Genomic DNA, 114,128 nt, shown 5'->3' on the forward strand with positions numbered 1-114,128 from the left:
CTACTGTATAAATCCTTAATACGTTCAAAAATAGATTATGGAGCACAAATCTATTCTAGTGCATGCCCCAGTTTTCTTAAAAAACTAGACTGTATCCAAAATGCTGCCCTCAGGTTGGCCCTGGGGGCCCTTAGATCCACCCCAGCCCAAGACCTGGAGCTTGAGGCCGGTATTCCACCACTACACTTAAGAAGACAGGAACAGACCCTAAAATACTATGCACGGATTAGAAGTAATAAGACTAATAATCCTGTGCATAGTGTTTTAGGGGATGGTTATTTCCATAAATCCAAGTTTAAGGACCCTGCCCCTCCCTTTGGGGTCAGTACTGACCTCCTGGTGGAGGGGTGCAGCCTTAAAGGTAATGACATTGCCGAACGGCGGCCTGCTGCAGTTCCGCCCTGGACCCTTTTGCCACCCATAGTTAATACACACTTAACATCTATAGTGAACAAAACTGATCTTCCGCACCTCGCAAGATTAGAAGTAAAGATACACTATGAAAAATACTCAGGTCAAACACATATATATACAGATGGATCTAAAGACCAGGACTCTGGCAAAGTAGCTTCAGCCGTAGTAATCCCTTCCCAACAATATGAAACAAGAGGGCCATGATGGCCCTGAAGTCGCTCACCTGTATATAGGCCCCTGGAGCGGGGCCAGTTTAAACCCCAGGGCTTTTATTTGAACAAACTTGGTAGACACCCATTAGAAGATGTTTCATGCTAAACATCTAAGGCCTAGCTCGTTGGGTTTTTTAAAAGAAGATTTTTTTTCAAGTTTTTTCTTTACACATATAGATAATCAAAGGACTGCAAGCTCTGTGGTATTTTCTGATCTTTGCAATCTGAATCATACTGACTATCTGTATGTATTTTCCTATATAGGTTTATTTTTATATACTATAATTCATCTTACGCAGCGACTGCGTTAAGATTTTTTTCTTTAACAGTTTGAGATTGATACATATGGAATTTTGCATGACTAGAGTTGCATCAAAAATCATTTTTTATCGTGGCTACTTCCTTAAAAAAGACACTTCAAAAAAAAGTTGCCTCGACTAGGATTTGAACCTTAGGCCTCTCACACCCTAAACGAGCGCGATGCCCCTGCACCACGGTGAAATAATATGTAATATGTAGCCTGAATAAAAACAAATACATTGTAATTCTAAATTGAGAATTTCCATTTCGTGTTTGTAATCCTTATCAATTTCGAGGTATTTTGTTCACGATAAACCTGTTTAACACTGATAAAAATAATTTAGCGAAAATCTTCTCGCCAAAACAGTCCGACATGTATATATATATATTCCACTACTCGGCAGTCAGATTTATTTGTATACTACGCCCTGGAGTATTCAGTAATCGACATAGCTAAAAATAGCATTTTCATTGATTAAAATGATATTCATCCGCGGAATTTGTGATTGTAACCTCATATTTCTATTGACTAATCTGAACTTTCAATGCACTGTAATTCGTTAAATGCCTACATTAAAAATTATTCTGTCTTTTAAATTGCTGGTTTTTAAGCAGTTTTGAGTGAGAACTACTTTGCGTTGTTAGGTCTGTTAGGAAATTTTGTGTTAGACCGTGGATGTTAGCTATGTATTTACTGATCTTGCGATCAGAAAATACAAAAACAATGACACACCTGGGGCAGGGCCAGTTTTGACCCCAGGGCTTTTATTTGAACAATCTTTGTAGACACTTACTAGAAAATGTTTCATGCATAATATCTAATCTCTAGCTATTCGGGTTTTTTCAAAGAAGATTTTTAAGTTTTTGCTATACACATATAAGGAAAATCAATGTCCCCCGGGATGGGGCCAATTTTGACCTCATGGCTTTTATTTGAACAAACTTTGTAGACACTAACTAGAAGATGCTTTGTGCTTAATATCTTAACTCTAGCTATTTGAGTTTTTTCAAAGCAGATTTTTTAAGTTTTTGTTATACACATATAAGGAAAATGAATGACCCCCGGGGCGGGGCCAATTTTGACACCAGGACTTTTATTTGAACAAACTTGGAAGACACTCACGAAAAGATGTTTCATGCTTAGTATCTAAACTCTAGCTATTTGTTTTTTTTTTCAAAAAAGATTTTTTAAGTTTTTGCTATACACATATAAGGAAAATCAATGACCCCGGGGCGGGGCAAATTTTGACCCCAGGGCTCATATTTGAACAAACTTGGTAGACATCCATTAGAACATGTTTCATGCTAAATATCTTAGCTCTAGCTCTTTCGGTTCTTTAAAAGAAGATTTTTTTAGTTTTTACTATATGCATATAGGGAAAATCAATGGCCCCCTGGGGCCGGGCCAATTTTGACCCCAGTGCTTTTATTTGAACAAACTTGGTAGACACCCATTAGAATATGTTTCATGCTAAATATTTAAGCTCTAGCTCTTTGGGTTCTTTAAAAGAAGATTTTTTCAGTTTTTACTATATGCATATAGGGAAAATCAATGACCCCCTGGGGCGGGGCCAATTTTGACCCCAGGGCTTTTATTTGAACAAACTTGGTAGGCACTCACTAGAAGATGTTTCATGCCAAATATCTAAGCTCTAGCTCTTTTGGTTTCTTAGAAGAAGATATTTAAAGTTTTTTCTTTTGGTTGCCATGGCAACCAGAGTTCTGCATGGAATTAAATTCTTTGAAAAATTTTCAAAGGTGACCACCAAAGGAACATTCCTGTGAAGTTTGGATGAAATTGGCTTAGTGGTTTATGAGGAGATGTAATTTAAAGAAAAAGTTTACGGACGCCGGACGAAAAGCGATCACAAAAGCTCACCCTGTCACTTTGTGACAGGTGAGCTAAAAATTGACAGGTTAACAAATCAAACATCCATCTATACGGCTGAGCTACTTGCAATTAGGAACGTTTTGTGCTGGATAAATGACAACAATCACAATATAGTTGTCATTTTCTCTGATTCTCTATCTTCACTGGTCTCACTGAAATCAAATAACAGTCAGTCAAGACCAGAACTATTACAGGAAATCTATATAATATATAATAAATGCCTAAATGTAGGCAAATCGGTAACCATTGTTTGGTGTCCAGCACATATAGGTATCTATGGTAACAAACAGGCGGACATGGCGGCCAAGGCAGGCCTAAACCTCAGCAGTGTAACAGAACCTATACCACTCTCCCCCACTGAAGTGTATTCCATAATATGCCAACATATTCTATCTAAGTGGCAAAAACAAATAAATGACAATCTGCCCAAAATCAAACATGTAAATACCACAGTCAGCCTTAAACGACCCACAAAATATTCAAATACATGTAATACCAAAATTGATAAAATTATTAGCCAGCTAAGATTGGGCACAAACTTGTTACCAGGGAGTGTGGGTCAATACATTAAGAAAATTGACCCAACCTGCCCACAATGTGGAGTGAGATATGGTTCTGACCACCTACTGATCGAATGTTCTCAATTTGCAGCCCAGCGGCAGGAATTGGTGGGTCGCATTGGATCAGTGGGGCTTGGATTTACTATTAACAATATTTTAAATCCCCCAAAACAACATTATAATCATGTATATGGGGCTCTAGAGATATTTATCCTAGAGTGTAAACTAACCGACAAAATCTGAGAAACCAACTTGAATTGTGCCTGTGTCCCCCTCAGGTAACACAATTATATAACCAAAATATATATAACCATAATAAGGCAACATAAATATATTACCAAATTATATATAACCATAATCATATAGTAATATAAATTTACAATATCAGGTTAATAGGGACCCAGTTTGCATACTCAAGTCCCTTGACGCCTGTTTTATATTAGATTTAAATATATCTAATATTTAAACCACCCATAAAATGTAATATAGAGTAGATAACCCAACCCAAATCATTCTTAATAATTAATAGCCATATCTACATGACTCACAGAAAAAGCCCTAAATAAATTGAATAATAAATGAAAATATAACAGCAATCTACCTATAATATGTTACTAGTACAAAATTAACACCAAAGTATTAAAAAAAAAAAAAGAGAGAATTTTACATAAATCTTAACCTCCAAGGATCTGAAACATAATTTATTGTACAAAATCAAACCACTATACTAATTAAGAGACACATCTGATTGAACCCAAAAGAAATCACTAAATACTAAAAAAGATACAGTAATTTTCCTATGATGGGTAACTTTTTCAAAATCACACCAAAAAATTCAAGTAAGAAGGAATTTTACTTAAATCTCAACCTCCTATGTCATGAAATATAGTTTGTTCTACAAAGTTAAAAGTTTATATTAAGTAAAAGACATATCTAATTGACTAATTTAGGAAAACTCCAAAAGAATTCACTAAAAACTAAAAATGTTTAAGCAAATCTCCTATGATGTCCAAAAATCTTAAATAACACATTAATCCACCAAAAATGTGATAATTTTACACAAATATAACTCCCCAAGAATCAAAACAGATTAAGATAAATAGCATAAATCCTATATTTTAAATAACAGATATAAAGGACTAAAAGAAGAAAACCCCAATAAAATCCATTGAAAAATAAAAAATCTATAGCCATTTTCCTATGATATATAATTTCTTAATGATTTACAATAATTCCCCTATAGTGGCTATTAACAGTCCAAGGGAGAGAACTGTACTAAATTTTTACTATATTGATATTCCAACAGATAAAATTAACCTAAACACATTAAAATATACCAAATCCAAATAACAAATTGTTTTTAAAGGTGTTTCGGAATAAAAACATCAAACAATTAGTTAAAACACGCTTTTTGGAAAATTATACAGCCAAATATATACAAAATAACTAAATAACAGGAGTTATCTACTCTCCCCATGGAATTAAACAACAAACAGACTTTATCCTTTACTTATCCTAAATTAATAATGGAAATGACTGCTTATGGTAAGGCGGGGGTTCAGAGACATCATATGCTGTCCTTCAGGCCCATTCCATCAGGGGGAGGACGGCATAAGACTGTCTCTGGCACCCCGGCGGCGCCCTGTTTTATCAGGGAGGGGGGATACTAGTATCCTACGTTCCCGGGGAGGAGCTCTGGTTGACTCCAGGTTCCCTTGTCAATCCAATATAAAATATATCTATTCATTAAACAATAAGTCTCGTCATTTTTATAACAAATTTTGATAAATAACAGGTTTAGTGCGGGTTGACCTGAGCGTGTGGACTGGCCGTACCTCGGGGAAAATACCCGTTCCCAAGCTGTTTACATGGTAAATACCAACAGCAGTTAATTGTTAAGTCCAAATCTAATATATACCCCTAAAATTTCTCAACCCAAATCAAATCAAACAAATTAATAAACTAAAATGACATAATTTGTATTACTAATATATCTATAAGGATTAGTGGCAATCATTTTAAATGTATTTAAACTTTTATATCTTAAAAAAATCAAATTTTAAATATTAATAAAGTCTAAATGCTCTACATAGTGTACAGCACAAAATAATATACATGACTTTGTTTATGCCACATTCCTGAGGGGTCATAGGTCAAAGTCTTGAGCTTGAAGTCAAAATCGGATAGTAAATGGACCAATGGCTACATAGGAGACAAGTGCTCTCGACCAATGAGAGATCATGTATTAAACCCCATGTTCGGCATGAAATATAGAAAAAAGCTGTTTTTCGACTTAATTATTAATGTTTATTTTAAAAACAGACATTATTTCAGTTTATAGTGATACAAAGTCTATAACTACAGACAATTTCGCCATTTATAATGTATATTTTACAACAAATACAGCATTTTACATTACATTTTTCAAATTTAGATTTTTTATCTTTTCGATACTAAAAGAAGAAAATGGTATATCATATCCGATTATGTAGATTAGGTATAATATCTAGGAATATTTTGTTGTTTAATAAATATAACGTACATTGTAGAAAATAAGTTTCTCGTAATTTCAATATCAGAATCAAAAGTTATTGAATATATAAATTGATGTTCCTTATAGGTTAACTCGCCCCATTTTCTATCCATCACGAAAAGAAGAAAATGGGGTATCAGATCTTATAATATGGATAAGATTTGACAATTTTGAATACTTTTTCATTAAAAAGTAATACTAGACATTGCAGAATAACTATCTTTTTTATAAATAGGACTCTATCATTAAAATTATTGGCTCATACACCAAGGTGTTCGCAAGGGAAATTTTTCTTATTTTCTTCTATGGCCGTGCGCACCTGTTGATTAACAACCAATGAAAATAAAGTGGTCACTAAATATCAGAAATAGAACAATATGATTGGTCACAATTTTCGTGTACAGTAAAAGTTTTTTTTTTCCTTCTAGTTTCGTAAATGTAAAATACTTTTTGTCTCGTTTAACATCATTATATGTGGTGGTTGGTCCATCTATCCGATTCTGATAACGGTTCGAACAATTTGTCAGTGCGTGGTCCGCGAGCTCACATTTTCTCCAGCAAACAGGCGAACGTATTAAAATTTAATCAATGCCGTGTAAAATGAAACTTTATAGGATATATACAAGGTAGTCTAACTAGACAAAACTCATTTTAATTATCAGGTTAAGACGCGAACATTTTAACATTACGCGAGAGGTAGTTGCCCAAGTTATATACTACAGTTTAAATACTGTATGTAAGACAATATAGTTTTATTTTTTAAATTTTTGAGTCAGTGCACAGCCATTGTATAAAGTGTACAAAACTTATTTAAGTGTTTATTTTTAAAAGTGGCCCTAACAAGTGGCCGTGAAACGGTGCTATAAAGAAGTTTATTTATTATCTATTTTTATTGTTATATTATTTTTACTTAAATAATTTCTTAAATAGGCTGTGCACTAGACTATTTTTACCATACAGTCTCATGGTTATTTTCAAAACTGAGAGGTGCTGGCTACAGATTACCCATAATGTCAAAAAGACTCCATATTGTATATATCCCTTTGCCCCCCGCCCCGTGTTATTTATTATCTTTTTCTTTTTAGTCCTGTATATATAAACTAGTATCCTTAATACTAGTAAATGTGAACACGTGCCCCATATGGAGCAATACGTTTATCACGGGTCCACTCAAGCATGAGATTTTCTTAAATATGTTACAAAAAGACTATCTCATCACATTATGGGTAACCAAGTTATTATTATTAGCCATATTTGGGACTTAGATTTTTTCTTATTCTTCTATGAATTGTTTAAGTAATAGAAGATTTATTATTATGTGTGATATCTAGATGCATAATAATTTATATACCATGAGACAGTGATTAATAGATAAGGCCGTTTCCACCACGTTTTAACTATGATATTTGTTTTATTTTAGAATCAAAGTTGGTAAAAACACGTATACATTGGAATGCAACGGGCACCCGCTAAATTTTCTATCCAGTCCGCGCGACAAACTTGTCGAAATAGGTCAACTCAAAACTTGCAGAAATTTTAATAAAATCGGATTGACCTCCTTATTTTGAAAGAACGAATTTTAGACCAATGAGGACAAAGGAGGCAATCATCTCTAAACGAATCAAAATTACTTTTATAAAGCGGGTGTTCGGTAGAACTTACAAAATCTACAAAACTTATAACAAATTCTGCTAATTACAAACATGTAATTAATCATATGCATCCCAATGTATTCGGTTTATAACATTTAAATAGAAACCAACATAAATCACAGTGAGCCCACATTGAATTGGTCAGAAAACGTTCCTGACATGCCTTCTTGCATGTAAGTATGCGAACTCTATAATTTTATATGTAATATATCAAAATTTTTTTAGTCATATTAAATTGACCTGTTATAAAAGACGGTAACTTCTGGCACTATTGGAGATGTCTATCAATGTAATAAGAACGTTATAAAAGAAATTAATAAATAGCTTCTCATGTCGTTGTTGGTACGTTGGTCCGATTCTGATGCCGGCTTTTTATACATTTAAAACTAAAGATCCAGGTCGTTTATCCGGGGGTGACAGGAGGGATGTAACTTAATTAATTAATTAACTAATAATTAGTAAAGGATGTATTGGATGCCCGTATTTGTTTCCAAATATAACTAAATATACAGATAAATTGTATTTCGAATTCTCATTTCGTGGATGTACGCGGGCGGTGTTGCAAATCTATACTTAACTTTTTAAGCTTTAAATGTTGTCTAGGCATGTAGACTTATACTTTTAACTGTAAATATAGAGCATAAGCATACACATACACTCAAGTATGAAATGGCCTTATATTTGTTAAAAAAGGTCACTTCATCACATTATGGGTAACAAAGATATTTCTTATAGCCATATTTTGGGAAATTTTCATTTTACATTGGACCATTGATTTAAACAATTAATTGTTATTTTACAATTTATCTTATTTTAACTTTTAATCGTGGTACAGATACTATACAATGGAGTGTAACGGGCACCTGCTAAATCTCTATCCCGTTCGTGCGACAAACTTGTCGATATAGGTCAATCCAAAAATTAAGAAAATCTGCAAAATTTTACAAAATCGGATTGACCTCCTTATTTTTAAATAGAGAATTTTTGGCCAATCACAACAAAGGAGGCAATCATTTTTAGACCAATAAGAACAGTCGTAACTAAGCAGGTGTTTGGGTTAAATATACCAATAAACTAATAAATTCTATCATTTCCATGCTAAAACAAACTTGTTTTAATAAATTTGGCACTTTATTGTGTATGTATCTGATCAAATTAGGACCTATAATAATTTGCCACATTGAATTAGGGTATTACGTTCCTGACACTGCTTTAAAAAGACCTTCTTTCTCTTTTTGAATATAGCATATTATAATAGTTGACCTGTTATAAGAGACGGTGCTTTTTATAAACGTCTCGGCCCTTTTAACCTTAAGTAATTTAAATATGCTGTTCATTTTTTAAATACACGTAATTTTAACTTAGTATGGGAGCAATCCCATCTTATTCCTATCATGGGTTACATACTTCTATACGAACTTGTGATAGGAACTATGGCACACACGTAAACACATGTTACCGATAAAACTATAGCTTAATTAAATTAGTTCCCATATAAATACAGTAAGTTTTAAATGAAGTATGTGCTCGCCCATATGGTTCATTCCGGTGGCGAGGGTAAATAAACCAAACACACACACAATTTAACATGCTATATTTATCATTGTAAAATGAAAATATCAGATTAATGATGGAAAAACATGAAATAGGTTTCGTTATAGATCTTATAATTAGGACTAGTCACGGGTCGAAATTTTGTCATGGAATTGAGAGCGATTCATGGGTCGAAGTCTTGATGTGTCGAAGTTTTTACACAAGTCCCTTCAGCTTCGACTTACCGATACTGAAGTTCTACTGTACTTGTGTTTTTACTGACAACTCGCAAAATAAATGGTGTCATTCCCCAGTAAATCATGATTGTGTCTTACTCAAAATCATATAATGGATTGCACAGTTATATAACTTAGCAATATCATCTACTTTGTATTGACAATTAAGTGTGGAAATATGAAACCATTAGTATAAATAGAACACAAGATATATCCAACTTGCCAGTTTAGGTTAATCATATCCATTTTCAAAGAGTTGAAAAGGGCAATAACTTGGAAAAAATGGAAGCCATAGTTATGTAACTTGCTGAGATCATGTACTTTGTGTTGATTAGTGTGTAAATTATAAAACCAGTGGTACAGGTAGAATTTAAGAAAAATTAGACTTGCTGTTTCAGGTTAATGTCCTACAGGAAGAAAAATCAGACTTGCTGTTTTAGGTTAATCTAGAACGGACTGATGGAGAGATGGACAGTTTAATTACTATAAACTATACACTATGAAAACACTGCGAATAACTGGACCTCCAAGGTCAAGGTTTTTATGATTCCAGGACAAGATGAGTTTCATCTCCTTTATGATACTGTCCTTAAGGTAGATGTGCTCGAGTATGAAGATATCAAAGTTAAAGCAAATTATTGCAAACATTTAGCAAAATTCAAACATTTGACCTTGAAACTCAAGGACATTTTTGAGTAAAAGTCAAGTTCAGTCTGGTCAACTTGGAGATCTTATGTAAAGGGGTGGGCTTCCAAATGTGAAGGCAATCCATTGAAACAGCACAGCTTTAGGGCTGCAAAGATACACCAAAAGTTGATTCAATTTGATTTCAATTTCAAGCATCCCAATTCGATTTTTTATTTGATTCATGTGTGATTTCTATTTTGTCTTTCGTTGACAATTCTGATCATTTGTTGTAAAAGTGAGTGGCCCTCAACATTTATATTTTTGCATTTTTTTAGTTGTCTAACTTATTTTATCCCAAACTTATCATTACTAGTAGTGTCCATGAAAATAAAAGGTGGTTTATTTCAAATTATTTGGAGAACAATTTTAATCAAACAAACAATAATGTGACTAGTAATCTTACAAGTCTGACTTTTTCTTAAACTAAAACTAGAACTATCACTAAATGTGATTAATACCCCCGCAAGACTGCTTCATAAATCAGGGAGTTACTAGTAACAGAATACCTTGCAAAAGAACTGAAATAGAGTTATGGTTGTGGGTAATTAAAGATAGTTGTGGTTCTTGTATGTTGCATTTCCTTTCAATGTGGCTGACCAATTTGATGAAGTTTTATTGAATTACTCTAATAAGTCCAAAAAAAGTTACGCTTGCCTTCTTCCTCTCATTTCGCTTGACCATTGAATGAAGTTTCATTCAATTCTAACCATTAGCTTTTTAGGTTATGCACCTGACAAGGAAAAGGAACAAAGGGCAATAACTACAAATACTGAAGATGGAATTATGTTTATTGAACACTGCAGTTCCTCTTATTGCGCTTGACCATTGTCTGAAGTTGTATTGAATTCCAAATACTAGTTTTCAAGTTATGCAATGGACAAAAAAAGTAACAAAGGGAAATTGCTGTAATTAATCCAAATAGAGTTATGGTTCTTCTGCACTGCACTTTATCTCACTGCCCTTGACCATTGTATGAAGTTTCTTTGAATTCCAACCATTAATTTTCAAGTTATGCACTGGACAATAAAAAGTAACAAAGGGCAAAAAACTATTAAATGAGTCAAAAAGAGTTATGGTTTCTGTGCACTGCGCTTTCTCTCAATATACTTGACCATTGTATGAAATTGTATTGACTTCCAACTGGTAGTTTTCAAGTTATGCTCTGGACAATAAAAAAGCAAAAGGGCAATAACTCTATAATTAATCTGAATAGAGTTATGGTTCTTGTGCACTGCACTTCCTCTTATTGTGCTTGACCATTGTATGAAGTTGTTTTGAATTCAAACCAGTACTTTACAAGTTATGCTCCAGACAAGGAAAAGTATTAAAGGGCAATAACTCTGTAATTTGTCAAAATGGTGTAATTGTTCTTGTGCACTTCAATTCCTCTTAATGTGCTTGACGATTGTATGAAGTTGTATTGAATTCCAACTAGAAGTTTTCAAGTAATGCTCGGGACAAGGAAAGGTAACAAAGGGCAATAACTCTGTAATTAGTCAAGATGGAGTTATTGTTCTTGTGCACTGCACTTCCTCTTATTGTGCTTGACCATTGTATGAAGTTGTTTTGAATTCAAACCAGTACTTTTGAAGTTAAGCTCCGGACTAGGAAAAGAATCAAAGGGCAATAACTCTGTAATTTGTCAAAATAGTGTCAGTGTTCTTGTGCACTGCAATTCCTCTTAATGTGCTTGACGATTGTATAAAGTTGAATTGAATTCCAACTAGTAGTTTTCAAGTTATGCTCCGGACAAGGAAAAGTAACAAAGGGCAATAACTCTGTAATTAGTCAAGATGAAGTTATTGTTTTTGTGCACTGCACTTCCTCTCAATGTCTGTGATCATTGTATGAAGTTGTATTGAATTCCAAACATTAGTCTTCAAGTTATTCTCCGGACAAAAAAAAACAATGGAAAAATAACAAAGGGCAATTACTCTGTAATTACTTTAGATAGAGTTATGGTTCTTGTGCACTGCACTTCCTCTAATTGTGCTTGAACATTGTATGAAGTTGTTTTGAATTCCAACCAGTCGTTTTTAAGTTATTCTCCGGACAAGGAAAAGTTACAAAGGGCAATAACTCTGAAATAAGTCAAAATGGAGTTATGGTTCTTGTGCACTGCACTTCCTCTCAATGTGCTTGACCATTGTATGAAGTTATATTGAATTCCAACCATTAGTCTTCAAGTTATGGTTCGGACAAATATAAAACAAGAGGGCCATGATGGCCCTGGATCGCTCCCCTGACCCATCAACCGCATCCAAGCAATGTCTTAGAAAAGCATCCTGGCCAAGTTTGATGACAATTGAGTCAAAAATGTGACCTCTAGTGTGTTAAAAAGGTTTTCCATATTTGGGCATTGTGACCTAATTTTTGATTGGAGACGACCCATATTTAACCTTGACATAGAAATCATCAAAACAACCTTTGTGACAAATTTCCAGAATATTTGGATCAAAACTGCAGCCACTAGAGTGTTAACAAGCTTTTTCTATTTTTAGCTCCTGTGACCTAGTTTTTGACCGGATATGACCCATCTTCGAACTTGACCTAGAAATCTTTAAAACAACATTCCTGATAAATTTCAAGAATATTTTAATCAAAACTGCAGCCACTAGAGTGTTAACAAGCTTTATCTATTTTTAGCTCCTGTGACCTAGTTTTTGACCTGAGATAACCCATCTTCAAACTTGACCTAGAAATTATCAAAACAACCTTCCTGACAAATTTCCAGAATATTTGGATCAAAACTGCAGCCACTAGAGTGTTAACAAGCTTTTTCTATTTTTAGGTCCTGTGACCTAGTTTTTGACCGGAGATAAACCATCTTCGAACTTGACCTAGAAATTATCAACTACAGTGTAAACAAGCTTTTTCTATTTTTAGCTCCTGTGACACACGACGACAGACATAGCCCCATCACTATACCTCACCTTGACCACTTCATGGTCAGGTGAGCTAAAACTGGAAAAGAAACAAAGGGCAATAACTCTGTAATTAATTTAGATAGAGTTATTTCCCTTGTGCACTGCACTTCCCCTAATTGTGTTTGACAAATGTATGAAGTTGTTTTGAATTCGAAGCAGTAGTTTTCAAGTTATGCTCCGGACAAGGAATGGTAACTAAGGGCAATAACTCTATAATTAGTCAAGATGGAGTTATGGTTCTTGTGCACTGCACTTCCTCTCAATGTGCAAAAAATGACCATTGTATAAAGTTGTATTGAATTCCAACCATTAGTCTTCAAGTTATGCTCCGGACAAGGAAAATGTAAAGGACGTCTGGACCGACTGACCAACTGACTACCGAGTGACTCCTATATACCCCCCTAAACTTCGTTTGGGGGGGGGGGTATAACTAGGCTTTTTAAACACATCAACATCAATATTCTTCTTTCTTTTCATGTGTTACACCACGGCTTGAAACTGAAGCGTTAGTTGTACTAACCAACATTGGACATGACACGCCAGCAAAGCATATCTCACATGTTTAATTCTTTACCCTTGCGAACCCCACATTTTATTAAAGGTTTAGAGAGGGACTAACAATCACATTTTATACGTGTTTATTTTTGGTTGTGAGTCAAGTCGAAATTCTTATATTTAATATCGAAATCAAATCGCTGCCCACTAAACCGGTTTTTGATGCATCGGAACGTATCGTTTACCTCTAAACAGCAACATCAATGACAACATGACTGTAGTAATAGCTCTTTTTTTCTAAAAAAAGTCAAGCTGAAAATTATAAATAATAAATAAATAAAAACTAGACCTATCACTGAAGGTGATTAATACCCCCACCAGCAACTTTTTGAAAAAAAAGTAGTCTGAAGAAAAATTTCAACACAAACTATCAACTGTGTACAAAGAAATATTTCAATTAATTGTAATCCCAACTGGGGTCTCCAAATAAGCTTGCTTTTCACAAAGTTTGATTACAATATCTCATTCCTAACTCTAGTTATTGTCCGGAAATCATTTTTCTATTTTTTAGTAACGGTGACCTTGACCTTGACCCCAGGGGGTCCAAATGCAATACCAACCCAGGTCTTCATATAAGCTTGCTATACACCAAGTTTGATTACAATATCTCATTCCTAACTCAAGTTATTGTCCGGAAACCATTTTTCTATTTTTAGTAACGGTGACCTTGACCTTGACCCCAGGGGGTCCAAATGCAATACCAACCCAGGTCTTCATATAAGCTTGCTATACACCAAGTTTGATAACAATATCTCATTTCTAACTCTAGTTATTGTCCGGAAACCATTTTTCTATTTTTAGTAACCATGACCTTGACCTTGACCCCAGGGGGCCTAAATGCAATACCAACCCAGGTCTTCATATAAGCTTGCTATACGCAAAGTTTGATAACAATATCTCATTCCTAACTCTAGTTATTGTCCGGAAACCATTTTTCTATTTTTAGTAACGGTGACCTTGACTTTGACCCCAGGGGGTCCAAATGCAATACCAACCGGAGTTTCCACATAAGGTTGCTATATACCAAGTTTGATTACAATACCTCATTCCAAACTCTAGTTATCGTCCGGAAACCATGATGTGGACCGACCGACGGACGGACCGACCGACCAACCGACAAGCTGACTCCTATGGAAACCATTTTTCTATTTTTAGTAACGGTGACCTTGACCTTGACCCCAGGGGGTCCAAAAACAATACCAACCCAGGTCTTCATATAAGCTTGCTATACACCAAGTTTGATTACAATATCTCATTCCTAACTCAAGTTATTGTCCGGAAACCATTTTTCTATTTTTAGTAACGGTGACCTTGACCTTGACCCCAGGGGGTCCAAATGCAATACCAACCTAGGTCTTCATATAAGCTTGCTATACACCAAGTTTGATAACAATATCTCATTCCTAACTCTAGTTATTGTCCGGAAACCATTTTTCTATTTTTAGTAACGGTGACCTTGACCTTGACCCCAGGGGGCCTAAATGCAATACCAACCAAGGTCTTCATATAAGCTTGCTATACGCAAAGTTTGATAACAATATCTCATTCCTAACTCTAGTTATTGTCTGGAAACCATTTTTCTATTTTTAGTAACGGTGACCTTGACCTTGACCCCAGGGGGTCCAAATGCAATACCAACCGGAGTTTTCACATAAGGTTGCTATATACCAAGTTTGATTACAATACCTCATTCCAAACTCTAGTTATCGTCCGGAAACCATGATGTGGACCGACCGACGGACCGACCGACGGACCGACCAACCTGACTCCTATATACCCCCCCCTAAACTTCGTTTGTGGGGGTATAATAAAAAAAAAAAATTATCTTTCATTTTTTATTAAAAGTAAAAAAAGATTCAAACAACGTCACTTGTTTTAAGGTAATGGTATAACCATTACATACCTTTTTTTAATAAAACCTTTACAAGCTTTTTAAGCCTTTAAATAATTATTTCTATTCAACAAAAACTTAAAAGTAGAAAAGAAAATATTGTCAACATCCAAGTAAGCATGCCTTCATAAAGAAGTTTAGGAGAGAATACAGTCCACACAAACAGATGGTATCTCTGTGAACTCACTACAATACAGTAAAACACCAATGTTAATAGTCGCTCCAGAACCAAGGCCTGAACACACTCAAATAGGTCCACCTTTATACTGGATCTAGCACAAGTTAGGTCACTCCCATTAACATCGTTTGATTGATCTTTCCTGAAAAAAATATCACATCTCAAATTAAACTTATGTTAGCAGATATCATAATTCTTCATTTCTCTGTTTGTACTTATTCTTGTTTCCTTACTTTCAAACAAACTCAATAAATCTAATTTTTGAACTGAAGAAAAATTTGAACTCTACCTATAATTTATGAAGTTTCTGCTGTGGACAAAGAATAATTTCATTAAATTGCAATCCTAACCAGCGTCTTCATATAAGCTTTCTTTATACTAAATTTGATTACAATATCTCATTCCTAACTCTAGTTATTGTCCAAAAAAACAACATTTTTCTATATTTAGTAACAGTGACCCTTGACCAAATGGGATCCAAATGCAATCCCAACTGGAGTTTCCACATAAGGCTGCTAAATACCAAGCTGGATTTCAATCACTCCTTTACTAATGTTATCGTCCAATTTTTTCTCTCTCCATTTTAAGAAACAATGACCTTGACCCAAGGGGATCCAAAAGCAATCGGAACTGGGGTCTTCACATCAGCTTGCTATATACCAAGTTTGATATCAATATCTCATTCCTAACTCTAGTTTTTGTCAGGAAACCATTGATTCTATTTTCAGTCATGGTGACCTTGACTTTGGGGGGGGGAATGCAATCCAAACTAGGTCTTCATATAAGCTTGCTATATATCTAGTTTGATTACAATATCTCCTTCCTAATCATTTTTCTATCTTTAGTAACAGTGATCTAGACCTTGACCCAAGGGGTTCCAAAAGCAATCCCGGGGTCTTCATATAAGCTTCCTAATTACCAAGTTTGATCACAATATCTCATTCCTAACTCTAGTTATTGTCCAGAAACTATTTTTCTATTTCTAGTGACCTTGACCGAAGGGGGTCCAAAAGAAAACCCATCTATTAATTACAAAGTTACAGTGAAAATTCAATAATTTAACCTTCAAGGTCAAGGTCATTCCATTAAAGAGCCAAGGTCGATTTGAATTTGATATACATGAAGGCCCTATTCTAAAGAATGTTCTTTCATAATATGGAGTCAATCCATTTAATAATTAACAAGATATGTTTGTAAAACATGTATGCCCCCTATCAGCAGCCAATTAGTCATGTGATAAGGTTATTATGCATGACTTCTGACCCAGTGATCAAACAATTAATAAGGGTTGTAAAGTATCTACTGGTCATGACCTTGACCTTTGACCCCTTGACCCAAAACTCAATAGGGGTCATCTGCTGGTCACGACCAATCATCATACAAAGTTTGAAGTTCCTAGGCCTAGGCGTTTTTAGTAAATTGATCAGAAACCGTTTTTACCTACAAGGTCAATGTGACCTTGACCTTTGACCCCTTGACCCCAAAATCAATAGGGGTCATCTGCTGGTCATGACCAATCACCATGCCAAGTTTGAAGTTCTTAGGCCTAAGGGTTCTCTTATTATTGATCGGAAACCGTTTTAACATACAAGGTCAATGTGACCTTGACCTTTGACCCCAAAATCAATAGGGGTCATCTGCTGGTCATGACCAATCACCATGCCAAGTTTGAAGTTTCTAGGCCGAAGCGTTCTTTAGTTATTGATCAGAAACCGTTTTTACTTACAAGGTCATTGTGACCTTGACCTTTGACCCCTTGACCCCAAAATCAATAGGGGTCATCTACTGATCATGACCAATCACCATACCAAGTTTGAAGTTCCTAGGCCTTAAGGTTCTTTAGTTATTGATCGGAAACCGTTTTTGCTTTCAAGGTCAATGTGACCTTGACCTTTGACCCCTTGACCCCAAAATCAATAGGGGTCATCTACTGGTCATGACCAATCACCATACCAAGTTTGAAGTTCCTAGGCCTTAAGGTTCTTTAGTTATTGATCGGAAACCGTTTTTGCTTTCAAGGTCAATGTGACCTTGACCTTTGACCCCTTGACCCCAAAATCAATAGGGGTCATCTACTGGTCATGACCAATCACCATACCAAGTTTGAAGTTCCTAGGCCTTAAGGTTCTTTAGTTATTGATCGGAAACCGTTTTTGCTTTCAAGGTCAATGTGACCTTGACCTTTGACCCCTTGACCCCAAAATCAATAGGGGTCATCTACTGGTCATGACCAATCACCATACCAAGTTTGAAGTTCCTAGGCCTTAAGGTTCTTTAGTTATTGATCGGAAACCGTTTTTGCTTTCAAGGTCAATGTGACCTTGACCTTTGACCCCTTGACCCCAAAATCAATAGGGGTCATCTACTGGTCATGACCAATCACCATACCAAGTTTGAAGTTCCTAGGCCTTAAGGTTCTTTAGTTATTGATCGGAAACCGTTTTTTGCTTTCAAGGTCAATGTGACCTTGACCTTTGACCCCTTGACCCCAAAATCAATAGGGGTCATCTACTGGTCATGACCAATCACCATACCAAGTTTGAAGTTCCTAGGCCTTAAGGTTCTTTAGTTATTGATCGGAAACCGTTTTTGCTTTCAAGGTCAATGTGACCTTGACCTTTGACCCCTTGACCCCAAAATCAATAGGGGTCATCTACTGGTCATGACCAATCACCATACCAAGTTTGAAGTTCCTAGGCATAAGGGTTCTTTAGTTATCACTCGGAAACCATTTGGTCTACGGACCGACGGACCGACAAGTGCAAAGCAATATACCCCCTTTTTTTCAAAATGGGGGCATAATAAGGTATAGACAGTTAAAATGAAACAAGAGGGCCCAGAGGGCATGAATCGCTCACCTAAGAAATATGTTAAAAGGTTTTAAGTGGAGCCCCTTTCACCCCAGAAGAAATAGCGAAAATCAAAACATCACGAAAAATACAGGATTTACAGCACATATTTATAAGGAAAATCAATGACCCCTGGGGCCCGGTCAATTTTGACCCTAGGGCTTTCATTTGACATCCACTAGAAGATGTTTTATGCAAAATATCTAAGCTCTAGCTCTTTTGGATATTCACAAGAAGAGTCTTTAAGTTTTAACTATATACATGTATATATTTTAAGTTAAGTTAAAAGACATGTAAGGAAAATCAGACCTCCAGGGCGGGGCCAATTTAACCTTGGGGCTTTTTTTGAACAAATCTGGAAGACACTCACTAGAAAATGTTTAATGCTTAATATCTAAGCTCTAGCTCTATGGGTTATTTAAAAGAAGATTTTTTAAGTTTTCACTAAAGACATAAAAGGAAAATCTGTACCCGCGGGGCGGGGCCCTTTGTAGACATTCACCAGAGGATGTTTCATATTATATATCTAAGCTCTTTGGGTTTTTTAAAAGAAGTTTTTAAATTTTTTTACTATATACATATAGGGCAATAATGCCCCCCCCCCCCATTGGGCGGGGCCAATTTTGACCCCAGAGCTTTCATTTGAACAAACTTGGTAGCACGTAGACACACATTAGAATATTTTTCATGCTAAATATCTAAGCTCTACCTCTTTGGATTTTTTAAAAGAAGATTTTTTAAGTTTTTACTATATACATATAGGGAAAACAATGACACCCCGGGACTGTGTAAATTTTAACCCCAGGGCTTTTATTTGAAAAAACTTGGTAGACACCCATTAGAAGATGTTTCATGTTAAATATCTAAAAATATCTAAGCTCTACCTCTTTGGATTTTCTAAAAGAAGATTTATTTAGTTTTTACTATATACATATAGGGAAAAACAAGGGCCAATTTTAACCCCAGGGCTTTTATTTGAAAAAACTTGGTAGACACCCATTAGAAGATGTTTCATGCTAAATATCTAAGCTCTACCTCTTTGGGGTTTTAAAAAGAAGATTTTTAATTTTTTACTTATACAGTCCAACCCCGTTTATTTGAAGTGTTTGGGACTGAATAGTTACTTCGATAATCGATGGGTTTCGAATAATCGAAATCGAAATATTGTGATAGACGAAAACTACTCCACTTTGACCAATCATAGCAAAACTACCGTTTACAACAGACTTACTCCCTGTAAGCGAGAAAAATAAATATTAAAGAAAAGATGCGTAAAAATTATTGTATTGACATTGAAGACATAAATACTTAAATTTTATTCTAAATTATGTATCGTTTCGTTTCGCGCAAAGCCTTGATAATGGCCGTGTTGTCACTACTTTTACAGCTAAACTCTGGTATTTTCAATTAAGGATAAAGGCTCTCATGTAGGGGTTATGTTCTCGGTGTCAATAATCGTAGTTCCCGAGTGTTCAGCTATCCTTTATATTATAACTGTATTACATTAAAGTTCAGTCTCAGATTATGATCTAACGATAGGTCGTGAGTAGTGACACAAACTAGTTCTGTTCTGTTCAACAATACATTATAAACATAAGGTAATCTCCTATAGTCGTGAGTTTCTAAACCAGCAACTCGTCGTTAGTACAGACTCATGACTGTTATATATACGGAGTTTAGACTAACAACTGTTCCAAGGTCACGGTGCGTAATCGTTCCGGACTGATTTGGAATATTTTCCCGTTCCTGAACTGATTTGGATTTTTTTCACCGGATTGATTCAGATAAGATGGATTTTTAGCTTGACAAGGTAAGAAAATATATAAAATAAGCACATTTACATCTGTAAGTCTTTGAATATTCTACTTGCACGGAACATTGCAATGGTTAAGGAATTCATATACAACTTTATAAGGTTTTTTAATGGTCTTTTATGAGTTGGAATCGGAAAACAAATTTCACATGTCAGTGAAGTAGTAGCAAACATAAGCATAAAATTGCCAAAAAAGTCATTATTATATATGATTTTTCAAGAATTCCATGATCAACTAAAGAAAAAAATCATTCCGCGATAATTTAATGGTTTTAGTAAAATGTTTTGTCCAGTAACGAATTTGTCATGCGTATTTTTTGACAACCCTGTAATTTTTTTAGGGCACCGGATTGATTCATATTAAAGGAAAACGAGGCAACGGGCTGATTTTATGCTTAGAGCTCACTACAACTCTTAATCAATCGTCGAATTCTCATGTTTAACAAAGACATTTTTCTATAATCTATGAATTTGTATTAACATAAATACAAATTGTAATTAAGTATTGAAACATTAAAACTATAATTATATTAAACTATATATTAAATATATACATTGTAACGTCAAAAATTTAGTTTAAAGTTTGCAAATGCCAGTTTGCAAAGTCAAAGCAACATACGTAAATATATGAAACTATCGACAGATTTATAGTTTTGTCAAAGTGTTGTTAAATACAGAGCGATTGGGATATAACTATATAGTAGTGATGGTAGATTTGTTTCATCTTAAAGTATTGATATATCCAGGTAAAAGGATTTTCCTGTTTATAATTTATAGGATATTCCGTTATTAGATTGAGGCATATTTCCACATATTGGTAGCTAAATATTTATGCTGCAATTTCCTTTCAGAAATAGTCAATCAAAACGTGTATATATAGTATATATAATATCACAGTTACGGTTCTAGATTGTTTGGTGTTTTGGGCCTGCTTTTGGCACTCACTTAAGCCATTAAAACAAATATTTGCAAATGTCATAATCAGATAATTAAATGCCATGACATTAAAATTAACTATCAATGAAATATGGAAGAGCCGAATAAACTTTTTTTCCTATTTTCCAATTCATTTGTAGGTAAACATAACTCGAAATCGAAAACCTTTAGGTTCATTTTCTCGACAATTCGCTCCATACATTGATTGTAAATTCGTATGTACATATATAAAAGGAAGCCTTAATACTTTCTATAGAAGCACATTACGGTCATCCATAAACGTTTGTTCCACATGTACCTTCGCTACACTTACTATATAGTTATATTCCAATTCCTCCGTATAATACAACACTTTGACAAGACTATGAATCAGCCAATAGTTTTATATATAAACGTATGTTGCTTTGACTTTGACTACTGGTATTTGCAACTACGTGTATAAGTTATACCTTTAATATGTATATACATCTTGATTTTAAAATTTTAGTGAAGTGCCTTTGTTTAACATTAGAATTCTGTGATTGATTGAGAGTTCCAGTGAGCTTCAAGTCTAAAATCAGCCCGTTGCCTTGTTTTCCCTTAATATGAATCAATCCGGTGCCCTAATAAGTCTACAGGGTTGTCATAAAAATACGTACTACAAATTTATTACTGGATAAAACATTAAACAAAAACCATTAAATTATCGCGGAATGATTTTTTCTTTAGTTGATCATGAAATACCCGGAAAATCATAGATAATAATGACTTTTTTGGCAATTTATGCTTATGTTTGCTTCAACTTCACTGACATGTGAAATTTGTTTTCCGATTCCAACTCATAAAAGACCATTAAAAAACCTTATAAAGTTGTATATGAATTCCTTAACCATTGCAATGTTCCGTGCAAGTAAAATATTCGAAGACTTACAGATGTAAATGTGCTTATTTTATATATTTTCTTACCTTGTCAAGCTAAAAATCCATTTTATTTGAATCAATCCGGTGAAAAAAATCCAAATCAGTTCAGGAACGGGAAAATATTCCAAATCAGCCCGGAACGATTACGCACCGTGAAGGTCATAGATGGCTACCAAACTTGCGGGAGAGAACTTAGGACTTGAAACTTATGTACTTACTGGGTGTTTCCTCAGTTTTTATTCAAAACATGTCCGTGTTTACAAAGTGATTGCCGACAACTGAATTGTCTCTGCCCTTTTCATAGATTTTCCAAGAAAAAGTGTGTCAGAATTAGCCAAGAATTTATACCTATTTGTCACTAGTTTTCACGACAACAAGCAGACGCCCGAAAGTTTTGATCCGCGAGTTTTCAAAATCAAACCGCTCATGTTAATAAATATAAACATGTTTAACCCTTTCATGCATTCCCTGTTATTTTCGGCGTATTTGCCATATGGACGGCTTTAGCCGTTTCTATAATAATAATAATAATAAATTAATTATAATAATAATAAAAATAATAATAAATATAAAGAAAATTGTACCATTGACAATAATTATTATTATCATACATGCCATAACGTCCCGGGTGCCCGGGATTGTCCCGGAAATCGGATGTCTGTCCCGGAGATGTCCCGGGCATTGATTTGATCCGGAAAAAAAATCAGGATATTTTTGCAAAATTTTCATATTTTCTTAAATCAAATCTCGCACATTTCACCTCTCGATCGTAAAACATATTCTGACCTGGTACACATAATACACAGGAACGTTGACACTTACAAGTTTACAATATACAGCCCCCCAATTATCGACTGTCGATTCCCCTCGGCAATAGCGTTTCTTCATGCATCTGCAATTAACGTCTCTCTGTTGAATTCGGCAGCGTTTAATGGTCGGGTTAATTATTGGTTTACGGCCCTTAACAATTATCGTTAATCCCCTATAATCATTAATTTTTAAGTCAATCGCTAACTTGCCGAAAGTCTAATTATTACAAACAATGTAAATATATCTATCAAATAAAAAATTAAAGGTGTTTTTATGACTGGAAGAATTGCATTACGTGACATGTAGTAATTATCACGACTTTAAGATATAACGGGTGAACAACATGGCTGCGCCCATTCACCGGGTTTATAGCCTTTTAGGGAATAAAAATGAAATAAAGAAATACTATAAAATGATAAATATGTCGACCTAAAAGACTACTTCTATAACTAGTAAGTTAACTGTTTATTATTAAAATTCAGGAGAAAGTCGTCCTAATTTAATAACGTTATACGATTGACACCCCCCCCCCCCTTTTCCACAACTGCCTACACATGTATCCATTATTGCCGCGGTGAAAAGTGTCCCGGAAAGCTGTCCAAAAATTATGGCATGTATGATTATTATACTAACAGATTTAGAAACATATATAATTATTATAATACTAATAACAAATAAAAATAATTATATTAATTAATAATATAGTACTTTCTTAGAAAACCCTCTGGCAAAAAGGTGATCAATAAAACAATAACCCTCTGGCAGCGAAAGGGTTAATTTATCGTATCTTAAGCGAGTTTATAATAAAACAATGTCAGTGTACATTTCCTAACAATACACATATAAGGAAAATCAATGACCCCCGGGCGGGGCCAATTTTGACCCAAGGCTTTTATTTGAACAAACTTGGTAAACACTCACTAGAAGATGTTTCATGCTAAATGTCTAAGCTCTAGCTCTTTGGGTTTTTAAAAAGAAGATTTTTGAAGTTTTTACTATATATGAGTTTTTTCTTTTGATTGCCATGGCAACCAGTTCTGCATGGAATTAAATACTTTGAGCAATTTTCAAAGGTGACCACCAAAGGAACATTCCTTTTATTTAGAATGAAAATGGCTTAGCGTTTATGAGGAGATGTTGTTTAAAGTAAAAGTTAACGGATACCGGATGGATGTCGGACCAAAAGCGATCACAAAAACTCACCTTGTCACTTCTTGACAGGTGAGATATAAAGACTCTTACCTTTTAAAATGTTCTTGTACTTGCTTGGCCTTTAGAACTACTATGTATTTAACAAGAGTTAATAACCAAAATATAGGCCCAGCATATGTTGAACAAAACAAAAGGAACACAACTAAAACAGGCTGGTACTCTTCAAGACCCAAATAGCCTGCAGATACATCCACTGTAGACATACTGTTTGAATTACTCTGAAAAAACAAGAACGTGTTTGTTAAACACAAATGCCCCCGACTCAGATTCTTGTCAGTAGCAATATTCCAAAAAATGTTTACCCATTCACTCAGTTATGGACAGTAAAATTGCCAAAAAATTGTAAACACAAGTTATATAGCTTGACAAAGTCATGGCATTTTGTAATTGTGAAAAATATAAGTTGCCAAGTCATTGCTCTGACTTGTGAAGTTGAAAAATATTCAACTTCATGTAAGTTATCTTCCTACCAAATATGAAATACATCTGTCAATAAATAAAGGCTGTATGGGCAAAAGTGTAAAAATTTATTTTTAGCACTGGTGACCTTGACCCAACTGACCACTTACTCCATCCAAAGGAAGAATACTATACAAGTTATCTTCCTACCAAATATGAAATACATCTGTCAATAAATAAAAGCTGTATGGATAAAAGTGTAAAAATCTATTTTTAGCACAAGTGACCTTGACCCACTGATCCCTACCCCAATCAAAAGGATGAATACCATGCAAGTAATCTTCCTACCAAATATAAAATATATCTGTCACTTAATAAAGGCTGTATGAGCAAATGTGTAAAAAATCTATTTTTAGCACTGGTGACCTTGCCCCAACTGACCACTAACTCCATCAAAGTTTATGCTTCTATCAATTATAAATAACATCTGTCTATAGAATAAGGTCAATACACCTGTAAAAATCTATTTTTAACATTGGTGACCTTGACATTGGTAACATTGACCTTGACCCAAATGACCCCTTCCCTACCCAAAGAAGGAGGACCTCCCTTGGCATGTTTGTATTAAACTAAGACATCAACTAAAAAATAAAGGCTGTATGAACAAAAATGTTTATATTTATTTTTTAAACCAGTGACCTTGACCTTGACCCTAGAGACCGCTTACTTCACAAAAAATTAGAGGACCATCAAAGGTATTCACCTACTAAATATGAAAGATATCATTAAAGAAATTTAGCAATTAGGAGAAATTTAAGATAAATCCAACTTGCCGAGATAGGTTAACCAGACAAGGCCCTATTTTCAAAGTGAAAAAAGGGAAATAACTGGGAAATACGGATGACACAGTTATATAACTTTGCAATATCATGTACATTGTATTGATAAGTAAGTGTGGAAATTATAAAGCCATTAGTATAGATAGAACTTAAGATATTTCCAACTTGCCGTTTTAGGTTAACCATTATTCTTCATTTTCTAAGTGCTGAAAAGGGCAATAACTTGGTAAATATGAAAGCCAGAGTTATGTAACTTGCCCAGATCATGTACTTTGCATTGATTAGTAAGTGTGTAAACTTAGAAGCCATTGGTACAGGTAGAACTTAAGAAAAATCCAACTTGCCTTTCTATATTAACCTCGTACAGACAGACGGACAGATGGACGGACAGACGGTTCAATTACTATATGCCCGGGGGCATAAAAATAAAAAAAAAATAACAAGATGGCCATGATGGCCCTCATATCACTCACCTGATTATTGAGCCTCTAAATTAATATTGTTAACAATGAATGAAAGGCAAATATAATGCCATAAACAGATGACCCTTATTCAAACCTGAACTGAAAAATCATTCAAACAACCTTTCTGACTAAAAATGTAACCTCTAGACTGATAAAAACTTTTTCTATTTTGTCTGTGTGAACAAGATTTTGACCATGGAATGATCCATGTTTAAAGATGAGCTAGAAATCATCAAAACAAACTTTCTGACAAATTTTCAGGATATTTGGGATGAAAATATTACCTCTAGAATGTAAACAATATTTTTCCATAATTTGCACTGGGTGACCTAGTTGTTGACCGCAGATGACTTATGTTCAAACATGACTTAGAAACCATCTGAAAAAAACCTTTCTGACTAATTTCCAGAATATTTGGACCTAAACAGTTTCCTCTACAGTGTTGGCAAGGTTCTTCCATATTGGGACTGTGTACCCTAGTTTTTGACTATGTAGATGAACTATATATGAACTTGAGCTAGAAATCATCTAAACAACATTTCTAACCAATTTCCAGGATATTTGGACCAAAACAATAGCCTCTAAAGTGTCAATGAGGCTTTTCCGTATTTGGGCTGTGTGACCTAGTTTTTGACCCCAGATGATCTATATTTGAAAATGACCTAGAAATCATCAGCACAACCTTCCTCACCAATTTACAGGATAATAGGACTGAAACAGCAGTCTCTACAGTGTTCATACATATTTGGAAACCTATGCCCCCGGGTAGGGACAATTTTGACAATAGAGAAAAACATTGAAAAACATTGTAAGAGGACATATTAAATAATGGATGATATCATTTACCAAAGATCAAAGCTCTCAGCCTTATGTCTTCAGAAAAGAAAAGTTTTTAAGTTTTTGTACATAATGAAAATTAATGACCCCCGGGATATGGCCAATTTTAACGAAAGGGCTATAATTTGAACAATCTTGGTAGAGGTCTACTACAAAATGTTTTAGGCCAATTATTTAACCTCTAGCCTTTCTTGAAACACAGGAGATGATTTTTTAAGTTTTTACTATATAATATACATATAAGGAAAATCAATGACCCCCTGAGGCAAGGTCAATTTTGACCCCAGGGCTATAATTTGAATATTTTTTGTAGCCTTTCATTAGATGATGCTACACACAAAATATCTCAGCTCTAGGCCTTGCACTTTCAGAGCAGAAGATTTTTTATGTTTTTACTATATGTACATAATGAAAATCAATGACCCCCGGGCGGGGCCAATATTGACCTTAGGACTATAATTTGAACAGCGTCGGTAGAGATCTACTACAAAATGTTTATGACAAATATCTAACCTCAAGCTTTTGTCAATTCAGAGAAGACTAATTTTTAAGTTTTTACTATATACAGTTGACTCTCGTCTCGGTAACTCGAAATCCAAGGGACTAGGCATTTTACTTCGAGAGAAACGGAATTCGAGTAACGTGGATCTGCCGCCATTACGTTGACATTCGTACTTTTTATACATGTGCCTGATTGAATGTGCAAAGAAGTAGGTTTGTTATTGTTGATAGCGGCAATGCTGCAATATTTAATCGTTGAAATGACGGTTAATCACTTACAACTACAAATTATAAATGAACATAAATATATTATTCAAAATTTAATACATGTATATTAATAGTGAAATATGAACACAAACATTCGTAGCAATGACATAAATGCAAGTTTGTCAGAATTCATCAGTAAAGCCTATGTTATTTATAAGCACTCATGACAATTCATTATAATAAAACACAATAACACATTTATTTCAACAATAATTTATCTAATATCTGAAGTGAATTGATCATCGGACGAAAACGAAAGTAGCAACTATCGTGAACAGGAAGTACATATTAATGTATGCAATTTGACAGAATATTAATTATACAAATGTCATTTACATTAATAACATGGCACGAGTCAACTTTCTTAAAGAAATGTAATTAAATTTTAATTTAATTATCTAACTGTTAAAACCAATTAAGTCCTGAAACCGATTAAAGCCACTTTTACGACTTGTTAATAATACATGATGACCGGCAATTATAATTACCATGAAACGTTTGAATAACGAGTGACAACATCTCACCTTGATGTCCCCGACCTTTGATCAGTCGGCTGTTTTCACACTTCGACTAATTTAGATGAAACTAGAAATGTGTCCATAGGACACGGGTGCCCCCACCGCGCCACTGTTCTGTCAATCTTATGACTCTAGGTCAAATATTTTTTGAAAACTAAAAATCTTTTACTAAGTAAAGGGCAAGAACTTTACAAATACTGAATAAATCCACAAGCAAACCCCAAGGTGCATAAGTTCACATGCTGACCAACATTCTTATAAACTTTCAGGCCTACAAGTGAAATACTTTTTGAGCTATGCATGAACAAGTTGAAAATTGCAAATTTATACTACTGTAAGTCAAGGGCAATAACTCTAACAAAACTGAAAAAAAATCCACAAACAAAGTCCCAGGTGCATAGCTTCACAGTGATGTGAATCATTATTCCTGTATTTTAGTGATATTGATCATTATTCCCTTTGGTTGGTTGATTCTAACTCAAGCACTCAAGGAACAAATAACAACATAATGAAACAGTTTTTACTAAGTCAAGGGAAATAACTCTACAAATACTGGATAAATCTACAAGCGAAACCCCAGGTGCAAAACTTAATATGCTGAGCAACCTTCCCGTAAAGTTTAATGACTCTATGTCAAATCCTTTTTGAGTTACATGCGACACAAGTTGAAAATTGCAAAAATTTTCTAAGTCAAGGGCAATAACTCTAAAAATACTAAAAATATCCAGACAAAAATAGCCAGGTGCACAACTACACATGCTAATCAACATTCTTGTTAAGTTTCATGACTCTATGTCAAATCCTTTTTGAGTTACATGCGACACAAGTTGAAAATTACAAAATTTTACTAAGTCAAGGACAATAACTCTAAAAATATCCAGACGAAAATACCCAGGTGCACAACTACACATGCTGATCAACATTCCTGTAAATTTTCATGACTCTAGGTCAAATCCTTTTTGAGTTACATGCGACACAAGTTGAAAATTGCAAAATTTTACTAAGTCAAGGGCAATAACTCTAAAAATACTAAAAATATGCAGATGAAAATACCCATGTGCACAACTACACATGCTGATCAACATTCCTGTAAAGTTTCATGACGCTAGGTCAAATACTTTTTGGGGTACATGCGACACAAGTTGAAAATTGCAAAATTTTACTAAGTCAAGGGCAATAACTCTAAAAATACTAAAAATATGCAGAGGAAATTACCCAGGTGCACAACTACACATACTGATCAACATTCCTGTAAAGTTTCATGACTCTAGGTCAAATACTTTTTGAGTTACGTGCGACACAAAAGTGAACGGAAGGACAAGGGTAAATCTAAATGCTCGCCACTAAAGTGGGGGCACAAAAATGTTCGACTTTAATTGACGGGACCAAATTTTCCTTTTCGACTAAACAGGAGTCTCGGTAAGTCAAAATTTGACCTAAGCGGAGTTGAAATACAAAGATAAAGAAGGAAATTTGAAGGGACTTTAGAAATTCTTCGACTAAAGCGGAATTTTGAGTCAAGCGATTTTGACTTATTGAGAGTCAACTGTATATACATATAAGGAAAATCAATGACCCCTTGGGGCGAGGCCAATTTTTCATCCCAGGGCTATAACTTGAACAATTTTTGTAGATTTTCATTAGATGATGCTACCCACAAAATATCTAAGCTCTAGGCCTTGCACTTTCAGAGGAGAATATTTTAAAGATTTCATTTTAAAAATCTATTTTTAGCCCTCCTGACGCAGAGGATCAATTGAGCATAACCATTTGAACAATTTTAGTACAGCTTCATGCTAGGAACATACAAAGGAAATTTCATCGAATTGGTGCAGTGGTTTATGAGGAGAAGTCGTTTGTATAAAAAGTTGATGACGGACGCACTGACGGACGATGGACAAATTGTTATCAGAGCTCAGGTGAGCTTAAAACAAGATTGCATTTGTGAAAACAAGATTGCATTTGTGAAAAATGCTATGCCACAGGATTAATACAACACTAAATAGAAGTGTGGGAACAGAAGATTTTTTTGTTTGTAACCTATACAAATAAAAATTCCATAATGCAGTTAAGTCTAGTGAATCTGGTGGTCCAGGTCATATTTCATCCTGTCAAATGTTAGATATTGTGCAGATGTGACTAATGTTCAGATACAAAGAATATTGTGCAAAAATTGATTCAAAATAAAATTGTTCATACTTTATAACTAGAACTCCGCAAGTCAGATGTGTCGCCTTGTGAACAATATAGTTTAGGAGAAATGGCCAGGACAAAAATGAAATATAAAAATTAACAAAGGGCAATGACTCAAAAAAAAAAAAAGAAGTGCAGAGCAGCAGTTTCTGTGCACTGCACTTCTTATCAATAAGATCTATCATCCTATGAAGTTTCAAGTCTATAGCTTTTATAATTTATGAGAAATGTCCCGATCAAAAATAAAGTATGAAAATTAACAAAGGGCAATACCTCAAAAAGTAAGAAATGCAGAGTACCGGTTCTTGTGCATTGTACTTTTTCTTAATGACATCGATCATCCTATGAAGTTTCAAATCCATAGCTTTTATACTTTAGGAGAAATGGACCGGACAAAAATAAAGTAGGAAAATTAACAAAGGGCAATAACTCAAAAAATAAGAAATGCAAAGTACCAGTTCTTGTGCACTGCACTTCTTCTTAATGAGATCTATCATCCTCTGAAGTTTCGTGTCCATAGCTTTTATACTTTAGGAGAAATGGCACAGACAAAAATAAAGTATGAAAAAAATTAACAAAGGGCAATAACTCAAAAAAATAAGAAATGCAGAGTACCAGTTCTTATGCACTGCACTTCTTCTTAATGATCAATCATCCTATGAAAGTTTCAAGTCCATAGCTTTTATACATTAAGAGAAATGGCCAGGACAAAAATAAAGTATGAAAATTAACAAAGGGCAATAACTAAAAAATTAAGAAGTGCAGAGTACCGATTCTTGTGCACTGTACTTCGGGTTATTATAAGAAGCATGCATACCAAGTTTGAAGTCAATCCCACTTACAATGACTGACTTATGCTCCGGACAAGCTGATGGGAACGTCGACAAAAGTAACCCCTATGTGTTGCCTTTTTCAAGGCGACACAAAAATAGATATTTACTGTATTGCATAGCTGTATAAAACTTTTTTACGGCGAAAAAAAAATTAAAACCAAAAAGTTTCTTAAAAAGACAAACACAAGTTTTCCTTTGATTTTGATTAATTATACTCAGTCTGGCAGATTTAGTTTCGGTCTGACAGATTTTCATGGTTTGTCAGACCGAATGTCTGACACTTTTTTTTTAACTTTCTGATATATTGGAAGAAGAAAAAAACAAACTCGAAATGAGTCGTCACGCCATGGATGCCCCCCCCCCCCCCCTGCATGCAGCCAAAATTTCAGATGTTATAATATTTAGTTCCAAATTTGTTTGCACAATTTTCTTTTTTTTTCATTTTAAGTTCAAAGCCCTTAAACTATTCAATGTTAACACAAACCATTTTTATACAACGTTAAAGGCACTGAAACTATTCAGTGATAACGTTTTGTAAATTGCATATTGCATATTTGTAGCCAAAATAATGGTTACATACATTTCCACAAAAGTATGAGTGCTGAAACTGAAAATTCAAAATTTTTCCAACATTCAAGAAAGATAACTTTGTCCAAAATCATTGAACCACGACCAAATTCAAACTTGAACTGCTTATTCCTAAGATGTATCTATATGTCAAATTTGAGTTGAATGTGTACGACCATTGGGGAGATAATGAACGGAAACTTAAAATTTCTGATTTTTTTCAAGTTCAAGAGGGATAACAGCTATTATCAAACCATGACCAAATTTGAAATTGACCAATGCATTCTTATGACATATCGATATCTTTAATTTGAGTTGAATAAGTAACTGTTGGGGAGATAATGAATGGGAACTGAAAATTTCCTTTTTTTTTTTTCAAAGTTAAAGGGGCATAACTCTGCCAAAAATCATCGTACAATGACAAAATTCAAAGTTGACCTGCAAATTTCTTTGACGTATCCATATATCAAATTTGACTTGAATGTGTAATACTGTTGGGGAGATAATGGACGGAAAATGAAAATTTAATATTATTTTCAAAATGAAGGGGCATAACTCTGTCAAAAATCATCGAACCATAACCAAATTCTAACTTGGCCTGCACATTCCTTTGACGTATCCATATGTTAAATTTGAGTTGAATGTGTAATACTGTTGGGGAGATAATGATCTGAAACTGAATATTTCATATTATTTTCAAACTGAAAGGGGCATAACTCTGCCAAAAATCATTGAACCATGACCAAATTCGAACTTGACCTGCGCATTCCTTTGACATATCCATATGTCAAGTTTGAGTTGAATGTGTAATACCGTTGGGGAGATAATGAACGGAGACTGAAAATTTCATATTATTTTCAAAGTAAAAGGGGCATAACTCTGCCAAAAATCACCGACCCATGACCAAATTCGAACTTGACCTTTATTTTCTCATGTCATATCCATATGTCAAGTTTAAGTTGAATGTGTAATACCGTTGGGGAGATAATGAACAGAAACTGAAAAATTCATATTATTTTCAAAGTAAAAGGGGCATAACTCTGCCAAAAATCATCGAACATGACCTGTATTTTCTTATGACACATCCATATGTCAAATTTGAGTTGAATGTGTGCAACCATTACTAAGATAATGAACGGAAACTGATGATGACGGAATGACGGAACATGGTAACACTATATGCCCCAGCCATTATATGGCGTGGGCATAAAAACAAGAGGGCCAACATGGCCCCTAGATCGCTCCCCTGACCCATGGATCTCGTCCGAGCAATGTCTTAGACAAGCATCCTGACCAAGCTTGATGACAAGAGTCAAAAATGTGACCTCTAGAGTGATAACAAGGTTTATCCATATTTGGGCAGTGTGACCTAGTTTTTGACCCCAGGTGACCCATATTCGAATTTCACCTAGAAATCATCAAAAAAACCTTACAGACCAATTTCCAGGATATTTGCATAACTACTAGCCACTAGAGAGTTCACAATATTTTTCTATTTTTAGCTCCTGTGACCTAGTTTTACAATAAAGATATTTACCCATGTTCAAACTCCTCCAACAGACTTCCCGAAAGTTGAAAAAAACTGTCAGACATTCGGTCTGACAAACCATGAAAATCTGTCGGACCGAAACGAAATCTGTCGGACCAAATAAAATTGATCAAAATCAAAGAATAACGTGTGTTTGTATTTTTAAGACACTTTTTGTTTTCTGATTTTTTCGCCGTAATAATCGGCACATTTCTTACAGCGCATTTTCATCTCCTCCCTATCATACACCAACGATTCACTGTCTTGCTTCTAATTTTCATTAAATTTTGTCTCAGGTCTATTCTTTTTATCCTTTTTCTACTGTTTGGCACCTTTAGCGCCGCCATTTTGTATACATGCGGCTTGGATAAAAGCCGGACAGTCGGACCGATCCGGAATAAAAACTCGCCGGACCTGATCAAAATTTATCGGACATGTCCGTCGGACCGACGTATTTCGGGAAGTCTGCTCCAAGCAATTACATAAGCATCCTGACCAAGTTTGATGACAATTGAACAAGAGCCATGTTAACATGGCCATCCCCCTACATATGTGTTTGCTCATTGGAAGAATGTATATGTAGTAGAGCAGAATAATTCAATTTTAAGAGGTCTTTTGGTAATGAAAACTGATGTCTGAAGTGATTACAGATTTGAAACCTATGTGAATACTGATGGATGAAAATAACAAAGGGCAATTACTGATAAATAATGCAGGATAGGTTAACATTCTTGTGTGCTGCACTCCTCCTCAATGAGATCTATCCACCTATGAAGTTTCAAGTTGATACCTCAAATACTTTTTGAGATATGCTCTGGACAAAAATGTCGGACGAAAGGACGGATGTACTTACCAAATGGTACTTTTGTGACTTTTCCTTTGATCTTTTTAGCCATTTTAGTCACACAAGGCTTAAAACAAGATTGCATTTGAGAACAAGAGCTGTCACAGGAGACAGCCAAGCTCGACTAATAAAATACTGAACGCAGTAAGGAGGACAAAATTATGAAAGAAAAACCAATTATGTATAATTATGTATTAAGTTATAATAAAAAAATATCATTTGTTAACATAAATTCCAAGATCAAGGGGAATAATTCTAGAAAAAGTCATGCTAGAGTTATGAACCTTTCACACAACATGTGTGTAATGATAAGAAATATATATTTGAAGTTTGAAGTAGATACCTTAAAAAGTAAAAGTTATAATATTACTTAAAGAAAATCCTAAGTTCAAAGAAAGATAAATCTGTAAATATTGCGTCAAGAGTTATGAACATTGTCACATAAAATGTAATTGATGATAAGGAATAAGTATTTGAAGTTTGAGGTAGATGCCTTTAAAAATAAACAAGAGCCCGGTTTGAGCCGGGTGATGCTCCCCGAATAGGTTTTGGACACAGGAAAGTACACCTCTTGTAGTTTCAGAGTTATGTCCGTGGAAAAAGTTCAAAGTGCAATAATTCTAAAATTAGGCAAGGCAGAGTTACAGTTCTTTGCACTGCACTTCTAATCAATGTGATCTATCAACCTACAAAGTTTCTTGATGATATCTCTTCTGATTTCCGAGTTATGTCCTGGACAATTCAAAAAGTAAAAATAAACAAAGGGCAATAACTCCAGAATTAGGCAAGGTAGAGTTATGATTCTTGTGCACTGCACATCTACCCATTGAGATTTATCTACCTACAAAGTTTCATGTTGATATCTCTTATAGTTTTACAACTATGTCCTGGATAAGATTTTTCTAAAAGGGGAGATTATTCAAAAATAAGGCTTAACAGAGTTATGGTTCTTTTGCACTGCACCTCTACTCAATGAGATCTATCTACCTACAATGTTTCATGTTGATATCTCTTATAGTTTTAGAGTTATGCCCCGGACAAGATTTTTCTATAAGGGAGATAATTCAAAAACCAGGCAAAATAGAGTTATGGTTCTTTGACACTGCACTCCCCCTTGATGCCCTCTACCACTGTATGAAGTTTCAACAAATTATCTCCAAGGGTTTTCAAGTTATGTTCCGGACAAAGTTCAAGTTCAAAGTATTAAAATAAACAAAGGGCAATAACTCCAAAATTAGGACAAAAAGAGTTATTGTTCTTATGCACTGCACATCTACGCATTGAGATCTATTCACCTACAAAGTTTCATGTTGATATCTCTTATAGTTTTAGAGTTATGCCCCGGACAAGATTTTTCTATAAGGGGAGATAATTCAAAAACCAGGCAAAATAGAGTTATGGTTCTTTGACACTGCACCCCCCCTCAATGCCCTCTACCACTGTATGAAGTTTTCAACAAATTATCTCCAAGGGTTTTCAAGTTATGTTCCGGACAAAGTTCAAAGTATTAAAATTAACAAAGGGCAATAACTCCAAAATTAGGATGAAAAGAGTTATTGTTCTTATGCACTGCACATCTACCCATTGAGATCTATTCACCTACAAAGTTTCATGTTGATATCTCTTATAGTTTTGGAGTTATGCCCCGGACAAGATTTTTCTATAAGGGGAGATAATTCAAAAACCGGGCAAAATAGAGTTATGGTTCTTTGACACTGCACTCCCCCTCGATGCCCTCTACCACTGTATGAAGTTTCAACAAATTATCTCCAAGGGTTTTCAAGTTATGCTCCGGACAAGACAACGGACGGACAGACGGACGGACGGACAGACGGACGGACGGACAGACGGACAAGGCGCCGACTATATGCTCCCCCGAAATTTTTCGGGGAGCATAAAAAGTTATAGTAAAAAATAACATTTTGCTAGTAAAAAAATCTATGTTTATGGGGATATAATTCTTGCAATATTAGTGCTAGAGTTATGAACCTTGCCACATAAGATGTGGATGATGATAAGTTACATATATTTGAAGTATGAAGTTGATCCCTTTAGAAATAAATAAGTAACAGTAAAAAATAGTATTTTTTAAGGAAAATTCTAAGTTCAAGGGGAGATAAATCTGAAAATATTGGTGCTAGAGTTATGAACCTTGTCACATATGATGGGGATGATGATAAGGTACATATATTTGAAGTATGAGGTTGATCCCTTAAGAAATAAAGAAGTAACAGTAAAAAAAAATATTTTTTGAGGAAAATTCTAAGTTCAAGGGGAGATAAATCTGAAAATATTGGTGCTAGAGTTATGACCCTTGTCTCATAAGATGTGGTTGATGATAAGGAACATATATTTGAAGTTTGAAGTTGATACTTTAAGAAATGACAAAGTTATAGTGAAAAATATTTTACTGCACCAAAACTTTAATCTGAAATCTGGACGCGGACGTGGACGCCGACGCCGGGGCGAGTAGGACAGCTCTCCATATACTTTGTATAGTCGAGCTAAAAATGCTATGCCACCGCATTAATACAACACTAAATAGTAGTGTAGGAACAGATTTTTTTGTTTCTATACAATTGAAGATTGTCATAATGCATAGATCCCTGACCTATCTAATTCTTATTATCAGATTAGTGGTTAAATCTATTGTTAATCCAATAAAAGATCAGAGTAGGTATATATCAATGCACTTGAGTCTAGTGAATTTGGTGGTAAAGGTCATATTTCACACAGCCTAAATTTCATGACTACATCAAAGGACAAAACAGTAAGACACTTTGTCAAAATCTAGGTCAGCTGATATCAAAGTTCACTTACATCTTAATCTGTGCACATGGTTCAAATTTCATAGCTGTACATCAAAGGACAAGAAAGTAGGTCACATCATCAAGATCTAGGTCACCTGATATCAAAGTTCAATTTTACAACTAAAACTGTGCACATGGTCAAAATTTCATTGCTGTACATCAAGGGACATGAAAGTAGGTCACTGTCCCCTTGGGCAAGGAAAAATTGTGACCCAAGGGTTTAATTCAAAACAATCTTGATACAGGTCCACCAAACAACATTTCATGTCAAATATCTAAGCTGAAGCTTTCTCCTTTTTAGAAAACATTTGTTTTATTTTTTTTTTTACTATGTGTACATAATGAGAATCACTGCCCCCAGGCAGGGCCAATTTTGAAACCAGGGGAAAAATTTGAACAACTTTGGTAGAGGACCCATAGATGATATTATATAATATAGCAAACATCACAGCTCTATGCCTTGTACCTTCAGACAAAAATATTTTTTTTATTTTTTTACTATATGTACATAATGAAAATCAATGACCCCAGGGGCGGTACCAATTTTGACCCCAGTGCAATAATTTGAATTTCACTTCGCAAAGTCTCATGCCATATATTTAACCTCTAGCCAAATATCAAAGCTCTAAGCCATGTACCTTCAGACAAGAAGATTTTTTTTTTTTATAATATGTACATAGTGAAAATCAATGACCACTCGGGATGGGGCCAATTTTGACCCCAGGGCTATTATTTGTACAATCTTGTTAGAGGTTCACTACACAATGTTTCATGCAAAATATCTTAACTCTAGCCTTTGTAAATTTAGAGAAGATGATTTTATTAAGTTTTTACTATGTACATATAAGGAAAACCTATGGCCCCCGGGGCGGGGCTAATTTGACACTAGAGGCAAAATTTTAACAAATTTGGTAGAAAACCTATAGATGATATCATTTTACAAATATTAAAGCTCTAAGCCTTGTACCTTCAGACAATAAGATTTTTTACTATATGTATATATTGAAAATCAATGACCCCCGGGGACGGGGGCAATTTTGACCCTAGGGCTATAATTTGAACAATCTTGCTAGAGGTTCACTTCACAATATTTGATGCAAAATATCTAACCTCTAGCATTTGTCAATTGCTAGAAGAAATTTTTTTTAAAGTTTTTACTATAAGTTTTTACTATATACATATAAGGAAAACCAATGACCCCCGGGGCGGGGCCGATTTTGACCCCAGGGCTATAATTTGAACAATCTGGGTAGAGGTCTACCAGACAATGCCTTATGCAAAATATCTAAGCTCTAGGCCTTTTGGGTCTTTACAAGAAGGTATTTTAAGTTTTTACTATATGTACATATAGTGAAAATCAATGACCCCCGGGGCGAGGTCGATTTTGACCCCAGGGCTATAATTTGAACAATCGTGGTAAGGGTCTACCAGACAATGCCTTATGCAAAATATCTAAGCTCTAGGACTTTTGGGTCTTTACAAGAAGGTATTTTAAGTTTTTACTATATGTACATATAGTGAAAATCAATGACCCCTGGGGCGGGGCCGATTTTTACCCCAGGGATGTAATTTGAACAATCTTGGTAGAGGTCTACCAGACAATGCCTTATGCAAAATATCCAAGCTCTAGGCCTTTTTGGTCTTTACAAGAAGATTTTTTAAATTTATTCTTATAATTCACTTTGGTTGCCATGGCAACCAGATTTATGCATGGAATGAAATTCTTTGAACAACTTTGGAAGCCCTTCACCCAAGGATCAATCCTGCCAAGTTTGGTTGAAATTGGACTGGTGGTTTTTCACAAGAAGATTTTTTAAGTTCACTATATAATCTTTATAACACACAAACACACAGGTGAATCGCTATATGCCACCGCATCGCAGATGCTGCGGTGGCATAAAAACTCAATCACATTACTTGCTAGAGTTTCATCTACAGCAGAGTCACAAATTTCTTGAGGTTTAAACTTTTTAGACATTTGTGCAAATCTAGAATTCTTGTTGTCATTGCACTTTAGCTTACTGCTTGAAGTATCACATGTTACATCATAATATTCTTCTGGTTCACCAGAGTATGAATCAAAACGCTCATCTTCATACTGAAAGCCTTTATTCATAACCCTATCAACATCATCCATTCTATCAACTAGTTTATTCAGTTTTTCATCTTGTTTTTTTATCATTAAAAATGTTTTTTTAATAAATGACAGTGTCATTAAAATTTGCACTAGTTTTCGCGACGGGTTCGACTGATCGCTTTTCCTTCGTTTTTTCTGCTGGAGATTTTCCTTTTATGCTAGATCTTTCCAGCTTCATTATTAATCATATTCAATTTGTCGCTATCTGCTTTCTCTGCCATGACTAGCGTCATTTCCTGTATACATAACATAGTGTAAGATATTACTACGTACGCAACACAATTTTATGTCAAAATCAATCCTTTACGCGTAAAGGTAAAACTCAAAATCCTGTTCAGATTGGCAAACAATGTTTGGTGAACACAAAAAACACAAAGAATAATTATGTTTCTAATCTACGATTAGACCAGATTTTAAATGCTAATAAAAATTTCAATGCCTGTCCTTCGACAGGGCAGAAGCACACTGATGCGCATAAGCATACTGAAAATAGAATTTGAACAATCTTGATAGAGTTCTACTACACATTGCTTCATGCCAAATATCTAAGCCATTGTCAACTCAGAGAAGATTTTTCAAGTTAAGTTTTTGTTTGACACTAGGGGCAAAATTTAAACAACTTTTGTTGAGCTACAGATGATATGGTATACCAAATATTAAAGCTCTGGACCTTGTACTTTCAGGCAAGAAGATTTAAATTTGCATTCATGAAACTCCATTTCTGACCCCATGACCTACTTATGCGACAGAGCGGAACCATTTGAACAACTTTGAAAGAGGACCATCAAACGATCTTTCCGATCAAGTTTGGTTACTGTGCAGTCATTAGATTCAGAGGAGATGTTGTTTAAAGTAATTGTTGACGACACACGACGGTAGTTGGGGGATCACAACAGCTCACCATGAGCACATTGTGCTTAGGTGAGCTAAAAATCTAAATATAAAAAATAACCTGTTGAAAGAAAACAGTTTGTCCCATCCACCAACACAAAATTGCGAGGTATTTTGCTGGCAGTTTAATTTTCTTCACAACAAATCTCCATAAAAGTGCTTCTTGAACAATGACCATGGCAACAAGCAATGTATTATGGGTCCTCAGCACCAAAGTTATTAATAACGTCCATGACATTTGAAAAGTCTGCACTGATTTCACTGACATCTCTTTACATTTTTCTGGGAGTATATGAACTTTTTCTTTTGAGAAATGAAGCCATTTGATCACCGCTATGAGATTCATCAGTAAAACAACAAAGAAAACTAGTCTTGCTTCCCAAATCCCCTTTGACCTGAAAAAATATGCACAAACAAAACCAAAATAATAAGATTTTTTATCTATTACACAAACTTTTCTATCTCCAACATTTTGAGGGGTTAAACCCCTCTTTTTCAAGGAGTTTCTATTTATTTATCTTCTTACATGCCTTATCTTACACTATGTTATGTACACAGAAAATGATGTCATTGACATCAACAATAAACAAGAACTGTCGGAGGACAGTAACGCTTGACTATTCGAAAAAGTTGTCACAAGTGTGTTTCATTGAGTATACTAATGCTTACCTATATTAAAATTGTTCAATAGAATTTCTTTAAACTTGGCATGTTGTTAGAATATGATAACAGAAACATTTTAAGCGGAAAAAAAATTGGGGTCACCGTTTTTGTTTTTGAATTATCTGCCCTTGAATTGGATTTTTATTGTTAAATTCAAGGGCAGATAATTTACAATGAAGGGAAACAATACAATTTTTTTTCTTCTTTTCATGAAGCTTACCTTCGTTTTAGTTGATATGCAAAATTTCAAGAACAAATTTAGAGTGGGTAGTTTTATTCCCACTTCTTCTTTTAACCTGTGCATTTTTTCTTAAAAAATGGCCTATTTTTTAAGAATTTAAAGTACCTTTATTTTCATTTAGATAAGTTCCGGACAAAAATGCATGAAAAATAACAAAGGGCAATAACTCAAAAATTATGAAGGGTACATTTATTATTCTTATGCACTGCACACCTCCTGAGTGAGATCTATCCACCTATGAAGTTTCATGTTGATATATCATAAGCTTTTTGAGTTATGCTCTGGACAAAAATTAAGTTTGAAAAATAACAAAGGGCAACAACTGAAAAACTATGCAGAGTAAAGTTATCATTCTTGTGCAATGCACTCCTCCTCAATATGATCTATCCACCTATGATGTTTCAAGTTGATATCTCAAATAGTTTTTGAGACACCAGCTTGCAAGCAAAAACTTAACCAAGAATTTCCAAGTCAAAAAAGGGGCATAATTATGGAAAAAAGAAAATCAGAGTTATGGGACTTGTGCAAATCATGTCAGATAATCACAGAGAACAAGTGTGTGAAGTTTCAATCCATTCCCTTCAGTAGTTATGGAGATACCAGCTTGCACGCAAAAACATAACCAAGAATTTTTCAGTCGAAAAAGGGGCATAATTATGCAAAAAAGCAAATCAGAGTTATGGGACTTGTGCCAATCATGTTAGATAATCACAGAGAAGTGTGTGAAGTTGCAATCCATTCCCTTCAATAGTTATGGAGATACCTGCTTACACGCAAAAACTTAACCACAGGGACGCAGACAAATGGGTGACTGCATTAGCTCGATTATTCTACGAATAGTGGAGCTAAAAATACGCAAAACATGACGATGACGTTTTCCATCAAAATTGTTCCACTGCATAACGTTGTTCCCCTTTAATTAGGCAGGTGTTCTTTGAACTTGTTTATAATAAAAAATAATTAGAGATCTATACGTTTTCAAGAAAAAACAACTTACAAACATGAATTTGTAATTTTATTTAGTCGCACTTGATGTCGGATTAAAAAAGAGATGATGACAACATGCCCATGTGATATTCGTCACTTATTATACTTTCATTTCTGCTGACATCATTTTCTTGTAAAAAAACCAAACAAACATACAGAAAACATGTAGACTGTAAAATATTTAGAAGAGGAAACTATAGTTAATCCTTGCTGGGAACATTGTGGTTTTTGGAGAACCAAAAGAAAGCGTTGTATAATGTGAAAAACCGGACATGGAGTCTTTAAACTCAAAATAAAATACTCTGGGGTTAAGCACACATCTTTAGAAAATTGAGAGTGAAACTGATAAACTGTTATTTTCACAGTTGTTGACCTAATTGTAAATCACTTTTTGCTATATTTTTTTCACAAGAAAAATCTTTAGTGGTGTTTTGTAAAACTGAAATTGTTAAACTGTCACATTTACAGTAGTGGACTTAAGTGTTAGAATAGCAGATATCAATTTGCTGTTATTTTATAATTAAATAAATACCTTTTAATCCTTAAGTAATCAGAAAAGTAAATTGTTCATAGATCAAAATCAGAAACTAAGTTATAACAGCAAGTTAAAGAGTTTACTGTTTTGTTATTGTAATAGTTTTATATTATATTCATAATTATGCTGTAAACAAATGACCAAATTTTTATATACCAAGTCTGAAAGTCAGTATCATATTTATATCGCATCGTAAGATAAGAATCGCAATATGCATTGCATTTCTTCAAAGTATGTAATACATATCGTCAATCGCATTGTTTAGAACAACAATTATCGTGATGTGTCGTTATAGAAAAAATGGCAATGCAGAGCCCTACAAACTTGTGGACCAATTTCCAGGATATTTGGGTAACAACAGTAGGAACTACAGAATTAACAAGATTTTTCTATCTTTAGCTCCTGTGGCCTAGTTTTTCATCAGAGATGACCCATGTTCGAAGTCATCCGAGCAATTACCTAGACAAGCATCCTGACCAAGGTTTTTGATGATGATTGAGGCGAAAATGTGACCACTAGAGTGTTAACAAGGTTATTCCATATTTCGAAGGTGTGACCTAGTTTTAGATCCCAGGTGATCCATATTCGAACTTGACCTAGAAATCATCAAAACAAACTTGCAGACCTAATTTCCAGGATATTTGAAACAAAACAGTAGCCACTGGAGTGTAAACAAGATTTTTCTATTTTTTAGCTCCTGTGACATAGTTTTTCATCAGAGATGACCCATTTTGAAGTTCATCCTTACAAAGTTTGATGATGACTGAGGCAACTAGAACTGAACTGCCACTGTCAGAATCAACAGTGGCCATTTAGAGCTCAAGGACAACCTCCCTGCCAAATCTTAGGTTACTAAACCAGTGCATTGCTAAGTTATGTATTCTACATGCTTCAAATGTGAAAATGTCAAAACCACTACACTGCGAACAGGCAGTCTTAAGCATTTTAGCAGACAAGCTTATTATAGTAAAAATCCCTGTGACCTTGACTTTTGACACAGTCACCTTAAAAATCAATAGGGGTCATTTACTAGTCATAAACAACCTCAATACTAAATATGAAGACTGTTGACCAAAGCATTCTTAAGAAATTGAATGGACAAGCTTTTTTAGTCAATGTCCCTGTGACCTTGACCTTTGACCTAGTGACTCCAAAATCAATAGGGGTCACCTTATGGTCATGACCATCCTCCATGCCAAATATGAAGACTGTGGGTCTAAGGTTTCTTAAGTTATTTGGCAGACAAACTTTTTGAAGTCAAGCTCCCTGTGACCTAGACCTTCGACTCAGTGACCTCAAAATCAATAGGGGTCATCAACCTATCAGGACTAAACCTCCATGCCAAATATGAAGACTGCAGGTCAAAGAAATCTTAAGTTATTTGGCAACAAGCTTTTTTAGTCAAGGCTTCTGTGACCTTGACCTTTGACCCAGTAAACCCCAAAATCAATAGGGGTCATCTACTAATCATTGCTAACCTCCATGCCAAATATTAAGACTGTGGGTCAAAGGAATCTTAAGTTATTGGGCGACAAGCCTTTTTTTACTCAAGGCCCCTATGACCTTAATCTTTGACACAGTGACCTCAAAATCAATAGGGGTCATCAAATGGTCATGGCCAATCTCCATGCCTAATCTGAAGACTGTGGGTAAAAGGAATCTTAAGTTAATGGGAGGACAAGCTTTTTTAAGTCAAGGCCCCTCAAAATCAATAGGGGTCATCTACTAATGAAGACCAATCTCAATATAAAATGTGAAGACTGTAGGTCAAAGAAATATTAAGTTATTGGTTGACAGGCCAACGAGTTGTATAAAACAAGAAATGCTATGCCACCGCATTAATACAACACTAAATAGTAGTGTAGAAACAGAATTTCTTTTCTATGCGATTGAAGATTGCCATAATGCATAGATCCCTGACCTTTCTAATTCTTATTATCAGATTTGTTATTCAATAAAAGATCAGAGTAGGAATCTATCAATGCAGTTGAGTCTAGTGAATTTGGTGGTGAAGGTCATATTTCACATGGCTAAATTTCATGACTGTACATCAAAAGGACAACACAGTAAGACACTTTGTCAAAATCTAGGTCAGCTGATATCAAAGTTCACTTTATATCTTAATCTTTGCACATGGTTCAAATTTCATAGCTGTACATCAAAGGACAAAAAGTAAGTCACATCATCAAAATCTAGGTCACCTGATATCAAAGTTCAATTTTAAAACTAAAACTGTGCACATGGTCCAAATTTCATGGCTGTACATCAAAGGAAAAGAAGGTAGGTCATTGTCCCCTTAGGCAAGGCAAAATTTTGACCCAAGTGTTTAATTCAAACAATCTTGATAAAGGTCCACCAAACAACGTTCCTTGTCAAATATCTAAGCTATAGCTTTCTCTAATTCAAAAAACATTTGTTTTGGTTTCTGTTTTTACTATGTGTACATAATGATTTTTAAAATTTATTCTTATAATACCTTTTGGTTGCCATGGCAACCAGATTGCTGCATGGAATGAAATTCTTTGAACAACTTTGGAAGCCCTTCACCCAAGGATCAATCCTGACAAATTTGGTTGAAATTAGACAAGTGGTTTTTCACATGAAGATTTTTTAAGTTCACTATATAATCTTTATAACACACATACAAACACACACATGCACGCACGCACGCAAGCACACACACACACACACACAGGGGTGAATTGCTATATGCAATCGCATCGCAGATGCTGCGGTGGCATAATTACTGTCCGCTAAGTATATAATCTCTTTGTAAGGATGCACTTATTGTTAATTCTAACAAGACCCGCATTTTTCCCCATTGAACATAAAAGAACCGAAAGTGTGTGTTATTATGCAATAAAATCACAATTTGACGGTCAATATTTAGACATGTGACGTAATCATAATACATGTGGCGTAACCACTAAAAATGTGACACGCTAAAAATAAGTATGGAAACAAATCCCGCGCAATTTCGGTTAATATCAGGTACGGCAGCATTTATCTCTTAATATCGTGTAATATCGAAATAATATATCCAAATTGGTGATTTTATCGCTTGATAAAATCACTGTTTGTTGTTCCGATGCACATCAATATATCACTCGCCGCCCTCGTGATATAATTCCTCACATCCGAACTCCAAACAGTGATTTCATTGAGCGATTGGGATATATTATTTCTTAATTATGTCAATTTATGAATAAAGATATTTTTCACATGTCATTTCACGCTGATAAAAAGATGAATACTTTTCCATTGTTGCCAATATTTATTTCTTTGCATGCAAGTATTAATCATAATACCATTATGCTGTGACAACGATAAACAAATGCAAATGTGTACATGCAAATGTTATGTTCCGTCAAACTGCACTGACAGCTTACAGCAAATGGATCTAACTGTCAAGAATGCTGTAATCATCAAAACAACCTTTCTGACAAATTTCCAGAATATTTGGATCAAAACTACAGCCACTAGAGTGTTAACAAGCTTTTTTCTATTTTTAACTCCTGTGACCTGGTTTTTGACCGGAGATGACCCATATTCAAACTTTGCCTAGAAATCATCAAAACAACCTTCCTGACATATATCCAGAATATTTGGATCAAAAACTGCAGCCAGTAGACTGTTAACAAGATTTTTCTATTTTTAACTCCTGTGACCTAGTTTTTGACACCAGATGACCCATCTTCTAACTTGACCTAACAAGAGCTGTCTGTAGGACAGCAACGCTCAACTATTCTTAGTGCTTGATAGTTAAAAAAAGAAAATGCTTGATACAGTTACCTCCTCCTGTTTACAGGTTGGGGTCATGATGGTGAACAAGTGTGCAAAGTTTCAAAGCCATATGTCAATGGACTTTGAAAATATTTGAGGTATTACAAAAACTTTAACATAAATTCTAAGTCGAAAAAGGGGCATAATTCTGTCAAAATGCTTGATACAGTTACCTCCTCCTGTTTACAGGTTGGGGTCATGATGGTGAACAAGTGTGCAAAGTTTCAAAGCCATATGTCAATGGACTTTGAAAATATTTGAGGTATTACAAAAACTTTAACATAAATTCTAAGTCGAAAAAGGGGCATAATTCTGTCAAAATGCTTGATACAGTTACCTCCTCCTGTTTACAGGTTGGGGTCATGATGGTGAACAAGTGTGCAAAGTTTCAAAGCCATATGTCAATGGACTTTGAAAATATTTGAGGTATTACAAAAACTTTAACATAAATTCTAAGTCGAAAAAGGGGCATAATTCTGTCAAAATGCTTGATACAGTTACCTCCTCCTGTTTACAGGTTGGGGTCATGATGGTGAACAAGTGTGCAAAGTTTCAAAGCCATATGTCAATGGACTTTGAAAATATTTGAGGTATTACAAAAACTTTAACGTAAATTCTAAGTTGAAAAAGGGGCATAATTCTGTCAAAATGCTTGATACAGTTACCTCCTCCGGTCTAAACGTAGGGGTGATGATGGTGAACAAGTGTGCAAAGTTTCAAAGCCATATGTCAATGGACTTTGAAAATATTTGAGGTATTACAAAAACTTTAACATAAGTGGTTACGCCGACGCCGATGCTCGGGTGACTACAATAGCTCTACTTATTCTTATTGAATAGTCAAGCTAAAAATCATTAAAACAACCTTCCTGACAAATTTTCAGAATATTTGGATCAAAACTGCAGCCACTAGAGTGTTAACAAGCCTTTTCTATTTTAAGCCCCTGTGACCTAGTTTTTGACCAGAGATGACCCATATTCAAACTTGACCTAGAATTCATCAAAACAACCTTTTTGATAAATTTCCAGGAAATTTGGATCAAAACTGCAGCCACTAGAATGTTAACAAGCTTTTTCTATTTTTAGCTCCTGTGACCTAGTTTTTGACCAGACATGACCCATCTTCGAACTTGACTTAGATATCATCAAAACAACCTTCCTGACAAATTTCCAGAATATTTGGATGAAAACTGCAGCCTCTAGAGTGTTAACAAGCTTTTTCCTTTTTTAGCTCCTGTTACCTAGTTTTTGACCTGAGATAACCCATCTTCTAACTCGATCTGTATTTCATTGAGACAAACATTCTGACAAAGTTTGATGATGATCCAATCAATACTGTGACTGCTAGAATGTTAACAACCCAATTGTTGACGGTGCAGGACGCACGACGACAGACATAGCCCCATCACTTTCCCTCACCTTGACCACTTCGTGGTCAGGTGAGCTAAAAATGTTATATACTTGGTGTTTAAAATTATTTGTCTGATGTATACTATATATGGTTCATTAATCTCTAATAAGTTCAAGAAGTTCTTAAGTCATCAATAACTTATTTGATGTCGCTAAAAAATTTTTGTTTATGCAAGTTATAAGAGTTAAGAATTTGTGGTATTGATTTAGGTGATGCTATTGCTAGTAATTATGATATTGTATGGAATATCTGAAAAACTTAAATTTCAGATACTTCAATAATGGCAGCAAATGGAATGAAATGGAAAAAATATATCTAGTAATACTTTTCTACTTATCTTTATTTTAGCAATAAGAGATCCATTTCTTCCAGTAAAAGGTTAAAAATACTCAATGTCAAAAATAAATATTAACCAATAAGCAACAGGGGGGTAAAAATTCTGTATGATAAGCTGTGAGAAAAATAAGTTCAATTATAGTTATATTTACATTGGTATTATTTTTCATCCTTTAGATAGATATTTCCTTGCTATAAAGACAAGAGTTAGATAATTTAATAGTTTTATTAACAAGAACTGTTGGAGGACTGCGACGCTCGACTATTCAAAAAAGTTGTCACAAGGGTGTTTCATTGAGTATAATAATGCTTACCTATATGAATACATAAAATTGCCCGAAAAGGTACAAAGGCTTGTTATTAAGATGTTTTATCTAGTTAATCACTGCTTTATAATTATGAATGCATAAAATTGTCCCCAAAAAGGCACAAACACAACAGTAGTTATGGAGATACCAGCTTACAAGCAAAAACTTTACCAAGAATTTCTAAGCTAAAAAGGGGCATTATAATGAAAAAAACAAATTTGAGTTATGCGACTTGTGCCAATCATGTTAGATAATCACAGAAAACAAGTGTGTGAAGTTTCAATCCATTCCCTTCAGTAGTTATGGAGATACCAGCTTACATGCAAAAACTTAACCACAGGGACGCCGGCAAATGTGTGACTGCATTAGCTTGATTATTCTGCGAATAGTCGAGCTAAAAAAGGGAGGCTAGATGGAGTTAAATATGGATTTGTTAAGGATTCTTCAGACATAGGAATTGAAAAGAAGGCTACATTGATATGAATAGATCCAATAATGGTGCAAATGTTGTAAATTAATAGTTACATTTGATATGGTTTGAAATAAATCTAGCTGTATGGATTATTGTTGATATTTGTCATCAAATATCAATATAATATAATGTCAGTATGATTTGGACTGAACCAATGACAACTCATATATAGAAATAATTATACATACTTACACTTGGCTAATTGGTGAATTTAAGTCCATAAAAATATTCACCCCACCCGTAGTAATTCTGTACTTGTAGCATGAAAAGATGCCAGCAATAAAACACACATATTCTATGTCCCACTGTCCACAATAAGCAAATAAAATTAGTAAGTGAGATAGGAACACCAAAAATGATAGCAATGCTTTGTTCTGAGGCCTGAAAAAAAAAAGTATTCAGAAGATTTATGATTATATTTAAGTATAATATTATTAAACATAATTACAAAATTTTGAAGAAGACTCCACCATCATGCAGTTGTTTAGAGCACAAGCAAGTACCTTATTTGAATTATGACTTACAAGATTTTGAAAAATTGTATTAAGGACAAAATTGTTTGGGAAAATAGAGTTTAGAAAAGTGGTGTGCAGCAACAAAATGGTGTTTAGAAAAATGATGTTTAGAATTATGTTTTTGAAAGAAATAGTTTCTAGAACAATGGTGCTAAGGTTTTTTCTTTCCTTTGTTTTCCTTTTTTTGTTGGATTTTTTTTTTTGTCACACCAACACTATAATTGTCATATGGCGACTTTCCATCTTAACTGGTTGAGGAAGACCTAGGGTAACACTTATTTCAGGAATGTACAGGCACCGTAGTAAAATCACCAATATTCCCTAAGCTATCCAGCTAGCATTCTCAAAAGAAGGATTCCAAAGTCCTTGGAAAGATTCAAACCCACAGGGCAAATAGTATGAAGTGAAAGACCTTAACCACTAGGCCACAGATGCAAGAACAAAGGCATATAACATAATGATGGTTAAAGAAATGATGTTAAAAAAGGGTTTACAAACTTTACATAAAATTCACAATTTGAAGATTGTTTCCTCTCCGAATTACAATAAAATTAGACAAATAATTCATTAATGAAATACTGTACCATTCAAAAGAATATTGATTAAAATAAAATAAGTAACTCATAAAAGCTATCCTGTAAAACAAATTGCTCGACTATTCTCAGTGCTCGACTGTAAGAAAAGGGGTATAACTCTATTAAAAGGTTATTAGTTATGGGATCTATGCAACTGAGCAAATCATGTTAAACAAGCAATTATCATAGTATTGCAAGCAATCCATAAGTCCCCTACCGGATGGAACCCCATCAACATTCTGAAGGGCCATTGGCCATTCTCTAATGTTTTTATAGTAAATTTGTTGGAAAAGTTCTTTAAAAGTGATCACAGGAAACAGTTTTGTTGAAAAGACAGACGGACTGAAGGACACTCTAAATTTAATATTTGAAACATCCATTACCAAAATATAACAATTTAAAAAGCAAAATTCTTAAAGAGGAGATAACTCTGGAATTAAAGATGCAATTTCATAAAAATTTTCAGCTCTTTTTGGCTAATCACAAATATTGTTATATTTGCCATGTTTTAAGCCTATTTGTTGCCAAGGCAACCAATATTTTTTCAAAATAAGAAGAACAGATAAGACATGCATAATCTCAAGACTGCCATCTACCCATATGTCAAGTTTCATAAAAATATTTCCAGTACTTTTTAAGTTATCACTGGATTCAGTTTATGTGTAAAATTTGCCATATTTTCAGTCTATGTGTTGCCATAGCAACCAGAATTGTCAAAGAAAAAGATGTGCATAATCTCCAGACTGCCATCTACACATATTACAAGTTTCATAAAGATACTTTTATTGCTTTTTGCGTTAACACTGGACCCAGTTTATGTGTAGAAATTGCCATATTTTCAGTCTATTTGTTGCCATAGCAACCAGAATTTACAACATAGGAAGAAAAGAAAAAGACGTGCATAATCTCCAGACTACCATCTACCCATATTTTAAGTTTCATAAAAATATTTCCAGTACTTTTTGCGTTATCACTGGATCCAGTTTATGTGTAAAATTTGCCATATTTTCAGCCTATTTGTTGCCATAGCAACCAGAATTTTCAACATAGGAAGAAAAGAAAAAGACGTGCATAATCTCCATACTGCCATCTATCCATATATCAAGTTTCATAAAAATATTTTCAGTACTTTTCAAGTTATCGCGGGATCCAGTTTTGTGGACGGACTGACAGACAGACAGACGGACGGACGGACAGACAGACGGACGGACAGACGGATGGAGGGTAAACCTAAAGTCCCCTCCGGTAAACCGGTAGGGGACTAATAATCACAGAGAACAAAAGTATGAAGGTTCAATTCACTCCCTTTAGTTGTTTTGAAGAATACTTACTTGCACACAAAAACTTTACCAAAGCGTGATGGTAAAGCAAATGCTGGGAAGAGTACAATAGCTCCCTTTATTATTTGAATAGTCAAGCTAATACAATGTTTCAACCATTCCATACAAATGAATTTGAAACTTACAACATAAGCCAGTCTGCTAGGTCTGGAGTATTCAACCATTTGTTCCCAGTCTGGTTTATAGTCCGCATACACCTCCCTAGCAACATTACAGTAAATATTCCTCCAATCTGTTTCCATGGTAACAGAAATCTCCAATGTAAAGAAATCATGGAATGTGTTGTTATAGCTTTATCTGAACAAAGTAAAGTTTGATCAAAATTGTCTGAAATAGTTTGAAAATTGTTTCTTCTGCTGTTTGAAAAATGTTTAAAATGATATTTCTTTTCTCCATTTTTGTTCATTACTATGTTTTGTTCATAGAATCCACCAGTTGCCAAATCAACTGAGATATTAGAGAAAGTTCTGTTATCTGCATATATCTTTTCCTTTTGTAAAACCTTAGTTACATAACCTTTGACCTCCATTGTCATAGCAACCAGGTAAAACGTCATCACAAGAAAATACCAGGTCTGATGTTCTTCCTCCACAAAACTGCTTGAGCCAAAACTAAGAGTATGAAACAATGTACCTAGCCAAAGAAGTCTGGACAAACTTGACTGTGGTAACTGAAAAAACAACAAAAAAACTATCAACTAGGGAAGTTATTGTATTGTTGGTAAATTAAAGCAACATAATTATTACTGTCATCAACACTATTTGCATCCTTCGCTTGTAATCAATATAAAATGATGGATTCAAGCTAGACTTCTCCACAAACTTAAATTAGCCATAGAAAATTTCAGACAAGCCAGAGTAAAGCACTCCTGCGAGATTTTAAGGACAGTTTTATCTATCATGATCTGGTAAAAGAACAGTAAAATTTGAAACAGCAACTTCACAGTAGCAGACCCAGAGCACTATGTAACTAAAATTGAAACAAGACTTGCAATGTGCCTGGTATACTATGTTTAGACCACTCAAAAAGTTTAATAAATTTCAGAAAAGAAGTTTACATTACACAAAATTTTATGTAAGATTGCTATCTAAAAATGGCAACTGCATTTTTTTTAAACATATGTTTGAAATAGCAAACATGTATTATTTTTCTTTATTTTTTTTGCACAAATTTAAAATAACTTGTAGAAACAAGAATCTTAATTTCCAAATATGTGTATTATTAATTTTTTTTACCTTTATATTTGTCTGTATGAAGTTACTAGATGATAATGTGATCAGTGAAAAAAGAATGCTTCCAAATGAAACCAGCTGCATAGCAACAGATGTGTAGCTCCTCCCACAAAGGTAAGTACTATAAAGTGACTGGCTAGTGCAAAATGTCACATGACTGAAGCTGACCAATAGGGTTATCAAAATAACAGTAGAAGATGACAAAGTTAGAGAAACTGGTTGTCTGCTGGATACTGTCAACAATATACATACAATTAATGTCTGAAAAATAAAATGTCTTAAATAAAATCCAAGATGTACAGAAAAGAAATTTACTGATAAATTTTGGCATAAAGCTCTCTTAAATATTTTATTAATTCTAGTGAGATTGAAGCCCATATTTATACAAGTTCATACAGAATTTATTTTAGTTTTATTGTGTAGGAAGCTAGAACTTAAAAGTCACACTCTTGAATCCATTCCGAAGCAAGAGTGTAAAGTTTTTTGCTCAAGGAAAAAACGCTTGCTCCTGGTTTAAACCCACATGGCTTGAATTCCTTAGATTACTAGTTTTGACATTTTAACCACTTAGCCATTACCGCCACTGAATGAAATGATACAAAGTATTTTGTGCTTTTCAATACTTAACAAGATATGTTTCTATTGGCAGCCAATTAGTCATGTAATCAGGTTATTATGACTGACTTTTGACCTAGTGACCAAAAAATCAATAAGGGTTAATTACTGGTTATGACTAGTCACTAGGTAATTGTGATCACAAAGGTTGTGGGCATCAATTTTATGACAAAGTTATTTCAAATCTTACCAAATAATATATGCATAAATGACAGCCAAGTTGTTATATTACATAAGACCTTGAAATGTGTATACCAAAAGGATTTTTAGTTTAATTAAAAAAATATCAACCAAGGCAACTTGAGTTGTTGAGTTATTGGTCGAACAAATTTTACATACAAGGTCAATATAACATTGACCCTTGACCCTTAAATCAAAAAGTCCAGCTAAAAATGGTAGACGCCCATTAGAAGATGTTTCATGCTAAATATCTTAGCTCTAGCTCTAAAGGTTTTTTAAAAGAAGGTTTTTTAAGTTTTTACTACATACATAAAGAGAAAAACAATGACCCCCTGGGATAGGGCCAATTATGACCTCAGGACTTTTATTTGCACTAGAAGATGTTTCATGCTTAATAGCTAAGCTCTAGCTATTTGGATTTTTTAAAAGAAGATTTTTTAAGTTTTTACTATATACAAATAAGGAAAAGCAATGACCCCCCGGGGCGGGGCCAATTTTGACCCCATGGCATTTATGTGAACAAACTTGGTAGACACTGACTAGATAAATATTTAAGCTCTAGCTCTTTCAGTTTTCTAAAAGAAGATATTTTAAGTTTTTTCTTTCAGTTGCCATGGCAGCCAGAGTTCTGCTAAGAATTAAATTCTTTAAACACTTTTTAAAGTTGACTAACAAAGGAACATTCCTGTGAAGTTTGGATGAAATTGGCTAAGCGGTTTATGAGGAGATGTTGTTTAAAGTAAAAGTTTAAAGACGGACGACAGACGGACACCGGATGAAAAACGATCACAAAAGCTCACCATGTCAATTTGTGACAGGTGAGCTAAAAATTAACACAGTATACTGTTAATATTCATCGAAAACACAGGTACAGTTGAAAATTTTAAAAATCCTGAAAATTTTGCTGGGGGTCCCTGGCGGGTCCAGGGCTGAGCCCTGGCGGGGGGACCAGGGGGGCTATCCCCCCCACCCCCCTCCCCCGGAAGCTCTTGGAAACAAGCAATTTGAGATGATCAAACTACCCTTTTTCATCACAAAAACAATCTATAAATGATAAAAAAATGCTTCAGTTTAAATCCTATTCTATGACTTTATTGATAACCCAGGTATTTCTGGTTTCCGTGGGCAGCATGAAATACCCAAATATTGCCCAAAATATATAAAAAAAATAAATATTTTATACTAAAAAATTAAATGCTGTTTTTATTAAGAATACAATATATTCTTTCACTAAGATATAACCAAACATACCCAAATATACATTTTCCTATCATTGTGTTTTGAACAAAAATATAGATATGTATATTCAAAATGGCCAAATATACTCCATTAAAAGCTATTAAATTAAAAAAAAAATCATATGATGGACACTTGTATGAAATTACAACAAAATTATACCCTAAAAATTTAAATGTAGACAACAAATATTATCATATCATATCTTTATCTTAAATTGCAAGTATATTAATTAATGAATCTAGATCAGCAAAGTCACAAGTTTATTTTCTTACAAAATCTCAATGAATGAAAGTTACAGCCGGCTTAGTCAAGTTATTTTATAAAAAATCATTTATTTTCTCATTATAAAGAAATATATATATTATGCAAACAAAGATGAATATTATACTATATTTGCCTTTTATTTGGGTGTATCTATTCTGGGTATGGTTGGGTACTTCCTGCGGGTCAATTTGTGCCGCCGGTTTCCGTAGCCAAATATCCCCATAAATACCCCTTTGAATTAATTTCACTCAACGACAGCCATCTCCAATTATTTGCAACTTTGCTTTGTTTCTCTAGGTCTTTGGTATTATAGCTCACGGGCAGAAACTTCATGATGAGAATTATTTTTGTTTTGTTTATTACGGAAGTACAAACTTGCCGGTCACTTGTTTTCTATAATCTGATTCGACAATCACAACTTGACCGACCAATCAGAAGCGTTGACTCATACCAAGGTGCCTGATGCACACAAACGTTCATAATGCACAAAATGACTTTTTGAATTTAACGAAACGGAAAAAAGCACCACCTGTTTATAAAATCAAATGGCTAATCGAGTTGTTTCAGGTCTCACTCGAGGGAAGAGGCAACCTATACCGCCCAGAAATCTCAACAGATTTACGCGATTCACAAAAATGATCCTGGAGACTGGCTTAAATCCGGAACTTCCAGACTATTCCTGAAAACTTTCACCCATGCAGGTATGTATTGATTTCAACAATAACTTTAAATTTTTATATGCAATGACGTTGTTATCTAACGGAACAACTCCCAAAGTATTGTGTAGACTAGTTTAAAGTCGACCTATGTAACCTGGATAACATTCACGTAATGTCCTTGGTAAAATACGATCTCACTACACATGATAATACTTCCAATTTCCGTTTGCTTGAACTACTGATCCCGAGGACAAATTTGCATGGGCCATTTGAGATTGAGCAAACTAGAACTGTGTCCAAAGGACACGGATGCCCCCACTGTGCAGATGTGCTCCTAAACAAGAGCATGCATATCTGTATGTAATATTTTTATGTGGAACTTTTTATTAAAATCTGCCATCCGGTTTAAGAGTTGCGTTCACAAAATTTCTATATGGTATATAGTGAAAAAATCAACAAAGGGCCATAATTCTAGTAAATTTGGTCACAGCAAAAATTCCTTCCTTTACTACCATCTACACATTAAGGTTGTTCATCCCTGGAAGTTTAAGCAAAATTTGCCATCCGGTTTCAGAGGAGTTGCGTTCACAAAATTTCTACATAGTATATAGTGAAAAAATCAACAAAGGGCCATAATTCTAGTAAATTTGGTCGCAGCGAAAATTCCTTCCTTTACTACCATCTACACATTAAGGTTGTTCATCCCTGGAAGTTTAAGCAAAATCTGCCAACCGGTTTAAGAGGAGTTGCGTTCACAAAATTTCTACATAGTATATAGTGAAAAAACCAACAAAGGGCCATAATTCTGTTAATTTTGGTCGCAGCGAAAATTCCTTCCTTTACTATCATCTACACATTTAGGTTGTTCATCACTGAAAGTTTAAGCAAAATCTGCCATACGGTTTAAGAGGAGTTGCATTCACAAGATTTCGGGACGTACGGACAGACTGACTGACTGACTGACGGACGGACAAGTGATACGCTATATGCTCCCACTTTGTGGGGGCATAATAAAATTAAAATGTACTTTGTATAATCCAGCTAAACAGTACTTAAAAATACAGTTTAATTTAGGAGATTCCTATGAATACACAAAGTTTACTCTATTTACTTACCAGAAACAGTAACAAAATAGCTAGCAACATGCTGTAATGGTCATATGTTATCAAGGCTCCAGATATCTTTCTTGATATGGATTCCATTGCTGACTCATAACTATGTAAAATTAAAGATACATCTGTGGGTGACGAAGTTGTTTGTGTATCAAGAAATGACCTGTGAAGATTTACAGCATGGAGATATAGGTCATAACAACTATCTGAAACAAAAAAACCAAGAGAATATCTCAAGTTTTAACATATTCAGTGAAAATATAGGATTTACTCTAATTTTTGTTGTAAAATGAGGTTAAATTTAAAATGCATGGAACAAATCTCAAGGCCACTTTTCGATTAAAGTAATAACTAGAAGAGTTTTTGTCATAACAAGCAATTATCATAGTATTGCAAGCAATCCATAAGTCCCCTACCTGTTAGAACCCCAGCAACATTCTAAAGGGCCATTCACTTATGTTTCTATTTTAAGTAAATTTGTTGAAAAAGTTCTTTAAAAGTGATCACAGGAAACAGTATTTATGTACAGATAGACAGACAGACAGACTGAAGGACACTCTAAAGTTATTTTTTTAAACATCCCTGTCATCAAAATATAACATTTTTAAAAGCAAAATTCTTAAAAAGGAGATAACTTTTATAATAAAGATGCAAGACGTCATACATGATGTGAGTGTAACAAAGAACAATTAGTAATGAAGGTGTTGATAATGAATGTTTATTTTGAATTTGAAGAAAAAGAAAGTTAAAAGAATGAATATGAAAAATTCAAAAATTAAGGAGGAGATAATTCTGGAAATATGGTGCTAGATTTATAAACCTTGTCATGTTATTATGATGTGGGAATTTAAAGAAAATCCTATAATGATTGAAGAAGTTGGAGTAGAAATTACCAATTTCTCGAAAAAAGTTTTAGTTCAAAAGGGGCATAATTCTGAAAAGAGTCTTGCTAGAGTATTGAACTTTCTCACAAATGTTGAGTGATAATAAGAAACATATACATTGTATATGTAGTTTGAAGTAGATACATTCAGAAAAAAAGAAGTTATTAAAAAAAAAACAATATTTTTTTCACGAAATTCTAAGTTCAAGGGAGGAAATTCTGATAAATTTTGTGCTAGAGTTGTAAACCTTGTCACATATGATTTGGTTGATGACTATAAACTTATATTTAAAGTTTGAAGAAAATACCTTAAGAAATAAAGAACTTATAGTGAAAAAACGTAAAAACTGACAGACAGACGGACGGAGGGTAAACCTAAAGTCCCCTCCGGTAAACCGGTAGGGGACTAAAAACATATTATGTCTCCCAAAACTATGGATGGTCACTCATGTGAAGTTTCATTGAAATCCCACCAGTACCTTGACCTATGAAAGCCGGACAAGATTTTTATATTTATAGCTCTGGTGGCCATTTTGTGCATCGAAGCGGAACATGCCCATGATGTGCATAACTAGGGATGGTACTGATCACTCCTGTAAAGTTTGGTTGAAATTCCACCAGTGGTTTGACCTGTGAAGGCCGGACAAGATCTTAAGCTCTGGCGGCCATTTTGGGCAGCGAAGAGGAACATGCCTGTGATGTGCACAATAGCTTGACCTGTGAATGGCGGACAAGATTTTTCTATTTTTGGTTCAGGCGGCTATTCTGTGTAGCGGACGAACGAACAGACAGATGGGGAAGGCAAAAACAATATGTCTCCCAAAAATTTTGGAAGACATAATTTTGTCAAATGATAAAATATGGTCATACTATAATCAGGACATAAATCCATAATCACTGCCTTAAGAGATCACAAATCCAAAATTACTGTGTTAAAATGACAGAAACCTCAAATCAATGAGTTAACAAGACATACATGTGGTGAAAGGACATGTATCTAAGATTACTGCATTGTGAGACCACAAATCCAAGGTCACTGTGTTAAAAGGTTGTGTTGTGAGGTCTGAACCTAAACCTCAGTGTTGAAAAGACATGTAAAAGATTACTGTGTTAAGAGAACATGAAACCAAAGTCATTCAGCTGAGGGGACATGAATCGAAAATCAATGTAATGAGAGTACATAATAATGTTTACTGCATTGGGAGGACACAAACCCAACAAGATCACTGCATTTTGGGGAAGAAATCTTAACCAAAAGGTTACATCATCAGAGATACAGTTTAGACTATCAATATAAATATTAATCTCTAATCTAATAAGTTTATGTAACATACGGTACAGATAACGAAGAATATGCAAATTCCTGCGAGTAACGAGTAATTACAACAAGAGGGCCATGATGGCCCTGAGGTCGCTCACCTGTATAAAGGCACCCGGAGCGGGGCCAGTTTAAACCCCAGGGCTTTTATTTCAACAAACTTGGAAGCCACCCATTAGAAGATGTTTCACGATGCTAAGTTTTTACTACACACATATAATGAAAAACAAAAATCTACCCCCCTCCCCCCCCCCCCCGCAGGGCCAATTTTAACCCAGGGCTTTTATTTGAACAAACTTGGTAGACACCCATAAGAAGATAATTCATGCTAAACATCTAAGCTCTAGCTCTAGCTCATTGGGCTTTTTAAAGGAAGATTGTTTAAGTTTTTACTATACACATATAGTTAAAAACAATGACACCCCTGGGGCAGGGCCAGTTTTGACCCCAGGGCTTTTATTTGAACAAACTTGGTAGACACCCATTAGAACATGTTTCATGCTAAATATCTTAGCTCTAGCTCTTTGGGTTCTTTAAAAGAAGATTTTTTAAGTTTTTACTATATGCATAAAGGGAAAATCAAAGACCCCCTGGGGGCGGGGCCAATTTTGACCCCAGGGCTTTTATTTGAACAAACTTGGTAGACACTAACTAGAAGATGTTTCATGCTTAATATCTAACGTCTAGCTATTTGGGTTTTTTCAAAGAAGATTTTTTTAAGTTTTTGCTATACACATATAAGGAAAATCAATGACCCCCGGGGCGGGGCCAATTTTGACCCCAGGGCTTTTATTTGAACAAACTTGGTAGACACCCATTAGAACATGTTTCATGCTTAAGATCTTAGCTCTAGCTCTTTGAGTTCTTTAAAAGAAGATTTTTTTAAGTTTTTACTATATGCATGTAGGGAAAATCAATGACCCCCTGGGGTGGGGCCAATTTTGACCCAGGGCTTTTATTTGAACAAACTTGATAGACACTCATTAGAAGATGTTTCATGCTAAATATCTCAGCTCTAGCTCTTTGGGTTCATTAAAAGAAGATTTTTTAAGTTTTTACTATATGCATATAGGGAAAATCAAAGACCCCCGGGGCGGGGCCAATTTTGACCCCAGGGCTTTTATTTGAACAAAGTTGGTAGACACTCATTAGAAGATGTTTCATGCCAAATATCTAAGCTCTAGCTCTTAGGGTTTTTAAAAAGAAGATATTTAAAGTTTTTACTTTTGGTTGCCATGGCAACCAGAGTTCTGCATGGAATTAAATTCTTTGAACAATTTTTAAAGGTGACCACCAAAGGAACATTCCTGTGAAGCTTGGATGAAATTGGCCGAGTGGTTTATGAAGAGATGTCATTTAAAGTAAAAGTTTACGGACGGACGGACGAAGGACGAAAAGCGATCACAAAAGCTCACCCTGTCACTTTGTGACAGGTGAGCTAAAAAAGCGTGACTCCCGAGTGGATTATAAATTTCTCGTACACAAAAGAGTGACTCCGCGTCGATAACGAGTGACAATAAAGTCCGCGGGACTCCGTGAATCTCCGAGTCAAAAAGAGTGACAGTCATGGAAGAGTTACTTCCCTTACCGGATGTGACGTAAATGGGGGATAAAACTATGCAGGCCGCATAGAATGATAGCTTATTGAAAAGTTTAATGCGTAAATACTGATCGTTCAATTATGATTATTACATGTAAAAATTTAGGCATGCATACATAAATTCAATATCAAGACAATAGAAAAAATACTAAAACAAAGATTGAGATTAATTCTCGCTACGGAGTGAAACAGCGAAATTTCAAAGTGAATATATTTATTAGATTTAGATTTACTCTTATGCCAGGATAAAAGCTAGTAACTAAATCAAATTTTAATATTTTATAAACACCCATACACACTGAAATTGCCTATTATAAATTTAAATGGCCATTCTCTAGTTCTCTGTGTTATTTTCTGTCATTTAGAAAATTCCGGCGTATTTGTGACAAACATGAAAATAAGATTGCCAATGTCTTTTAATGATTGTTTTTCAAGCTTTAATAGAACAAAAACAGAATGCATTCTGTCAATACTCACTGATTCTTTTTCATTATGCCGTGTAAAAAATATTTCAAAGAACCAGTGAAGGATATAATTCTATAAATATTTCGGAAGTAACGAAAACCATGTGACATTGACTTTTATAATTTTAGATTCGCAACAGACGATAATAAGATAATTTTGATATTAAAAATCTATTCTTATGGTTATAAAAATAAAGACCTTTTCCCAGTAACTTATTTCATAGATAAATAGATGTGTATATATAAGCGACACAGGGCCGTAACATATTAATTAGCAGGATGCATATGTTGTAAAGCGGCACTTGGCTGTGATATTATAAATCATCAGAGTGCATTTTTTAGAGTTATAACATTACATCAAATTACGTCACTTTTGTTAGGTGTCAAAATATTTATGGTCCGAATTTTGTTATGGATCATCCTGGGGACTTAATTGGTCATGCCTTACTGATTTGATACTCGATCCAGAGTCCTACCAACTGGCACAGTCAAAAATACGTAAATTATAATTCAGTTAATTAATAACAAATTTCTGTGAACGTGATTCACAACTTGTTTTGTTTTTTTTTTTGGTGATTTTTTAAAAAATATTTGATAAGCAGAGTATGAATTAAAAAGTATCAAGTTGAAAATCTTACTTTACCAGCTTATATATATTGGTGTGATGTAAGATTTTTTGAGAGTGCATTTTTTGCAGATACAAATAGTATACAGTCATGTACATTCAGAATTTTTACTTTTTATGCCTTTACATTTTTTTAAATTACATGGATTTATATTGTTGTTTTTCTTTGTCTTAGTAATGCTTAAATCAAAATATTTTTTAATCAACCAGTATATTGCAATTAATTATTACGCAGCCGTTTTTTCGAAACTACAGAATCCTTACATTTTTGAAACTCAAAGTATCTTTTGGATAATTGTATATTAGCAGAGACATAGATACATTATCTATATCTCTGGTATTAGCAAGTTAGTACTATTTAACTGCCTGGTAAAATTTTCATTATTAACGATTAATGGTAATCATGATCAGTTACTGGCAGCAATATGGTCTACTATTAAAACAAACCGTTAACCTTATTATAGTAAACATTTTTATTCATTTCACCATCCTTTTTATATAATATCTTATTCAATTACACAAAATTTTGGCAATTTCAATCTGCCAATCTTACAAGAGAAAAGATTAAGATCTAATACTATAAGATCTTTATATCCCTCTATTATTGTACTTAATCGTATCAGTATTGTTCACCGTATCCCCCAATGATGTCATCCAAGGGCGACAACTTGAATACGGTCTTAAATGAAAGGGTCTATAACTCTTGAATTCCTCCATAATGCCTGAAGTAAAAAAACAACAAAAATATTAATTTATTAATGATCATCGAAAGACAATTTACTTTTGATTCCAATATCAACATACATCTGCATATGACTTTGATAGACAGATTTTCGGAGATATTCTTGGAATAAAATTACAACAATATATTACTAACATGCAGCTTTATTTAGAAACGAATAAATCAATGTTAATTCTCAAAAATTATATATAAATCAGGTGTCTTCTAATTAAAATTAATGTAAAAAATGTCGGACGTGACAGGCTGACACTTAACTAAAATACATGTAAACAATGGATGTATGAAGAAACATACAATTTTACAAACCAAGTATCTTTTATTTTATAGAAGTTGGGAAAGTTAATTTTTTTGATGTGCACATGTTATCAATGATTAAAATATTATGAAGATCGAAACTCATTTTCCACATAAAAAAAACAAAACACAACACAATATTTGGCACCTGAAATAAATTAGAACGGCACGTTATCGGTATTTGATGCATTTAGAAACATTTACATCTAAATAAAAATACGATGATGTATAAATAAACATACAAAAAATAAAGACATTTCATAAATTATAACTACATAGATTATTTTCATCAAAAGGAAGTTGTAGGTTTTTGTCTCGAGGAACTGTCCCAGTGATTTAATACGACAAGAAAGACATTTAAGATTAATGAAGTTTATATAATTTGAATCATTCTTATTTCATAAAAAAGTATAAAAAAATGTTGGGCCGTTATTATATGGATTTTTTTTAACGGTTTTTGTTTTTGATAGAATTTCGGGTTCCTGTGGTTATTGCTACTGACCTAATTAATCGGGATAAAAATAAACTTGATGACGCTTACGGTTGTGGTTTTAACTAATCAAATGTACCTTTCAACTGTTTCAGGGTAAATTGAAAACAACAATGGAAAAAATTATCTTTATTTTCGAATGGTAATCTAAAAAATGAAATTAAATATAAAATGAGATTGCACTTGCATTTATTTACACCAGCTAGACACCGACACGGAGTTACGCGGTAATTCTCTCTCGGAGTCACGCGCTTTAATTTTCGTCTCGGAGTCGTTCTCATCACACGTTTCTCACGCGGAGTCACACGTTTTTATGGACAAATACTCTCGCGGAGTTGGGAGTGTTTTCCTTGATCCTCCGAGGATTTTGCATATTCCTCGTTATCTGTACTCTACTTGTCCTGCCTTGAATTCTAAGGAGTTGCTGAAATTCTTGAGTTTTTTTGTCATTATCAAATGATAAATGAAAGCATCCAATGAAAAAAAAAAGCTTTTTTGATACCTTTTTCAAAGTCTGATACTCTTTTCTCCATCAGTTTAACAATTTGCTGCATATTTATATACATGGTGTTCAACTTCTCCTCATTGTTGAGACCTTCAAGGGCGGCGATCAAGACCTGCCCTAAATTGTTTTTTGGTATTGGCAGCCCCATTAGTACAGACAGTGTTGGGGCCAGGTCGACTTGTAACAGTTCTCTTTGGCTCTTCCAAACTTTGTCTGCACGAAAAAACAAGCATGAGAAAACACTTATAAACTCAAACTTACCCTTTTTTAAAAAAAATTTAGCGTGATAAATTACTCACTAGTATCACAACACAAATTTATCTACTTAATAAATGAGCAACAAAAAAAATTTGCAGTAACCTTGAAGCTGCACGCCTCTAGAAGAGCCAAAATATTTCAAGAAAATCAATATTGAGAACAAGAGGGCCATGATGGCCCTGAGGTCGCTCACCTGTATATAGCCCCCCCCCCCCCCGGCCCAATTTTTACCCAAGGGCTTTTATTTGTTTATTTGAACAGACTTGGTAGACACCCATAGGAAGTTGTTTCATGCAAAACATCTAAGTTCTAGCTCATTGGGTTTTCATTAAAAGAAGATTTTTTAAGTTTTTACTATATGCATATAGGGAAAATCAAAGACCCCCTGGGGCGGGGCCAATTTTGACCCCAGGGCTTTTATTTGAACAAACTTGGTAGACACTCATTAGAAGATGTTTCATGCCAAATATCTAAGCTCTAGCTCTTAGGGTTTTTTTAAAGAAGATATTTAAAGTTTTTTTCTTTTGATGGCAACCAGAGTTCTGCGTGGAATTAAATTCTTTGAACAATTTTTAAAGGTGACCACCAAAGGAACATTCCTGTGAAGTTTGGATGAAATTGGCTTAGTGGTTTATGAGGAGATGTCATTTAAAGTAAAAGTTTACGGCCGGACGCCGGACGAAAAGCGATCACAAAAGCTCACCCTGTCACTTTGTGACAGGTGAGCTAATAAACACCAATACAATGGACCTGTAATATTTTGAGAGACAAAACATGATGGGGTGCAGTTTTGGGGATTCTAACATGCAGTTTGACAGACACTTGCTAGAAGATGTTTCATACCAAATATCTAAGTTCTAGCTGTTAGGGTTTTTTAAAAGAAGATATTTAAAGTTTTTTCTTTCGGTTGCCATGGCAACCAGAGTTCTGCATGGAATTAAATTCTTTGAACAATTTTTAAAGGTGACCACCAAAGGAACATTCCTGTGAAGTTTGGATGAAATTGGCTTAGTGGTTTATGAGGAGATGTCATTTAAAGTAAAAGTTTACGGACGGACGGACGCCGGACGAAAAGCGATCACAAAAGCTCACCATGTCAATTTGTGACAGGTGAGCTAATAAACACCAATACAATGGACCTGTAATATTTTGAGAGACAAAACATGATGGGTGCAGTTTTGGGGATTCTAACACGCAGTTTGACAGATCATCCACAGGACTAATAGACATACTATTGCCATACCGTCTTAAACCCTCAAACTATTATAACTTATTATAACTGCAAGTTACAAGTGAAAATTGTTTAATATTTTTTCCTGTTATATGTATACATGTATACCTCGTCTGTTGAATGATGGACTTAGGAATACAGCTGGTACTAGAACTTCTCTATCAGATGCACCTCCATGACTTCCTTGATCAGACATTCCGTGATCACCACACACTAAAAGAAGAAAATTCTCCTCCTGAAACACAGACAGACAAACATAAAATATACTAAACCCCAAACATCTAAGTTGTTAAAATATCCAAAAAAAAAATGTTTGAATCACTAGAAATGTGTCTGAAGGATATAGATGACCTAATATTCCACTGTTTTGACAGTCTACTGATGGAAAGCAGTGAAACAAAGGGACAAAGGCAAATCTAAATGCTCAGTTCAATGTTTTCTAACCAGACAATATAATTATCTCTACAGAATGAAAAGTGAACAAATTAAATCTTTATAGGAATTGAAATGTGTGAGTGTTACTTAAATTTGGCTTAATATAAAATATTGATAAAACAGATATATTGCCTACAACTAGTATGCAAGGCACTGAGTGATAACTTACAAATAAAATAAATAAATAAAAACTTTCAAGACAGACTAAAACATTTGGTGAAATGGTAAAATGTTTTCTGATGAAATGGTAAATTGTTATGTATCTTTTAAGTTCTGTCTTAATTCATGTAGTGTTAAAGAATTATTTAAGTGTCACTGATAAAAACACTATGATATGTTGAAGGGGAAAAAAAGCATACCTTCTTTTCTAATGTTGTGTAAAGTTTCTGTACAATGTCATCCATTTCTTGAAGTTTTGGTTTAACTAAAGGACTGGTTGGACCCACAGTGTGCCCAATGTGATCTAATCCAAGGTAGTGAAGAACCATCAAATCCCAGTCAGAGGCAGACAACTCATGGTCAATATGTCTTGTCACATTATTGTCAACCTATAAACATAACTATGAGTTATTTTGATTAAGATGTAAAAATTAATTTAAACTTTTTTAATTTTTGTATATTTTGTTTGCCAGTGATTTTCTTCATGGAAAATAAATTATGTAACTGTATTTTGTACCTTTCCCCTCAATGAAGAGAGCGCGAGCATAATTTACAACAAGAGCTACCACTGGGCGGGGACAAGGCTGGACTTTTTTACTTCTTCTAAAAGTAAACAAATAAACAGTAAGGTCATTTAAAGGTCAAGGTAATACCTAAATTATTCAACATGTCTGTTTGGTCACTCCTGTTGTTTTGTCCAAGTATGAAAATAATCAATTGATTAAGGCGACAACCGACACTTTCCGTGGTACAACCATAAATGTCATTTAAACCAATTTATTTCAGTATTAACTGTTATTTATTTAAATTTTGTGCATTAAATGTCTTTGATCTTCATAAAAAATATCATACCTTTGTAAATTATTGATTTTGATAAAAAATTCTATAATTTTAAATTGTCATATCAAAGTCATTTTTTACTTTTTTTGTCATCAAACTCTTGGAAATTATAAACATAATTATAATATCTGTGATACATTGTTTCAGATTTTTCCTATCTTTTCTCAAAAAATATTACGTAACGGCAAACAATTTATGCCACTTTTTTTACCATACATATTACGTAATTAAAGATAATTAAGTTGCTGATTGAGCAAAAACAAAAATCCCTGACACGGTTCCCTCCGTAATTGAATTCCCTTTCATGTGCTTTAAACCGCATGTAAATTGCTTGTTTATTAAAAAAGTTATGCTGATTCAAAGTTAGTCCGACGCGCATCAAACGAAGTGTCATAAATCGGCTGTTCTCTCTCAGACCCCTATGTTTTCCGTTAAATTATTGTATAACACGCAAATACCACACCAAAGGGGGTGACACGATGCGGTAACACATACTCTAACAACTTTTATGACCCAGTGACATCTGACCAATTAAAAAGCAGCTGATAAATATCATTTTATAGCAGAATTTCTTCAAATCTTAACGTGATTTACTGTCCGTCTTGTATCTGTCGCACATGTCATGTGACTATCAGTAAAATTTGAGGCACTCAGTGGGATAAAATGGAACGCATTCAACGTTCGTACTGCTATCGTGTAATCATATTCACTTTTGATGTTATTATTATTATCTAGCATCATCATTATTATTATAATATTATATCAGTGTCACTCTGCCTGTGTATTCGTGTATGAAATTCCGTTAAAATATAAATTAAAATAACGAAAAACTGTGCTCCTGCCAGACTTTTAAAGTCCGTGCATGGTACATTGTACAAATAAGAACGAGATATTATATATTTTTGTCCGATCAGTTCATATAAATGCTTGACATAATTTAATAGAAATAAAAGGTATTTCTCGATCAATATGATCTGACGTTCTTGACTTTTATTATTCCGAATTTTATCTATGCACGGCATACATAGATTCAGTTTCTTCTGGGACATACAATAAATTGTGTTCGATTTACTAGTGAACAATATATTCAAACCGTTCACTGAAAATATATTTTCATACCTTTTTCATTGATTCATAAAGAATTAATCATCCGAAGACTATCATAAAAATATTGTAGAAATTTGTAAGGGACACCTGACCACCTGTCATATATAGGCGTTCACATAAAAGTGTTGTCTGTTTCTTTTAAAATAAACAGACAATCCACACAAACAAGAACATTCAGTAATTAATTTTTATTTCATACGTTTCGGCTATATGCCTTCATCAATGCAAAACATAACAAGATATGTTTGTAAAACATGTATGCCCCCTATGGGCAGCCAATTAGTCATGTGATCAGGTTATTATGCATGACCCAGTGAACAAAAAATTAATAAGGGTTTTCTACTGGTCATATAAAGTTTGAAGTTCCTAGGCCTAAGCGTTCTTTAGTTATTGATTGGAAACCATTTTAACTTACAAGGTCAATGTGACCTTGACCTTTGACCCCAAAATCAATAGGGGTCATCTATTGGTAATGACCAATCATCATATAAAGTTTGAAGTTCCTAGACCTAAGCGTTCTTTAGTTATTGATCGGAAACCGTTTTTACTTACAAGGTCAATGTGACCTTGACCTTTGACCAAAAAATCAATACATCAAAAGGGGTCATCTACTGGTCATGACCGATCACCATACCAAGTTTGATGTTTCTAGGCCATAAGCGTTCTTAAGTTATTGATCGGTAACAGTTTTTACCTTCATGGTCAATATGACCTTATCTTTCACCCCTTGACCCCCAAATCAATAGGGGTCATCTACTGGTCATGACCAATCACCATACCAAGTTTAAAGTTCCTAAGAAACCGTTTTTACCTACAAGGTCAATGTGACCTTGACCTTTGACCCCTTGACCCCAAAATCAGTAGGGGTCATCTACTGGTCATGGCAAATCATCATACCAAGTTTGAAGTTCCTAGGCCTAAGCGTTCTTTAGTTATTGATCCGAAACCGTTTTTACTTACAAATTCAATGTGACCTTGACCTTTGACCCTTGACCCCAAAATCAATAGGGGTCATCTACTGGTCATGACCAATCACCATACCAATTTTGAAGTTCCTAGACCTAAGGGTTCTTTAGTTATCACTCGGAAACCATTTGGTCTACAGACCGACAGACAGACAAATGCAAAGCAATATACCCCCTCTTCTTTGAAGTGGGGGCATAATAAAATTACCAGAAGCGACGTCATAAAGGAACACGCGTTAAACGCACGAAAAACGTTATTAGTTTAGCTGCAAAAATATGACAACATGTAGGAACAAATAGTTATGTAATAAATAAAGCTGGTACATGAATTAAAATGGCTCAATAGTGACAGTGTTAATAAAAATAAGATAATAGACAAACATATTAATATTCATGTAACACATTATAAATCAAACAATACTTTATTATTTAGTCCATTTGGAATCACAGTATTTAATTTATGGATCCAAAAAGGTTCTTTACATAACCGGCCCATCTATAATTTCTATAGGTAAAAATGAAAAAATCTGACAATGAACACTTATTTTTCTTTTTTTTGTTATTTTGTTGACATTGTTAGAAAAAAAGAGGTTGCATGAGCTCTTTAATCCGTACTTAAATTCATAAACTCAATATAATGTCTTATCAGATTACTTACGTGATAAATAAATTTCACAGATAATGGATAAAGGCAGCTACATTGTTTTAGTTATCCCCATGGTCGTGCGATTTTCCGCTATGCTAAATTATTTGTTACATCTTGGCCAACAATTTCTTAATTTATAAAATGGTTACTTAAATGATAGATGATACAATGTTGAAATGTTCATAAAAGATGTACAGTATTTTTATGATACATGTATTACAAGCAGTATCGACTAATAACAAATGAACCGGTAATTCATGGATATATGGAGCTACCGATTACCCTCATTGATGCCTCAATAGGGGGCGGCGCGTTATAGATAATGAGACAGGTTACGCGCATAGCGGATAAAAATGGTATAGGTATCGTTAAAAAACGTTTAAAAACATAGTTTCTGGACTAACTGCTTCCAAAATTAAATCACGAATGTATTCAGAAAAGGTTAACAAATCTACTTAGCAAAAAATCTCATTTTAGGTATTTTTAGTGATAATTGACTCCGTTGTCACCTTAATTACTAAGTTACAGCCAACTGTATTGATAATCAGTGAATAATAAATAATTTGACCTTCAATGTCACTAAGATAATGAACGGAAACTGATGATGACGGAATGACGGAACAGGGGGGCATAACAAGAGGGCCATGATGGCCCTATATCGCTCACCTTAAGGAATTGATCTTATAAAGTATTTTTCTTTTACAGGTTTATAAAATTCTTTAATGTCATTTAAAGGTTAGTGTGTAATGTACTGTATTTTTGGCCGACAGCAACAGGAATGCAAACAAGTGTATAGAAATACCTCTTTTCTCTTTTCTTTAAAGTACAGGTTGCTAAAAAATACACTCCCTGTGGCGTGTTTACATCATGAAAATTTTAACAATGACATCATAATTAACAAGACGAAGTACAAATTTGGATAATACTTCAATAAAAATGGGTCAAAGACAAAAATGGCCGGGTTGCATTTGTATACCAAATAACATGACTCATGAGGCTGTGATGTTACAAAAATTTCCTACCATTGACCATTCATATCGAACATTTAACTAAGTCGGTTAACAGGAAGAGGATAAGCGATAGACCTGAACTTTGCAGTCACAATACCAAATTTCAAGAGGCTGTGATATGTAGTTGCTAAGAAAACTGTTACGGAAATTTCCTTCCATTTACAATTAATGCCGAAAATTTCACTAGGTCAGAAAACTGAAAGTGGATGAGCCACATACCTGAAATCACCAAACATCAAGAGGCTGTAATAAGTAGTTGCTGAGAAAATTGTTACGAAAAATTCCTACCATTGACCATTATTATGAATTAAACTAATGAGAAAATTGTTACGAAAAATTTGTACCATTGACCATTATTATGAATTTAATTTTATTTATTAATTTATGATTCCTATCATATTTTATTTTCAACTGCGTCGTATCATTTCGTAACAATCATTATTTTCTTGGAAAATAAACATCTCTTTTTCATGAAAATTTAGTAAATGATGCAAAATTATGTTTTGAAGTTTATGGTGAACTCTGAAAACGAGTATATAATTGATTTGAAGGAGAAACGATAGATAAAGCAATATGAACTGCGTCGTATCCACACAAATTCATAAAAATTCTGCCCCACTTCGAGTTGCAAGTTCGCTATAACTTTTGTTTTACAAAATAGTTGTCTAAGAAACACATACCGAACGAAGCGGAAAATAGTGTAGCGTGTTAATACATATATCTCGTTTTCAGTCATTTCCGATAAAAAGAGTTCTTAACAAAAACATACATTTTTCGTTCCAAGATGGCGGCGTTTGTTTACATTTTGTAGGATACGACGCAGTTTTGATTCCCAGCCCTGATTACTAGCACCATGGATAATTACCATAATTATTTTTTCATTTTCATGAACATTTATTGAGGTCAATAACACATGTGTACATGTATAATTTTATAAATCATAACACGGGACGTCGGGAGGTGATATTTACATAAATACAGAATGTACTTCCGGTTTAGTGTAATTTATAATCTCAACTCGAGGTCAGATTGATACAGATGTTTTCTGAGGCAATTTTTTTTATAGACTGACTGGTATGCAATATTTAATGATTAGAATCGTATGTTTGTTCTCAGAATGAAATATTATGACATAATTCGTTCATCAGTAGGTGCGGTGTAGCTATATGATTTTTCCCGCAAACCGGAAGGATACAAAAAAGTAATATCCGTACTGTAAATTAAACTTTTATCTTAATCAACTAATTTTTGTGGAAAAAAACAACATTTTTTGTTCACTTTCGTTTCTTTGTGCAATTTCATACACAATAAAATGTGCAAGTCATTGTCAAGAACCGAAATATTTTACATTGTATTTCGGAAATGACACAGTCTTCCTTTCTGATGATGTTACGAAATTAATGGAAGAATCCAATATTGAATGGGGAAATCAACTTCACTGTAGCTCTCAAATTTGTGCTATTCTGAGCGACTCTGTTTTGAATTAACATTCACATTCAACAAACTTTTCATCCTTATGCTTTAAAAGAAAAATCTTCATAACAATGTCTGTTGAGACAAAAAATACAAGATACACTGTCTCAATTTATCCCTACAAAGAAAGTCTATATAACCTTGCAATAAAAAACCCTTTAAATCCCGAAATAAAGGCCAATTTTCAACTTAAGACCATAATTTGAATATACTTTGTAGGAACTTACAAGCTAATGCCTTGTGAGAAAATATCTAAGCTCTAACCCTTTCCATTTTGAAGTATAAGAACTTTTAAGTTTTTTCTTTTAGTTGCCATAGCAACCAGAGTTTAGCATGGAATGGCATTCTTTGAACAATCTTGATAGAGCTTCATACAATGAGTATTCCTGCCAAGTTTCATTAATATTGGCCTAGTGGTATTGTAGAAGATGTCGTTTGAATAAAATGTGGCCGGACGCCGGACGCCATTTGGTTGGCCATCCTAAAAGCTCACCCGCACTTTGTGCAAGGTGAGCTAAAAACACAAGAGAATTTCATTAATTTTACCTTGACAGTAAATAAACAATATGTTTGTTTGGTAGCAAGTCTTGTTTTGTCCAAGTTCAAATCAAATCAGGACATAAAAACAATTTAATCAAAATTCAATAATTTAAATCCGGTGAGCTAAAAATAATATATATACCTCTGTATAATCTGTAACAAAGAATGATGTTGTTCCTTCAGTTCTAGTAAAATGCCCGGGGAATAAGTTCACCCATGTGTCATCTCCATAAAATACAACTTTTCTACCAGAATTATAAGCTTGAGAGATCAGATTGTCTTCTGTAAGAGCCTTAGAATCAAAGTTCAACACAACATCTACAAAACCTGGAATTGTCCCGGATGTAAGCGCCTGCAATAAAACAGATATATCTAAACTTGCAGATGTTGCAGTTTACATTGTTATGAACTAAATCAGAATCAAAGATTTTAATTGTTCGACAACTGTTTCTCTGGCAGGCGCATCATCATTGCAATAAAGCTGCAATAAATTCAGACTTCAAGATTGAACTTGAAATAACTAAGAAAAAATGAAAGTTGAAGCATTGTTTATACTAGAAGTTGATATCAGAACAATTATCTAATTTAGATATACATCCAAAGTGCCATCTATACCATGAATTTAATTCAATTCATGGTTTTATCAAAACAGACATTTTCGTGGGTTTTTAAATTCATGTATTTTCATTATCTTGTAAAAAGAAAAAAATTACAACATGGCAATGTCATAAAACCAGGTTTTCAATTATCACCATTGTAGATATAAAGCTGGTCTGTGAAAGTTTGAACAAAATCCCTTGAGAAATGTAGATGGAGTTGCACAACAGAAGAAATTGTTCACTACATACTCTATATAAGGAAAAAAACAAAGGGCCATTAGGTCAAAAATTATCCAATCACAAAACCCCAACAATATGCATCAGGGCACTTGAGAAAGTTTGAACAAAATTCCTTGAGAAATGTAGGAGGAGTTGCGCACAGAAGAAATTGTTTACTATATATTCTGTACAAAGAAAAAAAAACAAAGGGCCATAATTAGGTCAAAAATTATCCAATCAAAAAACCCCAACAATATGCATCCGGACACTTGATGACAAAGCTTCTGTGAAAGTTTGAACAAAATCCTTTGAGAAATGTAGGAGAAGTTGTGCACAGAAGAAATTGTTCACTATATAAGGAAAAAAAACAAAGGACCATAATTAGGTCAAATATTATCCAATCGCAAAACCCCGACAATATGCACAAGGGCACTTGATGACAAAGCTTCTGTGGAAATTTGGTCAAAATCTGTTCAGAAATGTAGGAGTTGCACACAGAAGAAATTGTTCACTATATATTCTATGTTAGGAAACAAGAGGGCCATGATGGCCCTGAAGTCGCTCACCTGTATATAGGCCCCACGGAGCGGGGCCAGTTTAAACCAAAGGGCTTTTATTTGAACAAACTTGGTAGACACCCATTAGAAGATGTTTCATGCTAAACATCTAAGGGTTTTTTAAAAGAAGATTTTTTAAGTTTTTTCTTTACACATATATTTAAAAACAATGACACCCCTGGGGCAGGGCCAGTTTTCACCCCAGGGCTTTTATTTGAACAATCTTTGTAGACACTTACTAGAAGATGTTTCATGCTTAATATCTAAACTCTAGCTATTCTGGTTTTTCGAAGAAGATTTTTAAGTTTTTGCTATACACATATAAGGAAAATCAATGTCCCCCGGGGCGGGGCCAATTTTGACCCCAGGGCTCTTATTTGAACAAACTTGGTAGACATCAATTAGAACATGTTTCATGTTAAATATCTTAGCTCTAGCTCTTTGGGTTCTTTAAAAGAAGATTTTTAAGTTTTTACTATATTCATTTAGGGAAAATCAATGACCCCCTGGGGCGGGGCCAATTTTGACCCCAGGGCTCTTATTTGAACAAACTTGGTAGACATCCATTAGAACATGTTTCATGCTAAATATCTAAGCTCTAGCTCTTTGGGTTCTTTAAAAGAAGATTTTTAAGTTTTTACTATATTCATATAGGGAAAATCAATGACCCCCTGGGGCAGGGCCAATTTTGACCCCAGGGCTCTTATTTGAACAAACTTGGTAGACATCCATTAGAACATGTTTCATATTAAATATCTTAGCTCTATCTCTTTGGGTTCTTTAAAAGAAGATTTTTAAGTTTTTCCTATATTCATATAGAGAAAATCAATGACCCCCTGTGGCGGGGCCGATTTTGACCCCAGGGCTCTTATTTGAACAAACTTGGTAGACATCCATTAGAACATGTTTCATGCTAAATATCTTAGCTCTAGCTCTTTAGGTTCTTTAAAAGAAGATTTTTTAAGTTTTTACTATATTCATATAGGGAAAATCAATGACCCCCTGGGGCGGGGCCAATTTTGACCCCAGGGCTCTTATTTGAACAAACTTGGTAGACATCCATTAGAACATGTTTCATGCTAAATATCTTAGCTCTAGCTCTTTGGGTTCTTTAAAAGAAGATTTTTTAAGTTTTTACTATATTCATATAGGGAAAATCAATGACCCCCTGGGGCGGAGCCAATTTTGACCCCAGGGCTCTTATTTGAACAAACTTGGCAGACACTCATTAGAACATATTTCATGCTAAATATATCTTAGCTCTAGCTCTTTGGGTTCTTTAAAAGAAGATTTTTAAGTTTTTACTATATGCATATAGGAAAAATCAATGACCCCCTGGGGCGGGGCCAATTTTGACCCCATGGCTTTTATTTGAACAAACTTGGTAGACAACCATTAGAAGATGTTTCATGCTAAATATTTTAGCTCTAGCTCTTTGGGTTCTTTAAAAGAAGATTTTTTTAATTTTTTACTATATACATATAGGGAAAAATCAATGACCCCATGGGGCAGGGCCAATTTTGACCCCAGGGCTTTTATTTGAACAAACTTGGTAGACACTTGCTAGAAGATGTTTCATACCAAATATCTAAGTTCTAGCTGTTAGGGTTTTTTAAAAGAAGATATTTAAAGTTTTTTCTTTCGGTTGCCATGGCAACCAGAGTTCTGCATTGAATTAAATTCTTTGAACAATTTTTAAAGGTGACCACCAAAGGATCATTCCTGTGAAGTTTGGATGAAATTGGCTTAGTGGTTTATGAGGAGATGTCATTTAAAGTAAAAGTTTACGGACGGACGGACGCCGAAAGAAAAGCGATCACAAAAGCTCACCCTGTCACTTTGTGACAGGTGAGCTAAAAATACAAGGGGCCATAATTAGGTCAAATATTATCCAATCACAAAACCCCGACAATATACGCCAGGGCACTTGATGACAAAGCTTCTGTAAAAGTTTGGTCAAAATCCGTTGAGTAATGTAGGAGAAGTTGCGCACAGAAGAAATTGCTTACGCCGGCCAGCCCATCCGCCTGCAGACATACCTCAATCTAATAACCAGTTTTTTTCCTTCAGAAAACCTGGTTTAAAATAATCTATCGCAAAGAAATTTCACAGCAGACGATATCAATGAAACAATACGGACATATATGCAGTCAGAGTGACCTGTAATACAGGTAAAGACGTCTCATTCTTATATTCTGGTGAGAATTTCATTAATTTGACCTTAACATTCCAGGTCAATTAAAAGTCAAGGTCACATCTTAATTATTCAGTATGTTGGTTAAGTAGCAAGTCTTGTTTTGTCCAAGTATAAATCGAATCCGTACATAAATAACACTAGAACCCAGCTAGTCAGATGTGTCGCCTTGTGAACAGTATAGCTGTCACTTAGACATTTTCTTCTTAAATATAGGTTATTTATAAACACCGCTCTCATAATGTACATGTACCTTGAATTTTAGTGGCATTTGAACTGATTGTAACAATGTTACATCAGGATTAACAAAAACAATTATCATAGTATTGCAAGAAATCCATAAGTCCCCTACTGGTTAGAACCGCATAAACATTCTGGAGGTCATTGAATTATGTCATTGAATGAATGACAAGAATAAACTTAAATCTTTTAAGTTCTTAGTTTGCCTGTATCTAAGTAATATGTTACATTTCCCTAATAAAGTTTATAGAACAGATAATCAAAAGACCCAATTTTCTCAGGATTAATATGTATTACTGATGTTTCAACTTTTCTCTATTTTAAGTAAATGTGTTGGAAAAGTTCCAATGTCATTAAAAGTGATCTCAGGAAACAGTTTTTAGAAACGGCCAGACAGACCAACTGACAGAGACTCTGGCCCCGTGTTCACAAAGATTTAAGGATCAGGATCAAGATCAGGATCAAATTTAAAAACCCTGATATTCTTCATTGTTTATCCTCATAGATAAATATCTGGTTATAAATTTGATAAAACTGGACTTGAAATAGCAAGTATATGAAATTTTAGAATAAATTAATTGTTAATTTTGCAAGATATGGGCATTTTACAGTTGATCCAAATATTGATCCTGATCCTAAAATTGATCCTTATTTTGATCCAAATATTTTTGTATTTGTTTTGTTATTTGTTGATTTTATCCCAAAATAGTTTTTTTTTTCGTTGCGGATCAGTATATTTTTACATTTTGAATATTTCAACAAAACACAATTTAATTCAACAAAACACAAATACTTTTAGTAACATTAAACAATGAAAATAAAATCAGGATCACTTGATCCTGATCCTGATCTTTTCTTAGTGAACACGGGGCCTGAGGATAAATCTTAAAACATTCCTGGTTGTTACCAGAATATAACATTTTTAAAAGCAAAATCCTTAAACTAAGAGGAGATAACTCTTGAAATAAAGATGCTAGACTTATGAACATTGTCATACAAGTGTAACAAAGAACAATTATCTCAAGTTTAAAGAAGATACCATTTATAGTCACAAAAAAGAAAAGTAAAAAAAAAATTAAAACAAGAAATGTCGAATGACCCATATGCCCCTCTTTCTAGCCCTTGACTCACATTATTGGTTCTTTTGCTATAGAAACATGCCATAAATAGGTACATGGAAGTGTTCAATTATGGAAACAAGATTGCATTTGTGAAAAATGCTATGCCATCACATTAATACAACACTAAATAGTAGTGTAGGAACAGATTTTTTTTGTTTCTATACAATTGAAGATTGTCATAATGCATAGATCCCTGACCTATCTAATTCTTATTATCAGATTAGTGGTTAAATCTATTGTTAATCCAATAAAAGATCAGAGTAGGAATATATCAATGCATTTGAGTCTAGTGAATTTGGTGGTGAAGGTCAAATTTCACACAGCCTAAATTTCATGACTACATCAAAGGACAACACAGTAAGACACTTTGTCAAAATCTAAGTCAGCTGATATCAAACTTCACTTTACATCTGAATCTGTGCACATGGTTCAAATTTAATAGCTGTACATCAAAGGACAAGAAAGTAGGTCACATCATCAAGATCTAGGTCACCTGATATCAAAGTTCAATTTTACAACTAAAAGTGTACACATGGTCAACATTTCATTGCTGTTCATCAAAGGACAAGAAAGTAGGTCACTGTCCCCTTGGGCAAGGCAAAATTTTGACCCAAGGATTTAATTCAAAACAATCTTGATACAGGTCCACCAAACAACATTTCAAGTCAAATATCTAAGCTGTAGCTTTTTCCCATTCAGAAAACATAATGAAAATCAATGACCTCCGGGGCGGAACAAATTTTGACCCCAGGGCTATAATTTGAACAATCTTGGTAGAAGTTTACTTTGCAAAGTCTCATGCCATATATTTAACCTCTAGCCTTTGTCAATTCAGAGAAGAAGATTTTTAAGTTTTTAATTTATACATATAAGGAAAACTATCGCCTCTGGGGCAGGGCAATTTTAACACTAGGGGCATAATTAAAACAACTTTAGTAGAAGACCCATAGATGATATTATATACCAAATATCAAAGCTCTAAGCCTTGTACCTTTAGACAAGAGAATTTTTTTAAATTTTTTACTATATGTACATAGTGAAAATCAATGACCCCTGGGGGTGGGGCCAATTTTGAACCCAGGGCTATAATTTGTAAAATCTTGCTAGAAGTTCACTACACAATGTTTCATGCAAAATATCTTAACTCTAGCCTTTGTCAATTTAGAGAAGATCATTTTTTAAGTTTTTTACTATATACATATAAGGAAAACCTATGGCCCCCGGGGCGGGGCTAATTTTGACAGTAGAGGCAAAATTTGAACAACTTTGGTAGAGTACCTATAGATGATATCATTTAACAAATATTAAAGCTCTAAGCCTTGTACCTTCACACAATAAGATTTCTTGAATTTTTACTGTATGTATATATTGAAAATCAATGACCAGGGGCAATTTTGACCCTAGGTCTTTACAAGAAGATTTTTTAAATTTATTCTTATAATTCCTTTTGGTTGCCATGGCAACCAGATTTCTGCATGGAATGAAATTCTTTGAACAACTTTGGAGCCTTTCACCCAAGGATCAATCCTGCCAAGTTTGGTTTGAATTTGGACTATAGTCTGTCCCATTAAAAATGGAAATGAACTTTTGCCTGGTATGAATTAATAAAACGAGGTTGAATAAAAATTAAACTATTTTTGTAAACTAGAAAAAGTCACCCTCGAGATTTTTCAGGATTTTTTTTCTAAAATGTCTACTTTTCTTGTAAAAGCAAATTTTGATTTCTCTATGGTAAATCTCTGTTGTCTATTTTCCGTAGCCATTGCCAAAGTACTCTTCATTTGAAGATGAACGGGATAAAGCACGTGTCATGTTTCTAAAATATACATGAGATTCTCGGGGTCGTTTCATGATTAGTTTACAAAGCTGGATCTACAAGATGTAACAGTTTAGTTGCAATGCATGAGGGAAAACTTTTTAAAACAAGAGCTGTCACAGGAGACAGCGAAGCTCGACTAATAAAATACTGGACACAGTAAGGAGGACAAAACTATGAAAGAAAAATCAATTATGTATAATTATGTATTAAGTTATAGTAAAAAAATAGTATTTGTTAACATAAATTCCAAGATCAAGGGGAATAATTCAAGAAATAGTCATGCTAGAGTTATGGACCTTGTCACAAAACATTGTAATGATAAGAAATATAAAAATATTTGAAGTTTGAAGTAGATGCCTTAAAAAGTAAAGAAGTTATAATATTTCTTAAAGAAAATCCTAAGTTCAAAGAGAGATAAATGTGTAAATATTGCTTTAAGAGTTATGAACATTGTCACATAAAATGTAATTGATGATAAGGAATAAGTATTTGAAGTTTGAGGTAGATACCTTTAAAAATAAAAAAGTTATAATAAAAAATAACATTTTTCTAGTAAAAAAATCTAAGTTTATGGGGAGATAATTCTTGCAATATTGGTGCTAGAGTTATGAACCATGTCACATAAGATGTGGATGATGACAACATAAATATATTTGAAGTATGAAGTTGATCCCTTTAGAAATAAATAAGTAACAGTAAAAAATAACATTTTTTATGGAAAATTCTAAGTTCAAAGGGAGATAAATCTGAAAATATTGGTGCTAGAGTTATGAACCTTGTCACATAAGATGGGGATGATGATAACGTAAATATATTTGAAGTATGAGGTTGATCCCTAAAGAAATAAAGAAGAAACAGTAAGAAATAGTACTTTTTGAGGAAAATTCTAAGTTCAAGGGGAGATAAATCTGAAAATATTGGTGCTAGAGTTATGAACCTTGTCACATAAGATGGGGATGATGATAAGGTACATATATTTGAAGTTTGAGGTTGATCCCTTAAGAAATAAAGAAGTTACAGTAAAAAATAGTATTTTTTAAGGAAAATTCTAAGTTCAAGGGAGATAAATCTGATAATATTGGTGCTTGACTTATTAACAATGTCGCATAAGATGTGGTTGATGATAAGGAACATATATTTGAAGTTTGAAGTTGATACCTTAAGAAATGACAAAGTTATAGTGAAAAATATTTTACTGCACCAAAACTTTAATCTAAAATCTGGACGCGGACGCGGACGCCGACGCCGGGGCGAGTAGGACAGCTCTCCATATACTTCGTATAGTCGAGCTAAAAATGAAAAATAAGCAACAAAAACACCGAGTCACATGGAGTAGATCTAGAAATTGCACTTACTTTTAAGCTCAATAGAATCCCTATGAACTTTATAAACGTCACGACAAATTCGCATTCTGAAGATTCCTTCATTGCCAGTTTCTATCCAGTTCCGTAGATCCCTCTTTTTTTACTTCAAAAATCCTGAATGACATGACTCCTACACTTTTGATGATCCAGATTTTTTAAACTGATAACCTATCTCATTATTAAAACATTGTTCAATTTGTGGAGCTATTTGGGTTAGCAAATGAAATATGTAAATGAAACACATCATTATTCAGCATGTTCCAAATCCATAATTCAAGTACGGCCCATCAATTTTAGTTGTCAACATTACAATGCTTATGGATTCCTGACGAAAAAAACTTTATTACGTCAACAACAATTTACGAAATATATGACGTAACACAAATGCCTCGCGCTTTTTATGGCTGATTCCAGTTGCGGAATTGACAGAGGGTGGTTAGGCATATGTAACCTCAAACAGATAATTTCAAGCGTTGAGATAAATTTGTCTTGATGGCATTTAAAATATTTTTTGTATACCCAGATTTTGCAACTTAACTGTAAAAATTACACTTTCAATTCAAAAATTAATAATATAAAACTTTTGATAACATTTAAATATAATTTTAAACACACATAATGACATGAATCTACAACAGTACAATACTTCTTCCATTAACAACATATAACATTCGTTTTGATTTTATATTTTTAAACTATTTTATATATTTCTCAGAAATAATTTCCCTACATAATTATTATCTCGTTATTCAAGACTTCTGTAAATCCTACTCTTTTAGCTACAAAATATACAATACGCCGCGAAAAATATGCTAGATCTATTGTTTTTTCACTGAATATTTTCAAATTTTAGGAAGGCTAAAATTATTGCGAACGTCACTCGGTGTTTCTCTTTACTCGATCACCCTTCATATTAACAAAATAATTACATGTAACACTTTGAGTCTACAAAAAGAAACCTTATTGTCGCTTATTCAAACTTACTCTTAATAATATAAAATCACTGCCGGTATTTCTGGACATTTTGTTGAATTGTGAGACGACGGAAAGTTAAATCTGTATATACGATGCTTAAACTAGAAAGCATGATATTATATTCTTATAATTTACATTTTCCTCGAACGCGAGTCTGTGTTCTCTCGTTAGCGAGGGAGTTAGTTAAAGTAGACACTGTGGTAACAAGCAAATTCGTTGAATTTATATCCCCCGCCGAGTACTGGTTATTATTAACACAACAACTGAAGACATAAGGCTTTATTTATATATTAATCATGGCATAAACAGTAATATTCTTTGAACTTGATAAATATTCAGGGAAATAACAGAGCCATAACTTTGTGTTAAATAGTAAAATCTGGAAATGCCAATGAGATGTATGCATACTACATAATTAATCAAGGGCCATAAATCTGAGTTATAAGTATCTGACTGGAACAAGGCGACTATATGCACATCTCCTCTAAGTGTCCCATAAAGTTTCATTGAATTCCAGCCGGTGGTAGCAGAGAAGTAGCGAGATAACAAATATTTTTCTATATGGATACTGCATGACTAATCAAGGGCCATAACTCTGAGTTAAAGTGTCTGACCGGAACAAGCCTATGATATGCGCATCTCCTCTTGGTATTGAAGGTTCCCATAAAGTTTTGTTGAATTCCAGCCAGTAGTTGCAGAGAAGACTCAGGGTTCCCGCTGTCGCTCGCCAATGGCGCCAAATGCGACAATATATTAATTCTGGCGCATAAAATCTTTAATTGGCGAATTTAACTGGCGCCAACGTAAGATAAAAGCATCCGACAACTAGTACACTTAAATGTCATAAGCGGCCGCGTCAATTACATAAGCGGCCCAAATGTAAAAGGTCACGCGCTATTAGTTGTTTATTTAACTGTATAATCCGGGGTACCGTATAATCAATTATGTCATCAATTGTGTGACACTTCGGGAACATGTGAAGATGAAAGTGTCAATGTGTTAAATGGAACAATTACGTCTTTCATTCTCTGACATGTGTAGTCAACAGGTGTTAGTAGCGAACAGAGAAGTGAAAGATCGTCCGTGATGTTGAACAAACATTGAAACTTTCGGTAAGTTGACTCGTCAACTGATTAAAAATAATTACAGTTTGAATATTAAATCGGATGACAATTAAAAGAATAATTTCACCAATGATTGATCTAAATTCACTGTATTGCAATGTTAATATTTTCATATCTGAATGTAAAGTGCTGAAGTGTCAATTCACATGCAAACCTATTAAAATAAACAATATTTTTCATTGTTAAAAAAATTTAGTATCTATTTCATTTTTTGTTCCCTCCTTGATTTTTAGATGAAGTCAAGTTTATAGTAATGTTTTTTTTTTTTTTATTTTGTATCTGTAGATCACCAGATTGTCGGGTAGAGGCTGGGAAAGATCTTGGCTCAGTCCAGCCTGTGAGAAGAACTGCTATACTGGCAAAAATGGTTGATAACAGGACCTCCCATGACTAACTTAACATGATGTTTTTGATTACATTTATGCCGTCATATGTATTGGTTGTTTAATGGAATTTGAAAACCACATAATACGTATGTTTATTTTAGAAAATAAACCTGTGCAGCCTGTAATAAAATGAAATATAAATATGTGTTTGTAATCATAATGATATATAACTGCTAGCATATCTTAGCGAAGATAGGCATGTCTCCCTTGCAGAATTATTGGCTCCAACTTTGGAGCCATTGGCTCCAACTTTTTCTGATTGGCGAATTTGGTGGCGCAAACTAATTTTGACCCAGAGGGAACCCTGGAAGTAGTGCGGAAACGATCTTTACTCTATATGCATACAACATAACTAATCAAGGGCCATAACTCTGAGTTGAAGGGTCTGACCGGAACAAGCCGACGATATGCGCATCTCCTCTTGATATTGATGATTCCCATAAAGTTTCGTTGAATTCCAGCCAGTAGTTGCAGAGAACTACTCCGGAAATGATTTTTTACTCCATATGCATATTGCAAAACTTAATCAAGGGCCATAACTCTGAGTTAAAGTGTCTGACCCAAACAAGCCGACGACATGCGCATCTCCTCTTGGTATTGAAGGTTCCCATAAAGTTTCGTTGAATTCCAGCCAGTAGTTGCAGAGAAGTAGGGCGGAAAAGATTTTTACTTTCATATGCATACTGCATAACTAATCAAGGGCCATAACTCTGAGTTAAAGTTGTCTGCCGGAACAAGCGATGATATGCGCATCTCCTCTTGGTATTGATGATTCCATAAAGTTTCGTTGAATTCCAGCCAGTAGTTTGCAGAGAAGTGCGCGGGAAACGATTTTTTACTCTATATGCATACTACATAACTAATCAAGGGCAATAACTCTGAGTTAAAGTGTCTGACCGGAACAAGCCGACGATATGCGCATCTCCTCTTGATATTTGATGATTCCCATAAAGTTTCGTTGAATTCCAGCCAGTAGTTGCAGAGAACTACTCCGGGAACGAAATTCGGGACGGTAAAACGGACGGATGGACAGACGAAAACGGACGGTCAGATGCGCATCTCCTCTTGATATTGATGATTCCCATAAAGTTTCGTTGAATTCAGCCAGTAGTTGCAGAGAACTACTCCGGAAACGAATTCGGACGGACGGATGGACGTACGGAAGACGGACAGACACGCCAAAAAACTATATCCCCCCTCCCGATTCCATCGGCAAAAGTTTCGGTTGAATTCCAGCCAGTAGTTGCGAGAGAGTAGCGCCGGAAAGATTTTTTTACTCCATATGCATACTGCATAACTAATCAAGGGGCCATAACCTCTGAGTTAAAGTGTCTGCCCGGAACAAGCCGATGATATGCGCATCTCCTCTTGGTATTGATGATTCCCATAAAAGTTTCGTTGAATTCCAGCCAGTTAGTTGCAGAGAAGTAGCGCGGAAACGATTTTTACTCTATATGCATACTACATAAACAAATCAAGGGGCAATAACTCTGAGTTAAAGTGTCTGACCAGAACAAGCGACGATATGCGCATCTCCTCTTGATATTGATGATTTCATAAAGTTTCGTTGAAATTCCAGCCAGTAGTTGCAGAAACTACTCCGGAAACCGAAATTCGGGACGGACGGATGGACGGACGCGGAAGGACGGACAACGCCAAAACTATATTCCCCCTCCCGATTCCATCGGCAAGTTTCGTTGAATTCCAGCCAGTAGTTGCAGAGAAGTAGTGCGGAAAGATTTTTACTCCATATGCATTACTGCATAACTAATCAAGGGCCATAACTCTGAGTTAAAGTGTCTGCCCGGAACAAGGCCGATGATATGCGCATCTCCTCTTGGTATTTGATGATTCCCATAAAGTTTCGTTGAATTCCAGCCAGTAGTTGCAGAGAAGTAGCGCGCGGTAAACGAGTTTTTTACTCTATATGCATACTACATAACTAATCAAAGGGCAATAACTCTGAGTTTAAAGTGTCTGACCAGAACAAGCCGACGATATGCGCATCTCCTCTTGATATTGATGATTCCCATAAAGTTTCGTTGAATTCCAGCCAGTAGTTGCAGAGAACTACTCTGGGAACGAAATTCGGACGGAATGACGGACAGACAGTCAGCTGCGCATCTCCTCTTGATATTGATGATTCCCATAAAGCTTCGTTGAATTCCAGCCAGTAGTTGCAGAGAACTACTCCGGAAACGAAATTCGGACGGACGGACAGACGGACGGACAACGCCAAAACTATATCCCCCTCCCGATTCCATCGGCGGGGGATAACAAGCAAACCAATGCTGAACGTATAGTGAATCAGTTTTCCTTTCTTTATATTTTTTGAAAGACTTGCATGATAATGAAGTATTTATTGGCGAATTCTTGTTGAAAAGTTGAAACCTACGAAAAGTTTAAGCGCATTCGTGACATTGCCACCCGGAAATAAGAAGGGTAGTTCATATTTTTGGGTATCCCATCGAACCTGGCCAATTTAATTTATTTTTAAATAGACGTGATACACACTTATGGACAAAATTCAGACAACTACAGAATTATGTAAAATTAAAACATTAACAAGCAAAATTCGTTGAATTTATATCCCCCGCCGAGTACTGGTTATTATTAACACAACAACTGAAGACATAAGGCTTTATTTATATATTAATTCATGGCATAAACTGTAAATTTTTTGAACTTGAAGCCTTGTACCTTTTCAAACAAGAAGAGTTTTTAAGTTTTCACTATATACATATAAGGAAAAATCTATGACCCCCTGGAGTGGGGCCAATTTTGACCCCAGGGCTAAAATTTGAACAATTTTGGCAGAGGACCTATATGTTATATCATATACCAAATATCAAAGCTCTAGGCCTTGTACTGTCAGACAAGATTTTTAATTTTGCATTTTTTGAAACTCCTTTTCTGGCCCGTGTGACTGATGATTGTGATTGAAAATTACAAAATTTTACTAAGTCAAGGGCAATAACTCTAAAAATACTAAAAATATCCAGACGAAAATACCCAGGTGCACAACTACACATACTGATTCAACATTCCTGTAAAGTTTCATGACTCTAGGTCAAAAATACTTTTTGAGTTACATGCGACACAAGTTGAAAATTACAAAATTTTACTAAGTCAAGGGCAATAACTCTAAAAATACTAAAAATATCCAGACGAAAAATACCCAGGTGCACAACTTCACATGCTGATCAACATTCCCATAAAGTTTTCGTTGAATTCCAGCCATTAGTTGCAGAGAACTACTCCGGAAACGAAATTCGGACAAAATTTTACTGAGTCAAGGGCAATAACTCTAAAAATACTAAAAAATATCCTGACGAAAATACCCAGGTGCACAACTGCACATACTGATCAACATTCCTGTAAAGTTTCATGACTCTAGGTCAAATACTTTTTGAGTTACATGCGACACAAGTTGAAAATTACAAAATTTTACTAAGTGCAGGGCAATAACTCTAAAAATACTAAAAATATCCAGACAAAAATACCCAGGTGCACAACTACACATACTGATCAACATTCCTGTAAAGTTTCATGACTCTAGGGTCAAATACTTTTTTGAGTTACATGCGACACAAGTTGAAAATTTTCAAAATTTTACTAAGTCAAGGGCCAATAACTCTAAAAAATACTAAAAATATCCAGACGAAAAATACCCAGGTGCACAACTTCACATGCTGATCAACATTCCCATAAAGTTTCGTTGAATTCCAGCCATTAGTTGCAGAGAACTACTCCGGAAACGAAATTCGGACGGACGGATGGACGGACGGAAGTTCTCACAGGACAGTAATTATGTGGCTACTCTATTGTTCTCTCTATTGTTCTTTTTAGCCACGCAAAAGAAAATAGCCACATAAAAGCATTACGGAATGAATGACATCAAAGAGAACCTATTGTCCCTCTAGCCACATAATTACTCTCCTGTGAGTGCGGACGGACGGACGGACAACGCAAAAACTATATCCCCCTCCCGATTCCATCGGCGGGGGATAATTAGCGAAGAACCATTTTTTATAGTCTTCTAGCTAGTGTTGTGCACCTGGGTATTTTCGTCTGGATATTTTTAGTATTTTTAGAGTTATTGCCCTTGACTTAGTAAAATTTTGTAATTTTCAACTTGTGTCGCATGTAACTCAAAAAGTATTTGACCTAGAGTCATGAAACTTTACAGGAATGTTGATCAGTATGTGTAGTTGTGCACCTGGGTATTTTTGTCTGGATATTTTTTAGTATTTTTTAGAGTTATTGCCCTGCACTTAGTAAAATTTTGTAATTTCAACTTGTGTCGCATGTAACTCAAAAAAGTATTTGACCTAGAGTCATGAAACTTTACAGGAATGTTGATCAGTATGTGCAGTTGTGCACCTGGGTATTTTCGTCTGGATATTTTTAGTATTTTTAGAGTTATTGCCCTTGACTTAGTAAACGTCCGAATTTCGTTTCCCGAGTAGTTCTCTGCAACTAATGGCTGGAATTCAACGAAACTTTATGGGAATGTTGATCAGCATGTGAAGTTGTGCACCTAGGTATTTTTGTCTGGATATTTTTAGTATTTTTTAGAGTTATTGCCCTTGACTTAGTAAAACGTCCGAATTTCGTTTTCGGAGTAGTTCTCTGCAACTAATGGCTGGAATTCAACGAAACTTTATGGGAATGTTGATCAGCATGTGAAGTTGTGCACCTGGGTATTTTTGTCTGGATATTTTAAGTATTTTTTAGAGTTATTGCCCTTGACTTAGTAAAATTTGTAATTTTTCAACTTGTGTCGCATGTAACTCAAAAAGTATTTGACCTAGAGTCATGAAACTTTACAGGAATGTTGATCAGTACGTGCAGTTGTGCACCTGGTATTTTCGTCCGCATATTTTTACTATTTTTTAGAGTTATTGCCCTTGACTTAGTAAAATTTTGCAATTTTCAACTTGTGTCGCATGTAACTCAAAAAGTATTTGACCTAAAGTCATGATACTTTACAGGAATGTTGATCAGCATGTGTAGTTGTGCACCTGGTATTTATGTCTGGATTTATTTAGTATTTTAAGTGTTATTGCCCTTGACTTACAAAAATGTTTGCAATTTCAACATGTGTCGCATGTAACTCAAAAAGGATTTGACATAGAGTCATTAAACCTTATTGGAAAGTTGCTCAGTATATTTAGTTTGTTCCTGGGGGTTTCGCTTGTGGATTTACCCAGTATTGTAGAGTTATTTCCCTTGACTTAGTAAAAACTGTTTCATTATGTTGTTATTTGATCCTTGAGTGCTTGAGTTAGAATCGACCAACTTTACAGGAATAAAGATCAACATCAAATAATTACAGGAATAATGATTCACCCCACTGTGAAGCTATGAACCTGGGACTTTGACATGTGGATTTTTTTCAGTTTTGTTAGAGTTATTGCCCTTGAATTACAGTAGTTTAAATTTGCAATTTTCAACTGGGTTTTGCTTTGGGATATATCAGTATTTGTAAAGTTCATGCCCTTTACTTAGTAAAAAGATTTTTAGTTTTCAAAAAAATATTTGACATAGAGTCATAAGGTTGACAGAACAGTGGCGCGTGGGGCACCCGTGTCCTATGGACACATTTCTAGTTTTTATTAAAGAAGAATTAAAATGATTTGTTACAATAACATTTAAAAATATTTGAAAATTATTGTGAGATCCCTTCTTGATGCCTTGAAAATGGCAATAAAGTCTGGAGATTAAGATGTTTTTACATCTAGGTGAGCTATTGTGATCCCCCACCCTGCGTCGTCGTGCGTCGTCAGCAATTTCTTTCAACAACATCTCCTCAGAAACAAATGACTGCACAGCAACCAAAACTTTATAGGACTGATCCTAGGGTGGTCCCCTGCAAAAGTTGATCAAATGGTTCCGGTCTGTTGCATAAGTAGGTCACAGGGCCAGAAAAGGAGTTTCAAAAATGCAAAATTAAAAAATCTTGTCTGAAAGTACAAGGCCTAGAGCTTTGATATTTGGTTTATGATATAACCTATAGGTCCTCTACCAAAATTGTTGAATTTTAGCCCTGGGGTCAAAATTGGCCCCACTCCAGGGGGTCATAGATTTACCTTATATGTATATAGTGAAAACTTCTTTTTGTTTGAAGGTACAAGGCTTCAAGTTCAAAGAATATTACAGTTTATGCCATGATTAATATATAAATAAAGCCTTATGTCTTCAGTTGTTGTGTTAATAATAACCAGTACTCGGCGGGGGATATAAATTCAACGAATTTGCTTGTTCTCTTAAAAATATAAAATACGACAGTATATCATGGTTACTAATTAAATTTTTGTGTGTTAGAATTTATAAAGCTTACTGATATTTTCACTTCAAATGATTTTGATTATTTTAAATAATGGTTTGCAAGTAAAATTGCCTTTTTGACACCAACTTTGTTGTAATTTTTCATTTTAATGATAACATTTAGCTATTGATCAAAAAGTAAATAATAATAATATTCTTTTTATAATTACCGAGTACATTTCACACTAATTGTGAGATGAACCCTAAATGACGTCTATATGGGCGCCGCCATTTTGAAATGGACGTCACGTCAGGTTACAACGTAAGTCAACGGGAAAAAATATAATTTTAACATTTTGACCATATTACTGACTTTATGAAAAAACTGAAAAACATGCCTAGAGATATTGACGGCAGGGTTAACATGGCATTAATTTAAATGATTTTACTATTATATGAAATAAAAAATGGAATATTCAAATTTGATGGGACAGACTATAGTGGTTTTTCACAAGAAGATTTTTTAAGTTCACTATATAATCTATAGAACACACACACAAACACACACACAAGTGAATCGCTATATGCCACCGCATCGCAGATGCTGCGGTGGCATAAAAGCACTTTTGGGCATATAATGCTCTGCCTAGCAGTGCTCTTGTTTTAAATTTGAAGTAAATCCATGGAGAAATAAGAAAGTTAAAGAACGAGTAAGAAAAATTCAAAGTTTAAAGAGGAGATAATTCTGGAAATATGGACGATAGATTAATAACCATTGTCATATTATAATGATGTGGGAGTTTGAAGAAAATGCTATAAGAAATGAAGAAGTTTGAGTAAAATATAATAATTTCTAAAAAAAAATCTAATTTCAAGGGGGACATAACTCTGGAAATAGTCAAGCTAGAGTATTGAACCTTCTCCCAAATAACTTGAGTAATAGTAATAATAAGACATGTTATATATATATGAAGTTTATAGTAGATACATTATGAAATAAAGAAGTTATGAAAAAATTGCTCTTTGTTAATTATCATACTTTATTTTTATCCGGGTCATTTCTCATAAACTATAAAATCTATGGACTTGAAACTTCATGGGATGATAGATCTCATGAACCTTTCCGGTCATTTAGCGGAACATTTAGCCACACCTTTTCCATTCATTGCTAGGTCAATTGCTCACAAACAGTATCACAAACATAACCAAATGTTCTTTTGTGCAAACCAGGTCAACCAGTGACTATGTATTATCTCAGTGTAGCAATTGGATAACAAGTTAGCCAATTTACAAAAAAACTATCTATCATCATATGAAGTTTCAAGTCCATAGCTTTTAAAGTTTATGAGAAATGGCCCAGACAAAAATAAATATGAAATTAACAAGAAGGCCATGATGGCCCTGAGTTGCTCACCTGAAACAACTGTTTTTCAGAGTTGGAAATTATCCATTGTCAATATGTTCTTTAATTTGAGCATAGAATATATTTAAACAATAATTTGAAGAAATGCCAGGACCCGGGGCATTTAAGCTTTAAAGCTTAAACAGCGCCAATCAAATTAATATGAGCAAACTTGATAAAAGACTACCTAATAATCTTACAAAGTTTGGTGATCATCTATCAATTATTTCAGTAGGAAATGTTCAATGGATTTAGTGGCCCCTAAAAGGGGCCAATCAAATTAATATGAGCAAACACCTAAGAATGCTACAGACAAAGTTTGGTGATCATCCATCAATTAGTTCTGTAGAAATAGACGTTTAAAGGTATTTCTATTTTTAGCGTTAGCGGCCCCTAAAAGGGGCCAATCAAATTAATATAATCAAAATTGATAAAAGACATTAAACAAATGAAGTACATTTAGGACCCGTATCCAATTAACAATGGGTTAAAAGCTTAATGTTATTATCATTATTATTATGATAATGTTGAGGCATTTCCTTAATGATATAATGATCATATTTTTATATTGTTACGGAAATGTCTGACGGTCTGGACATTAAGTTAATTGGATACTGGTGTAACTGGAATGTGCCTCACAACACTCTATAAAATGAGCGATTTATACATAATCTACAACACAAACTTTGTTTCCAGTTATTCATTGTTAAATGTAAACAAACTGACTGAGTATTCTAGAGGTCTTCTGCATCATCAGTCAATTTCCACTCGTCCTGCTGGATGAGCATACTACAATTTTGTACTTGTCCTTCCTCGATCTCTACTTGTTAACACAGCGTCTACCATTTTGTCTTGTTTAAACTCTGTACAATTTCAGGTTCCGATCCGGAAAGGTTATTGCATCAGAAAAAATGAAGTTATCGTAAATATATGTAATAACTCAAGATTTTTCTATACCAGTTTTTATAACAATTACAAAATTACGGCTTAAATAAATATTTCAGCTGCATTACGTCGTTCATTGTTGATAACAGGATGAGACAGGATATTGTACAGAGTTGAAACAAAACATGTTCTAAAATGGTAGACAACGAGTTATCAGAAAAGTTGGAAAGTATCTAGACAGTATGCATTCCATGTGTGACGGTGTATGATGTTTTTGACCGTAAGTAGTTTTTAAGATTACTTTTGCCTACAGAGTTAAATACCTTGTATTTTTTATTTTATACCCAACAATTTATTCTTTTTTACTTTTTAATCATGATATGTGTTGTAAACATAGACAATATGGTTCTATAATACTTTTCATCATGCTTATATATGTGTCACACGCTGGACACCTGTGTTTGTTAATTTGAGGACAAGTGGAATTATTGATTTCTGAAGATGGTCAAAAAGGTAACTTCTACAGCAGAAACCAAACAAAAGTATAATTAGAAAAGAAATCATGTTGATTTTTCCTCTCAGATTTCTATCCATGTACATGATATTAGAATTGATTGACTACTAAAAAGTTTGGAAGTGGCTAGCTGTATGGCTAGCCAAAAGTTCTAGCTGTATGTGAGTCACATACTGGCATGCGAGCAGTTCCCGTACAGAAGCAGTACCCGTATTTTTCATTTAAACGCTTGATTTTTACTTGCATTCTTCAAAAATTCATTTCAAATCAAGCAGATACATAAATGAGACAAAATCTAATTGTCAGTTCGGCAGTACGTATATAAAAGTCTCATTTTAAATCACTTTCACCTGTGCGTCGTCAAAACGTGACCTTGTTTTCTCTGGGGGATTCCGTCCTTGCGCGCGCATGCGCAAAAATACTTTACAGGGTTTTCCACTAATACCGCCTGTTTACAAAATAAGTAGGCAATGAGATGAAAAATGTTTAATTATCAGAATGTTGACCAATATTACTATAAATAATAATTTTATGGCTTTGATGCGTAAAATATCATGCATACAAGCATGTTACTGCATATGAATGCGTTGGTGTAACAGGTACCGGGGTAATAGATACCCGCGTTTAGTCTACGCTCTATTTCCTGAATTACATCTATTTATCTCTTAGATAATGGTCTGTTCAACAATTGTGAATGAAAAATAGGTCCGATATAATAGAATTGTATAATTATAATGGGTTAGATTTTATGTACGGGAACTACTTCTCTTCATACATATGAGGCCTCATAAGTAAGGGTTATTCTATGTTTAGAACATGATGGAATTTCCATGATTTGTGTGACGAGCCGAATATTGATGAGTAACATTCAAATATTGGTGAGTGAGCATAATAAAAAATAATGATTAAATAACTATGATTTTTGTACGGGAACTGCTCGCATGCCAGTATGGCTAGCCAGGACACACTGTATTGTTTGTTTAGCCTAAACAGCACTTTTCAAAATTATATGAAAGTCCAAAATGCATATGCTATTTTATGTCTTTTTACAAGGACTTTAACCAGAAAACAGCAATTGTCTTTGTATGTTTACTTTTTAGAGATGAATCGCCATGTTTGCAAAAGACAGTAAACAAATTCATATTGATCCTTGTCATCTTTCAATGGTGTGTTTAGGTGCAGGTGAATAACATCAATTGAAATCGTTTACATAATTATTTCAACAATCCTTTTCTGATTCAATAAGTTTAATTTTCAACATCTTTAAAACACCAAAAAGGGGGGGGGGGATGATGAAAAAGGCGTTAAAACATGCGAGGACAAATGCCGGTTCTTGGTTAAAATCCTCCTCGAAAAACACAACATAACCAGTGTTTTTTTTTCCTTATATAACTGATACTGGAAAACGTCATCGTTCCCTATAGAAAATAGACAGCAAGTTTCCCAATTCATGACTGATAAATACCCAAAATAACACTGAAAATTTTTCTAAAAAATCAGCAAATTTAAAGGTAAACAAAAACAGTAATGGCTATTGATATTAGTGATAGACAATAAAAACCAAGTATACTGGTCAGGGACCATCAACCGGACACTTTTTGAACATTTTTCTATACAAACTTCATAATTTTAAAGCTAAAGGTACGAAAATTTGACACAGTACAGCTAGGTTCTTCTCCTAACTAACAAACTAGTTTGTTTAGTTCTGATTATGTTGACACTTATATCCGAGGCCTGTCAAGGAGGGTATCAAAATTACCTAAATTGTACATACTTAACTATAGTACCATGTGTCCAGACAGATATGTAATAATGTTGATTTAATTCAGATAAAAGCTTTGGTGTTCTTTTTTTTATTTTTAACATGACACACAATATTTCAGCAGCAAATGCTGAAGTTTTGGATATTCTATTGTTTACTTTGCAAATAATTATTGCTGTTATATGAGGTCAGGCATTGCTTTCTTGACCCCCAAATTTCAACGTCAACAATCTTGAAGTTGAAATAGACATTAAAATATTACCATTTACGGAGGTTGAAATAAATTTATTTACTTAATTATAGAAGAAACATGCATTTATTGTTGATAAAAAAGTGACTGTCAACCACTGAACAAAGAAAATTCTAAATCAAGCATTTTCGGGGCCGTCCGGGTTTGGTGGTTGTCCGGTTTTGGTGGTCCCCAACCAGTAACCACATAAGTGATATTCGTACCCAGTTCATTTCGTAATTTTAGTGTTTCACACCTAAACATTATTAATGTACAATTGTTATGATTATCTATTTTTTTTCAACCTCAAGTAGCGAACATAATTATTAAAGTTAATAATATATGGTTTTTAAGTGTATATTATGCATAATTTTCAAGTCTCCCTGGATAAAAAAAATTCCCAATTGATGAATATTTTGCATCTTATGTAAAATTCCCATTTTGAGTCAAACCAATGGATTTTTTCCCCAATATGTCCGGTACCGACACCAATCCCAAAGCAAGGGAAACATACACTGATAACATATATGCATTTTCGACTTTCATATAATTTTGAAAAATACCTTACAGCTAGACAATACAGCGTGTCCTGGCTAGTCCTGGCTAGCCGTACATAACTCACATTCGGCTTGAACTTTTGGCTAGCCACTTCCAAAAAGTTTTCTGAGGCAATAAGATTTAACAGAAAATGGTGCAGGTGGGAATCCGTGTCAGCTCGGCCCTAAAACGTACTCCGCCCCCGAGTCAGCTCGGCCCTGTTCCAACTCGGCACGGGTCAACTCGGCCCACTTTTTAATGATTAATATTTAGGTTTGTGTTATCACTTTTTATTGTTATTATTGTAATTATTTATATAAGACAGTTCCAGAACTAGCATCAGACAGGCTTCTCGTATCAGTAGAATTGCGAGTAAAGATAACCGATTGCTGTATTTCTGACTCGTGGTAGTTTTAACCGTAAATTTAAAAACCTTCAGTGTCAAACAATGTGTTGAAATATATACTGAGAGGAAGCTAAGATCACCAGCTTTTAATTGGTGTAACAAATTTTAAAAATCGGACATTTATTCGCCCCAAACTAGCGATTTAAACACGGCTAAATTTGCATTCTTTTGCAAGCGATGGGACACTAAGGGAAACAAGTGTTGCTTTTTCACGTAGTTCGACAGAGAGAGCTTATAAATATAAGACAAATAAATAACAATTTATTTCTAAATATACTTTATTTCGGCAGAAGTACAATGTATTACTTATAATAATAAGATATTTCTTATTATTCATTTACCTTAACAACATGCAAAGCAAGGTTAATACATTATATATATTTTTGTAAAGTGGGCCGAGTTGACCCGTGCCGAGTTGACCCGTGCCGAGTTGGTATAGGGCCGAGTTGACTCTTTTCCGCAGGTGGCCACCTAGCTAAAATTGTTAGTTTTCAGACCTGAATTTGTTTTAATATAGATACATGCCTTAATTCTTGGCAAAGTGACAGTGGGTGGATTCGCTTTCACAATGTACCCTTCTGCATTTCCAGTTTTGAGTTGTACACTAACAAATGGCATTTGGTCATATTCATATATGAAGTCTGATCTCAAAGCATCTATCACAACAAGTACAATTTTGTCATACAGCTGCTTCGGTTGAGAAATGATGTGATTGTTCAGCGTATAATTTACGAGCATACCGGTTCCGGGAAGCGACCGTTTTAACGGGAAAAATCCAACAAGAAATAGACAAAAAGAGTAGAATTGTATTAATAATACAAAAAGAAGAAATGTTCTTCCTGAAATCTTCATCATTTTTTATTCAAAAATGAAGGTCGCTTACTTTAGCTAAATTTATCTTTAATAAGCCGCAAGATATCAAAACTACAAAAAGTGCAAGTCAAATGTATTGAGAAAGGTAGATTCCAGTTTCAGTTTTTATTAAACCAAGGCATATAATATGCAACTGGTTATAACAACAAAGAAACAGAAAAATATCTAGATGTACTTCCTTTTGACATAGGCAAATATTTATGTAAGTAGTGAAATTCATCACCAATAGCTTGATACGGACATAAGGAACAGACCCTATTATTATGATCAATTGCCAAATGTCTGCCTTTTTCAATTGGTAATCATTGTTCTAAATTTACATAAATATTTGCCTATGTCAAAAGGAAGTACATCTAGATATTTTTCAAAACAATGAGTATTTTTATATGTACGATACACTAAACACTTAGAGGATGTATCAATAGTACTATGCCACTCTTGTAAAAATTGATCTTGTAGTCTAAGCTTCACAATATTTTTAAAGTGATTAATGTTATCTACTGGTTGGGGACCACCAAAACCGGACAACCACCAAACCCGGACGGCCCCGAAATTGCTTAATCTAGTATTTATTTTGTTCAGTGGTTGTCAGTCAATTTTTTATCAACAGTAAATGCATGTTTCTTCTATAATTAAGTGAATAAATTTATTTCAACCTCCGTTAATGGTAATATTTTAATGTCTCTTTCAAGAATGTTGACGTTGAAATTTGGGGGTCAAGAAAGCAATGCCTCACCTCATATACCAGCTATAATCATTTGCAGATTAAAAAATAGAATATCCAAAACTTCAGCATTTGTTGCTGAAATACTGTATATCATGCTAAAAATCAAAAATCAAAACACCCAAGCTTTTATCTGAATTAAATCACAACATGTATATATCCGTCCTGTCATGGTACTGTAGTGTTAACAATTTAGGTAGTTTTGATATCCTCCTTGACGAGCGTCAAATGTAAGTGTCAATACAATCAGAAATAAACAAACTAGTTTGTTAGTTAGGAGAAGAACCTAGCTGAACTGTGTCAAATTTTTAGGTCTCTGGGTTGAAAATGCTGAAATCTGTATGGAAAAATGTTCAAAAAGTGTCCGGTTGATGGTCCCCGACCAGTACCTTCTGTAAATGAAAATATTCTGACATGCCAAGATTACTAAGTGTTTCTTTCACAAAATTTATCCATTTAGAATTAACAATAATCATAGAGGACAAAGACAACATTGTTTTATAAAGAAGTTTACATATCTTATTTTCCTTAGCATTAATAATTTTACTCCAGAAACACAAAACTCTTGCTTTCACTTGTAAGGCTAATGGGAATATGCCTAACTCACCATAAACCATACAATTAGGTGTAGAAGCTTTTAAATTCAAAATTTTACAAAAATACAACTGAAATTTCTCTAAATTTTGAACTTGTTCGAATCCCCAAACTTCACTTCCATAAAGAAGTATAGGTACAACCATAGAGTTAAATAAATGTAGTTGCAAAGAAATTGGTAAACATAATTTACGTGACTTTTGGATCACAGAAAACATTGCTCTTCTAGCATTATCAACAAGAATTTTCTTTGATTTCAAAAATTTACCATTACTCCAAGGTAAGTAAAGTTATCTACTAAATCAAGCTTTTTACCATTGTACATAAAATCAAAGTCATCCTTAGGTTTTGACTTACTAAAAACCACTACTTTAGTCTTAGCTTCATTTACAACAAGATTCTATATATTACAGTACTCACTCATAGCATTTAAGGCATTTTGCAAATCAGTTTTGCTTTCTGCTAAAAGTACTGTATCATCAGCATATAACAAAAGAAACAATTTAACATAAACATCAATGACATCGTCACTAAGACATCCCCGAGTTGCGTTAGAGATAATTACAAGTCCTGTATATTTATTAGATACAAATTCTGACAAATCGTTAGAAAACAAAATTGGTGAAAGATTTTCACCTTGACGTACACCGGTAAAACTACTAAAGAAACTAGTCAACTCACAGTTTACTTTAACACAAGATTTAGCCTTACTGTACATATTGTCGATTATACCAAGACACTTACCATCAATATTATGTGACAAAAGTTTGTGCCATAAATGAAGTCGATTAACAGAATGAAATGCCTTCCTATAGTCAACAAATGCACAGTAAAGCTTTTTATTACAACTTAAATAATAATCAATTAACATCTTTAAGGAAAACATATTATCAGTGGTACCATATTGTGATCTGAACCCAGCTTGTTGTTAAGTAAATTGTGGCATTCCAAATACTCATTCAGTCTCTTATTTAGTATATTGGTAAATAATTTGCCAAAACAACTTAAAATGGTAATCCCTCTATAATTGTTGGGATCAGATTTGTCACCCTTATTTTTATATATAGGATTAATAATACCCTGACTCCAAATATCAGGAAAAATACCTGAATCCAAAATAACATTAAACAATAAACAAATAACATTTAAAACAGATTCATTATTTACATTTTTTAGATATTCATTTAATATATTATCAAACACAGAAGGACTTTTATTATTTTTTATTTTTTTTACAACTTTTTTAATTTCCTCAATAGTTATTTCTGCATTTAAGAAGCTATTATTACAACTTATATTCTCAAGATCTAAATCATCTAAATTGTCAATATCTAGATCAGATTCATTTAATTTAACAAAATGTTCAAAAAAGACTTCTTTTGAAATATTATTAACAGTATCCCTGCTATCCGTGCAGTATCTATTTAACAAATTCCAAAAAGCTTTTGGGTCTGACGACTTTAACCCAAGTATCCGTTTATTAATATTATCTTGATAAGACTTAATTTTCTTGTTTATCATCTTTTTATAAGATTTTTCACTAGACACCATTGATTGGAAGTTAGTATCAGTCTTATTTATTCTATAATAATTCTTATCTGACAAGTATGTTCTTCTTGCTACTTTAAAATCACCATCAAACCACTCTTTCTGACGTGATTTCTTACGTCTTTTAGTACTTTTTTGTACAGTATTTTTCACATCAATAATCATACACCGGCTGCCGGTACAGACCGGAATATCTAGCTCTAGGGTAACTGTTTACGGCGGTAACGAGGCTCTGCCGAGTTTCCGCTAAACAGTTACCCGAGAGCTAGATATTCCCGTCTGTACCAACAGCCGGTGTTTTATTCTTTTTCTTGCATATTACATGTCAATTATTTAGGAGCAGAAATTATGAAAACTGATATTCTCATTACGCACTTTTTTCTTATAGTAGCGTATGAACTTACAACTTCATTCATAACGGAAAAATGACGTCATCCTAACAACGCGATTCATTCATAAAAGGCGCGCGTCAATGACGTCATTTAAAGCACGCGACTTGTATTACATGGGGGTGTAAGACAGAGTTTTCTAGCACCGGTGTAAACGGTAGATAATCCTGTCTGAGATGCAAGAAAGTGACAGCTATCAGCAGCATTATAAAATAGTTGAGAAACTTTCTCAGTAAAGTTATTAATAGCATTATCACAATAAGTTTTACTTGTCAATAATTCTGAGAGTTCTACTTGTAATACAGAAACACTGTCTAAATCAAAACTATTTTTAAACACACCATTAACAGCTTTATCCCATATGGGTTTTTAACAGTAGCACCACTGTCATGAATCTCAGTGACACATAAACTATTTTGTGTTAAACATAAAATAGAATCAAACTTAATACAAAAAGAAATGCTATTATGAATATCCGATAAAATGTGGTCAAAATCGCAAATTTTAAAATCAACAATATTTGGGAAAACACATCGGGAAAGTAAAACATAATCAACTAAACTGGTATTTTTTACAAGTAGTTCGACCAACATGAAGGTCACCACCACATCTACCATTAGCTATCAATAAGTTTATGGACTTGCATAAGTCAATCAAACGGTTACCAAAATTGTTTACATTACTACTATCTTTGGAAGGTCTATCAAATGTAATATCATTATTTAACAGGTTAACAACAGACAGTTGTTGTCTAGTAATACCATCAAAGTTTGTATCCAATATGTATTTATCAAATTCAATATAATCTTTAAGTGTACCTGTTTTAGCATTAAAATCACCCATCAAAACAAAGCTGACTTCACCATACATAGTTATAATATCAACAATATTATTTTCAATCTTGTCAAAAATTTCAATATTAGAATACACTGGCCCTTCCGGAGGAATGTAGATGACAGAAAATATTAAATTTGAATCATTATACTTATACCAAAGACAATTTTCTGTACTTAGTTCTAAAACCTAAATATTATCAGTTCATTTGTAATAAAAAACCCCAACTTCCCCAGCTTTATTCTTAAATTTTTTTACGATTTTTACCAAAGTAGACATAACCATCTAAACAAGGTTGGTCAAAGTCATCTAATTTAGTTTCAGCAAAATGAAAAACATCAAATGTTTTTACAAAGTCTACAAAATCTGGATTGTTTAGTTTTGAAACAAGACCACAGACATTAAAAAAAAAGAAATATTAAGATATGTATCATTATCAACAGTACAAATCCTTTCTTTAACACAATACTTATGATCAGATGCAAAAGTTTGGATATTTTCCACCACATCACTACTATGCAAAATCTCTTCATCATCCTCCTGCACATCCTATAGGAAATTCTGTAACCCTAACTCCTTCATCATTTCCTCACTCTGGTCAACCTTCAGTACGCCAAAATATCATCTGGGGATGTCAGTTTAAAATTCTTTCCTTTAAATTTACAGTGAACATTCCCATCTCTAAAGTATGTTGCCTCCACACCAGGAATCTTAGACACCACTGCCTTCAACCTCAAACGTAATGGAGTAACATCATCCATGATGTAAACAGATTTGTACATATCCTTAGGAGAGGATTTCAGATACTTCTTGTATTTGTCCTAAATATAGAGGGAAATTTACGTATAAAAAATTATGTACTTTATGTGAGTCAAGCCAACCTGGTGACTTGAATATCTCGTTTATTGTTCACATTTTTTAAAATAAAAATGCATTGAAAGTTGAAGATCTTATGAATAGTAAAAACAAGTCACATTAAAAAATCTTGCTTTATTTTGCAAAGAAAAAATTACAACATGCAAATAATAAGTATAATGTTGTATCATTAGTCTCCTAGAAATTTTGGTATTGAAGCATGAATTCCGGTTATTATTGAGAATCTAGTCATATCTTGTTTATTTTATGGGTACAATATAATTGTCACTCATTCTCCGGTTTTATGCAAGTTTTTGTTTATTTTTCTGTGTTCTGGTTGTTACTTGTTGACAATTTTGTTTTTTATGTCACATTTTCATAATGATCCATGACATTATTGTATAAAATCTGAAAATCTGAAATTTTTATAGGTATCCTAATGCATTGGAATGTCGAAGATTTTATGAGTATTGTAGAATGTATCGCAAACAATATTTGCATGCAAAGGGTAAATATAGAAGGTTTTGCTCTACTACAAACTATGAAACTTTGATAACAAGCAGTAAATGTTACAAAAAGGAAGTCAATGCTAAGTTTAGGTCATTTCATGCTGATATGTTAATAAAAAGTTAAAAAGTTTACGAAACTCTGACCCTAAATCTTATTGGCTCTTTTAAACAAATATTCAAGCGAAAGGAAAACGTTTTTGAATAAAATTTCTAGTAAGGTATTTTATGAGCATTTTAGTAAGCTTAATCAGAATATAAATGATCTGGCACACAGTACGATGATGTCGATCTTGATAACCTTCGGAAATTAAACAAAGAGTTACATGCACCATTGTCCGAATCAGAAGTTTCATCAGCTATAAAATCTTTAAAGGAAGGTAAAGCATCGTCTGTTTTTGATGAGTATTTGAAAAGTTCTGAAGTTCTTATGCTTCCTATGTTTTGCAAATTGTTTAATATTATTCTTAACTCTGGTATTTTCCCAGAGATATGGAGTAAAGGAGTGATTTTACCATTGTATAAAATAAGGGTGATGTAAATGACCCTGGTAATTACAGGGGCATAACTACATGTATATTAAGTTGTTTTGGTAAACTCTTTACTACTGTATTAAACATAAGTACTAATATACATAAATATACATGTTTACTCAATAGCATAACATTTGCTCAACATTGCATCTTACAAATTCGCATATACAGATACTACAAGTAATAATGTTCTCAATACAAACATTGAATTGTTGAAAAGGGATTGGGTAATGCTTTGTTTTTCAGTATTCTAGCTCCACTAAAAAACCAAAATCAAAGATGATTCAAAATTGAAATCTGACCTTTTGCATGTTTTGATTTTGCAGTCATTCGTCGGTAAAGAAGTCATTTCAATTTTGCATAAAAAACAGTGCAACTTAGTGCAGCATAAACTTGCAAAAAGTAAATATATTTGTACTTTTTATGGTTTACAAAATTGGTACACTAACTTTTGATTAACTATTCTTAAAACTTGTGAACAGCAGAAAAATAAATTGAGAAAAATCCCTTTTATATAGCTCAACATTTCAAACAAGTGCATGCAACCTGTATATTACGAAAGCGTCCTGGTGCCAATTTAACATGTTCTATAAGAAAAGATAACTCCTACGTAGGACTTTGCAACTCCTACGTAGGACTTTATAACTCCTACGTAGGAGATATAAAACCTAATTAGGAGTTTATAACTCCTACGTAGGAGTTTGTAAGTAATACATTGGACTTTATTAGTCCTACGTAGGACTTTACAACTCCTACGTAGGAGATATAAAAACCTAATTAGGAGTTTTAAAGTCCTACGTAGGACTTATAAAATCCTACGTAGGACTTTATAACTCCTACGTAGGAGATATAAAAACCTAATTAGGAGTTTTAAAGTCCTACGTAGGACTTACAAACTCCTACGTAGGACTTTATAACTCCTACGTAGGAGTTAAAAAAGCCTAATTAGGAGTTTTAAAGTCCTACGTAGGACTTACAAACTCCTACGTAGGACTTTATAACTCCTACGTAGGAGTTAAAAAAGCCTAATTAGGAGTTTATAACTCCTACGTAGGATATAAAAAGCCTAATTAGGAGTTTATAACTCCTACGTATGACTTTAAAACTCCTACGTAGAGGAACACTTATAAAGTCCTACGTAGGAGTTATAAACTCCTACGTAGGACTTTAAAACTACTAATTAGGTTTTTTATCTCCTACGTAGGAGTTATAAAGTCCTACGTAGGACTTATAAAGTCTTACGTAGGATTTATAAACTCCTAATTAGGCTTTTTAACTCCTACGTAGGAGTTATAAAGTCCTACGTAGGATTTTTTAAAGTCCTACGTAGGACTTTAAAACTCCTAATTAGGTTTTATATCTCCTACGTAGGAGTTATAAAGTCCTACGTAGGACTAATAAAGTCCTACGTATGACTTACAAACTCCTACGTAGGAGTTATAAACTCCTAATTAGGCTATTTTATCTCCTACGTAGGAGTAATAAAGTCCTACGTAGGAGTTGCAAAGTCCTACGTAGGAATTATCTTTTTTATAGAACATGTTAAATTGGCACCAGGACGCTTCCGTAGTATATAGACAATGGCAGTAAGGAATTTCATTCATAAATCTGACATTTTTTCTTAAAATAATACTTTAAGCGTGCAACTTTGCTATAATTAGAACAAGTGTGCCTGCTTGCCGCGTGATGAGGAATCATATCTAAAAGTAACTGAGCTATGCCAATGACCTGGGCTGTTAATGACCCAATTGTTTTACAACGAAATGCAATTGTTCTACAACGACATGAGTAAAAAAAATGTTGGCCAGATATACTATCCTAAAAACAATACTCCTTTTTAAATTTCACAGTGTTGTAGCTATTATAAATGTTTACTGTCACTTAATATATTCGAATTCGCTGTTCACCAAACAATAAACAATTTTATACAGTCGGTCTTAATTTTTCGTTAAAGTAATGTCGTATTTTAAAGTGAAGCATGCGCATAACAATGTTTGTTGACTGGTTCTTATGAATTTAGGCTGTAAATGAGATTCATTAAATTCAATTTGATATGCAAAAAATAGATGCTGCCAGCAATCAACCTCAAAAATAAGTAAATGCCTTTAAAAAGCATTATATTTTTAGAAAAATAAATGTTGGAGATTTATGATATAAACAGTCAATAAGACCAGTCATTTTCGCTTTCATTTTTTTCTGAACATGATAAATAACATCAAATTTACAATAAATCTAAAATAATTTTAAACAATCTGTTTCATGTGCATATAAAAAATTGGCGTTATAGAGAAAGTGGAAGATGCTTTAAATAATAAATCCATATCAAACAGTTTTATAAGACCTAAAATGATTATCTAGTAAGGATAATTAAAGCAAAAAGGTACCAAGCGACATTTTGGCCAAAAATGACTTTTTAACATTTTCCATTATGTTTTAATGTTACTTTAATCTGTAGAAATATCTCTATAGTATCATGTTTATTTACAGTCATATATATGTAAAAAGGTACTATGTCAATATTTTCCCATTTAGTAATGCAAAAAGGTACCATATGCATATCCGTTTGAGCAAAAAGGTACCAAGTGTCACATAGTACCTTTTTGCATTGAATGACTATATATGTTTTGAGCATTTATTTTAATGCAAAAAGGAACCATGTGTCACATGGTCCCTTTCTGCACACAAAGAATTTACGACCCTTAAGATTATTTTATATATTAAATTGTTTTCTTGGTACCTTTTAGCTTTTTAATGAAAATACAATCTAGATGTTGCTAAGGACATCAAATATAGCAATAAATCCCAGAGTATTGTTTCTGTTTTAAATTGAGGAATGAAAACAGTGCGAAGATAATGATAGTGTATAAATGACTTCTTCACAAAAAGAAAAGTAATTGACTGTACTCTTGCCAACAAGATACATGGGTTATATGGAAGGAGAAGCATGACAGGGAAGCGTACATCTGCAAATAAACTAGATTATGATATAGTTAAATTGGTGAAACAGCATTAAGAGTAATTTCCTAAAATGAAATCTCATTATACAAGAAAAAAATCTGAAAGAAACAATACCTATCTCATGGCTATGACTTAAACATTAAAAAGATGTGGAAACTGTAAACTATTGAAAGTGAATAGAAGGAAATAAAATCTGTTAAGCAACATACATATAGGAAGGCAGTAGACACACTAGATGGCACGATCAAGGAACAATATATTGAACATCAAAAAACAGAAAGAAAATTCACAAGAAGAAAAGATTTAAAATAAAGTTGGAGCAAAAGGTGACACATGCGTTTATGTTGCATGTTTTGATCTCAAAGCCGTTATAACAACCCCTTGCTCATTAGTGAGTGAGCTTTACTATTTAAGAAAACTCTGTTGCTACCCAACTTGACAGTATATTCCTTATGAGACAAAAATGTTGCAGTCATGTATGGGATAAAACCAACAACAAAGACAGGCATGTGAAATAGCTTCCTGCTTCCTGCTTTTCTACTTGCCAAACTGGTTATGTCAAATAAGTCATATATTTTACAGATTCATACGGGGGACAAAACAGAAATTGATTCATAGCTGTGTCTCTTCTTTTATATTATCACAAGTTCCAAGTTTAAGATTGATCACAAATTTCTTGTATCGGGTCACTCACAGATGGAGTGACAACTTGACTCTTGAAGGGGCAAATAAAATAATTCCTGTATAATTATGTAACATTCAGTTGTGTTCTCTTATATCACTGGCCAGAAAATCACAGCCATACATTGCTGTGCCAATGAAATATAACCATGTTTTTGATTTCAAATACTTCATAAAAAAACAGTGTCCGAGACTCAAAACATCCATTGACGGACAAAGAGTAAACTGGCTACAAGTGGAATGGATACAGGTACCAAAGGAAAGCCCAAAGTCAGTATTTGTAAATTAGAGCTTTAATGCTGAAGATTTTATGGAAATAGAAGTTCAGTATACAGAATCTAAAGTATTAGCGGACAAATGGTGAACAATATATGAAGTTATGATACCAAACCTCCAGTTTCTATTCAAAAGAAAAATAATTTGGTTACTTAGTGTGCAAAGAAAATTATTCAAAAAGAGTTCCATAATTATAATGCCACTTAACCAACATAAAGGAAAGAAAAGGATTATGTCACAATGGAATCAGATGAGAATGATTCTGATTTTTACTAACAATGTAAGAGATTTTGACATAGGCATTGAGATTGGTCACAGAGGAAGACTTTCAAAACATGTAGTGTGATAGTTGTATCAGACATTAACTGAAAACACAAGAATTTCATATTATTATTTGTATCATTGTAGAATAAAATTGTAACCAAATGATGCTTTTTGTTAATATTGTTGGGACAAAAAGGTGCCAACTGCCATATGGTACCTTTTTTGATATATTCGACAGCAAATGTTAAAAATCATACAATGCAAAAAGGGGCCAAGCGTTCATATGGTACCTTCTTGCATTTGTCAGTCAAAATATTTATTAGTGCAAAAAGGAACCATTTCCTTTAATTGATTAATTATCACTTATTAGTAATATATAAGCTTTCCAACTTTTTGAGCATGTACATTTAAATATTATCTAAATATATGTAAAGTTTCTTTGCCATGTTGTAAAAACCTGATTTGATATGGAAATTCAAATCTTTTAACGCGATTTTCTCGAAAACATGAAAATGTCACTTGGTACCTTTTTGCTTTAATGGGGCGATAAGACCTAAAATGATTATCTAGTAAGGATAATTTTGAACCTAAAATAGAGAAAATAAGATTCACTAAAGAAAGTCCAAGACGACAAAATTAAAAATGTTGCAGGCTCGGTTTGATTGAGCCAGTTCATGGACGGTACTGTAAAGTGCAAACTACCGTCCACTGCCCCTAGCACCGGCTTACGCAGAATTCAACATTTAAACATGAAAATGGTGAAATTTTGAATTTAAAAACATCCGCAGATGTGTTCATACGGCGGTTATCATGGAACCTTCAATATGCGACACAGTAGTGCCATTCCATGAAAAGCGGCGTATGGTCCCCAATTAAAAATATGCGTCTGCCCTAAACGAGGAAAAAATGGGCGGAGCTAAACGATTAAAATGGAATTTTGAAAGGGGGTCAGATGTTATGAAGCCTGCATATCACAGATGAGACGTCAAAAGACAAATTTTAAAAGCAGACAACATATTCTTAGGGTGATACAACAGTTTAATGAGTTATATATAGAAAACATCAGTTTAAAAATGGAATCTATCAGATCTGCAATCAACGCTATGGGAAAAGATAATTTTATGGCTCAGTTGACCTATCAGATGCTTTTTACCCAATAAAAATTAGAGAACAGGATCGGCGTTATTTCCGAATCTACTTCAATGATATAAAATATCAATTAATTAGAGCATTAGGTATGGGATATTCATCCAGCAAAAATACTGAAACCTGTATTCGCTTATCTTAGGGCACTAGATGATGTTAGTGTTCATTTTATTGATGATTCTTGGCTAGTGGGAGATCCTTATCAGTCATGTATGTGAATAGCACAATGGTTAAAGTCGAATTAGCGGTAAATCAGAAAAAGTCGGTGCTAGAACCGTGTAAAAAGCTTATAAGCCTTTGTTTTGGAAAAGTTGTTCCGGTTAGGTGGTTTCCTGCTTACATTTGTTAGTGCATGATTGAACGGGAAACCAGCTGCAATCGTGCAATCACAACTTTTCGGCCCTTTCCGTCACTCTTCGGATTAATGATAATAGCCGAGGTAGTTCCGATTGAAATCGTGACAATTCGGGCGATTCCGTCATACTGCGGAATCAGACGAAGTAATATTACGGAAATCTAAGCTATTTTAGTTACTTCGGTAATCCCAGTTTGTTTATATAAAATAGGATTTCTATTTTTACTTGATTTATCGAAATTGTTCCGTTTCTATTCTTTTTCAAGACTCAAAAGTTATTTTCTTTTATAATTCGTTTTTGTCTTTATTAGTTTTATACAATAGAGAATGATTAGTGTAGTAGTATTCCGTCTCCAAAGGGCGGTCCTGCTTACCAAAAGATCGTGACCATTAGTGCATGATTAAGTTATATTTAGATCTACTGACAGAGTTGAGGTAATCTAAAAATAGCCCATACATATCATTAACCTTACCACATGCTGATCTCCTGTGTTGTTATCATAGATATTTTAGGTGTAACATAGTTGATACATGCTTATTAATGCATTTACTTGTCTCTAAAGTTGCTATATAAATGAAATTAGCAACTGCCAAAACGAATGACTCTCTCTGCGAAAAAAGTGGAAATGAAATGTCAAATGTGCACACTTGTGATAGATAGATCTGCACATGAGAGCCAATGTTAGTATCTTACGATTGATTATTTTCTTTATTAGTTTTATACAATAGAGAATAGATTTCGAATCGTTTTTGTAAAAAAATATTCGTTTTTACTAAAAAAAGATGCTACTGTTACGTTCAGTTATAATCAGTGGACTTCTGGTCCCTCTTTGGTCCAAATTTGCACGCATAACACTGGTGCTCAAACAAATGGACACAGGTGCTCGTCCAGTCTTGGGCTTACCCTACCTATCCCTATAAAAGTGAAATTTTTTTTTCGAGAAAAAAAACTAAATAAACCCTTTATGATATACCGTAATTCAAAAAAATTGTGATAATAAATTGAAACAAAAAAAAATTTTTTTTTAAAGAGATGGGATGATGGCACAACTGAGCAAGCCTTTCCTTTTAAAAGGAAACTTTATTAGCATTCATTCAATGACAGTTCAGCTAATATTTTAAAAAGAGGAAGATAAAGTACTAAAAACCAAACGAATCACTATTCGCGTCTTTGCTAAACTTATTGGAAAATTTACGGCGGCGCAGCCGGGAGTTCAACAATGTGCGGATCGTCGGATAAGTGACGATCCGATCTGATCCACGATTCAGCACCTGCGATTCACAGATCGAACCACGAATCTTTTGTTATCAAGATACCCATAAAACATAAACATTAGTTCTGAAAACATGCTTATTTTTCTTAAAACAATACTAAACATTAATTTCATTAAACATATATGCAATGCAAATATAAACTAGGTTTAAAGGTTGAAAACGAGTCGCGCCAATATAAAATTCCACCAGCAAATTTACTTTCAATGAAAATGAGGAAAAAGCAGTTTATAAAACATGCCATGGCGAATTGGCTTATACAGGTGGTACACTGAACTTGTCTAATCACATGAAAAGACAAGTATTTCCAAAAATTGGAAGTAAATTTTGCTGGTGGGATTTTATATTGGCGCGATTCCTTTTCAGCCCCAGCCCTATTCAACATGCACCACTATATATATCTAACCGCTCGAAAAAATAAAAGGAAAGAATTAAAACTTCACAAGGGGTATTTCGACAGTTTCATGAATGTATCGCAGTCAATAAAGACAACCTCTCTGCCAAATCTGTAGGTAGTAAGCCAGTGCATTGCTAAATTATGTTTTAGTGGCAAAGATCAAAGTGACCTTTACCTTTGACCTACTGACCTCAAAACTGAAACTGCCACGGCATGAAATAAATACCTCTACCCATTCATGCAACTTTGCCTGGGATGATTTATGATGAATATATGAGAACATGATTATATGCTTCAAATGTGAAAATGTCAAAATCAATACACTGTGGACAGGCATTCTTAAGCATTTGAGCAGACAAGCTCCTGTGACCTTTGACACAGTCACCGAAAAATCCATAGGGGTCATCTACTAGTCATAACCAACCTCAATACTAAATATGAAGACTACAGACCAAAGCATTCTTAAGCAATTGATCGGACAAGCTTTTTGAACTAAAGGCCCTGTGACCTTGACCTTTTACCCAGTGACTACAAAATCAATAGGGTCACATGAGCAACCGCCATGCCGAATATGAAGACTGTGGGTCAAAGGATTTTTAAGATATTGGGCGGTCAAACTTTTAGAAGGCAATGCCCCTGTGACCTTGACCATTGACCAAGTGACGATATCAATAGGGGTCAACTAATGGTCGTGACTAACCTCCAAACAAAATATGAAGACTAGGGGTCAAAGGATTCTTGAGCTATTGGGCAGACAAGCTTTTTTAGTCAAGGCCCTTCAGACATTGACCTTTGATCTAGTAACCTCAAAATCAAAAGGGGTCATCTTATAGTCATATCCAACCTCAATTCCAAATATGAAGACTGTTGACCAAAGCATTCTCAAGCAATTGTGCGGATAAGCTTTTTTAAACTTAACACCCCTGTGACCTTGACCTTTGACCCAGTGACCTCAAAATTAATAGGGGTCACCAAATGGTCATGACAAACCTACATGACAAATATGAAGACTGTGAGTCAAGGTTATTCTAAGGTTATTGGGCGGACAAGCTTTTTGAATTCAAGGCCCCTGTGACCTTAACCTTTGACCCAGTCACCTTAAAATCATTAAGGGTCATCTTATGTTCATGACTAACCTCCATGCCAAATATGAAGACTTTGGGGCAAAGGATTCTTAATTTATTGGGCGGTTTTAATCAAAGACCTTCTGACCAATCTCCACATGTACTCTCAAGTGTTGGGATATTTTATTCCTGGAGTGTTAAGATATAGCCAATACGCCACATATATGAAATCGGAATGACAGACAGGTTCAAGATAAACAGAGCTTATGCAGAAAAGTATAATACATGAAGACAAAAAGAGGAACTACAAAAGTGTAATTTAATCCCTGTTATTTCCTTCGTCATTAACTCATACTCATTGTCAGGGTACGCATTAGAGTCACCGGACCAGTGCTAAACGGGTTTGCCTAAAATACGAAAGTGACTGACTTTTTTTGACAAAGTGAGCGAAAGTGACTTTAGAAATATGAATTATAGCGTTTTAATAAAATTTTACAATAAAATTGCAGTTTGTAGATGTATATTATTAGAAACTAATTATAATTACTATTAAAAATAATCATTATGATGATTTAATCTCCATTTATCGGCCTTCGTGATTATATTCCTACGTAATTAAACTCAAACTAAATATCTAAATATCTGTTAACATCTGTACTTAGACATGTGACGTTATCATTATAACATGTGACGTAACCACTAAAATGCGATGTGCTGAATTAAGTACGGAAACAAAGCAGGCGCAATTTAGCTGAATATCAGGTTTTATTTGTTTACGTCGTGTTAGAATCAAAATAATATATCCAAATCGGTGATTTTATCGCTTAATAAAATCACTGTTTGTTGTTCGGATGCGCATAAGTAAGATAAGTTTTATTTTAAGTCGGCAAGTTTACAACAGTACAACATCAAGAGCTTTTATAAGCGACTGTATATAACATAAAGTATAATATCAACAATAATTGAACAGCTGCAATAAAAATTGATAGGCATAAAACACTCCTTTATAAATATTTTTTTCATGAAAATGAATTAGATGCTAAAATTTAAAATGATAGTTTACTTAATTCTACTTTACTAGCTTGTATGTTTAATCATGCTTACAAAGTGAGGTATCTAAAAACATTTTTCTTAAAGTTCAATAAATTATACCGATTAAACAATTAAAATTAATGAATAAATAAATAAATAAATGAAAAACTAAATAAATAAAGTAATAGATAAATAAATACTTAAAAACTTAAAAACAGCTTTTAGCAAATTTTAAATATGAAAGTCTACATGGGTTATCAAACAAATAAACAAAGACAGGGGGGATCATAAGTCAACAGTTCAACTCATATAAGAAATAGCTAGAGTCATGCTGGGAAGATAAGCAAGACAAAAAAAATCTCAAATAAAGCAAGATCCTATATAGAAGCTACGCCCTCGTGATATAATTCCTCACATCCGAACTCCAAACAGTGATTTTATTGAGCGATAAAATCACTGTTTGGGACATATTATTTCGTAAATAGAATTCATTACAATTACAAACTTAAACCTATAATATTTGGTGAAGATACCAAGACGCAACTTAAAAAAGTAGGAATGAGAATTTAAAAATGAGCATTACTTAGACTAAATTTTAAAGAAATGCATCATTGCATATTAAATGTGTTAACCTTTTCCCTTATATAAGCGTGTTTCGACGGCTTTTTGCCCCCCCCCTTTTTGAGGCCTCAAACAGTGAAAAAAATGCCCTATTTAGGCCCCAAACACTGTTTTTCGTTTGAGAAATGTTGTTAAAAAAGTGACCACTTTTTCGCCAAGAAACTTTTGGACATGTGACAGGCTAGAAATGGCCTCATGTCGATCTTAGGGTAACTAGTAACCGACGCTGAAAAGCTTTCACTCTATCTCAATTCATTGAGAAGTTGCAGCACTTTGAAATCAGTTTTGATGGAAAAAAACAATGCAAAATAGTGATTTTTGGCAATTTTGGGACGTCCCCCCCGTTGCCATGGTAACAGAAAATTTACGATTGAGCATGCTGTTACAGAGGCTATGGTCTAGTCAACATTTGTGCCAATTTTTATCAGCATTGAAGCATTTTTTTATAGTTTCATAGCAGTTTGAACTTGTTACAGGAGGCTTTTCAATGAAAATAGCCTTTTTTCGCAATATGCTGATGGGGTAAAAGGTTAAATGATCAACGAAATGAGTTAAAACAATTCCTATACCGAAAACAACCTGATGTAAATATAAAAACTCATACAAAATGCATTGAACAATTACAAATAGATACTTTAAAAGAAGGTAACCTGTCAATGCTAGATAATTCTGCTGGCAAACAGTTCCACAACGAGCCACCCCCGAGCAGAAGTACTTGGAACCAAAACCTTAGACCTCCGGGATTGCAAATGCTCCCTTGTCCTGTAAGAATGAACAGTGTGGAATCGTAAACATATGTTAAAAACAAAAGAGGACCAACCGAAAGATTGACCCTTGTGGAACACCACATGTAATTTTTCAACCAAACGAAGTGATCAACATTCATTTTTTTATAAATAACCTTATTTATTATATACATATAAATGAAATATTGAGAAATATTGATGAAATAAAATGCGTATTTTCATTTTCCGTATTTTCACTGTTAAAATTTATTTTTCACTGCAGTGAAACATATTTTCCGTATTTTCACTGGTGTCTTGCCGGACTACTTTCTTTTCAATTTTGCCAGTACACACAATTTAAGGGAAAGTCTTTCAAATTTTAATGTCAAAAAAGATAAAAATGTATATAATAAACAGAAAATTCAAGTTTTTCTATAAATACATGATTTATTTTCATCTTGTGGCATGAAAATTACCATATTTCACTCGTGGCTACCGCCACTCATGAAATATTATTTTCATACCACTCGATGAAAATAAATCATGTATTTATAGAAAAAACTTGAATATCCTCTATTTATTTGTAATGAAATCAAATAAGATATCTTCTGTAAATTAAAAATTATTGTAGAGATGTTGAGTACAGTATATACAATTTTTGTTGTTGTTTTTTTTTTTCAATAAAAAATAAATGCATTATTTTTTACGTTTAATTATAGGCATATAAACATTTGCTGTACATATTTACTATATTCTTGGATGTATGGAAATTGTTTTGAACAATAATTAAATACATATATAAAACTTGACTTAACTGAATGTTACATTCTTAATAATTTACAACATACAGGATATTCAAGATTTCAAGATTTTATTCAATACTGTCATTGTTCATAAGAACATATGACATGACATACAAATTGTCAACATGCAAAAAATATACATAGAAATTATACATAAAAACAGGAGAACAGAATGAGTGACAATTATATTTTACCCATAAAAATAAAATAAAGATATGGCTAGATTCATGATACTTACCAAAATTTAGATTTAGATTTTTTTCAATATTGTCATGGTTCATAAGAACATGTGACATAAAATACAAAATTGTGAACAGGTAACAACCGGAACACAGAAATTTATACATAAAAATATACATTTAACAGGAGAAGAGAGACAATATATTGGATATATTGTACAGTACCTATAAACACACGACGCCAGTATTAGTGAGAATGCGTTTATTAACGTAATCGGGTAACGGGAAACGGGAAACTTGAAACGTGAAACGATTCTCAACTATTGCGGCGTTTTCACGCATTCTCAATATCATTTACAGAATAGATAAAAACACTTTCCACGCAGCATATTCGTCTTATTATGTGCTATATATTTTATCTAAAGCATCTGTTCCATCAAACATGTTCCGTTTTAATTAAATCAAAACAAAAAAGTGGTCAACTGTCATGATTTGGAAAATTATTTATCGCACAACAGTAAAAAATGAAACGTACGTGACTGTCTCTATCAGAAAAATGAACTTTAAATGTTTGCATGTTTCAATTGGTCTTGTATAAAACAATTGTTTGGTGTTTTGTGTATCTCACAATGCCTTAGCGTGAATTTATAAGTGGAACATCCTGAAAACTATGATAAAAATGTAAACAAAATTGTTGTTTCTTCCTTTCCACTGATACATGCCTTTTGGAGTGTGCGTTTTAAAACAGTGAAGAAAATATTATTTAAAAAATAAGATCTTTCAAAGTTTGAAGTTTTCTGGCTGATAATTGGCCATATTGACCAAAATAATGTATTATAAAAGTGGTATATAAAGATGCCGTAATTGATGGATGATTTTCTGAGAAAATTAAAACGTAATTTTTGCCGCGAAACGTACGTTACTGATGCAACAGGAACTGATGAATATCTAAAGAGGTAGACTTGTGTCAAGCAGTTAAAGCTTCCCTCTATTAGAAGGTATGTGTTGAGAAATTGTTATTATTGCTCAAGACTGTGTCCAGATCTGCATTGAAAAGTGGTCGGAAATGTACGTTACCGAAACGAACGTTACCGCAATTTAAAAAATATTCACTACACTTAAAATATG

The 114,128-nt window shown here is 34.0% G+C and overlaps 1 protein-coding gene across 8 annotated transcripts; it reads right to left on the reverse strand.

Moving 5' to 3' along the window:
* Positions 1-15,319: 15,319 nt before the first annotated feature.
* On the reverse strand, positions 15,320-95,248 carry LOC132734195 (GPI ethanolamine phosphate transferase 2-like). Of its 8 annotated transcripts, none has more exons than XM_060720892.1 (12): positions 94,897-95,248; positions 71,911-72,120; positions 65,388-65,576; positions 64,702-64,828; positions 63,102-63,317; positions 56,187-56,389; positions 52,118-52,375; positions 51,008-51,552; positions 48,645-48,833; positions 39,779-40,112; positions 24,120-24,307; positions 15,320-15,711 (listed from the first exon to the last, which is right to left on the reverse strand). In XM_060720892.1, exons 1-12 carry the CDS (start codon positions 95,224-95,226, stop codon positions 15,459-15,461), a joined length of 3,042 nt encoding a protein of 1,013 aa, XP_060576875.1. In that variant the 5' UTR covers positions 95,227-95,248; the 3' UTR covers positions 15,320-15,458. The 8 variants fall into 8 exon arrangements, 5 of the variants coding, with proteins under 5 accessions (XP_060576875.1, XP_060576883.1, XP_060576905.1 ...); XM_060720900.1 differs by lacking the exon at positions 94,897-95,248 and adding an exon at positions 79,873-79,959; XR_009626284.1 differs by lacking the exon at positions 15,320-15,711 and adding an exon at positions 27,142-27,368 and having other exon boundaries at positions 24,167-24,307.
* Between the last annotated feature and the right edge of the window lie 18,880 nt (positions 95,249-114,128).

The sequence above is a fragment of the Ruditapes philippinarum genome, unplaced genomic scaffold (genome assembly GCF_026571515.1).
Source record: "Ruditapes philippinarum isolate M1 unplaced genomic scaffold, ASM2657151v2 ctg3835_1_1_1_1, whole genome shotgun sequence".
NCBI lineage: Eukaryota > Metazoa > Mollusca > Bivalvia > Venerida > Veneridae > Ruditapes > Ruditapes philippinarum.

Excerpts from the sequence above, each read along its gene's own strand:
- LOC132734195 (XM_060720892.1), bottom strand. The coding sequence starts at position 95,226 with ATGATGAAGATTTCAGGAAGAACATTTCTTCTTTTTGTATTATTAATA. Across the intron at positions 63,318-64,701 it reads TCCATCATTCAACAGACGAG|ACAAAGTTTGGAAGAGCCAA; the intron begins GTATACATGTAT and ends TTTTTCGTGCAG. Across the intron at positions 15,712-24,119 it reads GTACAAGAACATTTTAAAAG|GAAAGATCAATCAAACGATG; the intron begins GTAAGAGTCTTT and ends TATTTTTTTCAG.